Here is a 144,179-nt window from a genome sequence, read left to right as displayed (position 1 = left end):
TTGGGACATGGTTTTACCCCCTATAGGAATGTGCAATCATCATGAAACATTCAGATCAATTACAACTCAATAGATTCTACCTTCTTGTAACGTTTCAGCCTGATTGGACCTTGTTTTCACTCAAATGAAACCAGAATGATGTGAAATTGTGCTTCGTGCAACATAATTCTGGGTGCCATTTAAAAACCATAAGTGCTAATGACTCCATTCCTTTTAGTGGTAATGGGGGCTGTTAATTGGAGTACTCTAAAACAAACCTGACCTCTCTAGGATATTCAGAAGCCAAGTTATAAGCCCACAAAGGTGTAACTGGACTACTTCTTTAAAGTGACACCAGACCCGGTGACCTTTGGGACATGGTTTGACCCCCTATAGGAATGTGCGATCATCATGAAACGTTCAGATCACTTACAACTCAATAGATTCTACCTTCTTGTAACGTTTCAGCCTGATTGGACCTTGTTTTCACACAAATGGACCCAGAATGATGTGAAATTGTGCTTCGTGCAACATAATTCTGGGTGCCATTTACAAACCATAAGTGCTAATGACTCCATTCCTTTTTGTGGTTGTAGGGGCTGTTGGTTGGAGTACATTAAAACAAACCTGATCTCTCTAGGACATTCAGAAGCCAAGTTATAAGCCCACAAATGTGTTACTGGACTACTTCTTTAAATTGACACCATATCCGGTGACCTTTGGGACATGGTTTGACCCCCTTAGGAAAGGGCTATCATCATGTTACGTTCAGATCACTTACAACTCAATAGATTCTACCTTTCTGTAACGTTTCAGCCTGATTGGACCTTGTTTTCACTCTAATGAACCCAGAATGATGTGAAATTGTGCTTCGTGCAACATAATTCTGGGTGCCATTTAAAAACCATAAGTGCTAATGACTCCATTCCTTTTTGTGGTTGTAGGGGCTGTTGATTGGAGTATACTAAAACAAACCTGATCCCTCTAGGACATTCAGAAGCCAAGTTATAAGCCCACAAATGTGTAACTGGACTACTTCTTTAAATTGACACCAGATCCGGTGACCTTTGGGACATGGTTTGACCCCATTAGGAAAGTGCTATCATCATGAAACGTTCAGATCACTTAATACTCAATAGATTCTACCTTCCTGTAACGTTTCAGCCTGATTGGACCTTGTTTTCACACAAATGAACCCAGAATGATGTGAAATTGTGCTTCGTGCAACATAATTCTGGGTGCCATTTAAAAACCATAAGTGCTAATGACTCCATTCCTTTTTGTGGTTGTAGGGGCTGTTGATTGGAGTATGCTAAAACAAACCTGATCTCTCTAGGACATTCAGAAGCCAAGTTATAAGCCCACAAATGTGTAACTGGACTACTTCTTTAAGTTGACACCAGATCCGGTGACCTTTGGGACATGGTTTGACCCCCTTAGGAAAGTGCTATCATCATGAAACGTTCAGATCACTTACAACTCAATAGATTCTACCTTCCTGTAACGTTTCAGCCTGATTGGACCTTGTTTTCACACAAATGGACCCAGAATGATGTGAAATTGTGCTTCGTGCAACATAATTCTGGGTGCCATTTAAAAACCATAAGTGCTAATGACTCCAATCCTTTTTGAGGTTGTAGGGGCTGTTGATTGGAGTACACTAAAACAAACCTGATCTCTCTAGGACATTCAGAAACCAAGTTATAAGCCCTCAAAGGTGTAATTGGACTACTTCTTTAAAGTGACACCAGGCCCGGTGACCTTTGGGACATGGTTTGACCCCCTATAGGAATGTGCGATCATCATGAAACGTTCAGATCACTTACAACTCAATAGATTCTACCTTCTTGTAACGTTTCAGCCTGATTGGACCTTGTTTTCACACAAATGGACCCAGAATGATGTGAAATTGTGCTTCGTGCAACATAATTCTGGGCGCCATTTACAAGCCATAAGTGCTAATACTCCATTCCTTTTTGTGGTTGTAGGGGCTGTTGGTTGGAGTACATTAAAACAAACCTGATCTCTCTAGGACAGTCAGAAGCCAAGTTATAAGCCCACAAATGTGTAACTGGACTACTTCTTTAAATTGACACCAGATCCGGTGACCTTTGGGACATGGTTTGACCCCCTTAGGAAAGTGCTATAATCATGAAACGTTCAGATCACTTACAATTCAATAGATTCTACCTTCCTGTAACGTTTCAGCCTGATTGTACCTTGTTTTCACACAAATGAACCCAGAATGATGTGAAATTAGGCTTCGTGCAACATAATTCTGGGAGCCATTTAAAAACCATAAGTGCTAATGACTCCATTCCTTTTTGTGGTTGTAGGGGCTGTTGATTGGAGTACATTAAAACAAACCTGATCTCTATAGGACATTCAGAAGCCAAGTTATAAGCCCACAAATGTGTAACTGGACTACTTCTTTAAATTGACACCAGATCCGGTGACCTTTGGGACATGGTTTGATCCCCTTAGGAAAGAACTATCATCATGAAACGTTCAGATCACTTACAACTCAATAGATTCTACCTTCCTGTAACGTTTCAGCCTGATTGGACCTTGTTTTCACACAAATGAACCCAGAATGATGTGAAATTGTGCTTCGTGCAACATAATTCTGGGTGCCATTTAAAAACCTTAAGTGCTAATGACTCCATTCCTTTTTGTGGTTGTAGGGGCTGTTGATTGGAGTACATTAAAACAAACCTGATCTCTCTAGGACATTCAGAAGCCAAGTTATAAGCCCACAAATGTGTAACTGGACTACTTCTTTAAATTGACACCAGATCCGGTGACCTTTGGGACATGGTTTGACCCCCTTAGGAAAGTGCTATCATCATGAAACGTTCAGATCACTTACAACTCAATAGATTCTACCTTCCTGTAACGTTTCAGCCTGATTGGACCTTGTTTTCACACAAATGAACCCAGAATGATGTGAAATTGTGCTTCGTGCAACATAATTCTGGGTGCCATTTAAAAACCACAAGTGCTAATGACTCCATTCCTTTTGGGGTTAATGGGGGCTGTTAATTGGAGTACTCTAAAACAAACCTGACCTCTCTAAGATATTCAGAAGCCAAGTTTTAGGCCCACAAATGTGTAACTGGACTACTTCGTTAAATTGACACCAGATCCGGTGACCTTTGGGACATGGTTTGACCCCCTTAGGAAAGTGCTATCATCATGAAACGTTTAGATCACTTACAACTCAATAGATTCTACCTTCCTGTAATGGTTCAGCCTGATTGGACCTTGTTTTCACACAAATGAACCCAGAATGATGTGAAATTGTGCTTTGTGCAACATAATTCTGGGTGCCATTTAAAAACCATAAGTGCTAATGATTCCATTCCTTTTTGAGGTTGTAGGGGCTGTTGATTGGAGTACACTAAAACAAACCTGATCTCTCTAGGACATTCAGAAGCCAAGTAATAAGCCCTCAAAGGTGTAATTGGACTACGTCTTTAAAGTGACACCAGGCCCGGTGACCTTTGGGACATGGTTTGACCCCCTATAGGAATGTGCGATCATCATGAAACGTTCAGATCACTTACAACTCAATAGATTCTACCTTCTTGTTACGTTTCAGCCTGATTGGAACTTGTTTTCACACAAATGAACCCAGAATGATGTGAAATTGTGCTTCGTGCAACATAATTCTGGGTGCCATTTACAAACCATACGTGCTAATGACTCCATTCCTTTTTGTGGTTGTAGGGCCTGTTGATTGGAGTTCACTAAAACAAACCTGATCTCTCTAGGACATTCAGAAGCCAAGTTATAAGCCCACAAATGTGTAAATGGACTACTTCTTTAAAGTGACGCCAGGCCCGGTGACCTTTGGGACATGGTTTTACCCCCTATAGGAATGTGCGATCATCATGAAACGTTCAGATCACTTACAACTCAATAGATTCTACCTTCTTGTAACGTTTCAGCCTGATTGGAACTTGATTTCACACAAATGAACCCAGAATGATGTGAAATTGTGCTTCGTGCAACATAATTCTGGGTGCCATTAAAAACCATAAGTGCTATTGACTCCATTCCTTTTAGTGGTAATGGGGGCTGTTAATTGGAGTACTATAAAACAAACCTGATCTCTCTAGGACATTCAGAAGACAAGTTATAAGCCCACAAATGTGTAACTGGACTACTTCTTTAAAGTGACACCAGGCCCGGTGACCTTTGGGACATGGTTTTACCCCCTATAGGAATGTGCAATCATCATGAAACATTCAGATCAATTACAACTCAATAGATTCTACCTTCTTGTAACGTTTCAGCCTGATTGGACCTTGTTTTCACTCAAATGAAACCAGAATGATGTGAAATTGTGCTTCGTGCAACATAATTCTGGGTGCCATTTAAAAACCATAAGTGCTAATGACTCCATTCCTTTTAGTGGTAATGGGGGCTGTTAATTGGAGTACTCTAAAACAAACCTGACCTCTCTAGGATATTCAGAAGCCAAGTTATAAGCCCACAAAGGTGTAACTGGACTACTTCTTTAAAGTGACACCAGACCCGGTGACCTTTGGGACATGGTTTGACCCCCTATAGGAATGTGCGATCATCATGAAACGTTCAGATCACTTACAACTCAATAGATTCTACCTTCTTGTAACGTTTCAGCCTGATTGGACCTTGTTTTCACACAAATGGACCCAGAATGATGTGAAATTGTGCTTCGTGCAACATAATTCTGGGTGCCATTTACAAACCATAAGTGCTAATGACTCCATTCCTTTTTGTGGTTGTAGGGGCTGTTGGTTGGAGTACATTAAAACAAACCTGATCTCTCTAGGACATTCAGAAGCCAAGTTATAAGCCCACAAATGTGTTACTGGACTACTTCTTTAAATTGACACCATATCCGGTGACCTTTGGGACATGGTTTGACCCCCTTAGGAAAGGGCTATCATCATGTTACGTTCAGATCACTTACAACTCAATAGATTCTACCTTTCTGTAACGTTTCAGCCTGATTGGACCTTGTTTTCACTCTAATGAACCCAGAATGATGTGAAATTGTGCTTCGTGCAACATAATTCTGGGTGCCATTTAAAAACCATAAGTGCTAATGACTCCATTCCTTTTTGTGGTTGTAGGGGCTGTTGATTGGAGTATACTAAAACAAACCTGATCCCTCTAGGACATTCAGAAGCCAAGTTATAAGCCCACAAATGTGTAACTGGACTACTTCTTTAAATTGACACCAGATCCGGTGACCTTTGGGACATGGTTTGACCCCATTAGGAAAGTGCTATCATCATGAAACGTTCAGATCACTTACAACTCAATAGATTCTACCTTCCTGTAACGTTTCAGCCTGATTGGACCTTGTTTTCACACAAATGAACCCAGAATGATGTGAAATTGTGCTTCGTGCAACATAATTCTGGGTGCCATTTAAAAACCATAAGTGCTAATGACTCCATTCCTTTTTGTGGTTGTAGGGGCTGTTGATTGGAGTATGCTAAAACAAACCTGATCTCTCAAGGACATTCAGAAGCCAAGTTATAAGCCCACAAATGTGTAACTGGACTACTTCTTTAAAGTGACACCAGGCCCGGTGACCTTTGGGACATGGTTTGACCCCCTATAGGAATGTGCGATCATCATGAAACGTTCAGATCACTTACAACTCAATAGATTCTACCTTCTTGTAACGTTTCAGCCTGATTGGACCTTGTTTTCACACAAATGGACCCAGAATGATGTGAAATTGTGCTTCGTGCAACATAATTCTGGGCGCCATTTACAAGCCATAAGTGCTAATACTCCATTCCTTTTTGTGGTTGTAGGGGCTGTTGGTTGGAGTACATTAAAACAAACCTGATCTCTCTAGGACAGTCAGAAGCCAAGTTATAAGCCCACAAATGTGTAACTGGACTACTTCTTTAAATTGACACCAGATCCGGTGACCTTTGGGACATGGTTTGACCCCTTAGGAAAGTGCTATAATCATGAAACGTTCAGATCACTTACAATTCAATAGATTCTACCTTCCTGTAACGTTTCAGCCTGATTGTACCTTGTTTTCACACAAATGAACCCAGAATGATGTGAAATTAGGCTTCGTGCAACATAATTCTGGGAGCCATTTAAAAACCATAAGTGCTAATGACTCCATTCCTTTTTGTGGTTGTAGGGGCTGTTGATTGGAGTACATTAAAACAAACCTGATCTCTCTAGGACATTCAGAAGCCAAGTTATAAGCCCACAAATGTGTAACTGGACTACTTCTTTAAATTGACACCAGATCCGGTGACCTTTGGGACATGGTTTGATCCCCTTAGGAAAGTACTATCATCATGAAACGTTCAGATCACTTACAACTCAATAGATTCTACCTTCCTGTAACGTTTCAGCCTGATTGGACCTTGTTTTCACACAAATGAACCCAGAATGATGTGAAATTTTGCTTCGTGCAACATAATTCTGGGTGCCATTTAAAAACCATAAGTGCTAATGACTCCATTCCTTTTTGTGGTTGTAGGGGCTGTTGATTGGAGTATACTAAAACAAACCTGATCTCTCTAGGACATTCAGAAGCCAAGTTATAAGCCCACAAATGTGTAACTGACTACTTCTTTAAAATGACACCAGATCCGGTGACCTTTGGGACATGGTTTGACCCCCTTACGAAAGTGCGATCATCTTGAAACGTTCAGATCACTTACAACTCAATAGATTCTACCTTCTTGTAACGATTCAGCCTGATTGGACCTTGTTTTCACACAAATGGACCCAGAATGAAGTGAAATTGTGCTTCATGCAACATAATTCTGGGTGCCATTTACAAACCATAAGTGCTAATGACTCCATTCCTTTTAGTGGTAATGGGGGTTGTTAATTGGAGTACTCTAAAACAACCCTGACCTCTCTAGGATATTCAGAAGCAAAGTTATAAGCCCACAAAGGTGTAACTGGACTACTTCTTTAAAGTGACACCAGACCCGGTGACCTTTGGGACATGGTTTGACCCCCTATAGGAATGTGCGATCATCATGAAACGTTCAGATCACTTACAACTCAATAGATTCTACCTTCTTGTAACGTTTCAGCCTGATTGGACCTTGTTTTCACACAAATGGACCCAGAATGATGTGAAATTGTGCTTCGTGCAACATAATTCTGGGTGCCATTTACAAACCATAAGTGCTAATGACTCCATTCCTGTTTGTGGTTGTAGGGGCTGTTGACTGGAGTATACTAAAACAAACCTGATTTCTCTAGGATATTCAGAAGCCAAGTTATAAGCCCACAAATGTGTAACTGGACTACTTCGTTAAATTGACACCAGATCCGGTGACCTTTGGGACATGGTTTGACCCCCTTAGGAAAGTGCTATCATCATGAAACGTTTAGATCACTTACAACTCAATAGATTCTACCTTCCTGTAATGTTTCAGCCTGATTGGACCTTGTTTTCACACAAATGAACCCAGAATGATGTGAAATTTTGCTTCGTGCAACATAATTCTGGGTGCCATTTAAAAACCATAAGTGCTAATGATTCCATTCCTTTTTGAGGTTGTAGGGGCTGTTGATTGGAGTACTCTAAAACAAACCTGATCTCTCTAGGACATTCAGAAGCCAAGTTATAAGCCCTCAAAGGTGTAATTGGACTACGTCTTTAAAGTGACACCAGGCCCGGTGACCTTTGGGACATGGTTTGACCCCTTATAGGAATGTGCGATCATCATGAAACGTTCAGATCACTTACAACTCAATAGATTCTACCTTCTTGTAACGTTTCAGCCTGATTGGACCTTGTTTTCACACAAATGAACCCAGAATGATGTGAAATTGTGCTTCGTGCAACATAATTCTGGGTGCCATTTACAAACCATACGTGCTAATGACTCCATTCCTTTTTGTGGTTGTAGGGCCTGTTGATTGGAGTACACTAAAACAAACCTGATCTCTCTAGGACATTCAGAAGCCAAGTTATAAGCCCACAAATGTGTAAATGGACTACTTCTTTAAAGTGACGCCAGGCCCGGTGACCTTTGGGACATTATTTTACCCCCTATAGGAATGTGCGATCATCATGAAACGTTCAGATCACTTACAACTCAATAGATTCTACCTTCTTGTAACGTTTCAGCCTGATTGGAACTTGTTTTCACACAAATGAACCCAGAATGATGTGAAATTGTGCTTCGTGCAACATAATTCTGGGTGCCATTAAAAACCATAAGTGCTATTGACTCCATTCCTTTTAGTGGTAATGGGGGCTGTTAATTGGAGTACTCTAAAACAAACCTGATCTCTCTAGGACATTCAGAAGCCAAGTTATAAGCCCACAAATGTGTAACTGGACTATTTCTTTAAAGTGACACCAGGCCCGGTGACCTTTGGGACATGGTTTTACCCCCTATAGGAATGTGGAATCATCATGAAACGTTCAGATCACTTACAACTCAATAGATTCTACCTTCTTGTAACGTTTCAGCCTGATTGGACCTTGTTTTCACTCAAATGAAACCAGAATGATGTGAAATTGTGCTTCGTGCAACATAATTCTGGGTGCCATTTAAAAACCATAAGTGCTAATGACTCCATTCCTTTTAGTGGTAATGGGGGTTGTTAATTGGAGTACTCTAAAACAACCCTGACCTCTCTAGGATATTCAGAAGCAAAGTTATAAGCCCACAAAGGTGTAACTGGACTACTTCTTTAAAGTGACACCAGACCCGGTGACCTTTGGGACATGGTTTGACCCCCTATAGGAATGTGCGATCATCATGAAACGTTCAGATCACTTACAACTCAATAGATTCTACCTTCTTGTAACGTTTCAGCCTGATTGGACCTTGTTTTCACACAAATGGACCCAGAATGATGTGAAATTGTGCTTCGTGCAACATAATTCTGGGTGCCATTTACAAACCATAAGTGCTAATGAATCCATTCCTTTTTGTGGTTGTAGGGGCTGTTGGTTGGAGTACATTAAAACAAACCTGATCTCTCTAGGACATTCAGAAGCCAAGTTATAAGCCCACAAATGTGTAACTGGACTACTTCTTTAAATTGACACCAGATCCGGTGACCTTTGGGACATGGTTTGACCCCCTTAGGAAAGGGCTATCATCATGAAACGTTCAGATCACTTACAACTCAATAGATTCTACCTTTCTGTAACGTTTCAGCCTGATTTGACCTTGTTTTCACACAAATGGACCCAGAATGATGTGAAATTGTGCTTCGTGCAACATAATTCTGGGTGCCATTTAAAAACCATAAGTGCTAATGACTCCATTCCTTTTTGTGGTTGTAGGGGCTGTTGATTGGAGTATACTAAAACAAACCTGATCTCTCTAGGACATTCGGAAGCCAAGTTATAAGCCCACAAATGTGTAACTGGACTACTTCTTTAAATTGACACCAGATCCGGTGACCTTTGGGACATGGTTTGACCCCCTTAGGAAAGTGCTATCATCATGAAACGTTCAGATAACTTACAACTCAATATATTCTACCTTCGTGTAACGTTTCAGCCTAAATGGACCTTGTTTTCACACAAATGAACCCAGAATGATGTGAAATTGTGCTTCGTACAACATAATTCTGGGTGCCATTTAAAAACCATAAGCGCTAATGACTCCATTCCTTTTAGTGGTAATGGGGGCTGTTAATTGGAGTACTCTAAAACAAACCTGACCTCTCTAGGATATTCAGAAGCCAAGTTATAAGCCCTCAAAGGTGTAATTGGACTACTTCTTTAAAGTGACACAAGGCCCGGTGACCTTTGGGACATGGTTTGGCCCCCAATAGGAATGTGCGATCATCATGAAACGTTCAGATCACTTACAACTCAATAGATTCTACCTTCTTGTAACGTTTCTGCCTGATTGGACCTTGTTTTCACACAAATCGACCCAGAATGATGTGAAATTGTGCTCCGTGCAACATAATTCTGGGTGCCATTTAAAAACCATAAGTGCTAATGACTCCATTCCTTTTTGAGGTTGTAGGGGCTGTTGATTGGAGTACACTAAAACAAACCTGATCTATCTAGGACATTCAGAAACCAAGTTATAAGCCCTCAAAGGTGTAATTGGACTACTTCTTAAAAGTGACACCAGGCCCGGTGACCTTTGGGACATGGTTTGACCCCCTATAGGAATGTGCGATCATCATGAAACGTTCAGATCACTTACAACTCAATAGATTCTACCTTCTTGTAACGTTTCAGCCTGATTGGACCTTGTTTTCACACAAATGGACCCAGAATGATGTGAAATTGTGCTTCGTGCAACATAATTCTGGGTGCCATTTACAAACCATAAGTTCTAATGACTCCATTCCTTTTTGTGGTTGTAGGGGCTGTTGGTTGGAGTACATTAAAACAAACCTGATCTCTCTAGGACATTCAGAAGCCAAGTTATAAGCCCACAAATGTGTAACTGGACTACTTCTTTAAATTGACACCAGATCCGGTGAGCTTTGGGACATGGTTTGACCCCCTTAGGAAAGTGCTATCATCATGAAACGTTCAGATCACTTAAACTCAATAGATTCTACCTTCCTGTAACGTTTCAGCCTGATTGGACCTTGTTTTCACACAAATGGACCCAGAATGATGTGAAATTGTGCTTCGTGCAACATAATTCTGGGTGCCATTTAAAACCCATAAGTGCTAATGACTCCATTCCTTTTTGAGGTTGTAGGGGCTGTTGATTGGAGTATACTAAAACAATTCTGATCTCTCTAGGACATTCAGAAGCCAAGTTATAAGCCCACAAATGTGTAACTGGACTACTTCTTTAAATTGACACCAGATTCGGTGACCTTTGGGACATGGTTTGACCCCCTTAGGAAAGTGCGATCATCTTGAAACGTTCAGATCACTTACAACTCAATAGATTCTACCTTCTTGTAACGTTTCAGCCTGATTGGACCTTGTTTTCACACAAATGGACCCAGAATGATGTGAAATTGTGCTTCATGCAACATAATTCTGGGTGCCATTTACAAACCATAAGTGCTAATGACTCCATTCCTTTTTGTGGTTGTAGGGGCTGTTGATTGGAGTACATTGAAACAAACATGATCTCTCTAGGACATTCAGAAGACAAGTTATAAGCCCACAAAGGTGTAAGTGGACTACTTCTTTAAAGTGACACCAGGCCCGGTGACCTTTGGGACATGGTTTTACCCCCTATAGGAATGTGCAATCATCATGAAACGTTCAGATCACTTACAACTCAATAGATTCTACCTTCTTGTAACGTTTCAGCCTGATTGGACCTTGTTTTCACACAAATAAACCCAGAATGATGTGAAATTGTGCTTCGTGCAACATAATTCTGGGTGCCATTTAAAAACCTTAAGTGCTAATGACTCCATTCCTTTTAGTGGTAACGGGGCTGTTATTTGGAGTACTCTAAAACAAACCTGACCTATCTAGGATATTCAGAAGCCAAGTTATAAGCCCACAAAGGTGTAACTGGACTACTTCTTTAAAGTGACACCAGGCCCGGTGACCTTTGGGACATGGTTTTACCCCCTATAGGAATGTGCGATCATCTTGAAACGTTCAGATCACTTACAACTCAATAGATTCTACCTTCTTGTAACGTTTCAGCCTGATTGGACCTTGTTTTCACACAAATGGACCCAGAATGATGTGAAATTGTGCTTCGTGCAACATAATTCTGGGTGCCATTTACAAACCATAAGTGCTAATGGCTCCATTCCTTTTTGAGGTTGTAGGGGCTGTTTATTGGAGTACACTAAAACAAACCTGATCTCTCTAGGACTTTCAGAAACCAAGTTTTAAGCCCTCAAAGGTGTAATTGGACTACTTCTTTAAAGTGACACCATGCCCGGTGACCTTTGGGACATGGTTTGACCCCCTATAGGAATGTGCGATCATCATGAAACGTTCAGATCACTTACAACTCAATAGATTCTACCTTCTTGTAACGTTTCACCCTGATTGGACCTTGTTTTCACACAAATGGACCCAGAATGATGTGAAATTGTGCTTCGTGCAACATAATTCTGGGTGCCATTTACAAACCATAAGTGCTAATGGCTCCATTCCTTTTTGAGGTTGTAGGGGCTGTTGATTGGAGTATACTAAAACAATTCTGATCTCTCTAGGACATTCAGAAGCCAAGTTATAAGCCCACAAATGTGTAACTGGACTACTTCTTTAAAGTGACACCAGGCCCGGTGACCTTTGGGACATGGTTTTACCCCCTATAGGAATGTGAAATCATCATGAAACATTCAGATCACTTACAACTCAATAGATTCTACCTTCTTGTAACGTTTCAGCCTGATTGGACCTTGTTTTCACTCAAATGAAACAAGAATGATGTGAAATTGTGCTTCGTGCAACATAATTCTGGGTGCCATTTAAAAACCATAAGTGCTAATGACTCCATTCCTTTTAGTGGTAATGGGGGCTGTTAACTGGAGTACTCTAAAACAAACCTGACCTCTCTAGGATATTCAGAAGCCAAGTTATAAGCCCACAAAGGTGTAACTGGACTACTTCTTTAAAGTGACACCAGACCCGGTGACCTTTGGGACATGGTTTGACCCCCTATAGGAATGTGCGATCATCATGAAACGTTCAGATCACTTACAACTCAATAGATTCTACCTTCTTGTAACGTTTCAGCCTGATTGGACCTTGTTTTCACACAAATGGACCCAGAATGATGTGAAATTGTGCTTCGTGCAACATAATTCTGGGTGCCATTTACAAACCATAAGTGCTAATGACTCCATTCCTTTTTGTGGTTGTAGGGGCTGTTGGTTGGAGTACATTAAAACAAACCTGATCTCTCTAGGACATTCAGAAGCCAAGTTATAAGCCCACAACTGTGTTACTGGACTACTTCTTTAAATTGACACCAGATCCGGTGACCTTTGGGACATGGTTTGACCCCCTTAGGAAAGGGCTATCATCATGAAACGTTCAGATCACTTACAACTCAATAGATTCTACCTTTCTGTAACGTTTCAGCCTGATTGGACCTTGTTTTCACACAAATGAACCCAGAATGATGTGAAATTGTGCTTCGTGCAACATAATTCTGTGTGCCATTTAAAAAGCATAAGTGCTAATGACTCCATTCTTTTTTGTGGTTGTAGGGGCTGTTGATTGGAGTATACTTAAACTAACCTGATCTCTCTAGGACATTCAGAAGCCAAGTTATAAGCCCACAAATGTGTAACTGGACTACTTCTTTAAATTGACACCAGATCCGGTGACCTTTGGGACATGGTTTGACCCCCTTAGGAAAGTGCTATCATCATGAAACGTTCAGATCACTTACAACTCAATAGATTCTACCTTCCTGTAACGTTTCAGCCTGATTGGACCTTGTTTTCACACAAATGAACCCAGAATGATGTGAAATTGTGCTTCGTGCAACATAATTCTGTGTGCCATTTAAAAAGCATAAGTGCTAATGACTCCATTCCTTTTTGTGGTTGTAGGGGCTGTTGATTGGAGTATACTTAAACTAACCTGATCTCTCTAGGACATTCAGAAGCCAAGTTATAAGCCCACAAATGTGTAACTGGACTACTTCTTTAAATTGACACCAGATCCGGTGACCTTTGGGACATGGTTTGACCCCCTTAGGAAAGTGCTATCATCATGAAACGTTCAGATCACTTACAACTCAATAGATTCTACCTTCCTGTAACGTTTCAGCCTGATTGGACCTTGTTTTCACACAAATCGACCCAGAATGATGTGAAATTGTGCTTCGTGCAACATAATTCTGGGTGCCATTTAAAAACCATAAGTGCTAATGACTCCATTCCTTTTTGAGGTTGTAGGGGCTGTTGATTGGAGTACACTAAAACAAACCTGATCTCTCTAGGACATTCAGAAACCAAGTTATAAGCCCTCAAAGGTGTAATTGGACTACTTCTTTAAAGTGACACCAGGCCCGGTGACCTTTGGGACATGGTTTGACCCCCTATAGGAATGTGCGATCATCATGAAACGTTCAGATCACTTACAACTCAATAGATTCTACCTTCTTGTAACTTTTCAGCCTGATTGGACCTTGTTTTCACACAAATGGACCCAGAATGATGTGAAATTGTACTTCGTGCAACATAATTCTGGGTGCCATTTACAAACCATAAGTGCTAATGGCTCCATTCCTTTTTGAGGTTGTAGGGGCTGTTGATTGGAGTACACTAAAACAAACCTGATCTCTCTAGGACTTTCAGAAACCAAGTTATAAGCCCTCAAAGGTGTAATTGGACTACTTCTTTAAAGTGACACCAGGCCCGGTGACCTTTAGTACATGGTTTGACCCCCTATAGGAATGTGCGATCATCATGAAACGTTCAGATCACTTACAACTCAATAGATTCTACCTTCTTGTAACGTTTCAGCCTGATTGGACCTTGTTTTCACACAAATGGACCCAGAATGATGTGAAATTGTGCTTCGTGCAACATAATTCTGGGTGCCATTTACAAACCATAAGTGCTAATGACTCCATTCCTTTTTGTGGTTGTAGGGGCTGTTGGTTGGAGTACATTAAAACAAACCTGATCTCTCTAGGACATTCAGAAGCCAAGTTATAAGCCCACAAATGTGTTACTGGACTACTTCTTTAAATTGACACCATATCCGGTGACCTTTGGGACATGGTTTGACCCCCTTAGGAAAGGGCTATCATCATGTTACGTTCAGATCACTTACAACTCAATAGATTCTACCTTTCTGTAACGTTTCAGCCTGATTGGACCTTGTTTTCACTCTAATGAACCCAGAATGATGTGAAATTGTGCTTCGTGCAACATAATTCTGGGTGCCATTTAAAAACCATAAGTGCTAATGACTCCATTCCTTTTTGTGGTTGTAGGGGCTGTTGATTGGAGTATACTAAAACAAACCTGATCCCTCTAGGACATTCAGAAGCCAAGTTATAAGCCCACAAATGTGTAACTGGACTACTTCTTTAAATTGACACCAGATCCGGTGACCTTTGGGACATGGTTTGACCCCATTAGGAAAGTGCTATCATCATGAAACGTTCAGATCACTTACAACTCAATAGATTCTACCTTCCTGTAACGTTTCAGCCTGATTGGACCTTGTTTTCACACAAATGAACCCAGAATGATGTGAAATTGTGCTTCGTGCAACATAATTCTGGGTGCCATTTAAAAACCATAAGTGCTAATGACTCCATTCCTTTTTGTGGTTGTAGGGGCTGTTGATTGGAGTATGCTAAAACAAACCTGATCTCTCAAGGACATTCAGAAGCCAAGTTATAAGCCCACAAATGTGTAACTGGACTACTTCTTTAAAGTGACACCAGGCCCGGTGACCTTTGGGACATGGTTTGACCCCCTATAGGAATGTGCGATCATCATGAAACGTTCAGATCACTTACAACTCAATAGATTCTACCTTCTTGTAACGTTTCAGCCTGATTGGACCTTGTTTTCACACAAATGGACCCAGAATGATGTGAAATTGTGCTTCGTGCAACATAATTCTGGGCGCCATTTACAAGCCATAAGTGCTAATACTCCATTCCTTTTTGTGGTTGTAGGGGCTGTTGGTTGGAGTACATTAAAACAAACCTGATCTCTCTAGGACAGTCAGAAGCCAAGTTATAAGCCCACAAATGTGTAACTGGACTACTTCTTTAAATTGACACCAGATCCGGTGACCTTTGGGACATGGTTTGACCCCTTAGGAAAGTGCTATAATCATGAAACGTTCAGATCACTTACAATTCAATAGATTCTACCTTCCTGTAACGTTTCAGCCTGATTGTACCTTGTTTTCACACAAATGAACCCAGAATGATGTGAAATTAGGCTTCGTACAACATAATTCTGGGAGCCATTTAAAAACCATAAGTGCTAATGACTCCATTCCTTTTTGTGGTTGTAGGGGCTGTTGATTGGAGTACATTAAAACAAACCTGATCTCTCTAGGACATTCAGAAGCCAAGTTATAAGCCCACAAATGTGTAACTGGACTACTTCTTTAAATTGACACCAGATCCGGTGACCTTTGGGACATGGTTTGATCCCCTTAGGAAAGTACTATCATCATGAAACGTTCAGATCACTTACAACTCAATAGATTCTACCTTCCTGTAACGTTTCAGCCTGATTGGACCTTGTTTTCACACAAATGAACCCAGAATGATGTGAAATTTTGCTTCGTGCAACATAATTCTGGGTGCCATTTAAAAACCATAAGTGCTAATGACTCCATTCCTTTTTGTGGTTGTAGGGGCTGTTGATTGGAGTATACTAAAACAAACCTGATCTCTCTAGGACATTCAGAAGCCAAGTTATAAGCCCACAAATGTGTAACTGACTACTTCTTTAAAATGACACCAGATCCGGTGACCTTTGGGACATGGTTTGACCCCCTTACGAAAGTGCGATCATCTTGAAACGTTCAGATCACTTACAACTCAATAGATTCTACCTTCTTGTAACGATTCAGCCTGATTGGACCTTGTTTTCACACAAATGGACCCAGAATGAAGTGAAATTGTGCTTCATGCAACATAATTCTGGGTGCCATTTACAAACCATAAGTGCTAATGACTCCATTCCTTTTTGTGGTTGTAGGGGCTGTTGATTGGAGTACATTAAAACAAACCTGATCTCTCTAGGACATTCAGAAGCCAAGTTATAAGCCCACAAATGTGTAACTGGACTACTTCTTTAAATTGACACCAGATCCGGTGACCTTTGGGACATGGTTTGATCCCCTTAGGAAAGTTCTATCATCATGAAACGTTCAGATCACTTACAACTCAATAGATTCTACCTTCCTGTAACGTTTCAGCCTGATTGGACCTTGTTTTCACACAAATGAACCCAGAATGATGTGAAATTGTGCTTCGTGCCACATAATTCTGTGTACCATTTAAAAACCATAAGTGCTAATGACTCCATTCCTGTTTGTGGTTGTAGGGGCTGTTGACTGGAGTATACTAAAACAAACCTGATTTCTCTAGGATATTCAGAAGCCAAGTTATAAGCCCACAAATGTGTAACTGGACTACTTCGTTAAATTGACACCAGATCCGGTGACCTTTGGGACATGGTTTGACCCCCTTAGGAAAGTGCTATCATCATGAAACGTTTAGATCACTTACAACTCAATAGATTCTACCTTCCTGTAATGTTTCAGCCTGATTGGACCTTGTTTTCACACAAATGAACCCAGAATGATGTGAAATTTTGCTTCGTGCAACATAATTCTGGGTGCCATTTAAAAACCATAAGTGCTAATGATTCCATTCCTTTTTGAGGTTGTAGGGGCTGTTGATTGGAGTACTCTAAAACAAACCTGATCTCTCTAGGACATTCAGAAGCCAAGTTATAAGCCCTCAAAGGTGTAATTGGACTACGTCTTTAAAGTGACACCAGGCCCGGTGACCTTTGGGACATGGTTTGACCCCTTATAGGAATGTGCGATCATCATGAAACGTTCAGATCACTTACAACTCAATAGATTCTACCTTCTTGTAACGTTTCAGCCTGATTGGACCTTGTTTTCACACAAATGAACCCAGAATGATGTGAAATTGTGCTTCGTGCAACATAATTCTGGGTGCCATTTACAAACCATACGTGCTAATGACTCCATTCCTTTTTGTGGTTGTAGGGCCTGTTGATTGGAGTACACTAAAACAAACCTGATCTCTCTAGGACATTCAGAAGCCAAGTTATAAGCCCACAAATGTGTAAATGGACTACTTCTTTAAAGTGACGCCAGGCCCGGTGACCTTTGGGACATTATTTTACCCCCTATAGGAATGTGCGATCATCATGAAACGTTCAGATCACTTACAACTCAATAGATTCTACCTTCTTGTAACGTTTCAGCCTGATTGGAACTTGTTTTCACACAAATGAACCCAGAATGATGTGAAATTGTGCTTCGTGCAACATAATTCTGGGTGCCATTAAAAACCATAAGTGCTATTGACTCCATTCCTTTTAGTGGTAATGGGGGCTGTTAATTGGAGTACTCTAAAACAAACCTGATCTCTCTAGGACATTCAGAAGCCAAGTTATAAGCCCACAAATGTGTAACTGGACTATTTCTTTAAAGTGACACCAGGCCCGGTGACCTTTGGGACATGGTTTTACCCCCTATAGGAATGTGGAATCATCATGAAACGTTCAGATCACTTACAACTCAATAGATTCTACCTTCTTGTAACGTTTCAGCCTGATTGGACCTTGTTTTCACTCAAATGAAACCAGAATGATGTGAAATTGTGCTTCGTGCAACATAATTCTGGGTGCCATTTAAAAACCATAAGTGCTAATGACTCCATTCCTTTTAGTGGTAATGGGGGTTGTTAATTGGAGTACTCTAAAACAACCCTGACCTCTCTAGGATATTCAGAAGCAAAGTTATAAGCCCACAAAGGTGTAACTGGACTACTTCTTTAAAGTGACACCAGACCCGGTGACCTTTGGGACATGGTTTGACCCCCTATAGGAATGTGCGATCATCATGAAACGTTCAGATCACTTACAACTCAATAGATTCTACCTTCTTGTAACGTTTCAGCCTGATTGGACCTTGTTTTCACACAAATGGACCCAGAATGATGTGAAATTGTGCTTCGTGCAACATAATTCTGGGTGCCATTTACAAACCATAAGTGCTAATGACTCCATTCCTTTTTGTGGTTGTAGGGGCTGTTGGTTGGAGTACATTAAAACAAACCTGATCTCTCTGGGACATTCAGAAGCCAAGTTATAAGCCCACAAATGTGTAACTGGACTACTTCTTTAAATTGACACCAGATCCGGTGACCTTTGGGACATGGTTTGACCCCCTTAGGAAAGGGCTATCATCATGAAACGTTCAGATCACTTACAACTCAATAGATTCTACCTTTCTGTAACGTTTCAGCCTGATTTGACCTTGTTTTCACACAAATGGACCCAGAATGATGTGAAATTGTGCTTCGTGCAACATAATTCTGGGTGCCATTTAAAAACCATAAGTGCTAATGACTCCATTCCTTTTTGTGGTTGTAGGGGCTGTTGATTGGAGTATACTAAAACAAACCTGATCTCTCTAGGACATTCGGAAGCCAAGTTATAAGCCCACAAATGTGTAACTGGACTACTTCTTTAAATTGACACCAGATCCGGTGACCTTTGGGACATGGTTTGACCCCCTTAGGAAAGTGCTATCATCATGAAACGTTCAGATAACTTACAACTCAATATATTCTACCTTCGTGTAACGTTTCAGCCTAAATGGACCTTGTTTTCACACAAATGAACCCAGAATGATGTGAAATTGTGCTTCGTACAACATAATTCTGGGTGCCATTTAAAAACCATAAGCGCTAATGACTCCATTCCTTTTAGTGGTAATGGGGGCTGTTAATTGGAGTACTCTAAAACAAACCTGACCTCTCTAGGATATTCAGAAGCCAAGTTATAAGCCCTCAAAGGTGTAATTGGACTACTTCTTTAAAGTGACACAAGGCCCGGTGACCTTTGGGACATGGTTTGGCCCCCAATAGGAATGTGCGATCATCATGAAACGTTCAGATCACTTACAACTCAATAGATTCTACCTTCTTGTAACGTTTCTGCCTGATTGGACCTTGTTTTCACACAAATCGACCCAGAATGATGTGAAATTGTGCTCCGTGCAACATAATTCTGGGTGCCATTTAAAAACCATAAGTGCTAATGACTCCATTCCTTTTTGAGGTTGTAGGGGCTGTTGATTGGAGTACACTAAAACAAACCTGATCTATCTAGGACATTCAGAAACCAAGTTATAAGCCCTCAAAGGTGTAATTGGACTACTTCTTAAAAGTGACACCAGGCCCGGTGACCTTTGGGACATGGTTTGACCCCCTATAGGAATGTGCGATCATCATGAAACGTTCAGATCACTTACAACTCAATAGATTCTACCTTCTTGTAACGTTTCAGCCTGATTGGACCTTGTTTTCACACAAATGGACCCAGAATGATGTGAAATTGTGCTTCGTGCAACATAATTCTGGGTGCCATTTACAAACCATAAGTTCTAATGACTCCATTCCTTTTTGTGGTTGTAGGGGCTGTTGGTTGGAGTACATTAAAACAAACCTGATCTCTCTAGGACATTCAGAAGCCAAGTTATAAGCCCACAAATGTGTAACTGGACTACTTCTTTAAATTGACACCAGATCCGGTGAGCTTTGGGACATGGTTTGACCCCCTTAGGAAAGTGCTATCATCATGAAACGTTCAGATCACTTAAACTCAATAGATTCTACCTTCCTGTAACGTTTCAGCCTGATTGGACCTTGTTTTCACACAAATGGACCCAGAATGATGTGAAATTGTGCTTCGTGCAACATAATTCTGGGTGCCATTTAAAACCCATAAGTGCTAATGACTCCATTCCTTTTTGAGGTTGTAGGGGCTGTTGATTGGAGTATACTAAAACAATTCTGATCTCTCTAGGACATTCAGAAGCCAAGTTATAAGCCCACAAATGTGTAACTGGACTACTTCTTTAAATTGACACCAGATTCGGTGACCTTTGGGACATGGTTTGACCCCCTTAGGAAAGTGCGATCATCTTGAAACGTTCAGATCACTTACAACTCAATAGATTCTACCTTCTTGTAACGTTTCAGCCTGATTGGACCTTGTTTTCACACAAATGGACCCAGAATGATGTGAAATTGTGCTTCATGCAACATAATTCTGGGTGCCATTTACAAACCATAAGTGCTAATGACTCCATTCCTTTTTGTGGTTGTAGGGGCTGTTGATTGGAGTACATTGAAACAAACATGATCTCTCTAGGACATTCAGAAGACAAGTTATAAGCCCACAAAGGTGTAAGTGGACTACTTCTTTAAAGTGACACCAGGCCCGGTGACCTTTGGGACATGGTTTTACCCCCTATAGGAATGTGCAATCATCATGAAACGTTCAGATCACTTACAACTCAATAGATTCTACCTTCTTGTAACGTTTCAGCCTGATTGGACCTTGTTTTCACACAAATAAACCCAGAATGATGTGAAATTGTGCTTCGTGCAACATAATTCTGGGTGCCATTTAAAAACCTTAAGTGCTAATGACTCCATTCCTTTTAGTGGTAACGGGGCTGTTATTTGGAGTACTCTAAAACAAACCTGACCTATCTAGGATATTCAGAAGCCAAGTTATAAGCCCACAAAGGTGTAACTGGACTACTTCTTTAAAGTGACACCAGGCCCGGTGACCTTTGGGACATGGTTTTACCCCCTATAGGAATGTGCGATCATCTTGAAACGTTCAGATCACTTACAACTCAATAGATTCTACCTTCTTGTAATGTTTCAGCCTGATTGGACCTTGTTTTCACACAAATGGACCCAGAATGATGTGAAATTGTGCTTCGTGCAACATAATTCTGGGTGCCATTTACAAACCATAAGTGCTAATGGCTCCATTCCTTTTTGAGGTTGTAGGGGCTGTTGATTGGAGTACACTAAAACAAACCTGATCTCTCTAGGACTTTCAGAAACCAAGTTTTAAGCCCTCAAAGGTGTAATTGGACTACTTCTTTAAAGTGACACCATGCCCGGTGACCTTTGGGACATGGTTTGACCCCCTATAGGAATGTGCGATCATCATGAAACGTTCAGATCACTTACAACTCAATAGATTCTACCTTCTTGTAACGTTTCACCCTGATTGGACCTTGTTTTCACACAAATGGACCCAGAATGATGTGAAATTGTGCTTCGTGCAACATAATTCTGGGTGCCATTTACAAACCATAAGTGCTAATGGCTCCATTCCTTTTTGAGGTTGTAGGGGCTGTTGATTGGAGTATACTAAAACAATTCTGATCTCTCTAGGACATTCAGAAGCCAAGTTATAAGCCCACAAATGTGTAACTGGACTACTTCTTTAAAGTGACACCAGGCCCGGTGACCTTTGGGACATGGTTTTACCCCCTTAGGAAAGGGCTATCATCATGAAACGTTCAGATCACTTACAACTCAATAGATTCTACCTTTCTGTAACGTTTCAGCCTGATTGGACCTTGTTTTCACTCAAATGAAACAAGAATGATGTGAAATTGTGCTTCGTGCAACATAATTCTGGGTGCCATTTAAAAACCATAAGTGCTAATGACTCCATTCCTTTTTGTGGTTGTAGGGGCTGTTGATTGGAGTATACTTAAACTAACCTGATCTCTCTAGGACATTCAGAAGCCAAGTTATAAGCCCACAAATGTGTAACTGGACTACTTCTTTAAATTGACACCAGATCCGGTGACCTTTGGGACATGGTTTGACCCCCTTAGGAAAGTGCTATCATCATGAAACGTTTAGATCACTTACAACTCAATAGATTCTACCTTCCTGTAACGTTTCAGCCTGATTGGACCTTGTTTTCACACAAATCGACCCAGAATGATGTGAAATTGTGCTTCGTGCAACATAATTCTGGGTGCCATTTAAAAACCATAAGTGCTAATGACTCCATTCCTTTTTGAGGTTGTAGGGGCTGTTGATTGGAGTACACTAAAACAAACCTGATCTCTCTAGGACATTCAGAAACCAAGTTATAAGCCCTCAAAGGTGTAATTGGACTACTTCTTTAAAGTGACACCAGGCCCGGTGACCTTTGGGACATGGTTTGACCCCCTATAGGAATGTGCGATCATCATGAAACGTTCAGATCACTTACAACTCAATAGATTCTACCTTCTTGTAACTTTTCAGCCTGATTGGACCTTGTTTTCACACAAATGGACCCAGAATGATGTGAAATTGTGCTTCGTGCAACATAATTCTGGGTGCCATTTACAAACCATAAGTGCTAATGGCTCCATTCCTTTTTGAGGTTGTAGGGGCTGTTGATTGGAGTACACTAAAACAAACCTGATCTCTCTAGGACTTTCAGAAACCAAGTTATAAGCCCTCAAAGGTGTAATTGGACTACTTCTTTAAAGTGACACCAGGCCCGGTGACCTTTAGTACATGGTTTGACCCCCTATAGGAATGTGCGATCATCATGAAACGTTCAGATCACTTACAACTCAATAGATTCTACCTTCCTGTAACGTTTCAGCCTGATTGGACCTTGTTTTCACACAAATGAACCCAGAATGATGTGAAATTGTGCTTTGTGCCACATAATTCTGGGTACCATTTAAAAACCATAAGTGCTAATGACTCCATTCCTGTTTGTGGTTGTAGGGGCTGTTGACTGGAGTATACTAAAACAAACCTGATTTCTCTAGGATATTCAGAAGCCAAGTTATAAGCCCACAAATGTGTAACTGGACTACTTCGTTAAATTGACACCAGATCCGGTGACCTTTGGGACATGGTTTGACCCCCTTAGGAAAGTGCTATCATCATGAAACGTTTAGATCACTTACAACTCAATAGATTCTACCTTCCTGTAATGTTTCAGCCTGATTGGACCTTGTTTTCACACAAATGAACCCAGAATGATGTGAAATTGTGCTTCGTGCAACATAATTCTGGGTGCCATTTAAAAACCATAAGTGCTAATGATTCCATTCCTTTTTGAGGTTGTAGGGGCTGTTGATTGGAGTACTCTAAAACAAACCTGATCTCTCTAGGACATTCAGAAGCCAAGTTATAAGCCCTCAAAGGTGTAATTGGACTACGTCTTTAAAGTGACACCAGGCCCGGTGACCTTTGGGACATGGTTTGACCCCTTATAGGAATGTGCGATCATCATGAAACGTTCAGATCACTTACAACTCAATAGATTCTACCTTCTTGTAACGTTTCAGCCTGATTGGACCTTGTTTTCACACAAATGAACCCAGAATGATGTGAAATTGTGCTTCGTGCAACATAATTCTGGGTGCCATTTTCAAACCATACGTGCTAATGACTCCATTCCTTTTTGTGGTTGTAGGGCCTGTTGATTGGAGTACACTAAAACAAACCTGATCTCTCTAGGACATTCAGAAGCCAAGTTATAAGCCCACAAATGTGTAAATGGACTACTTCTTTAAAGTGACGCCAGGCCCGGTGACCTTTGGGACATTATTTTACCCCCTATAGGAATGTGCGATCATCATGAAACGTTCAGATCACTTACAACTCAATAGATTCTACCTTCTTGTAACGTTTCAGCCTGATTGGAACTTGTTTTCACACAAATGAACCCAGAATGATGTGAAATTGTGCTGTGTGCAACATAATTCTGGGTGCCATTAAAAACCATAAGTGCTATTGACTCCATTCCTTTTAGTGGTAATGGGGGCTGTTAATTGGAGTACTCTAAAACAAACCTGATCTCTCTAGGACATTCAGAAGCCAAGTTATAAGCCCACAAATGTGTAACTGGACTACTTCTTTAAAGTGACACCAGGCCCGGTGACCTTTGGGACATGGTTTTACCCCCTATAGGAATGTGCAATCATCATGAAACGTTCAGATCACTTACAACTCAATAGATTCTACCTTCTTGTAACGTTTCAGCCTGATTGGACCTTGTTTTCACTCAAATGAAACCAGAATGATGTGAAATTGTGCTTCGTGCAACATAATTCTGGGTGCCATTTAAAAACCATAAGTGCTAATGACTCCATTCCTTTTAGTGGTAATGGGGGTTGTTAATTGGAGTACTCTAAAACAACCCTGACCTCTCTAGGATATTCAGAAGCAAAGTTATAAGCCCACAAAGGTGTAACTGGACTACTTCTTTAAAGTGACACCAGACCCGGTGACCTTTGGGACATGGTTTGACCCCCTATAGGAATGTGCGATCATCATGAAACGTTCAGATCACTTACAACTCAATAGATTCTACCTTCTTGTAACGTTTCAGCCTGATTGGACCTTGTTTTCACACAAATGGACCCAGAATGATGTGAAATTGTGCTTCGTGCAACATAATTCTGGGTGCCATTTACAAACCATAAGTGCTAATGACTCCATTCCTTTTTGTGGTTGTAGGGGCTGTTGGTTGGAGTACATTAAAACAAACCTGATCTCTCTAGGACATTCAGAAGCCAAGTTATAAGCCCACAAATGTGTAACTGGACTACTTCTTTAAATTGACACCAGATCCGGTGACCTTTGGGACATGGTTTGACCCCCTTAGGAAAGGGCTATCATCATGAAACGTTCAGATCACTTACAACTCAATAGATTCTACCTTTCTGTAACGTTTCAGCCTGATTTGACCTTGTTTTCACACAAATGGACCCAGAATGATGTGAAATTGTGCTTCGTGCAACATAATTCTGGGTGCCATTTAAAAACCATAAGTGCTAATGACTCCATTCCTTTTTGTGGTTGTAGGGGCTGTTGATTGGAGTATACTAAAACAAACCTGATCTCTCTAGGACATTCGGAAGCCAAGTTATAAGCCCACAAATGTGTAACTGGACTACTTCTTTAAATTGACACCAGATCCGGTGACCTTTGGGACATGGTTTGACCCCCTTAGGAAAGTGCTATCATCATGAAACGTTCAGATCACTTACAACTCAATATATTCTACCTTCCTGTAACGTTTCAGCCTGAATGGACCTTGTTTTCACACAAATGAACCCAGAATGATGTGAAATTGTGCTTCGTACAACATAATTCTGGGTGCCATTTAAAAACCATAAGCGCTAATGACTCCATTCCTTTTAGTGGTAATGGGGGCTGTTAATTGGAGTACTCTAAAACAAACCTGACCTCTCTAGGATATTCAGAAGCCAAGTTATAAGCCCTCAAAGGTGTAATTGGACTACTTCTTTAAAGTGACACAAGGCCCGGTGACCTTTGGGACATGGTTTGGCCCCCAATAGGAATGTGCGATCATCATGAAACGTTCAGATCACTTACAACTCAATAGATTCTACCTTCTTGTAACGTTTCTGCCTGATTGGACCTTGTTTTCACACAAATCGACCCAGAATGATGTGAAATTGTGCTCCGTGCAACATAATTCTGGGTGCCATTTAAAAACCATAAGTGCTAATGACTCCATTCCTTTTTGAGGTTGTAGGGGCTGTTGATTGGAGTACACTAAAACAAACCTGATCTCTCTAGGACATTCAGAAACCAAGTTATAAGCCCTCAAAGGTGTAATTGGACTACTTCTTTAAAGTGACACCAGGCCCGGTGACCTTTGGGACATGGTTTGACCCCCTATAGGAATGTGCGATCATCATGAAACGTTCAGATCACTTACAACTCAATAGATTCTACCTTCTTGTAACGTTTCAGCCTGATTGGACCTTGTTTTCACACAAATGGACCCAGAATGATGTGAAATTGTGCTTCGTGCAACATAATTCTGGGTGCCATTTACAAACCATAAGTTCTAATGACTCCATTCCTTTTTGTGGTTGTAGGGGCTGTTGGTTGGAGTACATTAAAACAAACCTGATCTCTCTAGGACATTCAGAAGCCAAGTTATAAGCCCACAAATGTGTAACTGGACTACTTCTTTAAATTGACACCAGATCCGGTGAGCTTTGGGACATGGTTTGACCCCCTTAGGAAAGTGCTATAATCATGAAACGTTCAGATCACTTAAACTCAATAGATTCTACCTTCCTGTAACGTTTCAGCCTGATTGGACCTTGTTTTCACACAATTGAACCCAGAATGATGTGAAATTGTGCTTCGTGCAACATAATTCTGGGTGCCATTTAAAACCCATAAGTGCTAATGACTCCATTCCTTTTTGAGGTTGTAGGGGCTGTTGATTGGAGTATACTAAAACAATTCTGATCTCTCTAGGACATTCAGAAGCCAAGTTATAAGCCCACAAATGTGTAACTGGACTACTTCTTTAAATTGACACCAGATTCGGTGACCTTTGGGACATGGTTTGACCCCCTTAGGAAAGTGCGATCATCTTGAAACGTTCAGATCACTTACAACTCAATAGATTCTACCTTCTTGTAACGTTTCAGCCTGATTGGACCTTGTTTTCACACAAATGGACCCAGAATGATGTGAAATTGTGCTTCATGCAACATAATTCTGGGTGCCATTTACAAACCATAAGTGCTAATGACTCCATTCCTTTTTGTGGTTGTAGGGGCTGTTGATTGGAGCACATTGAAACAAACATGATCTCTCTAGGACATTCAGAAGACAAGTTATAAGCCCACAAAGGTGTAACTGGACTACTTCTTTAAAGTGACACCAGGCCCGGTGACCTTTGGGACATGGTTTTACCCCCTATAGGAATGTGCAATCATCATGAAACGTTCAGATCACTTACAACTCAATAGATTCTACCTTCTTGTAACGTTTCAGCCTGATTGGACCTTGTTTTCACACAAATAAACCCAGAATGATGTGAAATTGTGCTTCGTGCAACATAATTCTGGGTGCCATTTAAAAACCTTAAGTGCTAATGACTCCATTCCTTTTAGTGGTAACGGGGCTGTTAATTGGAGTACTCTAAAACAAACCTGACCTCTCTAGGATATTCAGAAGCCAAGTTATAAGCCCACAAAGGTGTAACTGGACTACTTCTTTAAAGTGACACCAGGCCCGGTGACCTTTGGGACATGGTTTTACCCCCTATAGGAATGTGCGATCATCTTGAAACGTTCAGATCACTTACAACTCAATAGATTCTACCTTCTTGTAACGTTTCAGCCTGATTGGACCTTGTTTTCACACAAATGGACCCAGAATGATGTGAAATTGTGCTTCGTGCAACATAATTCTGGGTGCCATTTACAAACCATAAGTGCTAATGGCTCCATTCCTTTTTGAGGTTGTAGGGGCTGTTGATTGGAGTATACTAAAACAATTCTGATCTCTCTAGGACATTCAGAAGCCAAGTTATAAGCCCACAAATGTGTAACTGGACTACTTCTTTAAAGTGACACCAGGCCCGGTGACCTTTGGGACATGGTTTTACCCCCTATAGGAATGTGAAATCATCATGAAACATTCAGATCACTTACAACTCAATAGATTCTACCTTCTTGTAACGTTTCAGCCTGATTGGACCTTGTTTTCACACAAATGGACCCAGAATGATGTGAAATTGTGCTTCGTGCAACATAATTCTGGGTGCCATTTACAAACCATAAGTTCTAATGACTCCATTCCTTTTTGTGGTTGTAGGGGCTGTTGGTTGGAGTACATTAAAACAAACCTGATCTCTCTAGGACATTCAGAAGCCAAGTTATAAGCCCACAAATGTGTAACTGGACTACTTCTTTAAATTGACACCAGATCCGGTGAGCTTTGGGACATGGTTTGACCCCCTTAGGAAAGTGCTATAATCATGAAACGTTCAGATCACTTAAACTCAATAGATTCTACCTTCCTGTAACGTTTCAGCCTGATTGGACCTTGTTTTCACACAATTGAACCCAGAATGATGTGAAATTGTGCTTCGTGCAACATAATTCTGGGTGCCATTTAAAACCCATAAGTGCTAATGACTCCATTCCTTTTTGAGGTTGTAGGGGCTGTTGATTGGAGTATACTAAAACAATTCTGATCTCTCTAGGACATTCAGAAGCCAAGTTATAAGCCCACAAATGTGTAACTGGACTACTTCTTTAAAGTGACACCAGGCCCGGTGACCTTTGGGACATGGTTTTACCCCCTATAGGAATGTGCAATCATCATGAAACGTTCAGATCACTTACAACTCAATAGATTCTACCTTCTTGTAACGTTTCAGCCTGATTGGACCTTGTTTTCACACAAATAAACCCAGAATGATGTGAAATTGTGCTTCGTGCAACATAATTCTGGGTGCCATTTAAAAACCTTAAGTGCTAATGACTCCATTCCTTTTTGTGGTTGTAGGGGCTGTTGATTGGAGTACATTGAAACAAACATGATCTCTCTAGGACATTCAGAAGACAAGTTATAAGCCCACAAAGGTGTAACTGGACTACTTCTTTAAAGTGACACCAGGCCCGGTGACCTTTGGGACATGGTTTTACCCCCTATAGGAATGTGCAATCATCATGAAACGTTCAGATCACTTACAACTCAATAGATTCTACCTTCTTGTAACGTTTCAGCCTGATTGGACCTTGTTTTCACACAAATAAACCCAGAATGATGTGAAATTGTGCTTCGTGCAACATAATTCTGGGTGCCATTTAAAAACCTTAAGTGCTAATGACTCCATTCCTTTTAGTGGTAACGGGGCTGTTAATTGGAGTACTCTAAAACAAACCTGACCTCTCTAGGATATTCAGAAGCCAAGTTATAAGCCCACAAAGGTGTAACTGGACTACTTCTTTAAAGTGACACCAGGCCCGGTGACCTTTGGGACATGGTTTGACCCCCTTAGGAAAGTGCGATCATCTTGAAACGTTCAGATCACTTACAACTCAATAGATTCTACCTTCCTGTAACGTTTCAGCCTGATTGGACCTTGTTTTCACACAAATGAACCCAGAATGATGTGAAATTGTGCTTTGTGCCACATAATTCTGGGTACCATTTAAAAACCATAAGTGCTAATGACTCCATTCCTGTTTGTGGTTGTAGGGGCTGTTGACTGGAGTATACTAAAACAAACCTGATTTCTCTAGGATATTCAGAAGCCAAGTTATAAGCCCACAAATGTGTAACTGGACTACTTCGTTAAATTGACACCAGATCCGGTGACCTTTGGGACATGGTTTGACCCCCTTAGGAAAGTGCTATCATCATGAAACGTTTAGATCACTTACAACTCAATAGATTCTACCTTCCTGTAATGTTTCAGCCTGATTGGACCTTGTTTTCACACAAATGAACCCAGAATGATGTGAAATTGTGCTCCGTGCAACATAATTCTGGGTGCCATTTAAAAACCATAAGTGCTAATGACTCCATTCCTTTTTGAGGTTGTAGGGGCTGTTGATTGGAGTACACTAAAACAAACCTGATCTCTCTAGGACATTCAGAAACCAAGTTATAAGCCCTCAAAGGTGTAATTGGACTACTTCTTTAAAGTGACACCAGGCCCGGTGACCTTTGGGACATGGTTTGACCCCCTATAGGAATGTGCGATCATCATGAAACGTTCAGATCACTTACAACTCAATAGATTCTACCTTCTTGTAACGTTTCAGCCTGATTGGACCTTGTTTTCACACAAATGGACCCAGAATGATGTGAAATTGTGCTTCGTGCAACATAATTCTGGGTGCCATTTACAAACCATAAGTTCTAATGACTCCATTCCTTTTTGTGGTTGTAGGGGCTGTTGGTTGGAGTACATTAAAACAAACCTGATCTCTCTAGGACATTCAGAAGCCAAGTTATAAGCCCACAAATGTGTAACTGGACTACTTCTTTAAATTGACACCAGATCCGGTGAGCTTTGGGACATGGTTTGACCCCCTTAGGAAAGTGCTATAATCATGAAACGTTCAGATCACTTAAACTCAATAGATTCTACCTTCCTGTAACGTTTCAGCCTGATTGGACCTTGTTTTCACACAATTGAACCCAGAATGATGTGAAATTGTGCTTCGTGCAACATAATTCTGGGTGCCATTTAAAACCCATAAGTGCTAATGACTCCATTCCTTTTTGAGGTTGTAGGGGCTGTTGATTGGAGTATACTAAAACAATTCTGATCTCTCTAGGACATTCAGAAGCCAAGTTATAAGCCCACAAATGTGTAACTGGACTACTTCTTTAAATTGACACCAGATTCGGTGACCTTTGGGACATGGTTTGACCCCCTTAGGAAAGTGCGATCATCTTGAAACGTTCAGATCACTTACAACTCAATAGATTCTACCTTATTGTAACGTTTCAGCCTGATTGGACCTTGTTTTCACACAAATGGACCCAGAATGATGTGAAATTGTGCTTCATGCAACATAATTCTGGGTGCCATTTACAAACCATAAGTGCTAATGACTCCATTCCTTTTTGTGGTTGTAGGGGCTGTTGATTGGAGCACATTGAAACAAACATGATCTCTCTAGGACATTCAGAAGACAAGTTATAAGCCCACAAAGGTGTAACTGGACTACTTCTTTAAAGTGACACCAGGCCCGGTGACCTTTGGGACATGGTTTTACCCCCTATAGGAATGTGCAATCATCATGAAACGTTCAGATCACTTACAACTCAATAGATTCTACCTTCTTGTAACGTTTCAGCCTGATTGGACCTTGTTTTCACACAAATAAACCCAGAATGATGTGAAATTGTGCTTCGTGCAACATAATTCTGGGTGCCATTTAAAAACCTTAAGTGCTAATGACTCCATTCCTTTTAGTGGTAACGGGGCTGTTAATTGGAGTACTCTAAAACAAACCTGACCTCTCTAGGATATTCAGAAGCCAAGTTATAAGCCCACAAAGGTGTAACTGGACTACTTCTTTAAAGTGACACCAGGCCCGGTGACCTTTGGGACATGGTTTTACCCCCTATAGGAATGTGCGATCATCTTGAAACGTTCAGATCACTTACAACTCAATAGATTCTACCTTCTTGTAACGTTTCAGCCTGATTGGACCTTGTTTTCACACAAATGGACCCAGAATGATGTGAAATTGTGCTTCGTGCAACATAATTCTGGGTGCCATTTACAAACCATAAGTGCTAATGGCTCCATTCCTTTTTGAGGTTGTAGGGGCTGTTTATTGGAGTATACTAAAACAATTCTGATCTCTCTAGGACATTCAGAAGCCAAGTTATAAGCCCACAAATGTGTAACTGGACTACTTCTTTAAAGTGACACCAGGCCCGGTGACCTTTGGGACATGGTTTTACCCCCTATAGGAATGTGAAATCATCATGAAACATTCAGATCACTTACAACTCAATAGATTCTACCTTCTTGTAACGTTTCAGCCTGATTGGACCTTGTTTTCACACAAATGGACCCAGAATGATGTGAAATTGTGCTTCGTGCAACATAATTCTGGGTGCCATTTACAAACCATAAGTTCTAATGACTCCATTCCTTTTTGTGGTTGTAGGGGCTGTTGGTTGGAGTACATTAAAACAAACCTGATCTCTCTAGGACATTCAGAAGCCAAGTTATAAGCCCACAAATGTGTAACTGGACTACTTCTTTAAATTGACACCAGATCTGGTGAGCTTTGGGACATGGTTTGACCCCCTTAGGAAAGTGCTATAATCATGAAACGTTCAGATCACTTAAACTCAATAGATTCTACCTTCCTGTAACGTTTCAGCCTGATTGGACCTTGTTTTCACACAATTGAACCCAGAATGATGTGAAATTGTGCTTCGTGCGACATAATTCTGGGTGCCATTTAAAACCCATAAGTGCTAATGACTCCATTCCTTTTTGAGGTTGTAGGGGCTGTTGATTGGAGTATACTAAAACAATTCTGATCTCTCTAGGACATTCAGAAGCCAAGTTATAAGCCCACAAATGTGTAACTGGACTACTTCTTTAAATTGACACCAGATTCGGTGACCTTTGGGACATGGTTTGACCCCCTTAGGAAAGTGTGATCATCTTGAAACGTTCAGATCACTTACAACTCAATAGATTCTACCTTCTTGTAACGTTTCAGCCTGATTGGACCTTGTTTTCACACAAATGGACCCAGAATGATGTGAAATTGTGCTTCATGCAACATAATTCTGGGTGCCATTTACAAACCATAAGTGCTAATGACTCCATTCCTTTTTGTGGTTGTAGGGGCTGTTGATTGGAGTACATTGAAACAAACATGATCTCTCTAGGACATTCAGAAGACAAGTTATAAGCCCACAAAGGTGTAACTGGACTACTTCTTTAAAGTGACACCAGGCCCGGTGACCTTTGGGACATGGTTTTACCCCCTATAGGAATGTGCAATCATCATGAAACGTTCAGATCACTTACAACTCAATAGATTCTACCTTCTTGTAACGTTTCAGCCTGATTGGACCTTGTTTTCACACAAATAAACCCAGAATGATGTGAAATTGTGCTTCGTGCAACATAATTCTGGGTGCCATTTAAAAACCTTAAGTGCTAATGACTCCATTCCTTTTAGTGGTAACGGGGCTGTTAATTGGAGTACTCTAAAACAAACCTGACCTCTCTAGGATATTCAGAAGCCAAGTTATAAGCCCACAAAGGTGTAACTGGACTACTTCTTTAAAGTGACACCAGGCCCGGTGACCTTTGGGACATGGTTTTACCCCCTATAGGAATGTGCGATCATCTTGAAACGTTCAGATCACTTACAACTCAATAGATTCTACCTTCTTGTAACGTTTCAGCCTGATTGGACCTTGTTTTCACACAAATGGACCCAGAATGATGTGAAATTGTGCTTCGTGCAACATAATTCTGGGTGCCATTTACAAACCATAAGTGCTAATGGCTCCATTCCTTTTTGAGGTTGTAGGGGCTGTTGATTGGAGTACACTAAAACAACCCTGATCTCTCTAGGACTTTCAGAAACCAAGTTTTAAGCCCTCAAAGGTGTAATTGGACTACTTCTTTAAAGTGACACCATGCCCGGTGACCTTTGGGACATGGTTTGACCCCCTATAGGAATGTGCGATCATCATGAAACGTTCAGATCACTTACAACTCAATAGATTCTACCTTCTTGTAACGTTTCACCCTGATTGGACCTTGTTTTCACACAAATGGACCCAGAATGATGTGAAATTGTGCTTCGTGCAACATAATTCTGGGTGCCATTTACAAACCATAAGTGCTAATGGCTCCATTCCTTTTTGAGGTTGTAGGGGCTGTTGATTGGAGTATACTAAAACAATTCTGATCTCTCTAGGACATTCAGAAGCCAAGTTATAAGCCCACAAATGTGTAACTGGACTACTTCTTTAAAGTGACACCAGGCCCGGTGACCTTTGGGACATGGTTTTACCCCCTATAGGAATGTGAAATCATCATGAAACATTCAGATCACTTACAACTCAATAGATTCTACCTTCTTGTAACGTTTCAGCCTGATTGGACCTTGTTTTCACTCAAATGAAACAAGAATGATGTGAAATTGTGCTTCGTGCAACATAATTCTGGGTGCCATTTAAAAACCATAAGTGCTAATGACTCCATTCCTTTTAGTGGTAATGGGGGCTGTTAACTGGAGTACTCTAAAACAACCCTGACCTCTCTAGGATATTCAGAAGCAAAGTTATAAGCCCACAAAGGTGTAACTGGACTACTTCTTTAAAGTGACACCAGACCCGGTGACCTTTGGGACATGGTTTGACCCCCTATAGGAATGTGCGATCATCATGAAACGTTCAGATCACTTACAACTCAATAGATTCTACCTTCTTGTAACGTTTCAGCCTGATTGGACCTTGTTTTCACACAAATGGACCCAGAATGATGTGAAATTGTGCTTCGTGCAACATAATTCTGGGTGCCATTTACAAACCATAAGTGCTAATGACTCCATTCCTTTTTGTGGTTGTAGGGGCTGTTGGTTGGAGTACATTAAAACAAACCTGATCTCTCTAGGACATTCAGAAGCCAAGTTATAAGCCCACAAATGTGTAACTGGACTACTTCTTTAAATTGACACCAGATCCGGTGACCTTTGGGACATGGTTTGACCCCCTTAGGAAAGGGCTATCATCATGAAACGTTCAGATCACTTACAACTCAATAGATTCTACCTTTCTGTAACGTTTCAGCCTGATTTGACCTTGTTTTCACACAAATGGACCCAGAATGATGTGAAATTGTGCTTCGTGCAACATAATTCTGGGTGCCATTTAAAAACCATAAGTGCTAATGACTCCATTCCTTTTTGTGGTTGTAGGGGCTGTTGATTGGAGTATACTAAAACAAACCTGATCTCTCTAGGACATTCGGAAGCCAAGTTATAAGCCCACAAATGTGTAACTGGACTACTTCTTTAAATTGACACCAGATCCGGTGACCTTTGGGACATGGTTTGACCCCCTTAGGAAAGTGCTATCATCATGAAACGTTCAGATCACTTACAACTCAATATATTCTACCTTCCTGTAACGTTTCAGCCTGAATGGACCTTGTTTTCACACAAATGAACCCAGAATGATGTGAAATTGTGCTTCGTACAACATAATTCTGGGTGCCATTTAAAAACCATAAGCGCTAATGACTCCATTCCTTTTAGTGGTAATGGGGGCTGTTAATTGGAGTACTCTAAAACAAACCTGACCTCTCTAGGATATTCAGAAGCCAAGTTATAAGCCCTCAAAGGTGTAATTGGACTACTTCTTTAAAGTGACACAAGGCCCGGTGACCTTTGGGACATGGTTTGGCCCCCAATAGGAATGTGCGATCATCATGAAACGTTCAGATCACTTACAACTCAATAGATTCTACCTTCTTGTAACGTTTCTGCCTGATTGGACCTTGTTTTCACACAAATCGACCCAGAATGATGTGAAATTGTGCTCCGTGCAACATAATTCTGGGTGCCATTTAAAAACCATAAGTGCTAATGACTCCATTCCTTTTTGAGGTTGTAGGGGCTGTTGATTGGAGTACACTAAAACAAACCTGATCTATCTAGGACATACAGAAACCAAGTTATAAGCCCTCAAAGGTGTAATTGGACTACTTCTTTAAAGTGACACCAGGCCCGGTGACCTTTGGGACATGGTTTGACCCCCTATAGGAATGTGCGATCATCATGAAACGTTCAGATCACTTACAACTCAATAGATTCTACCTTCTTGTAACGTTTCAGCCTGATTGGACCTTGTTTTCACACAAATGGACCCAGAATGATGTGAAATTGTGCTTCGTGCAACATAATTCTGGGTGCCATTTACAAACCATAAGTTCTAATGACTCCATTCCTTTTTGTGGTTGTAGGGGCTGTTGGTTGGAGTACATTAAAACAAACCTGATCTCTCTAGGACATTCAGAAGCCAAGTTATAAGCCCACAAATGTGTAACTGGACTACTTCTTTAAATTGACACCAGATCCGGTGAGCTTTGGGACATGGTTTGACCCCCTTAGGAAAGTGCTATAATCATGAAACGTTCAGATCACTTAAACTCAATAGATTCTACCTTCCTGTAACGTTTCAGCCTGATTGGACCTTGTTTTCACACAATTGAACCCAGAATGATGTGAAATTGTGCTTCGTGCAACATAATTCTGGGTGCCATTTAAAACCCATAAGTGCTAATGACTCCATTCCTTTTTGAGGTTGTAGGGGCTGTTGATTGGAGTATACTAAAACAATTCTGATCTCTCTAGGACATTCAGAAGCCAAGTTATAAGCCCACAAATGTGTAACTGGACTACTTCTTTAAATTGACACCAGATTCGGTGACCTTTGGGACATGGTTTGACCCGCTTAGGAAAGTGCGATCATCTTGAAACGTTCAGATCACTTACAACTCAATAGATTCTACCTTCTTGTAACGTTTCAGCCTGATTGGACCTTGTTTTCACACAAATGGACCCAGAATGATGTGAAATTGTGCTTCATGCAACATAATTCTGGGTGCCATTTACAAACCATAAGTGCTAATGACTCCATTCCTTTTTGTGGTTGTAGGGGCTGTTGATTGGAGTACATTGAAACAAACATGATCTCTCTAGGACATTCAGAAGACAAGTTATAAGCCCACAAAGGTGTAACTGGACTACTTCTTTAAAGTGACACCAGGCCCGGTGACCTTTGGGACATGGTTTTACCCCCTATAGGAATGTGCAATCATCATGAAACGTTCAGATCACTTACAACTCAATAGATTCTACCTTCTTGTAACGTTTCAGCCTGATTGGACCTTGTTTTCACACAAATAAACCCAGAATGATGTGAAATTGTGCTTCGTGCAACATAATTCTGGGTGCCATTTAAAAACCTTAAGTGCTAATGACTCCATTCCTTTTAGTGGTAACGGGGCTGTTAATTGGAGTACTCTAAAACAAACCTGACCTCTCTAGGATATTCAGAAGCCAAGTTATAAGCCCACAAAGGTGTAACTGGACTACTTCTTTAAAGTGACACCAGGCCCGGTGACCTTTGGGACATGGTTTTACCCCCTATAGGAATGTGCGATCATCTTGAAACGTTCAGATCACTTACAACTCAATAGATTCTACCTTCTTGTAACGTTTCAGCCTGATTGGACCTTGTTTTCACACAAATGGACCCAGAATGATGTGAAATTGTGCTTCGTGCAACATAATTCTGGGTGCCATTTACAAACCATAAGTGCTAATGGCTCCATTCCTTTTTGAGGTTGTAGGGGCTGTTGATTGGAGTACACTAAAACAAACCTGATCTCTCTAGGACTTTCAGAAACCAAGTTTTAAGCCCTCAAAGGTGTAATTGGACTACTTCTTTAAAGTGACACCATGCCCGGTGACCTTTGGGACATGGTTTGACCCCCTATAGGAATGTGCGATCATCATGAAACGTTCAGATCACTTACAACTCAATAGATTCTACCTTCTTGTAACGTTTCACCCTGATTGGACCTTGTTTTCACACAAATGGACCCAGAATGATGTGAAATTGTGCTTCGTGCAACATAATTCTGGGTGCCATTTACAAACCATAAGTGCTAATGGCTCCATTCCTTTTTGAGGTTGTAGGGGCTGTTGATTGGAGTATACTAAAACAATTCTGATCTCTCTAGGACATTCAGAAGCCAAGTTATAAGCCCACAAATGTGTAACTGGACTACTTCTTTAAAGTGACACCAGGCCCGGTGACCTTTGGGACATGGTTTTACCCCCTATAGGAATATGAAATCATCATGAAACATTCAGATCACTTACAACTCAATAGATTCTACCTTCTTGTAACGTTTCAGCCTGATTGGACCTTGTTTTCACTCAAATGAAACAAGAATGATGTGAAATTGTGCTTCGTGCAACATAATTCTGGGTGCCATTTAAAAACCATAAGTGCTAATGACTCCATTCCTTTTAGTGGTAATGGGGGCTGTTAACTGGAGTACTCTAAAACAAACCTGACCTCTCTAGGATATTCAGAAGCCAAGTTATAAGCCCACAAAGGTGTAACTGGACTACTTCTTTAAAGTGACACCAGACCCGGTGACCTTTGGGACATGGTTTGACCCCCTATAGGAATGTGCGATCATCATGAAACGTTCAGATCACTTACAACTCAATAGATTCTACCTTCTTGTAACGTTTCAGCCTGATTGGACCTTGTTTTCACACAAATGGACCCAGAATGATGTGAAATTGTGCTTCGTGCAACATAATTCTGGGTGCCATTTACAAACCATAAGTGCTAATGACTCCATTCCTTTTTGTGGTTGTAGGGGCTGTTGGTTGGAGTACATTAAAACAAACCTGATCTCTCTAGGACATTCAGAAGCCAAGTTATAAGCCCACAAATGTGTTACTGGACTACTTCTTTAAATTGACGCCAGATCCGGTGACCTTTGGGACATGGTTTGACCCCTTAGGAAAGGGCTATCATCATGAAACGTTCAGATCACTTACAACTCAATAGATTCTACCTTTCTGTAACGTTTCAGCCTGATTGGACCTTGTTTTCACACAAATGAACCCAGAATGATGTGAAATTGTGCTTCGTGCAACATAATTCTGTGTGCCATTTAAAAAGCATAAGTGCTAATGACTCCATTCCTTTTTGTGGTTGTAGGGGCTGTTGATTGGAGTATACTTAAACTAACCTGATCTCTCTAGGACATTCAGAAGCCAAGTTATAAGCCCACAAATGTGTAACTGGACTACTTCTTTAAATTGACACCAGATCCGGTGACCTTTGGGACATGGTTTGACCCCCTTAGGAAAGTGCTATCATCATGAAACGTTCAGATCACTTACAACTCAATAGATTCTACCTTCCTGTAACGTTTCAGCCTGATTGGACCTTGTTTTCACACAAATGAACCCAGAATGATGTGAAATTGTGCTTCGTACAACATAATTCTGGGTGCCATTTAAAAACCATAAGCGCTAATGACTCCATTCCTTGTAGTGGTAATGGGGGCTGTTAATTAAAGTACTCTAAAACAAACCTGACCTCTCTAGGATATTCAGAAGCCAAGTTATAAGCCCACAAATGTGTAACTGGACTACTTCTTTAAATTGACACCAGATCCGGTGACCTTTGGGACATGGTTTGACCCCCTTAGGAAAGTGCTATCATCATGAAACGTTCAGATCACTTACAACTCAATAGATTCTACCTTCCTGTAACGTTTCAGCCTGATTGGACCTTGTTTTCACACAAATCGACCCAGAATGATGTGAAATTGTGCTTCGTGCAACATAATTCTGGGTGCCATTTAAAAACCATAAGTGCTAATGACTCCATTCCTTTTTGAGGTTGTAGGGGCTGTTGATTGGAGTACACTAAAACAAACCTGATCTCTCTAGGACATTCAGAAACCAAGTTATAAGCCCTCAAAGGTGTAATTGGACTACTTCTTTAAAGTGACACCAGGCCCGGTGACCTTTGGGACATGGTTTGACCCCCTATAGGAATGTGCGATCATCATGAAACGTTCAGATCACTTACAACTCAATAGATTCTACCTTCTTGTAACTTTTCAGCCTGATTGGACCTTGTTTTCACACAAATGGACCCAGAATGATGTGAAATTGTGCTTCGTGCAACATAATTCTGGGTGCCATTTACAAACCATAAGTGCTAATGGCTCCATTCCTTTTTGAGGTTGTAGGGGCTGTTGATTGGAGTACACTAAAACAAACCTGATCTCTCTAGGACTTTCAGAAACCAAGTTATAAGCCCTCAAAGGTGTAATTGGACTACTTCTTTAAAGTGACACCAGGCCCGGTGACCTTTGGGACATGGTTTGACCCCCTATAGGAATGTGCGATCATCATGAAACGTTCAGATCACTTACAACTCAATAGATTCTACGTTCTTGTAACGTTTCAGCCTGATTGGACCTTGTTTTCACACAAATGGACCAAGAATGATGTGAAATTGTGCTTCGTGCAACATAATTCTGGGTGCCATTTACAAACCATAAGTGCTAATGGCTCCATTCTTTTTTGAGGTTGTAGGGGCTGTTGATTGGAGTATACTAAAACAATTCTGATCTCTCTAGGACATTCAGAAGCCAAGTTATAAGCCCACAAATGTGTAACTGGACTACTTCTTTAAATTGACACCAGATCCGGTGACCTTTGGGACATGGTTTGACCCCCTTAGGAAAGTGCGATCATCTTGAAACGTTCAGATCACTTACAACTCAATAGATTCTACCTTCTTGTAACGTTTCAGCCTGATTGGACCTTGTTTTCACACAAATGGACCCAGAACGATGTGAAATTGTGCTTCATGCAACATAATTCTGGGTGCCATTTACAAACCATAAGTGCTAATGACTCCATTTCTTTTTGTGGTTGTAGGGGCTGTTGATTGGAGTACATTAAAACAAACCTGATCTCTCTAGAACATTCAGAAGCCAAGTTATAAGCCCACAAATGTGTAACTGGACTACTTCTTTAAAGTGACACCAGGCCCGGTGACCTTTGGGACATGGTTTTACCCCCTATAGGAATGTGTGATCATCATGAAACGTTCAGATCACTTACAACTCAATAGATTCTACCTTCTTGTAACGTTTCAGCCTGATTGGACCTTGTTTTCACAAAAATGAACCCAGAATGATGTGAAATTGTGCTTCGTGCAACATAATTCTGGGTGCCATTAAAAAACCATAAGTGCTAATGACTCCATTCCTTTTAGTGGTAACGGGGGCTGTTAATTGGAGTACTCTAAAACAAACCTGACCTCTGTAGGATATTCAGAAGCCAAGTTATAAGCCCACAAAGGTGTAACTGGACTACTTCTTTAAAGTGACACCAGGCCCGGTGACCTTTGGGACATGGTTTTACCCCCTATAGGAATGTGCGATCATCATGAAACGTTCAGATCACTTACAACTCAATAGTTTCTACCTTCTTGTAACGTTTCAGCCTGATTGGACCTTGTTTTCACACAAATGGACCCAGAATGAAGTGAAATTGTGCTTCGTGCAACATAATTCTGGGTGCCATTTAAAAACCATAAGTGCTAATGACTCCATTCCTTTTTGAGGTTGTAGGGGCTGTTGATTGGAGTACACTAAAACAAACCTGATCTCTCTAGGACATTCAGAAACCAAGTTATAAGCCCTCAAAGGTGTAATTGGACTACTTTAAAGTGACAACAGGCCCGGTGACCTTTGGGACATGGTTTGACCCCCTATAGGAATGTGCGATCATCTTGAAACGTTCAGATCACTTACAACTCAATAGATTCTACATTCTTGTAACGTTTCAGCCTGATTGGACCTTGTTTTCACACAAATGGACCCAGAATGATGTGAAATTGTGCTTCATGCAACATAATTCTGGGTGCCATTTACAAACCATAAGTGCTAATGACTCCATTCCTTTTTGAGGTTGTAGGGGCTGTTGATTGGAGTATACTAAAACAATTCTGATCTCTCTAGGACATTCAGAAGCAAAGTTATAAGCCCACAATTGTGTAACTGGACTACTTCTTTAAATTGACACCAGATCCGGTGACCTTTGGGACATGGTTTGACCCCCTTAGGAAAGTGCGATCATCTTGAAATGTTCAGATCATTTACAACTCAATAGATTCTACCTTCTTGTAACGTTTCAGCCTGATTGGACCTTGTTTTCACACAAATGGACCCAGAATGATTAGAAATTGTGCTTCATGCAACATAATTCTGGGTGCCATTTAAAAACCATAAGTGCTAATGACTCAATTCCTTTTTGTGGTTGTAGGGGCTGTTGGTTGGAGTACATTAAAACAAACCTGATCTCTCTAGGACATTCAGAAGCCAAGTTATAAGCCCACAAATGTGTTACTGGACTACTTCTTTAAATTGACACCAGATCCGGTGACCTTTGGGACATGGTTTGACCCCCTTAGGAAAGGGCTATCATCATGAAACGTTCAGATCACTTACAACTCAATAGATTCTACCTTTCTGTAACGTTTCAGCCTGATTGGACCTTGTTTTCACACAAATGAACCCAGAATGATGTGAAATTGTGCTTCGTGCAACATAATTCTGTGTGCCATTTAAAAAGCATAAGTGCTAATGACTCCATTCCTTTTTGTGGTTGTAGGGGCTGTTGATTGGAGTATACTTAAACTAACCTGATCTCTCTAGGACATTCAGAAGCCAAGTTATAAGCCCACAAATGTGTAACTGGACTACTTCTTTAAATTGACACCAGATCCGGTGACCTTTGGGACATGGTTTGACCCCCTTAGGAAAGTGCTATCATCATGAAACGTTCAGATCACTTACAACTCAATAGATTCTACCTTCCTGTAACGTTTCAGCCTGATTGGACCTTGTTTTCACACAAATGAACCCAGAATGATGTGAAATTGTGCTTCGTACAACATAATTCTGGGTGCCATTTAAAAACCATAAGCGCTAATGACTCCATTCCTTGTAGTGGTAATGGGGGCTGTTAATTGGAGTATTCTAAAACAAACCTGACCTCTCTAGGATATTCAGAAGCCAAGTTATAAGCCCACAAATGTGTAACTGGACTACTTCTTTAAATTGACACCAGATCCGGTGACCTTTGGGACATGGTTGACCCCCTTAGGAAAGTGCTATCATCATGAAACGTTCAGATCACTTACAACTCAATAGATTCTACCTTCCTGTAACGTTTCAGCCTGATTGGACCTTGTTTTCACACAAATCGACCCAGAATGATGTGAAAATGTGCTTCGTGCAACATAATTCTGGGTGCCATTTAAAAACCATAAGTGCTAATGACTCCATTCCTTTTTGAGGTTGTAGGGGCTGTTGATTGGAGTACACTAAAACAAACCTGATCTCTCTAGGACATTCAGAAACCAAGTTATAAGCCCTCAAAGGTGTAATTGGACTACTTCTTTAAAGTGACACCAGGCCCGGTGACCTTTGGGACATGGTTTTACCCCCTATAGGAATGTGCGATCATCATGAAACGTTCAGATCACTTACAACTCAATAGATTCTACCTTCTTGTAACTTTTCAGCCTGATTGGACCTTGTTTTCACACAAATGGACCCAGAATGATGTGAAATTGTGCTTCGTGCAACATAATTCTGGGTGCCATTTACAAACCATAAGTGCTAATGGCTCCATTCCTTTTTGAGGTTGTAGGGGCTGTTGATTGGAGTACACTAAAACAAACCTGATCTCTCTAGGACTTTCAGAAACCAAGTTATAAGCCCTCAAAGGTGTAATTGGACTACTTCTTTAAAGTGACACCAGGCCCGGTGACCTTTGGGACATGGTTTGACCCCCTATAGGAATGTGCGATCATCATGAAACGTTCAGATCACTTACAACTCAATAGATTCTACGTTCTTGTAACGTTTCAGCCTGATTGGACCTTGTTTTCACACAAATGGACCCAGAATGATGTGAAATTGTGCTTCGTGCAACATAATTCTGGGTGCCATTTACAAACCATAAGTGCTAATGGCTCCATTCTTTTTTGAGGTTGTAGGGGCTGTTGATTGGAGTATACTAAAACAATTCTGATCTCTCTAGGACATTCAGAAGCCAAGTTATAAGCCCACAAATGTGTAACTGGACTACTTCTTTAAATTGACACCAGATCCGGTGACCTTTGGGACATGGTTTGACCCCCTTAGGAAAGTGCGATCATCTTGAAACGTTCAGATCACTTACAACTCAATAGATTCTACCTTCTTGTAACGTTTCAGCCTGATTGGACCTTGTTTTCACACAAATGGACCCAGAACGATGTGAAATTGTGCTTCATGCAACATAATTCTGGGTGCCATTTACAAACCATAAGTGCTAATGACTCCATTTCTTTTTGTGGTTGTAGGGGCTGTTGATTGGAGTACATTAAAACAAACCTGATCTCTCTAGAACATTCAGAAGCCAAGTTATAAGCCCACAAATGTGTAACTGGACTACTTCTTTAAAGTGACACCAGGCCCGGTGACCTTTGGGACATGGTTTTACCCCCTATAGGAATGTGTGATCATCATGAAACGTTCAGATCACTTACAACTCAATAGATTCTACCTTCTTGTAACGTTTCAGCCTGATTGGACCTTGTTTTCACAAAAATGAACCCAGAATGATGTGAAATTGTGCTTCGTGCAACATAATTCTGGGTGCCATTTAAAAACCATAAGTGCTAATGACTCCATTCCTTTTAGTGGTAACGGGGGCTGTTAATTGGAGTACTCTAAAACAAACCTGACCTCTGTAGGATATTCAGAAGCCAAGTTATAAGCCCACAAAGGTGTAACTGGACTACTTCTTTAAAGTGACACCAGGCCCGTGACCTTTGGGACATGGTTTTACCCCCTATAGGAATGTGCGATCATCATGAAACGTTCAGATCACTTACAACTCAATAGATTCTACCTTCTTGTAACGTTTCAGCCTGATTGGACCTTGTTTTCACACAAATGGACCCAGAATGAAGTGAAATTGTGCTTCGTGCAACATAATTCTGGGTGCCATTTAAAAACCATAAGTGCTAATGACTCCATTCCTTTTTGAGGTTGTCGGGGCTGTTGATTGGAGTACACTAAAACAAACCTGATCTCTCTAGGACATTCAGAAACCAAGTTATAAGCCCTCAAAGGTGTAATTGGACTACTTTAAAGTGACAACAGGCCCGGTGACCTTTGGGACATGGTTTGACCCCCTATAGGAATGTGCGATCATCTTGAAACGTTCAGATCACTTACAACTCAATAGATTCTACATTCTTGTAACGTTTCAGCCTGATTGGACCTTGTTTTCACACAAATGGACCCAGAATGATGTGAAATTGTGCTTCATGCAACATAATTCTGGGTGCCATTTACAAACCATAAGTGCTAATGACTCCATTCCTTTTTGAGGTTGTAGGGGCTGTTGATTGGAGTATACTAAAACAATTCTGATCTCTCTAGGACATTCAGAAGCAAAGTTATAAGCCCACAATTGTGTAACTGGACTACTTCTTTAAATTGACACCAGATCCGGTGACCTTTGGGACATGGTTTGACCCCCTTAGGAAAGTGCGATCATCTTGAAATGTTCAGATCATTTACAACTCAATAGATTCTACCTTCTTGTAACGTTTCAGCCTGATTGGACCTTGTTTTCACACAAATGGACCAAGAATGATTAGAAATTGTGCTTCATGCAACATAATTCTGGGTGCCATTTACAAACCATAAGTGCTAATGACTCCATTCCTTTTTGTGGTTGTAGGGGCTGTTGATTGGAGTATATTAAAACAAACCTGATCTCTCTAGGACATTCAGAAGCCAAGTTATAAGCCCACAAATGTGTAACTGGTCTACTTCTTTAAAATGACACCAGATCCAGTGACCTTTGGGACATGGTTTGACCCCCTCAGGAAAGTGCTATCATCATGAAACGTTCAGTTCACTTACAACTCAATAGATTCTACCTTCCTGTAACGTTTCAGCCTGATTGGACCTTGTTTTCACACAAATGAACCCAGAATGATGTGAAATTGTGCTTCGTGCAACATAATGCTGGGTGCCATTTACAAACCATAAGTGCTAATGACTCCATTCCTTTTTGGGGTAATTGGGGCTGTTAATTTGAGTACTCTAAAACAAACCTGACCTCTCTAGGATATTCAAAAGCCAAGTTATAAGCCCACAAAGGTGGAACTGGACTACTTCATTAAAGTGACACCAGGCCCGGTGACCTTTGGGACATGGTTTGACCCCCTATAGGCATGTGCGATCATCATGAAACGTTCAGATCACTTACAACTCAATAGATTCTACCTTTTTGTAACGTTTCAGCCTGATTGGATCTTGTTTTCGCACAAATGGACCCAGAATGATGTGAAATTGTGCTTCGTGCATTATAATTCTGGGTGCCATTTACAAACCATAAGTGCTAATGACTCCATTCCTTTTTGTGGTTGTAGGGGCTGTTGATTGGAGTACTCTGAAACAAACCTGATCTCTCTAGGACATTCAGAAGCCAAGTTATAAGCCCACAAATGTGTAACTGGGCTACTTCTTTAAATTGACACCAGATCCGGTGACCTTTGGGACATGGTTTGACCCCCTTAGGAAAGTGCTATCATCATGAAACGTTTAAATCACTTACAACTCAATAGATTCTACCTTCTTGTAACGTTTCAGCCTGATTGGACCTTGTTTTCACACAAATGAACCCAGAATGATGTGAAATTGTGCTTCGTGCAACATAATTCTGGGTGCCATTTAAAAACCATAAGTGCTAATGACTCCATTCCTTTTTGGAGTAATTGGGGCTGTTAATTGGAGTACTCTAAATCAAACCTGACCTCTCTAGGATATTCAAAAGCCAAGTTATAAGCCCACAAAGATGTAACTGGAATACTTCTTTAAAGTGACACCAGGCCCGGTGACCTTTGGGACATGGTTTGATATCCTATAGGAATGTGCGATCATCATGAAACGTTCAGATCACTTACAACTCAATAGATTCTACCTTCTTGTAACGTTTCAGCCTGATTGGACATTGTTTTCGAACAAATGGACCCAGAATGATGTGAAATTGTGCTTCGTGCAACATAATTCTGGGTGCCATTTACAAACCATAAGTGCTAATGACTCCATTCCTTTTTGGGGTAATGGGGGCTGTTAATTGGAGTACTCTAAATTAAACCTGACCTCTCTAGGATATTCAGAAGCCAAGTTATAAGCCCACAAATGTGTAACAGGACTACTTCTTTAAATTGACCCCAGATCCGGTGACCTTTGGGACATGGTTTGACCCCCTTAGGAAAGTGCTATCATCATGAAACGTTTAGATCACTTACAACTCAATAGATTCTACCTTCTTGTAACGTTTCAGCCTGATTGGACCTTGTTTTCACACAAATGGACCCAGAATGATGTGAAATTGTGCTTTGTGCAACATAATTCTGGGTGCCATTTACAAACCATAAGTGCTAATGACTCCATTCTTTTTTGTGGTTGTAGGGGCTGTTGATTGGAGTACACTAAAACAAACCTGACCTCTCTAGGACATTCAGAAGCCAAGTTATTTGCCCACAAAGGTGTAACTGTGTAACGGTTTTTAGGTTTTGCTTTATTGACTAGATGAATATGGACGTTGGGCGCCAGTCAGGTCTCCCTCCTGACACATGGGATAAAATAACAAGAAAAAACAGGCGTACAAGTTGCAATGGTGATTGAACATAAAATCTCCCGTTACACAAGGAAATATGTTACTAGACATACACCCTTACATTAAGTTGTCTGACCAAAAAAATGAAATGAATGGAGGTAATAGTCCAGAGGAAAATCAGGTTTGAGCAATTTCACAGATGCAGTTTATTTAGCTGAATTGTCCATAATGGAGGAGCGGTGCTTGCAGGTGAGTGAAGAATTTTTACCCTTGTATTGGAAAAGTTGACAGGGGTCGTTTAACAAATGAGAGTGATGAGAAGTTTGAAACACACGTTCTCACTACAAAGGAAATAATTTTCTTTTAATAATCGATTCCATTTTCATCCTGCCATTGAGCAAACCCAAATTCTGAGTTTAGTTTTCTTTTTAACTCACGTTTTAGTAGATCGTTTGCTTGACGTAAGGATCTCTTCAATGGGCAATCCGATTAAGCAATCCCCCTTTAAAAGAATTTTCAGATGAGTTTTGGCTTCATTTTCCTTTTCTCACTACGGTCAGTAGGAACTTACATCAGTGGTCAAGTTGCGATGAATATGGTGCGTCCAGGTGATGACATCATCAAATAGCGAATTTAGAAACTTCCAGCGTCTCTTCCAGATCTGTCTCAATCCTTGAGGGATTAACAGCCTCTTTGATTAAAAAACAGTCTGTTTACTCAGTAGAAATCACTGTGCACCTGTGTTCACGTCACTCTGTTCACAGGTGGAGAGAAAGTCTGTGGAGCTTGAAGGCACTTTCTATTTTTTTCCTGTTTAGGGTGCGGCAGCCAGCTGCGCACAGGTGCAGCAGATTTATAATCAAGAAAAAAAAGGTGAGAGGAGCGGTGGAGTGCTTAGCTCTATATTATCATGACAATTCCAGATCGTTACATCCACCCCCCCTTATGAATACCAGCATGGTAGGTGGAAAATTCACAATACCATGTCTGTACATTTTAATTGGGTTTTGATTTTGATTTTTTTATTATATTCTTTTATATTCTGTTTTCCATTAAGATTGTTGATCAATGGGAGGAAATCCAGTGAAATCTTCCTCATCACTGTCTTCTTGGAAAATCTTAATGATTTTTTGTTTCTGTAGCCTGTCCCATTCTCTTGCCGTAGGATAACAAGGTTTCATTTGCGATACATGGATTATTCTATGGTCTTCTCCAGTATCTTCCAGCACGATTTCATAAATTACAGGACCAGTCTGTTTGATGACTCGATATGGTCCTTTCCATCGAGGTGCAAGTTTTGCTGTGAATGGTTTATCACCCTTGGATAAATGATGCGTGCGTATCCAGACACGATCTTGGTCGGAGTACGTGTCATCACGGTGTCTTTTGTCATAGTGTTTTTTCTGGCTCTGTTTTGCTTTTTCCAGGTGATCTGTTGCAAATCTTTGCAGTTCAGCCAAGCTTTTGCTTGTAGAATAGGCAGGAGTATCGGGATTACTTAGATGCGGGTTGAGTTCGGCATCTAGAGGTCCTCGGAGATGGCGTCCAGTATTCAGTTCGGCTGGAGTGATTCCAGTGGATTCATGAACGGCGGTGTTTATGGCAAAACGGAATTCGGGTAAGAATCTGTCCCAAGTTTTGTGTTTTGCATCTACATATGAGGCCAACATAGTTTTAATGTTGCGATTGACTCTTTCCGTCAAATTCGTTTGTGGGTGATATGCAGAAGTTCTTTTAGGTATCACGTTCCATTTTTTACAAAGTTCATCATAAAGAGAAGAAACAAATTGAGGTCCTTGATCAGAGAGTATGTATGTAGGTACACCCCAGCGAGTCAATATTTCCTTTATTAAATGTTGTCCTACAACTTCAGCTGTGGCTTTGCGTAAAGGAAACATTTCGACCCACCGGCTGTAATAGTCAACAAATACTAGCAAGTATATGTTACCATTGTTGCTGCGAGGAAAGGGGCCCATGAGATCTACTCCGAGCATTTCCCATGGTTTACTTATGGTGGGCTGTTGAAGCTTACCAGGAGGCTTTCTGGTTTCGGGTTTGCATACTTGACAAATTTGGCAACAGCGCACATAGTCTCTGACATCTAAACTCATTTTTGGCCAATAGACAAGAGCTTGCAGTCTTTTATAAGTTTTATATCTGCCTAAATGTCCTGATAAGGGATCGTTATGGTAGTGGTATAGAAGCTGTGATCGGAGAGAAGGCGGTATGTAGACTTGATAAGTGGTTTTGTGAGGCAGTTTAACCACTCGGTAAACCTTGTCTTCCAATACTGTATATGTGATTACTTGACTCTCCTTTATTTCACCTTTTTCCATTATTTCAGTGTATAACTATTGGGCAAAGGGGTCTGTTTGTTGTTCTCTCCAGATGTTTTCATCTGTAATTTGCAAAGGATCAGATGTGTCTCTTTTTGATCTCAGTACAACAGCACAAGAGGAAAAAGAATGTTCTGAGTCCATGAGTGGAGCTCGTGAAAGGGCATCCGGCACTGTGTTGTATCTCCCTTTCCTGTATTCCACAGTGAAAGTGAATTCTTGTAGACGTAGGGCCCATCGGATTAATCTGGTGCTTGGTTTTTGTGTTTTGAAAACCCAGATTAATGAAGAATGGTCGGTTACTACAGTAAATGGTTTTCCTTCCAGGTAATATCTCCATTTTTCTAATGCCCATACCACAGCGAGACATTCCTGTTCTGTCGTAGAGTAATTTCTTTCTGCTTTGTTTAGAGTTCGACTGTCAAAGGCGAGAACTTGCTCCGTACCTAACCCAGTTTGTTGGGCTAAGACTGCTCCAAGACCTACATCACTGGCATCTGTGTACACAATGAAAGGTAAGTTGAAGTTTGGATGTCCTAATACAGGAGGAGAGGTAAGCAGTTGTTTAATAGTTTCGAAAGATGTTTGACATTGAGTAGTCCAATTGAATTTTTCTCCTTTTCTTTTCAGTGCATTCAATGGTTCAGTGAGGTGAGAAAATCCAGGTACAAAGCGGTGGTACCATCCCGCCATTCCAAGAAACCATTGCAACTGTTTGAGGTTCGTTGGAACAGGGAAGTCTTGTACAGCTTTGCTCTTTTCTTCATCCACAGTTATCCCTTCTGAAGAAACAGTGTGCCCAAGAAACTTCAGGTGTGTACGGAAAAACTGACTTTTGTCCATGTTCACAGTTAAGTTAGCTTCACGTAGTTTATCCAATACAGCTTGAATATCCTGTTGATGTTGTGTATGGGAGGAAGAGTAAATGATGATATCATCAAGATATACAAAACATTTTTTTCCTTTGAGTTCTCCAAGGACGATTTCCATCAACCTTTGGAAAGTAGCTGGTGCGTTCTTCAATCCAAAGGGCATTACTTTGAATTGGTATAATCCAATGGGGCATACAAAAGCAGTTTTCTCTTTGTCTGTGGGGTTCATTTTGACTTGCCAATATCCACTATTGAGGTCTAAGGTGGTGAATATGGTTGCTCCAGCGCGAGATTCTAGGATTTCTTGTATGTTTGGTAGTGGGTACGAGTCTGTGTGGGTAGCAGCGTTGAGTATGCGGTAGTCTACACAGAAACGTAGTTTAGGGTCATTTTTTTGTACCAGTACAACTGGGGCAGCATATGAGGAAGTAGAAGGCTCAATGAAGCCCACAAATGTGTAACTGGACTACTTCTTTAAATTGACACCAGATGCGGTGACCTTTGGGACATGGTTTGACCCCCTTAGGAAAGTGCTATCATCATGAAACGTTCAGATCACTTACAACTCAATAGATTCTTCCTTCCTGTAACGTTTCTGCCTGATTGGACCTTGTTTTCACACAAATGGACCCAGAATGATGTGAAATTGTGCTTCATGCAACATAATTCTGGGTGCCATTTAAAAACCATAAGTGCTAATGACTCCATTCCTTTTTGTGGAAATAGGGGCTGCTAATTGGAGTACTCTAAAACAAACCTGACCTCTCTAGGATATTCAGAAGCCAAGTTATAAGCCCACAAAGGTGTAACTGGACTACTTCTTTAAAGTGACACCAGGCCCGGTAACCTTTGGGACATGGTTTGACCCCCAATAGGAATGTGCGATCATCATGAAACGTTCAGATCACTTACAACTCAATAGATTCTACCTTCTTGTAACGTTTTAGCCAGATTGGACCTAGTTTTCACACAAATGGACCGAGAATGATGTGAAATTGTGCTTCGTGCAACATAATTCTGGGTGCCATTTAAAAACCATAAGTGCTAATGACTCCATTCCTTTTTGAGGTTGTAGTGGCTGTTGATTGGAGTACATTAAAACAAACCTGATCTCTATAGGACATTCAGAAACCAAGTTATAAGCCCACAAAGGTGTAATTGGACTACTTCTTTAAAGTGACACCAGGCCCGGTGACCTTTGGGACATGGTTTGACCCCCTATAGGAATATGCGATCATCATGAAACGTTCAGATCACTTAGAACTCAATAGATTCTACCTTCTTGCAACGTTTCAGCCTGATTGGACCTTGTTTTCACACAAATGAACCCAGAATGATGTGAAATTGTGCTTCGTGCAACATAATTCTGGGTGCCATTTAAAAACCATAAGTGCTAATGACTCCATTCCTTTTTGTGGTTGTAGGGGCTGTTGATTGGAGTATACTAAAACAAACCTGATCTCTCTAGGACATTCAGAAGCAAAGTTATAAGCCCACAAATGTGTAACTGGACTACTTCTTTAAATTGACACCAGATCCGGTGACCTTTGGGACATGGTTTGACCCCCTTAGGAAAGTGTGATCATCTTGAAACGTTCAGATCACTTACAACTCAATGGATTCTACCTTCTTGTAACGTTTCAGCCTGATTGGACCTTGTTATCACACAAATGGACCCAGAATGATGTGAAATTGTGCTTCGTGCAACATAATTCTGGGTGCCATTTACAAACCATAAGTGCTAATGACTCCATTCCTTTTTGTGGTTGTAGGGGCTGTTGATTGGAGTACATTAAAACAAACCTGATCTCTCTAGGACATTCAGAAGCCAAGTTATAAGCCCACAAATGTGTAACTGGACTACTTCTTTAAATTGACACCAGATCCGGTGACCTTTGGGACATGGTTTGACCCCCTTAGGAAAGTGCTATCATCATGAAATGTTCAGATCACTTACAATTCAATAGATTCTACCTTCCTGTAACGTTTCACCCTGATTGTACCTTGTTTTCACACAAATGAACCCAGAATGATGTGAAATTGTGCTTCGTGCAACATAATTCTGGGTGCCATTTACAAACCATAAGTGCTAATGACTCCATTCCTTTTTGAGTTTGTAGGGGCTGTTGATTGGAGTACACTAAAACAAACCTGATTTCTCTAGGACATTCAGAAACCAAGTTATAAGCCCTCAAAGGTGTAATTGGGCTACTTCTTTAAAGTGACACCAGGCCCGGTGACCTTTGGGACATGGTTTGACCCCCTATAGGAATGTGCGATCATCATGAAACGTTCAGATCACTTACAACTCAAAAGATTCTACCTTCTTGTAACGTTTCAGCCTGATTGGACCTTTTTTTCACACAAATGTACCCAGAATGATGTGAAATTGTGCTTCGTGCAACATAATTCTGGGAGCCATTTACAAACCATAAGTGCTAATGACTCCATTGCTTTTTGTGGTTGTAGGGGCTGTTGATTGGAGTACATTAAAACAAACCTGATCTCTCTAGGACATTCAGAAGCCAAGTTATAAGCCCACAAATGTGTAACTGGACTACTTCTTTAAATTGACACCAGATCCGGTGACCTTTGGGACATCGTTTGACCCCCTTAGGAAAGTGCTATCATCATGAAACGTTCAGATCACTTACAATTCAATAGATTCTACCTTCCTGTAATGTTTCAGCCTGATTGTACCTTGTTTTCACACAAATGAACCCAGAATGATGTGAAATTGTGCTTCGTGCAACATAATTCTGGGTGCAATTTAAAAACCATAAGTGCTAATGACTCCATTCCTTTTTGTGGTTGTAGGGGCTGTTGATTGGAGTATACTAAAACAAACCTGATCTCTCTAGGACATTCAGAAGCCAAGTTATAAGCCCACAAATGTGTAACTAGACTACTTCTTTAAATTGACACCAGATCCGGTGACCTTTGGGACATGGTTTGACCCCCTTAGGAAAGTGCGATCATCTTGAAACGTTCAGATCACTTACAACTCAATAGATTCTACCTTCTTGTAACGTTTCAGCCTGATTGGACCTTGTTTTCACACAAATGGACCCAGAATGATGTGAAATTGTGCTTCATGCAACATAATTCTGGGTGCCATTTACAAACCATAAGTGCTACTGACTCATTCCTTTTTGTGGTTGTAGGGGCTGTTGATTGGAGTACATTAAAACAAACCTGATCTCTCTAGGACATTCAGAAGCCAAGTTATAAGCCCACAAATGTGTAACTGGACTACTTCTTTAAAGTGACACCAGGCCCGGTGACCTTTGGGACATGGTTTCAGCCCCTATAGGAATTTGCGATCATCATGAAACGTTCAGATCACTTACAACTCAATAGATTCTACCTTCTTATAACATTTCAGCCTGATTGGACCCTGTTTTCACACAAATGAACCCAGAATGATGTGAACTTGTGCTTCGTGCAACATAATTCTGGGTGCCATTTAAAAACCATAAGTGCTAATGACTCCATTCCTTTTTGTGGTTGTAGGGGCTGTTGATTGGAGTACATTAAAACAAACCTGATCTCTCTAGGACATTCAGAAGCCGAGTTATAAGCCCACAAATGTGTAACTGGACTACTTCTTTAAATTGACACCAGATCCGGTGACCTTTGGGGCATGGTTTGACCCCCTTAGGAAAGTGCTATCATCATGAAATGTTCAGATCCCTTACAATTCAATAGATTCTACCTTCCTGTAATGTTTCAGCCTGATTGGACCTTGTTTTCACACAAATGAACCCAGAATGATGTGAAATTGTGCTTCGTGCAACATAATTCTGGGTGCCATTTAAAAACCATAAGTGCTAATGACTCCATTCCTTTTTGTGGTTGTAGGGGCTGTTGATTGGAGTATACTAAAACAAACCTGATCTCTCTAGGACATTCAGAAGCCAAGTTATAAGCCCACAAATGTGTAACTGGCCTACTTTAAAATGACACCAGATCCGGTGACCTTAGGGACATGGTTTGACCACCTTAGGAAAGTGCGATCATCTTGAAACGTTCAGATCACTTACAACTCAATAGATTCTACCTTCTTGTAACGTTTCAGCCTGATTGGACCTTGTTTTCACACAAATGGACCCAGAATGATGTGAAATTGTGCTTCATGCAACATAATTCTGGGTGCCATTTACAAACCATAAGTGCTAATGACTCCATTCCTTTTTGTGGTTGTAGGGGCTGTTGATTGGAGTACATTAAAACAAACCTGATCTCTCTAGGACATTCAGAAGCCAAGTTATAAACCCACAAATGTGTAACTGGACTACTTCTTTAAATTGACACCAGATCCGGTGACCTTTGGGACATGGTTTGATCCCCTTAGGAAAGTACTATCATCATGAAACGTTCAGATTACTTACAACTCAATAGATTCTACCTTCCTGTAACGTTTCAGCCTGATTGGACCTTGTTTTCACACAAATGAACCCAGAATGATGTGAAATTGTGCTTCGTGCAACATATTTCTGGGTGCCATTTAAAAACCATAAGTGCTAATGACTCCATTCCTTTTTGTGGTTGTAGAGGCTGTTGTTTGGAGTATACTAAAACAAACCTGATCTCTCTAGGACATTCAGAAGCCAAGTTATAAGCCCACAAATGTGTAACTGGACTACTTCTTTAAATTGACACCAGATCCGGTGACCTTTGGGACATGGTTTGACCCCCTTAGGAAAGTGCTATCATCATGAAACGTTCATGCAACATAATTCTGGGTGCCATTTAAAAACCATAAGTGCTAATGAGTCCATTCCTTTTTTAGGTTGTAGGGGCTGTTGATTGGAGTACACTAAAACAAACCTGATCTCTCTAGGACATTCAGAAACCAAGTTATAAGCCCTCAAAGGTGCAATTAGACTACTTCTTTAAAGTGACACCAGGCCCGGTGACCTTTGGGACATGGTTTTACCCCCTATAGGAATGTGCGATCATCATGAAACGTTCAGATCACTTACAATTCAATAGATTCTACCTTCCTGTAACGTTTCACCCTGATTGTACCTTGTTTTCACACAAATGAACCCAGAATGATGTGAAATTGTGCTTCGTGCAACTTAATTCTGGGTGCCATTTACAAACCATACGTGCTAATGACTCCATTCCTTTTTGAGGTTGTAGGGGCTGTTGATTGGAGTACACTAAAACAAACCTGATTTCTCTAGGACATTCAGAAACCAAGTTATAAGCCCTCAAAGGTGTAATTGGGCTACTTCTTTAAAGTGACACCAGGCCCGGTGACCTTTGGGACATGGTTTGACCCCCTATAGGAATGTGCGATCATCATGAAACGTTCAGATCACTTACAACTCAAAAGATTCTACCTTCTTGTAACGTTTCAGCCTGATTGGACCTTTTTTTCACACAAATGGACCCAGAATGATGTGAAATTGTGCTTCGTGCAACATAATTCTGGGAGCCATTTACAAACCATAAGTGCTAATGACTCCATTGCTTTTTGTGGTTGTAGGGGCTGTTGATTGGAGTACATTAAAACAAACCTGATCTCTCTAGGACATTCAGAAGCCAAGTTATAAGCCCACAAATGTGTAACTGGACTACTTCTTTAAATTGACACCAGATCCGGTGACCTTTGGGACATGGTTTGACCCCCTTAGGAAAGTGCTATCATCATGAAACGTTCAGATCACTTACAATTCAATAGATTCTACCTTCCTGTAATGTTTCAGCCTGATTGTACCTTGTTTTCACACAAATGAACCCAGAATGATGTGAAATTGTGCTTCGTGCAACATAATTCTGGGTGCCATTTAAAAACCATAAGTGCTTATGACTCCATTCCTTTTTGTGGTTGTAGGGGCTGTTGATTGGAGTATACTAAAACAAACCTGATCTCTCTAGGACATTCAGAAGCCAAGTTATAAGCCCACAAATGTGTAACTAGACTACTTCTTTAAATTGACACCAGATCCGGTGACCTTTGGGACATGGTTTGACCCCCTTAGGAAAGTGCGATCATCTTGAAACGTTCAGATCACTTACAACTCAATAGATTCTACCTTCTTGTAACGTTTCAGCCTGATTGGACCTTGTTTTCACACAAATGGACCCAGAATGATGTGAAATTGTGCTTCATGCAACATAATTCTGGGTGCCATTTACAAACCATAAGTGCTAATGACTCATTCCTTTTTGTGGTTGTAGGGACTGTTGATTGGAGTACATTAAAACAAACCTGATCTCTCTAGGACATTCAGAAGCCAAGTTATAAGCCCACAAATGTGTAACTGGACTACTTCTTTAAAGTGACACCAGGCCCGGTGACCTTTGGGACATGGTTTCAGCCCCTATAGGAATGTGCGATCATCATGAAACGTTCAGATCACTTACAACTCAATAGATTCTACCTTCTTGTAACATTTCAGCCTGATTGGACCCTGTTTTCACACAAATGAACCCAGAATGATGTGAAATTGTGCTTCGTGCAACATAATTCTGGGTACCATTTAAAAACCATAAGTGCTAATGACTCCATTCCTTTTTGTGGTTGTAGGGGCTGTTGATTGGAGTACATTAAAACAAACCTGATTTCTCTAGGACATTCAGAAGCCGAGTTATAAGCCCACAAATGTGTAACTGGACTACTTCTTTAAATTGACACCAGATCCGGTGACCTTTGGGACATGGTTTGACCCCCTTAGGAAAGTGCTATCATCATGAAACGTTCAGATCCCTTACAATTCAATAGATTCTACCTTCCTGTAACGTTTCAGCCTGATTGGACCTTGTTTTCACACAAATGAACCCAGAATGATGTGAAATTGTGCTTCGTGCAACATAATTCTGGGTGCCATTTAAAAACCATAAGTGCTAATGACTCCATTCCTTTTGTGGATGTAGGGGCTGTTGATTGGAGTATACTAAAACAAACCTGATCTCTCTAGGACATTCAGAAGCCAAGTTATAAGCCCACAAATGTGTAACTGGCCTACTTTAAAATGACACCAGATCCGGTGACCTTAGGGACATGGTTTGACCACCTTAGGAAAGTGCGATCATCTTGAAACGTTCAGATCACTTACAACTCAATAGATTCTACCTTCTTGTAACGTTTCAGCCTGATTGGACCTTGTTTTCACACAAATGGACCCAGAATGATGTGAAATTGTGCTTCATGCAACATAATTCTGGGTGCCATTTACAAACCATAAGTGCTAATGACTCCATTCCTTATTGTGGTTGTAGGGGCTGTTGATTGGAGTACATTAAAACAAACCTGATCTCTCTAGGACATTCAGAAGCCAAGTTATAAACCCACAAATGTGTAACTGGACTACTTCTTTAAATTGACACCAGATCCGGTGACCTTTGGGACATGGTTTGATCCCCTTAGGAAAGTACTATCATCATGAAACGTTCAGATCACTTACAACTCAATAGATTCTACCTTCCTGTAACGTTTCAGCCTGATTGGACCTTGTTTTCACACAAATGAACCCAGAATGATGTGAAATTGTGCTTCGTGCAACATATTTCTGGGTGCCATTTAAAAACCATAAGTGCTAATGACTCCATTCCTTTTTGTGGTTGTAGAGGCTGTTGTTTGGAGTATACTAAAACAAACCTGATCTCTCTAGGACATTCAGAAACCAAGTTATAAGCCCTCAAAGGTGTAATTGGGCTACTTCTTTAAAGTGACACCAGGCCCGGTGACCTTTGGGACATGGTTTGACCCCCTATAGGAATGTGCGATCATCATGAAACGTTCAGATCACTTACAACTCAAAAGATTCTACCTTCTTGTAACGTTTCAGCCTGATTGGACCTTTTTTTCACACAAATGGACCCAGAATGATGTGAAATTGTGCTTCGTGCAACATAATTCTGGGAGCCATTTACAAACCATAAGTGCTAATGACTCCATTGCTTTTTGTGGTTGTAGGGGCTGTTGATTGGAGTACATTAAAACAAACCTGATCTCTCTAGGACATTCAGAAGCCAAGTTATAAGCCCACAAATGTGTAACTGGACTACTTCTTTAAATTGACACCAGATCCGGTGACCTTTGGGACATGGTTTGACCCCCTTAGGAAAGTGCTATCATCATGAAACGTTCAGATCACTTACAATTCAATAGATTCTACCTTCCTGTAATGTTTCAGCCTGATTGTACCTTGTTTTCACACAAATGAACCCAGAATGATGTGAAATTGTGCTTCGTGCAACATAATTCTGGGTGCCATTTAAAAACCATAAGTGCTTATGACTCCATTCCTTTTTGTGGTTGTAGGGGCTGTTGATTGGAGTATACTAAAACAAACCTGATCTCTCTAGGACATTCAGAAGCCAAGTTATAAGCCCACAAATGTGTAACTAGACTACTTCTTTAAATTGACACCAGATCCGGTGACCTTTGGGACATGGTTTGACCCCCTTAGGAAAGTGCGATCATCTTGAAACGTTCAGATCACTTACAACTCAATAGATTCTACCTTCTTGTAACGTTTCAGCCTGATTGGACCTTGTTTTCACACAAATGGACCCAGAATGATGTGAAATTGTGCTTCATGCAACATAATTCTGGGTGCCATTTACAAACCATAAGTGCTAATGACTCATTCCTTTTTGTGGTTGTAGGGGCTGTTGATTGGAGTACATTAAAACAAACCTGATCTCTCTAGGACATTCAGAAGCCAAGTTATAAGCCCACAAATGTGTAACTGGACTACTTCTTTAAAGTGACACCAGGCCCGGTGACCTTTGGGACATGGTTTCAGCCCCTATAGGAATGTGCGATCATCATGAAACGTTCAGATCACTTACAACTCAATAGATTCTACCTTCTTGTAACATTTCAGCCTGATTGGACCCTGTTTTCACACAAATGAACCCAGAATGATGTGAAATTGTGCTTCGTGCAACATAATTCTGGGTACCATTTAAAAACCATAAGTGCTAATGACTCCATTCCTTTTTGTGGTTGTAGGGGCTGTTGATTGGAGTACATTAAAACAAACCTGATTTCTCTAGGACATTCAGAAGCCGAGTTATAAGCCCACAAATGTGTAACTGGACTACTTCTTTAAATTGACACCAGATCCGGTGACCTTTGGGACATGGTTTGACCCCCTTAGGAAAGTGCTATCATCATGAAACGTTCAGATCCCTTACAATTCAATAGATTCTACCTTCCTGTAACGTTTCAGCCTGATTGGACCTTGTTTTCACACAAATGAACCCAGAATGATGTGAAATTGTGCTTCGTGCAACATAATTCTGGGTGCCATTTAAAAACCATAAGTGCTAATGACTCCATTCCTTTTGTGGTTGTAGGGGCTGTTGATTGGAGTATACTAAAACAAACCTGATCTCTCTAGGACATTCAGAAGCCAAGTTATAAGCCCACAAATGTGTAACTGGACTACTTTAAAATGACACCAGATCCGGTGACCTTAGGGACATGGTTTGACCCCCTTAGGAAAGTGCGATCATCTTGAAACGTTCAGATCACTTACAACTCAATAGATTCTACCTTCTTGTAACGTTTCAGCCTGATTGGACCTTGTTTTCACACAAATGGACCCAGAATGATGTGAAATTGTGCTTCATGCAACATAATTCTGGGTGCCATTTACAAACCATAAGTGCTAATGACTCCATTCCTTTTTGAGGTTGTAGGGGCTGTTGATTGGAGTACATTAAAACAAACCTGATCTCTCTAGGACATTCAGAAGCCAAGTTATAAGCCCACAAATGTGTAACTGGACTACTTCTTTAAATTGACACCAGATCCGGTGACCTTTGGGACATGGTTTGATCCCCTTAGGAAAGTACTATCATCATGAAACGTTCAGATCACTTACAACTCAATAGATTCTACCTTCCTGTAACGTTTCAGCCTGATTGGACCTTGTTTTCACACAAATGAACCCAGAATGATGTGAAATTGTGCTTCGTGCAACATATTTCTGGGTGCCATTTAAAAACCATAAGTGCTAATGACTCCATTCCTTTTTGTGGTTGTAGAGGCTGTTGATTGGAGTATACTAAAACAAACCTGATCTCTCTAGGACATTCAGAAGCCAAGTTATAAGCCCACAAATGTGTAACTGGACAACTTCTTTAAATTGACACCAGATCCGGTGACCTTTGGGACATGGTTTGACCCCCTTAGGAAAGTGCTATCATCATGAAACGTTCATGCAACATATTTCTGGGTGCCATTTAAAAACCATAAGTGCTAATGAGTCCATTCCTTTTTTTAGGTTGTAGGGGCTGTTGATTGGAGTACACTAAAACAAACCTGATCTCTCTAGGACATTCAGGAACCAAGTTATAAGCCCTCAAAGGTGCAATTAGACTACTTCTTTAAAGTGACACCAGGCCCGGTGACCTTTGGGACATGGTTTTACCCCCTATAGGAATGTGCGATCATCATGAAACGTTCAGATCACTTACAACTCAATAGATTCTACGTTCTTGTAACGTTTCAGCCTGATTGGACCTTGTTTTCACACAAATGGACCCAGAATGATGTGAAATTGTGCTTCGTGCAACATAATTCTGGGTGCCATTTACAAACCATAAGTGCTAATGACTCCATTCCTTTTTGTGGTTGTAGGGGCTGTTGGTTGGAGTACATTAAAACAAACCTGATCTCTCTAGGACATTCAGAAGCCAAGTTATAAGCCCACAAATGTGTAACTGGACTACTTCTTTAAATTGACACCAGATCCGGTGACCTTTGGGACATGGTTTGACCCCCTTAAGAAAGTGCTATCATCATGAAATGTTCAGATCACTTACAACTCAATAGATTTTACCTTCCTGTAACGTTTCAGCCTGATTGGACCTTGTTTTCACACAAATGAACCCAGAATGATGTGAAATTGTGCTTCGTGCAACATAATTCTGGGTGCCATTTACAAACCATAAGTGCTAATGACTCCATTCCTTTTTGTGGTTGTAGGGGCTGTTGATTGGAGTACATTAAAACAAACCTGATCTCTCTAGGACATTCAGAAGCCAAGTTATAAGCCCACAAATGTGTAACTGGACTACTTCTTTAAATTGACACCAGATCCGGTGACCTTTGGGACATGGTTTGACCCCCTTAGGAAAGTGCTATCATCATGAAATGTTCAGATCACTTACAATTCAATAGATTCTACCTTCCTGTAACGTTTCAGCCTGATTGTACCTTGTTTTCACACAAATGAAACCAGAATGATGTGAAATTGTGCTTCGTGCAACATAATTCTGGGTGCCATTTACAAACCATAAGTGCTAATGACTCCATTCCTTTTTGAGGTTGTAGGGGCTGTTGATTCGAGTACACTAAAACAAACCTGATCTCTCTAGGGCATTCAGAAACGAAGTTATAAGCCCTCAAAGGTGTAATTGGACTACTTCTTTAAAGTGACACCAGGCCCCGTGACCTTTGGGACATGGTTTGACCGCCTATAGGAATGTGCGATCATCATGAAACGTTCAGATCACTTACAACTCAATAGATTCTACCTTCTTGTAACGTTTCAGCCTGATTGGACCTTGTTTTCACACAAATGGACCCAGAATGATGTGAAATTGTGCTTCGTGCAACATAATTCTGGGTGCCATTTACAAACCATAAGTGCTAATGACTCCATTCCTTTTTGTGGTTGTAGGGGCTGTTGATTGGAGTACATTAAAACAAACCTGATCTCTCTAGGACATTTAAAAGACAAGTTATAAGCCCACAAATGTGTAACTGGACTACTTCTTTACATTGACACCAGATCCGGTGACCTTTGGGACATGGTTTGACCCCCTTAGGAAAGTGCTATCATCATGAAACGTTCAGATCACTTACAATTCAATAGATTCTACCTTCCTGTAATGTTTCAGCCTGATTGTACCTTGTTTTCACACAAATGAACCCAGAATGATGTGAAATTGTGCTTCGTGCAACATAATTCTGGGTGCCATTTAAAAACCATAAGTGCTAATGACTCCATTCCTTTTTGTGGTTGTAGGGGCTGTTGATTGGAGTATACTAAAACAAACCTGATCTCTCTAGGACATTCAGAAGCCAAGTTATAAGCCCACAAATGTGTAACTGGACTACTTCTTTAAATTGACAAAAGATCCGGTGACCTTTGGGACATGGTTTGAGCCCCTTAGGAAAGTGTGATCATCTTGAAACGTTCAGATCACTTACAACTCAATAGATTCTACCTTCTTGTAACATTTCAGCCTGATCGGACCTTGTTTTCACACAAATGGACCCAGAATGATGTGAAATTGTGCTTCATGCAAAATAATTCTGGGTGTCATTAGCACTTATGGTTTTTAAATGGCACCCAGAATTATGTTGCACGAAGCACAATTTCACATCATTCTGGGTTCATTTGTGTGAAAACAAGGTACAATCAGGCAGAAACATTACAGGAAGGTAGAATCTATTGAATTGTAAGTGATCTGAACGTTTCATGATGATAGCACTTTCCTAAGGGGGTCAAACCATGTCCCAAAGGTCACCGGATCTGGTGTCAATTTAAAGAAGTAGTCCAGTTACACATTTGTGGGCTTATAACTTGGCTTCTGAATGTCCTAGAGAGATCAGGTTTGTTTTAATGTACTCCAATCAACAGCCCCTACAACCACAAAAAGGAATGGAGTCATTAGCACTTATGGTTTGTAAATGGCAGCCAGAATTATGTTGCACGAAGCACAATTTCACATCATTCTGGGTCCATTTGTGTGAAAACAAGGTCCAATCAGACTGAAACGTTACAAGAAGGTAGAATCTATTGAGTTGTAAGTGATCTGAACGTTTCATGATGATCGTACATTCCTATAGGCGGTCAAACCATGTCCCAAAGGTCACCGGGCCTGGTGTCACTTTAAAGAAGTAGTCCAATTACACCTTTGAGGGCTTATAACTTGGTTTCTGAATGTCCTAGAGAGATCGGGTTTGTTTTAGTGTACTCCAATCAACAGCCCCTACAACCTCAAAAAGGAATGGAGTCGTTAGCACTTATGGTTTGTAAATTCCACCCAGAATTATGTTGCACGAAGCACAATTTCACATCATTCTGGTTGCATTTGTGTGAAAACAAGGTACAATCAGGCTGAAACGTTACAGGAAGGTAGAATCTATTGAATTGTAAGTGATCTGAACATTTCAAGATGATAGCACTTTCCTAAGGGGGTCAAACCTTGTCCCAAAGGTCACCGGATCTGGTGTCAATTTAAAGAAGTAGTCCAGTTACACATTTGTGGGCTTATAACTTGGCTTCTGAATGTCCTAGAGAGATCAGGTTTGTTTTAATGTACTCCAATCAACAGCCCCTACAACCACAAAAAGGAATGGAGTCATTAGCACTTATGGTTTGTAAATGGCACCCAGAATTATGTTGCACGAAGCACAATTTCACATCATTATGGGTCCATTTGTGTGAAAACAAGGTCCAATCAGGCTGAAACGTTACAAGAAGGTAGAATCTATTGAGTTGTAAGTGATCTGAACGTTTCAAGATGATCGCACTTTCCTAAGGGGGTCAAACCATGTCCCAAAGGTCACCGGATCTGGTGTCAATTTAAAGAAGTAGTCCAGTTACACATTTGTGGGCTTATAACTTGGCTTCTGAATGTCCTAGATAGATCAGGATTGTTTTAGTAAACTTCAATCAACAGCCCCTACAACCACAAAAAGGAATGGAGTCATTAGCACTTATGGTTTTTAAATGGCACCCAGAATTATGTTGCACGAAGCACAATTTCACATCATTCTGGGTTCATTTGTGTGAAAACAAGGTCCAATCAGGCTGAAACGTTACAAGAAGGTAGAATCTATTGAGTTGTAAGTGATCTGAACATTTCATGATGATCGCACATTCCTATAGGGGGTCAAACCATGTCCCAAAGGTCACCGGGCCTGGTGTCACTTTAAAGAAGTAGTCCAATTACACCTTTGAGGGATTATAACTTGGTTTCTGAATGTCCTACAGAGATCAGGTTTGTTTTAATGTACTCCAACCAACAGCCCCTACAACCACAAAAAGGAATGGAGTCATTAGCACTTATGGTTTGTAAATGGCACCCAGAATTATGTTGCACGAAGCACGATTTCACATCATTCTGGGTCCATTTGTGTGAAAACAAGGTCCAATCAGGCTGAAACGTTACAAGAAGGTAGAATCTATTGAGTTGTAAGTGATCTGAACGTTTCATGATGATAGCACTTTCCTAGGGGGGTCAAACCATGTCCCAAAGGTCACCGGATCTGGTGTCAATTTAAAGAAGTAGTCCAGTTACACATTTGTGGGCTTATAACTTGGCTTCTGAATGTCCTAGAGAGATCAGGTTTGTTTTAGTATACTCCAATCAACAGCCCCTACAACCACAAAAAGGAATGGAGTCATTAGCACTTTTGGTTTGTAAATGGCACCCAGAATTATTTTGCATGAAGCACAATTTCACATCATTCTGGGTCCATTTGTGTGAAAACAAGGTCCGATCAGGCTGAAACGTTACAAGAAGGTAGAATCTATTGAGTTGTAAGTGATCTGAACGTTTCAAGATGATTGCACTTTCCTAAGGGGGTCAAACCATGTCCCAAAGGTCACCGGATCTTTTGTCAATTTAAAGAAGTAGTCCAGTTACACATTTGTGGGCTTATAACTTGGCTTCTGAATGTCCTAGAGAGATCAGGTTTGTTTTAGTATACTCCAATCAACAGCCCCTACAACCACAAAAAGGAATGGAGTCATTAGCACTTATGTTTTTTAAATGGCACCCAGAATTATGTTGCATGAAGCACAATTTCACATCATTCTGGGTTCATTTGTGTGAAAACAAGGTCCAATCAGGCTGAAACATTACAGAAAAGTAGAATCTATTGAGTTGTAAGTGATCTGAACGTTTCATGATGATAGCACTTTCCTAAGGGGATCAAACAATGTCCCAAAGGTCACCGGATCTGGTGTCAATTTAAAGAAGTAGTCCAGTTACACATTTGTGGGCTTATAACTTGGCTTCTGAATGTCCTAGAGAGATCAGGTTTTTTTAATGTTCTCCAATCAACAGCCCCTACAACCACAAAAAGGATTGGAGTCATTAGCACTTATGGTTTGTAAATGGCACCCAGAATTATGTTGCATGAAGCACAATTTCACATCATTCTGGGTCCATTTGTGTGAAAACAAGGTCCAATCAGGCTGAAACGTTCCAGGAAGGTAGAATCTGTTGAGTTGTAAGTGATCTGAATGTTTCATGATGATAGCACTTTCCTAAGGGGGTCAAACCATGTCCCAAAGGTCACCGGATCTGGTGTCAATTTAAAGAAGTAGTCCAGTTACACATTTGTGGGCTTATAACTTGGCTTCTGAATGTCCTAGAGAGATTAGGTTTGTTTTAATGTACTCCAATCAACAGCCCCTACAACCACAAAAAGGAATGGAGTCATTAGCACTTATGGTTTGTAAATGGCACCCAGAATTATTTTGCATGAAGCACAATTTCACATCATTCTGGGTCCATTTGTGTGAAAACAAGGTCCGATCAGGCTGAAACGTTACAAGAAGGTAGAATCTATTGAGTTGTAAGTGATCTGAACGTTTCAAGATGATCGCACTTTCCTAAGGGGGTCAAACCATGTCCCAAAGGTCACCGGATCTTTTGTCAATTTAAAGAAGTAGTCCAGTTACACATTTGTGGGCTTATAACTTGGCTTCTGAATGTCCTAGAGAGATCAGGTTTGTTTTAGTATACTCCAATCAACAGCCCCTACAACCACAAAAAGGAATGGAGTCATTAGCACTTATGGTTTTTAAATGGCACCCAGAATTATGTTGCACGAAGCACAATTTCACATCATTCTGGGTTCATTTGTGTGAAAACAACGTACAATCAGGCTGAAACATTACAGGAAGGTAGAATCTATTGAATTGTAAGTGATCTGAACGTTTCATGATGATAGCACTTTCCTAAGGGGGTCAAACCATGTCCCAAAGGTCACCGGATCTGGTGTCAATTTAAAGAAGTAGTCCAGTTACACATTTGTGGGCTTATAACTTGGCTTCTGAATGTCCTACAGAGATCAGGTTTGTTTTAGTATACTCCAATCAACAGCCCCTACAACCACAAAAAGGAATGGAGTCATTAGCACTTATGGTTTTTAAATGGCACCCAGAATTATGTTGCACGAAGCACAATTTCACATCATTCTGGGTTCATTTGTGTGAAAACAAGGTACAATCAGGCTGAAACATTACAGGAAGGTAGAATCTATTGAATTATAAGTGATCTGAACGTTTCATGATGATAGCACTTTCCTAAGGGGGTCAAACCATGTCCCAAAGGTCACCGGATCTGGTGTCAATTTAAAGAAGTAGTCCAGTTACACATTTGTGGGCTTATAACTTGGCTTCTGAATGTCCTAGAGAGATCAGGTTTGTTTTAATGTACTCCAATCAACAGCCCCTACAACCACAAAAAGGAATGGAGTCATTAGCACTTATGGTTGGTAAATGGCACCCAGAATTATGTTGCAGGAAGCACAATTTCACATCATTCTGGGTCCATTTGTGTGAAAACAAGGTCCAATCAGGCTGAAACGTTACAAGAAGGTAGAATCTATTGAGTTGTAAGTGATCTGAACGTTTCATGATGATCGCACATTCCTATAGGCGGTCATACCATGTCCCAAAGGTCACCGGGCCTGGTGTCACTTTAAAGAAGTAGTCCAATTACACCTTTGAGGGCTTATAACTTGGTTTCTGAATGTCCTAGAGAGATCAGGTTTGTTTTAGTGTACTCCAATCAACAGCCCCTACAACCTCAAAAAGGAATGGAGTCATTAGCACTTATGGTTTGTAAATGGCACCCAGAATTATGTTGCACGAAGCACAATTTCACATCATTCTGGTTTCATTTGTTTGAAAACAATGTACAATCAGGCTGAAACGTTACAGGAAGGTAGAATCTATTGAATTGTAAGTGATCTGAACGTTTCAAGATGATAGCACTTTCCTAAGGGGGTCAAACCATGTCCCAAAGGTCACCGGATCTGGTGTCAATTTAAAGAAGTAGTCCAGTTACACATTTGTGGGCTTATAACTTGGCTTCTGAATGTCCTAGAGAGATCAGGTTTGTTTTAATGTACTCCAATCAACAGCCCCTACAACCACAAAAAGGAATGGAGTCATTAGCACTTATGGTTTGTAAATGGCACCCAGAATTATGTTGCACGAAGCACAATTTCACATCATTCTGGGTCCATTTGTGTGAAAACAAGGTCCAGTCAGGCTGAAACGTTACAAGAAGGTAGAATCTATTGAGTTGTAAGTTATCTGAACGTTTCAAGATGATCGCACTTTCCTAAGGGGGTCAAACCATGTCCCAAAGGTCACCGGATCTGGTGTCAATTTAAAGAAGTAGTCCAGTTACACATTTGTGGGCTTATAACTTGGCTTCTGAATGTCCTAGAGAGATCAGGTTTGTTTTAGTATACTCCAATCAACAGCCCCTACAACCACAAAAAGGAATGGAGTCATTAGCACTTATGGTTTTTAAATGGCACCCAGAATTATGTTGCACGAAGCACAATTTCACATCATTCTGGGTTCATTTGTGTGAAAACAAGGTCCAATCAGGCTGAAACGTCACAAGAAGGTAGAATCTATTGACTTGTAAGTGATCTGAACGTTTCATGATGATAGCACTTTCCTAAGGGGGTCAAACCATGTCCCAAAGGTCACCGGATCTGGTGTCAATTTAAAGAAGTAGTCCAGTTACACATTTGTGGGCTTATAACTTGGCTTCTGAATGTCCTAGAGAGATCAGGTTTGTTTTAGTATACTCCAATCAACAGCCCCTACAACCACAAAAAGGAATGGAGTCATTAGCAGTTATGGTTTTTAAATGGCACCCAGAATTATGTTGCACGAAGCACAATTTCACATCATTGTGGGTTCATTTGTGTGAAAACAAGGTCCAATCAGGCTGAAACGTTACAGTAAGGTAGAATCTATTGAGTTGTAAGTGATCTGAACGTTTCATGATGATAGCACTTTCCTAAGGGGATCAAACAATGTCCCAAAGGTCACCGGATCTGGTGTCAATTTAAAGAAGTAGTCCAGTTACACATTTGTGGGCTTATAACTTGGCTTCTGAATGTCCTAGAGAGATCAGGTTTGTTTTAATGTACTCCAATCAACAGCCACTACAACCACAAAAAGGAATGGAGTCATTAGCACTTATGGTTTGTAAATGGCACCCAGAAATATGTTGCATGAAGCACAATTTCACATCATTCTGGGTCCATTTGTGTGAAAACAAGGTCCAATCAGGCTGAAACGTTCCAGGAAGGTAGAATCTATTGAGTTGTAAGTGATCTGAACGTTTCATGATGATAGCACTTTCCTAAGGGGGTCAAACCATGTCCCAAAGGTCACCGGATCTGGTGTCAATTTAAAGAAGTAGTCCAGTTACACATTTGTGGGCTTATAACTTGGCTTCTGAATGTCCTAGAGAGGTTAGGTTTGTTTTAATGTACTCCAATCAACAGCCCCTACAACCACAAAAAGGAATGGAGTCATTAGCACTTATGGTTTGTAAATGGCACCCAGAATTATTTTGCATGAAGCACAATTTCACATCATTCTGGGTCCATTTGTGTGAAAACAAGGTCCGATCAGGCTGAAACGTTACAAGAAGGTAGAATCTATTGAGTTGTAAGTGATCTGAACGTTTCAAGATGATCGCACTTTCCTAAGGGGGTCAAACCATGTCCCAAAGGTCACCGGATCTTTTGTCAATTTAAAGAAGTAGTCCAGTTACACATTTGTGGGCTTATAACTTGGCTTCTGAATGTCCTTGAGAGATCAGGTTTGTTTTAGTATACTCCAATCAACAGCCCCTACAACTACAAAAAGGAATGGAGTCATTAGCACTTATGGTTTTTAAATGGCACCCAGAATTATGTTGCACGAAGCACAATTTCACATCATTCTGGGTTCATTTGTGTGAAAACAAGGTACAATCAGGCTGAAACATTACAGGAAGGTAGAATCTATTGAATTGTAAGTGATCTGAACGTTTCATGATGATAGCACTTTCCTAAGGGGGTCAAACCATGTCCCAAAGGTCACCGGATCTGGTGTCACTTTAAAGAAGTAGTCCAGTTACACATTTGTGGGCTTATAACTTGGCTTCTGAATGTCCTAGAGAGATCAGGTTTGTTTTAATGTACTCCAATCAACAGCCCCTACAACCACAAAAAGGAATGGAGTCATTAGCACTTATGGTTTGTAAATGACACCCAGAATTATGTTGCACGAAGCACAATTTCACATCATTCTGGGTCCATTTGTGTGAAAACAAGGTCCAATCAGGCTGAAACGTTACAAGAAGGTAGAATCTATTGAGTTGTAAGTGATCTGAACGTTTCAAGATGATCGCACTTTCCTAAGGGGGTCAAACCATGTCCCAAAGGTCACCGGATCTGGTGTCAATTTAAAGAAGTAGTCCAGTTACACATTTGTGGGCTTATAACTTGGCTTCTGAATGTCCTAGAGAGATCAGGTTTGTTTTAGTATACTCCAATCAACAGCCCCTACAACCACAAAAAGGAATGGAGTCATTAGCACTTAAGGTTTGTAAATGGCACCCAGAATTATGTTGCACGAAGCACAATTTCACATCATTCTGGGTCCATTTGTGTGAAAACAAGGTCCAATCAGGCTGAAACGTTACAAGAAGGTAGAATCTATTGAGTTGTAAGTGATCTGAACGTTTCATGATGATAGCACTTTCCTAAGGGGGTCAAACCATGTCCCAAAGGTCACCGGATCTGGTGTCAATTTAAAGAAGTAGTCCAGTTACACATTTGTGGGCTTATAACTTGGCTTCTGAATGTCCTAGAGAGATCAGGTTTGTTTTAGTATACTCCAATCAACAGCCCCTACAACCACAAAAAGGAATGGAGTCATTAGCACTTATGGTTTGTAAATGACACCCAGAATTATGTTGCACGAAGCACAATTTCACATCATTCTGGGTCCATTTGTGTGAAAACAAGGTCCAATCAGGCTGAAACGTTACAAGAAGGTAGAATCTATTAAGTTGTAAGTGAGCTGAACGTTTCGTGATGATCGCACATTCCTATAGGGGGTAAAACCATGTCCCAAAGGTCACCGGGCCTGGTGTCACTTTAAAGAAGTAGTCTAATTGCACCTTTGAGGGCTTATAACTTGGTTTCTGAATGTCCTAGAGAGATCAGGTTTGTTTTAGTGTACTCCAATCAATAGCCCCTACAACCTAAAAAAAGGAATGGACTCATTAGCACTTATGGTTTTTAAATGGCACCCAGAATTATGTTGCACGAAGCACAATTTCACATCATTCTGGGTCCATTTGTGTGAAAACAAGGTCCAATCAGGCTGAAACGTTACAAGAAGGTAGAATCTATTGAGTTGTAAGTGATCTGAACGTTTCATGATGATAGCACTTTCCTAAGGGTGTCAAACCATGTCCCAAAGGTCACCGGATCTGGTGTCAATTTAAAGAAGTAGTCCAGTTACACATTTGTGGGCTTATAACATGGCTTCTGAATGTCCTAGAGAGATCAGGTTTGTTTTAGTATACTCCAATCAACAGCCCCTACAACCACAAAAAGGAATGGAGTCATTAGCACTTATGGTTTTTAAATGGCACCCAGAATTATGTTGCACGAAGCACAATTTCACATCATTCTGGGTTCATTTGTGTGAAAACAAGGTCCAATCAGGCTGAAACGTTACAGAAAGGTAGAATCTATTGAGTTGTAAGTGATCTGAACGTTTCAAGATGATCGCACTTTCCTAAGGGGGTCAAGCCATGCCCCAAAGGTCACCGGATCTGGTGTCAATTTAAAGAAGTAGTCCAGTTACACATTTGTGGGCTTATAACTTGGCTTCTGAATGTCCTAGAGAGATCAGGTTTGTTTTAGTATACTCCAGTCAACAGCCCCTACAACCACAAAAAGGAATTGAGTCATTAGCACTTATGGTTTTTAAATGGCACCCAGAATTATGTTGCACGAAGCACAATTTCACATCATTCTGGGTTCATTTGTGTGAAAACAAGGTCCAATCAGGCTGAAACGTCACAAGAAGGTAGAATCTATTGAGTTGTAAGTGATCTGAACGTTTCATGATGATAGCCCTTTCCTAAGGGGGTCAAACCATGTCGCAAAGGTCACCGGATCTGGTGTCAATTTAAAGAAGTAGTCCAGTTACACATTTGTGGGCTTATAACTTGGCTTCTGAATGTCCTAGAGAGATCAGGTTTGTTTTAGTATACTCCAATCAACAGCCCCTACAACCACAAAAAGGAATGGAGTCATTAGCACTTATGGTTTGTAAATGGCACCCAGAATTATGTTGCACGAAGCACAATTTCACATCATTCTGGGTCCATTTGTGTGAAAACAAGGTCCAATCAGGCTGAAACGTTACAAGAAGGTAGAATCTATTGAGTTGTAAGTGATCTGAACGTTTCAAGATGATCGCACTTTCCTAAGGGGGTCAAGCCATGTCCCAAAGGTCACCGGATCTGGTGTCAATTTAAAGAAGTAGTCCAGTTACACATTTGTGGGCTTATAACTTGGCTTCTGAATGTCCTAGAGAGATCAGGTTTGTTTTAGTATACTCCAATCAACAGCCCCTACAACCACAAAAAGGAATTGAGTCATTAGCACTTATGGTTTTTAAATGGCACCCAGAATTATGTTGCACGAAGCACAATTTCACATCATTCTGGGTTCATTTGTGTGAAAACAAGGTCCAATCAGGCTGAAACGTTACAAGAAGGTAGAATCTATTGAGTTGTAAGTGATCTGAACGTTTCAAGATGATCGCACTTTCCTAAGGGGGTCAAACCATGTCCCAAAGGTCACCGGATCTGGTGTCAATTTAAAGAAGTAGTCCAGTTACACATTTGTGGGCTTATAACTTGGCTTCTGAATGTCCTAGAGAGATCAGGTTTGTTTCAGTATACTCCAATCAACAGACCCTACAACCACAAAAAGGAATGGAGTCATTAGCACTTATGGTTTTTAAATGGCACCCAGAATTATGTTGCACGAAGCACAATTTCACATCATTCTGGGTTCATTTGTGTGAAAACAAGGTCCAATCAGGCTGAAACGTTACAAGAAGGTAGAATCCATGGAGTTGTAAGTGATCTGAACGTTTCATGATGATCGCACATTCCTATAGGGGGTCAAACCATGTCCCAAAGGTCACCGGGCCTGGTGTCACTTTAAAGAAGTAGTCCAATTACACCTTTGAGGGATTATAACTTGGTTTCTGAATGTCCTAAAGAGATCAGGTTTGTTTTAATGTACTCCAACCAACAGCCCCTACAACCACAAAAAGGAATGGAGTCATTAGCACTTATGGTTTGTAAATGGCACCCAGAATTATGTTGCACGAAGCACAATTTCACATCATTCTGGGTCCATTTGTGGGAAAACAAGGTCCAATCAGGCTGAACGTTACAAGAAGGTAGAATCTATTGAGTTGTAAGTGATCTGAACGTTTCATGATGATAGCACTTTCCTAAGGGGGTCAAACCATGTCCCAAAGGTCACCGGATCTGGTGTCAATTTAAAGAAATAGTCCAGTTACACATTTGTGGGCTTATAACTTGGCTTCTGAATGTCCTAGAGAGATCAGGTTTGTTTTAGTATACTCCAATCAACAGCCCCTACAACCACAAAAAGGAATGGAGTCATTAGCACTTATGGTTTTTAAATGGCACCCAGAATTATGTTGCACGAAGCACAATTTCACATCATTCTGGGTTCATTTGTGTGAAAACAAGGTCCAATCAGGCTGAAACGTTACAAGAAGGTAGAATCTATTGAGTTGTAAGTGATCTGAACGTTTCTTGATGATAGCACTTTCCTAAGGGGGTCAAACCATGTCCCAAAGGTCACCGGATCTGGTGTCAATTTAAAGAAGTAGTCCAGTTACACATTTGTGGGCTTATAACTTGGCTTCTGAATGTCCTAGAGAGATCAGGTTTGTTTTAGTATACTCCAATCAACAGCCCCTACAACCACAAAAAGGAATGGAGTCATTAGCACTTATGGTTTTTAAATGGCACCCAGAATTATGTTGCACGAAGCACAATTTCACATCATTCTGGGTTCATTTGTGTGAAAACAAGGTCCAACCAGGCTGAAACGTTACAGAAAGGTAGAATCTATTGAGTTGTAAGTGATCTGAACATTTCAAGATGATCGCACTTTCCTAAGGGGGTCAAGCCATGTCCCAAAGGTCACCGGATCTGGTGTCAATTTAAAGAAGTAGTCCAGTTACACATTTGTGGGCTTATAACTTGGCTTCTGAATGTCCTAGAGAGATCAGGTTTGTTTTAGTATACTCCAGTCAACAGCCCCTACAACCACAAAAAGGAAATGAGTCATTAGCACTTATGGTTTTTAAATGGCTCCCAGAATTATGTTGCACGAAGCACAATTTCACATCATTCTGGGTTCATTTGTGTGAAAACAAGGTCCAATCAGGCTGAAACGTTACAAGAAGGTAGAATCTATTGAGTTGTAAGTGATCTGAACGTTTCATGATGATAGCACTTTCCTAAGGGGGTCAAACCATGTCCCAAAGGTCACCGGATCTGGTGTCAATTTAAAGAAGTAGTCCAGTTACACATTTGTGGGCTTATAACTTGGCTTCTGAATGTCCTAGAGAGATCAGGTTTGTTTTAGTATACTCCAATCAACAGCCCCTACAACCACAAAAAGGAATTGAGTCATTAGCACTTATGGTTTTTAAATGGCACCCAGAATTATGTTGCACGAAGCACAATTTCACATCATTCTGGGTTCATTTGTGTGAAAACAAGGTCCAATCAGGCTGAAACGTTACAAGAAGGTAGAATCTATTGAGTTGTAAGTGATCTGAACGTTTCAAGATGATCGCACTTTCCTAAGGGGGTCAAACCATGTCCCAAAGGTCACCGGATCTGGTGTCAATTTAAAGAAGTAGTCCAGTTACACATTTGTGGGCTTATAACTTGGCTTCTGAATGTCCTAGAGAGATCAGGTTTGTTTTAGTATACTCCAATCAACAGACCCTACAACCACAAAAAGGAATGGAGTCATTAGCACTTATGGTTTTTAAATGGCACCCAGAATTATGTTGCACGAAGCACAATTTCACATCATTCTGGGTTCAGTTGTGTGAAAACAAGGTCCAATCAGGCTGAAACGTTACAAGAAGGTAGAATCTATTGAGTTGTAAGTGATCTGAACGTTTCATGATGATCGCACATTCCTATAGGGGGTCAAACCATGTCCCAAAGGTCACCGGGCCTGGTGTCACTTTAAAGAAGTAGTCCAATTACACCTTTGAGGGATTATAACTTGGTTTCTGAATGTCCTAAAGAGATCAGGTTTGTTTTAATGTACTCCAACCAACAGCCCCTACAACCACAAAAAGGAATGGAGTCATTAGCACTTATGGTTTTTAAATGGCACCCAGAATTATGTTGCACGAAGCACAATTTCACATCATTCTGGGTTCATTTGTGTGAAAACAAGGTCCAACCAGGCTGAAACATTACAAGAAGGTAGAATCTATTGAGTTGTAAGTGATCTGAACGTTTCATGATGATCGCACATTCCTATAGGGGGTCAAACCATGTCCCAAAGGTCACCGGGCCTGGTGTCACTTTAAAGAAGTAGTCCAATTACACCTTTGAGGGATTATAACTTGGTTTCTGAATGTCCTAAAGAGATCAGGTTTGTTTTAATGTACTCCAACCAACAGCCCCTACAACCACAAAAAGGAATTGAGTCATTAGCACTTATGGTTTGTAAATGGCACCCAGAATTATGTTGCACGAAGCACAATTTCACATCATTCTGGGTCCATTTGTGTGAAAACAAGGTCCAATCAGGCTGAAACGTTACAAGAAGGTAGAATCTATTGAGTTGTAAGTGATCTGAACGTTTCATGATGATAGCACTTTCCTAAGGGGGTCAAACCATGTCCCAAATGTCACCGGATCTGGTGTCAATTTAAAGAAATAGTCCAGTTACACATTTGTGGGCTTATAACTTGGCTTCTGAATGCCCTAGAGAGATCAGGTTTGTTTTAGTATACTCCAATCAACAGCCCCTACAACCACAAAAAGGAATGGAGTCATTAGCACTTATGGTTTTTAAATGGCACCCAGAATTATGTTGCACAAAGCACAATTTCACATCATTCTGGGTTCATTTGTGTGAAAACAAGGTCCAATCAGGCTGAAACGTTACAAGAAGGTAGAATCTATTGACTTGTATGTGATCTGAACGTTTCATGATGATAGCACTTTCCTAAGGGGGTCAAACCATGTCCCAAAGGTCACCGGATCTGGTGTCAATTTAAAGAAGTAGTCCAGTTACACATTTGTGGGCTTATAACTTGGCTTCTGAATGTCCTAGAGAGATCAGGTTTGTTTTAGTATACTCCAATCAACAGCCCCTACAACCACAAAAAGGAATGGAGTCATTAGCACTTATGGTTTTTAAATGGCACCCAGAATTATGTTGCACGAAGCACAATTTCACATCATTCTGGGTTCATTTGTGTGAAAACAAGGTCCAATCAGGCTGAAACGTTACAGTAAGGTAGAATCTATTGAGTTGTAAGTGATCTGAACGTTTCATGATGATAGCACTTTCCTAAGGGGATCAAACAATGTCCCAAAGGTCACCGGATCTGGTGTCAATTTAAAGAAGTAGTCCAGTTACACATTTGTGGGCTTATAACTTGGCTTCTGAATGTCCTAGAGAGATCAGGTTTGTTTTAATGTACTCCAATCAACAGCCACTACAACCACAAAAAGGATTGGAGTCTTTAGCACTTATGGTTTGTAAATGGCACCCAGAAATATGTTGCATGAAGCACAATTTCACATCATTCTGGGTCCATTTGTGTGAAAACAAGGTCCAATCAGGCTGAAACGTTCCAGGATGGTAGAATCTATTGAGTTGTAAGTGATCTGAACGTTTCATGATGATAGCACTTTCCTAAGGGGGTCAAACCATGTCCCAAAGGTCACCGGATCTGGTGTCAATTTAAAGAAGTAGTCCAGTTACACATTTGTGGGCTTATAACTTGGCTTCTGAATGTCCTAGAGAGGTTAGGTTTGTTTTAATGTACTCCAATCAACAGCCCCTACAACCACAAAAAGGAATGGAGTCATTAGCACTTATGGTTTGTAAATGGCACCCAGAATTATTTTGCATGAAGCACAATTTCACATCATTCTGGGTCCATTTGTGTGAAAACAAGGTCCGATCAGGCTGAAACGTTACAAGAAGGTAGAATCTATTGAGTTGTAAGTGGTCTGAACGTTTCAAGATGATCGCACTTTCCTAAGGGGGTCAAACCATGTCCCAAAGGTCACCGGATCTTTTGTCAATTTAAAGAAGTAGTCCAGTTACACATTTGTGGGCTTATAACTTGGCTTCTGAATGTCCTTGAGAGATCAGGTTTGTTTTAGTATACTCCAATCAACAGCCCCTACAACTACAAAAAGGAATGGAGTCATTAGCACTTATGGTTTTTAAATGGCACCCAGAATTATGTTGCACGAAGCACAATTTCACATCATTCTGGGTTCATTTGTGTGAAAACAAGGTACAATCCGGCTGAAACATTACAGGAAGGTAGAATCTATTGAATTGTAAGTGATCTGAACGTTTCATGATGATAGCACTTTCCTAAGGGGGTCAAACCATGTCCCAAAGGTCACCGGATCTGGTGTCACTTTAAAGAAGTAGTCCAATTACACCCTTGAGGGCTTATAACTTGGTTTCTGAATGTCCTAGAGAGATCAGGTTTGTTTTAGTGTACTCCAGTCAACAGCCCCTACAACCTCAAAAAGGAATGGAGTCATTAGCACTTATGGTTTGTAAATGGCACCCAGAATTATGTTGCACGAAGCACAATTTCACATCATTCTGGTTTCATTTGTGTTAAAACAAGGTACAATCAGGCTGAAACGTTACAGGAAGGTAGAATCTATTGAGTTGTAAGTGATCTGAACGTTTCAAGATGATAGCACCTTCCTAAGGGGGTCAAACCATGTCCCAAAGGTCACCGGATCTGGTGTCAATTTAAAGAAGTAGTCCAGTTACACATTTGTGGGCTTATAACTTGGCTTCTGAATGTCCTAGAGAGATCAGGTTTGTTTTAATGTACTCCAATCAACAGCCCCTACAACCACAAAAAGGAATGGAGTCATTAGCACTTATGGTTTGTAAATGGCACCCAGAATTATGTTGCACGAAGCACAATTTCACATCATTCTGGGTCCATTTGTGTGAAAACAAGGTCCAATCAGGCTGAAACGTTACAAGAAGGTAGAATATATTGAGTTGTAAGTGATCTGAACGTTTCAAGATGATCGCACTTTCCTAAGGGGGTCAAACCATGTCCCAAAGGTCACCGGATCTGGTGTCAATTTAAAGAAGTAGTCCAGTTACACCTTTGTGGGCTTATAACTTGGCTTCTGAATGTCCTAGAGAGATCAGGTTTATTTTAGTATACTCCAATCAACAGCCCCTACAACCACAAAAAAGGAATGGAGTCATTAGCACTTATGGTTTGTAAATGGCACACAGAATTATGTTGCACGAAGCACAATTTCACATCATTCTGGGTCCATTTGTGTGAAAACAAGGTCCAATCAGGCTGAAACGTTACAAGAAGGTAGAATCTATTGAGTTGTAAGTGATCTGAACGTTTCATGATGATAGAACTTTCCTAAGGGGGTCAAACCATCTCCCAAAGGTCACCGGATCTGGTGTCAATTTAAAGAAGTAGTCCAGTTACACATTTGTGGGCTTATAACTTGGCTTCTGAATGTCCTAGAGAGATCAGGTTTGTTTTAATGTACTCCAATCAACAGCCCCTACAACCACAAAAAGGAATGGAGTCATTAGCACTTATGGTTTGTAAATGGCACCCAGAATTATGTTGCACGAAGCACAATTTCACATCATTCTGGGTCCATTTGTGTGAAAACAAGGTCCAATCAGGCTGAAACGTTACAAGAAGGTAGAATATATTGAGTTGTAAGTGATCTGAACGTTTCAAGATGATCGCACTTTCCTAAGGGGGTCAAACCATGTCCCAAAGGTCACCGGATCTGGTGTCAATTTAAAGAAGTAGTCCAGTTACACCTTTGTGGGCTTATAACTTGGCTTCTGAATGTCCTAGAGAGATCAGGTTTATTTTAGTATACTCCAATCAACAGCCCCTACAACCACAAAAAAGGAATGGAGTCATTAGCACTTATGGTTTGTAAATGGCACACAGAATTATGTTGCACGAAGCACAATTTCACATCATTCTGGGTCCATTTGTGTGAAAACAAGGTCCAATCAGGCTGAAACGTTACAAGAAGGTAGAATCTATTGAGTTGTAAGTGATCTGAACGTTTCATGATGATAGAACTTTCCTAAGGGGGTCAAACCATCTCCCAAAGGTCACCGGATCTGGTGTCAATTTAAAGAAGTAGTCCAGTTACACATTTGTGGGCTTATAACTTGGCTTCTGAATGTCCTAGAGAGATCAGGTTTGTTTTAGTATACTCCAATCAACAGCCCCTACAACCACAAAAAGGAATGGAGTCATTAGCACTTATGGTTTGTAAATGGCACCCAGAATTATGTTGCACGAAGCACAATTTCACATCATTCTGGGTCCATTTGTGTGAAAACAAGGTCCAATCAGGCTGAAACGTTACAAGAAGGTAGAATCTATTAAGTTGTAAGTGAGCTGAACGTTTCGTGATGATCGCACATTCCTATAGGGGGTAAAACCATGTCCCAAAGGTCACCGGGCCTGGTGTCACTTTAAAGAAGTAGTCTAATTGCACCTTTGAGGGCTTATAACTTGGTTTCTGAATGTCCTAGAGAGATCAGGTTTGTTTTAGAGTACTCCAATCAACAGCCCCTACAACCTAAAAAAGGAATGGACTCATTAGCACTTATGGTTTTTAAATGGCACCCAGAATTATGTTGCACGAAGCACAATTTCACATCATTCTGGGTCCATTTGTGTGAAAACAAGGTCCAATCAGGCTGAAATGTTACAAGAAGGTAGAATCTATTGAGTTGTAAGTGATCTGAACGTTTCATGATGATAGAACTTTCCTAAGGGGGTCAAGCCATGCCCCAAAGGTCACCGGATCTGGTGTCAATTTAAAGAAGTACTCCAGTTACACATTTGTGGGCTTATAACTTGGCTTCTGAATGTCCTAGAGAGATCAGGTTTGTTTTAGTATACTCCAGTCAACAGCCCCTACAACCACAAAAAGGAATTGAGTCATTAGCACTTATGGTTTTTAAATGGCACCCAGAATTATGTTGCACGAAGCACAATTTCACATCATTCTGGGTTCATTTGTGTGAAAACAAGGTCCAATCAGGCTGAAACGTCACAAGAAGGTAGAATCTATTGAGTTGTAAGTGATCTGAACGTTTCATGATGATAGCACTTTCCTAAGGGGGTCAAACCATGTCCCAAAGGTCACCGGATCTGGTGTCAATTTAAAGAAGTAGTCCAGTTACACATTTGTGGGCTTATAACTTGGCTTCTGAATGTCCTAGAGAGATCAGGTTTGTTTTAGTATACTCCAATCAACAGCCCCTACAACCACAAAAAGGAATGGAGTCATTAGCACTTATGGTTTGTAAATGGCACCCAGAATTATGTTGCACGAAGCACAATTTCACATCATTCTGGGTCCATTTGTGTGAAAACAAGGTCCAATCAGGCTGAAACGTTACAAGAAGGTAGAATCTATTGAGTTGTAAGTGATCTGAACGTTTCAAGATGATCGCACTTTCCTAAGGGGGTCAAGCCATGTCCCAAAGGTCACCGGATCTGGTGTCAATTTAAAGAAGTAGTCCAGTTACACATTTGTGGGCTTATAACTTGGCTTCTGAATGTCCTAGAGAGATCAGGTTTGTTTTAGTATACTCCAATCAACAGCCCCTACAACCACAAAAAGGAATTGAGTCATTAGCACTTATGGTTTTTAAATGGCACCCAGAATTATGTTGCACGAAGCACAATTTCACATCATTCTGGGTTCATTTGTGTGAAAACAAGGTCCAATCAGGCTGAAACGTTACAAGAAGGTAGAATCTATTGAGTTGTAAGTGATCTGAACGTTTCAAGATGATCGCACTTTCCTAAGGGGGTCAAACCATGTCCCAAAGGTCACCGGATCTGGTGTCAATTTAAAGAAGTAGTCCAGTTACACATTTGTGGGCTTATAACTTGGCTTCTGAATGTCCTAGAGAGATCAGGTTTGTTTCAGTATACTCCAATCAACAGACCCTACAACCACAAAAAGGAATGGAGTCATTAGCACTTATGGTTTTTAAATGGCACCCAGAATTATGTTGCACGAAGCACAATTTCACATCATTCTGGGTTCATTTGTGTGAAAACAAGGTCCAATCAGGCTGAAACGTTACAAGAAGGTAGAATCCATTGAGTTGTAAGTGATCTGAACGTTTCATGATGATCGCACATTCCTATAGGGGGTCAAACCATGTCCCAAAGGTCACCGGGCCTGGTGTCACTTTAAAGAAGTAGTCCAATTACACCTTTGAGGGATTATAACTTGGTTTCTGAATGTCCTAAAGAGATCAGGTTTGTTTTAATGTACTCCAACCAACAGCCCCTACAACCACAAAAAGGAATGGAGTCATTAGCACTTATGGTTTTTAAATGGCACCCAGAATTATGTTGCACGAAGCACAATTTCACATCATTCTGGGTTCATTTGTGTGAAAACAAGGTCCAACCAGGCTGAAACATTACAAGAAGGTAGAATCTATTGAGTTGTAAGTGATCTGAACGTTTCATGATGATCGCACATTCCTATAGGGGGTCAAACCATGTCCCAAAGGTCACCGGGCCTGGTGTCACTTTAAAGAAGTAGTCCAATTACACCTTTGAGGGATTATAACTTGGTTTCTGAATGTCCTAAAGAGATCAGGTTTGTTTTAGTGTACTCCAACCAACAGCCCCTACAACCACAAAAAGGAATGGAGTCATTAGCACTTATGGTTTGTAAATGGCACCCAGAATTATGTTGCACGAAGCACAATTTCACATCATTCTGGGTCCATTTGTGGGAAAACAAGGTCCAATCAGGCTGAACGTTACAAGAAGGTAGAATCTATTGAGTTGTAAGTGATCTGAACGTTTCATGATGATAGCACTTTCCTAAGGGGGTCAAACCATGTCCCAAAGGTCACCGGATCTGGTGTCAATTTAAAGAAATAGTCCAGTTACACATTTGTGGGCTTATAACTTGGCTTCTGAATGTCCTAGAGAGATCAGGTTTGTTTTAGTATACTCCAATCAACAGCCCCTACAACCACAAAAAGGAATGGAGTCATTAGCACTTATGGTTTTTAAATGGCACCCAGAATTATGTTGCACGAAGCACAATTTCACATCATTCTGGGTTCATTTGTGTGAAAACAAGGTCCAATCAGGCTGAAACGTTACAAGAAGGTAGAATCTATTGAGTTGTAAGTGATCTGAACGTTTCTTGATGATAGCACTTTCCTAAGGGGGTCAAACCATGTCCCAAAGGTCACCGGATCTGGTGTCAATTTAAAGAAGTAGTCCAGTTACACATTTGTGGGCTTATAACTTGGCTTCTGAATGTCCTAGAGAGATCAGGTTTGTTTTAGTATACTCCAATCAACAGCCCCTACAACCACAAAAAGGAATGGAGTCATTAGCACTTATGGTTTTTAAATGGCACCCAGAATTATGTTGCACGAATCACAATTTCACATCATTCTGGGTTCATTTGTGTGAAAACAAGGTCCAACCAGGCTGAAACGTTACAGAAAGGTAGAATATATTGAGTTGTAAGTGATCTGAACATTTCAAGATGATCGCACTTTCCTAAGGGGGTCAAGCCATGTCCCAAAGGTCACCGGATCTGGTGTCAATTTAAAGAAGTAGTCCAGTTACACATTTGTGGGCTTATAACTTGGCTTCTGAATGTCCTAGAGAGATCAGGTTTGTTTTAGTATACTCCAGTCAACAGCCCCTACAACCACAAAAAGGAAATGAGTCATTAGCACTTATGGTTTTTAAATGGCTCCCAGAATTATGTTGCACGAAGCACAATTTCACATCATTCTGGGTTCATTTGTGTGAAAACAAGGTCCAATCAGGCTGAAACGTTACAAGAAGGTAGAATCTATTGAGTTGTAAGTGATCTGAACGTTTCATGATGATAGCACTTTCCTAAGGGGGTCAAACCATGTCCCAAAGGTCACCGGATCTGGTGTCAATTTAAAGAAGTAGTCCAGTTACACATTTGTGGGCTTATAACTTGGCTTCTGAATGTCCTAGAGAGATCAGGTTTGTTTTAGTATACTCCAATCAACAGCCCCTACAACCACAAAAAGGAATTGAGTCATTAGCACTTATGGTTTTTAAATGGCACCCAGAATTATGTTGCACGAAGCACAATTTCACATCATTCTGGGTTCATTTGTGTGAAAACAAGGTCCAATCAGGCTGAAACGTTACAAGAAGGTAGAATCTATTGAGTTGTAAGTGATCTGAACGTTTCAAGATGATCGCACTTTCCTAAGGGGGTCAAACCATGTCCCAAAGGTCACCGGATCTGGTGTCAATTTAAAGAAGTAGTCCAGTTACACATTTGTGGGCTTATAACTTGGCTTCTGAATGTCCTAGAGAGATCAGGTTTGTTTTAGTATACTCCAATCAACAGACCCTACAACCACAAAAAGGAATGGAGTCATTAGCACTTATGGTTTTTAAATGACACCCAGAATTATGTTGCACGAAGCACAATTTCACATCATTCTGGGTTCAGTTGTGTGAAAACAAGGTCCAATCAGGCTGAAACGTTACAAGAAGGTAGAATCTATTGAGTTGTAAGTGATCTGAACGTTTCATGATGATCGCACATTCCTATAGGGGGTCAAACCATGTCCCAAAGGTCACCGGGCCTGGTGTCACTTTAAAGAAGTAGTCCAATTACACCTTTGAGGGATTATAACTTGGTTTCTGAATGTCCTAAAGAGATCAGGTTTGTTTTAATGTACTCCAACCAACAGCCCCTACAACCACAAAAAGGAATGGAGTCATTAGCACTTATGGTTTTTAAATGGCACCCAGAATTATGTTGCACGAAGCACAATTTCACATCATTCTGGGTTCATTTGTGTGAAAACAAGGTCCAACCAGGCTGAAACATTACAAGAAGGTAGAATCTATTGAGTTGTAAGTGATCTGAACGTTTCATGATGATCGCACATTCCTATAGGGGGTCAAACCATGTCCCAAAGGTCACCGGGCCTGGTGTCACTTTAAAGAAGTAGTCCAATTACACCTTTGAGGGATTATAACTTGGTTTCTGAATGTCCTAAAGAGATCAGGTTTGTTTTAATGTACTCCAACCAACAGCCCCTACAACCACAAAAAGGAATGGAGTCATTAGCACTTATGGTTTGTAAATGGCACCCAGAATTATGTTGCACGAAGCACAATTTCACATCATTCTGGGTCCATTTGTGTGAAAACAAGGTCCAATCAGGCTGAAACGTTACAAGAAGGTAGAATCTATTGAGTTGTAAGTGATCTGAACGTTTCATGATGATAGCACTTTCCTAAGGGGGTCAAACCATGTCCCAAATGTCACCGGATCTGGTGTCAATTTAAAGAAATAGTCCAGTTACACATTTGTGGGCTTATAACTTGGCTTCTGAATGCCCTAGAGAGATCAGGTTTGTTTTAGTATACTCCAATCAACAGCCCCTACAACCACAAAAAGGAATGGAGTCATTAGCACTTATGGTTTTTAAATGGCACCCAGAATTATGTTGCACAAAGCACAATTTCACATCATTCTGGGTTCATTTGTGTGAAAACAAGGTCCAATCAGGCTGAAACGTTACAAGAAGGTAGAATCTATTGACTTGTATGTGATCTGAACGTTTCATGATGATAGCACTTTCCTAAGGGGGTCAAACCATGTCCCAAAGGTCACCGGATCTGGTGTCAATTTAAAGAAGTAGTCCAGTTACACATTTGTGGGCTTATAACTTGGCTTCTGAATGTCCTAGAGAGATCAGGTTTGTTTTAGTATACTCCAATCAACAGCCCCTACAACCACAAAAAGGAATGGAGTCATTAGCACTTATGGTTTTTAAATGGCACCCAGAATTATGTTGCACGAAGCACAATTTCACATCATTCTGGGTTCATTTGTGTGAAAACAAGGTCCAATCAGGCTGAAACGTTACAGTAAGGTAGAATCTATTGAGTTGTAAGTGATCTGAACGTTTCATGATGATAGCACTTTCCTAAGGGGATCAAACAATGTCCCAAAGGTCACCGGATCTGGTGTCAATTTAAAGAAGTAGTCCAGTTACACATTTGTGGGCTTATAACTTGGCTTCTGAATGTCCTAGAGAGATCAGGTTTGTTTTAATGTACTCCAATCAACAGCCACTACAACCACAAAAAGGATTGGAGTCTTTAACACTTATGGTTTGTAAATGGCACCCAGAAATATGTTGCATGAAGCACAATTTCACATCATTCTGGGTCCATTTGTGTGAAAACAAGGTCCAATCAGGCTGAAACGTTCCAGGATGGTAGAATCTATTGAGTTGTAAGTGATCTGAACGTTTCATGATGATAGCACTTTCCTAAGGGGGTCAAACCATGTCCCAAAGGTCACCGGATCTGGTGTCAATTTAAAGAAGTAGTCCAGTTACACATTTGTGGGCTTATAACTTGGCTTCTGAATGTCCTAGAGAGGTTAGGTTTGTTTTAATGTACTCCAATCAACAGCCCCTACAACCACAAAAAGGAATGGAGTCATTAGCACTTATGGTTTGTAAATGGCACCCAGAATTATTTTGCATGAAGCACAATTTCACATCATTCTGGGTCCATTTGTGTGAAAACAAGGTCCGATCAGGCTGAAACGTTACAAGAAGGTAGAATCTATTGAGTTGTAAGTGATCTGAACGTTTCAAGATGATCGCACTTTCCTAAGGGGGTCAAACCATGTCCCAAAGGTCACCGGATCTTTTGTCAATTTAAAGAAGTAGTCCAGTTACACATTTGTGGGCTTATAACTTGGCTTCTGAATGTCCTTGAGAGATCAGGTTTGTTTTAGTATACTCCAATCAACAGCCCCTACAACTACAAAAAGGAATGGAGTCATTAGCACTTATGGTTTTTAAATGGCACCCAGAATTATGTTGCACGAAGCACAATTTCACATCATTCTGGGTTCATTTGTGTGAAAACAAGGTACAATCCGGCTGAAACATTACAGGAAGGTAGATTCTATTGAATTGTAAGTGATCTGAACGTTTCATGATGATAGCACTTTCCTAAGGGGGTCAAACCATGTCCCAAAGGTCACCGGATCTGGTGTCACTTTAAAGAAGTAGTCCAATTACACCCTTGAGGGCTTATAACTTGGTTTCTGAATGTCCTAGAGAGATCAGGTTTGTTTTAGTGTACTCCAGTCAACAGCCCCTACAACCTCAAAAAGGAATGGAGTCATTAGCACTTATGGTTTGTAAATGGCACCCAGAATTATGTTGCACGAAGCACAATTTCACATCATTCTGGTTTCATTTGTGTTAAAACAAGGTACAATCAGGCTGAAACGTTACAGGAAGGTAGAATCTATTGAGTTGTAAGTGATCTGAACGTTTCAAGATGATAGCACCTTCCTAAGGGGGTCAAACCATGTCCCAAAGGTCACCGGATCTGGTGTCAATTTAAAGAAGTAGTCCAGTTACACATTTGTGGGCTTATAACTTGGCTTCTGAATGTCCTAGAGAGATCAGGTTTGTTTTAATGTACTCCAATCAACAGCCCCTACAACCACAAAAAGGAATGGAGTCATTAGCACTTATGGTTTGTAAATGGCACCCAGAATTATGTTGCACGAAGCACAATTTCACATCATTCTGGGTCCATTTGTGTGAAAACAAGGTCCAATCAGGCTGAAACGTTACAAGAAGGTAGAATATATTGAGTTGTAAGTGATCTGAACGTTTCAAGATGATCGCACTTTCCTAAGGGGGTCAAACCATGTCCCAAAGGTCACCGGATCTGGTGTCAATTTAAAGAAGTAGTCCAGTTACACCTTTGTGGGCTTATAACTTGGCTTCTGAATGTCCTAGAGAGATCAGGTTTATTTTAGTATACTCCAATCAACAGCCCCTACAACCACAAAAAAGGAATGGAGTCATTAGCACTTATGGTTTGTAAATGGCACACAGAATTATGTTGCACGAAGCACAATTTCACATCATTCTGGGTCCATTTGTGTGAAAACAAGGTCCAATCAGGCTGAAACGTTACAAGAAGGTAGAATCTATTGAGTTGTAAGTGATCTGAACGTTTCATGATGATAGAACTTTCCTAAGGGGGTCAAACCATCTCCCAAAGGTCACCGGATCTGGTGTCAATTTAAAGAAGTAGTCCAGTTACACATTTGTGGGCTTATAACTTGGCTTCTGAATGTCCTAGAGAGATCAGGTTTGTTTTAGTATACTCCAATCAACAGCCCCTACAACCACAAAAAGGAATGGAGTCATTAGCACTTATGGTTTGTAAATGGCACCCAGAATTATGTTGCACGAAGCACAATTTCACATCATTCTGGGTCCATTTGTGTGAAAACAAGGTCCAATCAGGCTGAAACGTTACAAGAAGGTAGAATCTATTAAGTTGTAAGTGAGCTGAACGTTTCGTGATGATCGCACATTCCTATAGGGGGTAAAACCATGTCCCAAAGGTCACCGGGCCTGGTGTCACTTTAAAGAAGTAGTCTAATTGCACCTTTGAGGGCTTATAACTTGGTTTCTGAATGTCCTAGAGAGATCAGGTTTGTTTTAGAGTACTCCACTCAACAGCCCCTACAACCTAAAAAAGGAATGGACTCATTAGCACTTATGGTTTTTAAATGGCACCCAGAATTATGTTGCACGAAGCACAATTTCACATCATTCTGGGTCCATTTGTGTGAAAACAAGGTCCAATCAGGCTGAAACGTTACAAGAAGGTAGAATCTATTGAGTTGTAAGTGATCTGAACGTTTCATGATGATAGCACTTTCCTAAGGGGGTCAAACCATGTCCCAAAGGTCACCGGATCTGGTGTCAATTTAAAGAAGTAGTCCAGTTACACATTTGTGGGCTTATAACTTGGCTTCTGAATGTCCTAGAGAGATCAGGTTTGTTTTAGTATACTCCAATCAACAGCCCCTACAACCACAAAAAGGAATGGAGTCATTAGCACTTATGGTTTTTAAATGGCACCCAGAATTATGTTGCACGAAGCACAATTTCACATCATTCTGGGTTCATTTGTGTGAAAACAAGGTCCAATCAGGCTGAAACGTTACAGAAAGGTAGAATCTATTGAGTTGTAAGTGATCTGAACGTTTCAAGATGATCGCACTTTCCTAAGGGGGTCAAGCCATGTCCCAAAGGTCACCGGATCTGGTGTCAATTTAAAGAAGTAGTCCAGTTACACATTTGTGGGCTTATAACTTGGCTTCTGAATGTCCTAGAGAGATCAGGTTTGTTTTAGTATACTCCAGTCAACAGCCCCTACAACCACAAAAAGGAATTGAGTCATTAGCACTTATGGTTTTTAAATGGCACCCAGAATTATGTTGCACGAAGCACAATTTCACATCATTCTGGGTCCATTTGTGTGAAAACAAGGTCCAATCAGGCTGAAACGTTACAAGAAGGTAGAATCTATTAAGTTGTAAGTGAGCTGAACGTTTCGTGATGATCGCACATTCCTATAGGGGGTAAAACCATGTCCCAAAGGTCACCGGGCCTGGTGTCACTTTAAAGAAGTAGTCTAATTGCACCTTTGAGGGCTTATAACTTGGTTTCTGAATGTCCTAGAGAGATCAGGTTTGTTTTAGAGTACTCCAATCAACAGCCCCTACAACCTAAAAAAGGAATGGACTCATTAGCACTTATGGTTTTTAAATGGCACCCAGAATTATGTTGCACGAAGCACAATTTCACATCATTCTGGGTCCATTTGTGTGAAAACAAGGTCCAATCAGGCTGAAACGTTACAAGAAGGTAGAATCTATTGAGTTGTAAGTGATCTGAACGTTTCATGATGATAGCACTTTCCTAAGGGGGTCAAACCATGTCCCAAAGGTCACCGGATCTGGTGTCAATTTAAAGAAGTAGTCCAGTTACACATTTGTGGGCTTATAACTTGGCTTCTGAATGTCCTAGAGAGATCAGGTTTGTTTTAGTATACTCCAATCAACAGCCCCTACAACCACAAAAAGGAATGGAGTCATTAGCACTTATGGTTTTTAAATGGCACCCAGAATTATGTTGCACGAAGCACAATTTCACATCATTCTGGGTTCATTTGTGTGAAAACAAGGTCCAATCAGGCTGAAACGTTACAGAAAGGTAGAATCTATTGAGTTGTAAGTGATCTGAACGTTTAAAGATGATCGCACTTTCCTAAGGGGGTCAAGCCATGTCCCAAAGGTCACCGGATCTGGTGTCAATTTAAAGAAGTAGTCCAGTTACACATTTGTGGGCTTATAACTTGGCTTCTGAATGTCCTAGAGAGATCAGGTTTGTTTTAGTATACTCCAGTCAACAGCCCCTACAACCACAAAAAGGAATTGAGTCATTAGCACTTATGGTTTTTAAATGGCACCCAGAATTATGTTGCACGAAGCACAATTTCACATCATTCTGGGTTCATTTGTGTGAAAACAAGGTCCAATCAGGCTGAAACGTTACAAGAAGGTAGAATCTATTGAGTTGTAAGTGATCTGAACGTTTCATGATGATAGCACTTTCCTAAGGGGGTCAAACCATGTCCCAAAGGTCACCGGATCTGGTGTCAATTTAAAGAAGTAGTCCAGTTACACATTTGTGGGCTTATAACTTGGCTTCTGAATGTCCTAGAGAGATCAGGTTTGTTTTAGTATACTCCAATCAACAGCCCCTACAACCACAAAAAGGAATGGAGTCATTAGCACTTATGGTTTGTAAATGGCACCCAGAATTATGTTGCACGAAGCACAATTTCACATCATTCTGGGTCCATTTGTGTGAAAACAAGGTCCAATCAGGCTGAAACGTTACAAGAAGGTAGAATCTATTGAGTTGTAAGTGATCTGAACGTTTCAAGATGATCGCACTTTCCTAAGGGGGTCAAGCCATGTCCCAAAGGTCACCGGATCTGGTGTCAATTTAAAGAAGTAGTCCAGTTACACATTTGTGGGCTTATAACTTGGCTTCTGAATGTCCTAGAGAGATCAGGTTTAATTTAATGTACTCCAACCAACAGCCCCTACAACCACAAAAAGGAATGGAGTCATTAGCACTTATGGTTTGTAAATGGCACCCAAAATTATGTTGCACGAAGCATAATTTCACATCATTCTGGGTCCATTTGTGTGAAAACAAGGTCCAATCAGGCTGAAACGTTACAAGAAGGTAGAATCTATTGAGTTGTAAGTGATCTGAACGTTTCGTGATGATCGCACATTCCTATAGGGGGTAAAACCATGTCCCAAAGGTCACCGGGCCTGGTGTCACTTTAAAGAAGTAGTCTAATTGCACCTTTGAGGGCTTATAACTTGGTTTCTGAATGTCCTAGAGAGATCAGGTTTGTTTTAGTGTACTCCAATCAACAGCCCCTACAACCTAAAAAAGGAATGGACTCATTAGCACTTATGGTTTTGAAATGGCACCCAGACTTATGCTGCACGAAGCACAATTTCACATCATTCTGGGTCCATTTGTGTGAAAACAAGGTCCAATCAGGCTGAAACGTTACAAGAAGGTAGAATCTATTGAGTTGTAAGTGATCTGAACGTTTCATGATGATAGCACTTTCCTAAGGGGGTCAAACCATGTCCCAAAGGTCACCGGATCTGGTGTCAATTTAACGCAGTAGTCCAGTTACACATTTGTGGGCTTATAACTTGGCTTCTGATTGTCCTGGAGAGATCAGGTTTGTTTTAGTATACTCCAATCAACAGCCCCTACAACCACAAAAAGGAATGGAGTCATTAGCACTTATGGTTTTTAAATGGCACCCAGAATTATGTTGCACGAAGCACAATTTCACATCATTCTGGGTTCATTTGTGTTAAAACAAGGACCAATCAGGCTGAAACGTTACAGAAAGGTAGAATCTATTGAGTTGTAAGTGATCTGAACGTTTCAAGATGATCGCACTTTCCTAAGGGGGTCAAGCCATGTCCCAAAGGTCACCGGATCTGGTGTCAATTTAAAGAAGTAGTCCAGTTACACATTTGTGGGCTTATAACTTGGCTTCTGAATGTCCTAGAGAGATCAGGTTTGTTTTAGTATACTCCAGTCAACAGCCCCTACAACCACAAAAAGGAATTGAGTCATTAGCACTTATGGTTTTTAAATGGCACCCAGAATTATGTTGCACGAAGCACAATTTCACATCATTCTGGGTTCATTTGTGTGAAAACAAGGTCCAATCAGGCTGAAACGTTACAAGAAGGTAGAATCTATTGAGTTGTAAGTGATCTGAACGTTTCATGATGATAGCACTTTCCTAAGGGGGTCAAACCATGTCCCAAAGGTCACCGGATCTGGTGTCAATTTAAAGTAGTCCAGTTACACATTTGTGGGCTTATAACTTGGCTTCTGAATGTCCTAGAGAGATCAGGTTTGTTTTAGTATACTCCAATCAACAGCCCCTACAACCACAAAAAGGAATGGAGTCATTAGCACTTATGGTTTGTAAATGGCACCCAGAATTATGTTGCACGAAGCACAATTTCACATCATTCTGGGTCCATTTGTGTGAAAACAAGGTCCAATCAGGCTGAAACGTTACAAGAAGGTAGAATCTATTGAGTTGTAAGTGATCTGAACGTTTCAAGATGATCGCACTTTCCTAAGGGGGTCAAGCCATGTCCCAAAGGTCACCGGATCTGGTGTCAATTTAAAGAAGTAGTCCAGTTACACATTTGTGGGCTTATAACTTGGCTTCTGAATGTCCTAGAGAGATCAGGTTTGTTTTAGTATACTCCAATCAACAGCCCCTACAACCACAAAAAGGAATTGAGTCATTAGCACTTATGCTTTTTAAATGGCACCCAGAATTATGTTGCACGAAGCACAATTTCACATCATTCTGGGTTCATTTGTGTGAAAACAAGGTCCAATCAGGCTGAAACGTTACAAGAAGGTAGAATCTATTGAGTTGTAAGTGATCTGAACGTTTCAAGATGATCGCACTTTCCTAAGGGGGTCAAACCATGTCCCAAAGGTCACCGGATCTGGTGTCAATTTAAAGAAGTAGTCCAGTTACACATTTGTGGGCTTATAACTTGGCTTCTGAATGTCCTAGAGAGATCAGGTTTGTTTTAGTATACTCCAATCAACAGCCCCTACAACCACAAAAAGGAATGGAGTCATTAGCACTTATGGTTTTTAAATGGCACCCAGAATTATGTTGCACGAAGCACAATTTCACATCATTCTGGGTTCATATGTGTGAAAACAAGGTCCAATCAGGCTGAAACGTTACAAGAAGGTAGAATCTATTGAGTTGTAAGTGATCTGAACGTTTCATGATGATCGCACATTCCTATAGGGGGTCAAACCATGTCCCAAAGGTCACCGGGCCTGGTGTCACTTTAAAGAAGTAGTCCAATTACACCTTTGAGGGATTATAACTTGGTTTCTGAATGTCCTAAAGAGATCAGGTTTGTTTTAATGTACTCCAACCAACAGCCCCTACAACCACAAAAAGGAATGGAGTCATTAGCACTTATGGTTTTTAAATGGCACCCAGAATTATGTTGCACGAAGCACAATTTCACATCATTCTGGGTTCATTTGTGTGAAAACAAGGTCCAATCAGGCTGAAACGTTACAAGAAGGTAGAATCTATTGAGTTGTAAGTGATCTGAACGTTTCATGATGATCGCACATTCCTATAGGGGGTCAAACCATGTCCCAAAGGTCACCGGGCCTGGTGTCACTTTAAAGAAGTAGTCCAATTACACCTTTGAGGGAATATAACTTGGTTTCTGAATGTCCTAAAGAGATCAGGTTTGTTTTAATGTACTCCAACCAACAGCCCCTACAACCACAAAAAGGAATGGAGTCATTAGCACTTATGGTTTGTAAATGGCACCCAGAATTATGTTGCACGAAGCACAATTTCACATCATTCTGGGTCCATTTGTGTGAAAACAAGGTCCAATCAGGCTGAAACGTTACAAGAAGGTAGAATCTATTGAGTTGTAAGTGATCTGAACGTTTCATGATGATAGCACTTTCCTAAGGGGGTCAAACCATGTCCCAAAGGTCACCGGATCTGGTGTCAATTTAAAGAAATAGTCCAGTTACACATGTGTGGGCTTATAACTTGGCTTCTGAATGTCCTAGAGAGATCAGGTTTGTTTTAGTATACTCCAATCAACAGCCCCTTCAACCACAAAAAGGAATGGAGTCATTAGCACTTATGGTTTTTAAATGGCACCCAGAATTATGTTGCACGAAGCACAATTTCACATCATTTTGGGTCCATTTGTGTGAAAACAAGGTCCAATCAGGCTGAAACGTTACAGGAAGGTAGAATCTATTGAGTTGTAAGTGATCTGAATGTTTCATGATGATAGCACTTTCTTAAGGGGGTCAAACCATGTCCCAAAGGTCACCGGATCTGGTGTCAATTTAAAGAAGTAGTCCAGTTACACATTTGTGGGCTTATAACTTGGCTTCTGAATGTCCTAGAGAGATCAGGTTTGTTTTAATGTACTCCAACCAACAGCCCCTACAACCACAAAAAGGAATGGAGTCATTAGCACTTATGGTTTGTAAATGGCACCCAGAATTATGTTGCACGAAGCACAATTTCACATCATTCTGGGTCCATTTGTGTGAAAACAAGGTCCAATCAGGCTGAAACGTTACAAGAAGGTAGAATCTATTGAGTTGTAAGTGATCTGAACGTTTCAAGATGATCACACTTTCCTAAGGGGGTCAAGCCATGTCCCAAAGGTCACCGGATCTGGTGTCAATTTAAAGAAGTAGTCCAGTTACACATTTGTGGGCTTATAACTTGGCTTCTGAATGTCCTAGAGAGATCAGGTTTGTTTTAGTATACTCCAATCAACAGCCCCTACAACCACAAAAAGGAATGGAGTCATTAGCACTTATGGTTTTTAAATGGCACCCAGAATTATGTTGCACGAAGCACAATTTCACATAATTCTGGTTTCATTTGTGTGAAAACAAGGTACAATCAGGCTGAAAAGTTACAGGAAGGTAGAATCTATTGAATTGTAAGTGATCTGAACGTTTCAAGATGATAGCACTTTCCTAAGGGGGTCAAACCATGTCCCAAAGGTCACCGGATCTGGTGTCAATTTAAAGAAGTACTCCAGTTACACATTTGTGGGCTTATAACTTGGCTTCTGAATGTCCTAGAGAGATCAGGTTTGTTTTAATGTACTCCAATCAACATCCCCTACACCCACAAAAAGGAATGGAGTCATTAGCACTTATGGTTTGGAAATGGCACCCAGAATTATGTTGCACAAAGCACAATTTCACATCATTCTGGGTCCATTTGTGTGAAAACAAGGTCCAATCAGGCTGAAACGTTACAAGAAGGTAGAATCTATTGAGTTGTAAGTGATCTGAACGTTTCATGATGATCGCACATTCCTATAGGGGGTCAAACCATGTCCCAAAGGTCACCGGATCTGGTGTCAATTTAAAGAAGTAGTCCAGTTACACATTTGTGGGCTTATAACTTGGCTTCTGAATGTCCTAGAGAGATCAGGTTTGTTTTAGTATACTCCAATCAACAGCCCCTACAACCACAAAAAGGAATGGAGTCATTAGCACTTATGGTTTTTAAATGGCACCCAGAATTATGTTGCACGAAGCACAATTTCACATCATTCGGGGTTCATTTGTGTGAAAACAAGGTCCAATCAGGCTGAAACGTTACAGGAAGGTAGAATCTATTGAGTTGTAAGTGATCTGAACGTTTCATGATGATAGCACTTTCTTAAGGGGGTCAAACCATGTCCCAAAGGTCACCGGATCTGGTGTCAATATAAAGAAGTAGTCCAGTTACACATTTGTGGGCTTATAACTTGGCTTCTGAATGTCCTAGAGAGATCAGGTTTGTTTTAATGTACTCCAACCAACAGCCCCTACAACCACAAAAAGGAATGGAGTCATTAGCACTTATGGTTTGTAAATGGCACCCAGAATTATGTTGCACGAAGCACAATTTCACATCATTCTGGGTCCATTTGTGTGAAAACAAGGTCCAATCAGGCTGAAACGTTACAAGAAGGTAGAATCTATTGAGTTGTAAGTGATCTGAACGTTTTGTGATGATCGCACATTCCTATAGGGGGTAAAACCATGTCCCAAAGGTCACCGGGCCTGGTGTCACTTTAAAGAAGTAGTCTAATTGCACCTTTGAAGGCTTATAACTTGGTTTCTGAATGTCCTAGAGAGATCAGGTTTGTTTTAGTGTACTCCAATCAACAGCCCCTACAACCTAAAAAAGGAATGGACTCATTAGCACTGATGGTTTTTAAATGGCACCCAGAATTATGTTGCACGAAGCACAATTTCACATCATTCTGGGTCCATTTGTGTGAAAACAAGGTCCAATCAGGCTGAAACGTTACAAGAAGGTAGAATCTATTGAGTTGTAAGTGATCTGAACGTTTCATGATGATAGCACTTTCCTAAGGGGGTCAAACCATGTCCCAAAGGTAACCGGATCTGGTGTCAATTTAAAGAAGTAGTCCAGTTACACATTTGTGGGCTTATAACTTGGCTTCTGAATGTCCTAGAGAGATCAGGTTTGTTTTAATGTACTCCAATCAACAGCCCCTACAACCACAAAAAGGAATGGAGTCATTAGCACTTATGGTTTGTAAATGGCACCCAGAATTATGTTGCACGAAGCACAATTTCACATCATTCTGGGTCCATTTGTGTGAAAACAAGGTCCAATCAGGCTGAAACGTTACAAGAAGGTAGAATCTATTGAGTTGTAAGTGATCTGAACGTTTCAAGATGATCACACTTTCCTAAGGGGGTCAAGCCATGTCCCAAAGGTCACCGGATCTGGTGTCAATTTAAAGAAGTAGTCCAGTTACACATTTGTGGGCTTATAACTTGGCTTCTGAATGTCCTAGAGAGATCAGGTTTGTTTTAGTATACTCCAATCAACAGCCCCTACAACCACAAAAAGGAATGGAGTCATTAGCACTTATGGTTTTTAAATGGCACCCAGAATTATGTTGCACGAAGCACAATTTCACATCATTCTGGGTTCATTTGTGTGAAAACAAGGTCCAATCAGGCTGAAACGTTACAAGAAGGTAGAATCTATTGAGTTGTAAGTGATCTGAACGTTTCAAGATGATCGCACTTTCCTAAGGGGGTCAAACCATGTCCCAAAGGTCACCGGATCTGGTGTCAATTTAAAGAAGTAGTCCAGTTACACATTTGTGGGCTTATAACTTGGCTTCTGAATGTCCTAGTGAGATCAGGTTTGTTTTAGTATACTCCAATCAACAGCCCCTACAACCACAAAAAGGAATGGAGTCATTAGCACTTATGGTTTTTAAATGGCACCCAGAATTATGTTGCACGAAGCACAATTTCACATCATTTTGGGTTCATTTGTGTGAAAACAAGGTACAATCAGGCTGAAACATTACAAGAAGGTAGAATCTATTGAGTTGTAAGTGATCTGAACGTTTCATGATGATCGCACATTCCTATAGGGGGTCAAACTATGTCCCAAAGGTCACCGGGCCTGGTGTCACTTTAAAGAAGTAGTCCAATTACACCTTTGAGGGATTATAACTTGGCTTCTGAATGTCCTAGTGAGATCAGGTTTGTTTTAGTATACTCCAATCAACAGCCCCTACAACCACAAAAAGGAATGGAGTCATTAGCACTTATGGTTTGTAAATGGCACCCAGAATTATGTTGCACGAAGCACAATTTCACATCATTCTGGGTCCATTTGTGTGAAAACAAGGTCCAATCAGGCTGAAACGTTACAAGAAGGTAGAATCTATTGAGTTGTAAGTGATCTGAACGTTTCGTTATGATCGCACATTCCTATAGGGGGTAAAACCATGTCCCAAAGGTCACCGGGCCTGGTGTCACTTTAAAGAAGTAGTCTAATTGCACCTTTGAGGGCTTATAACTTGGTTTCTGAATGTCCTAGAGAGATCAGGTTTGTTTTAGTGTACTCCAATCAACAGCCCCTACAACCTAAAAAAGGAATGGACTCATTAGCACTTATGGTTTTTAAATGGCACCCAGAATTATGTTGCACAAAGCACAATTTCACATCATTCTGGGTCCATTTGTGTGAAAACAAGGTCCAATCAGGCTGAAACGTTACAAGAAGGTAGAATCTATTGACTTGTAAGTGATCTGAACGTTTCATGATGATAGCGCTTTCCTAAGGGGGTCAAACCATGTCCCAAAGGTCACCGGATCTGGTGTCAATTTAACGCAGTAGTCCAGTTACACATTTGTGGGCTTATAACTTGGCTTCTGAATGTCCTAGAGAGATCAGGTTTGTTTTAGTATACTCCAATCAACAGCCCCTACAACCACAAAAAGGAATGGAGTCATTAGCACTTATGGTTTTTAAATGGCACCCAGAATTATGTTGCACGAAGCACAATTTCACATCATTCTGGGTCCATTTGTGTGAAAACAAGGTCCAATCAGGCTGAAACGTTACAAGAAGGTAGAATCTATTGAGTTGTAAGTGATCTGAACATTTCATGATGATCGCACATTCCTATAGGGGGTCAAACCATGTTCCAAAGGTCACCGGGCCTGGTGTCAATTTAAAGAAGTAGTCCAGTTACACATTTGTGGGCTTATAACTTGGCTTCTGAATGTCCTAGAGAGATCAGGTTTGTTTTAATGTACTCCAATCAACAGCCCCTACACCCACAAAAAGGAATGGAGTCATTAGCACTTATGGTTTGGAAATGGCACCCAGAATTATGTTGCACGAAGCACAATTTCACATCATTCTGGGTCCATTTGTGTGAAAACAAGGTCCAATCAGGCTGACACGTTACAAGAAGGTAGAATCTATTGAGTTGTAAGTGATCTGAACGTTTCATGATGATAGCACTTTCCTAAGGGGGTCAAACCATGTCCCAAAGGTCACCGGATCTGGTGTCAATTTAAAGAAGTAGTCCAGTTACACATTTGTGGGCTTATAACTTGGCTTCTGAATGTCCTAGAGAGATCAGGTTTGTTTTAGTATACTCCAATCAACAGCCCCTACAACCACAAAAAGGAATGGAGTCATTAGCACTTATGGTTTTTAAATGGCACCCAGAATTATGTTGCACGAAGCACAATTTCACATCATTCTGGGTTCATTTGTGTGAAAACAAGGTCCAATCAGGCTGAAACGTTACAGGATGGTAGAATCTATTGAGTTGTAAGTGATCTGAACGTTTCATGATGATAGCACTTTCTTAAGGGGGTCAAACCATGTCCCAAAGGTCACCGGATCTGGTGTCAATTTAAAGAAGTAGTCCAGTTACACATTTGTGGGCTTATAACTTGGCTTCTGAATGTCCTAGAGAGATCAGGTTTGTTTTAATGTACTCCAACCAACAGCCCCTACAACCACAAAAAGGAATGGAGTCATTAGCACTTATGGTTTGTAAATGGCACCCAGAATTATGTTGCACGAAGCACAATTTCACATCATTCTGGGTCCATTTGTGTGAAAACAAGGTCCAATCAGGCTGAAACGTTACAAGAAGGTAGAATCTATTGAGTTGTAAGTGATCTGAACGTTTTGTGATGATCGCACATTCCTATAGGGGGTAAAACCATGTCCCAAAGGTCACCGGGCCTGGTGTCACTTTAAAGAAGTAGTCTAATTGCACCTTTGAAGGCTTATAACTTGGTTTCTGAATGTCCTAGAGAGATCAGGTTTGTTTTAGAGTACTCCAATCAACAGCCCCTACAACCTAAAAAAGGAATGGACTCATTAGCACTTATGGTTTTTAAATGGCACCCAGAATTATGTTGCACGAAGCACAATTTCACATCATTCTGGGTCCATTTGTGTGAAAACAAGGTCCAATCAGGCTGAAACGTTACAAGAAGGTAGAATCTATTGAGTTGTAAGTGATCTGAACGTTTCATGATGATAGCACTTTCCTAAGGGGGTCAAACCATGTCCCAAAGGTCACCGGATCTGGTGTCAATTTAAAGAAGTAGTCCATTTACACATTTGTGGGCTTATAACTTGGCTTCTGAATGTCCTAGAGAGATCAGGTTTGTTTTAGTATATTCCAATCAACAGCCCCTACAACCACAAAAAGGAATGGAGTCATTAGCACTTATGGTTTTTAAATGGCACCCAGAATTATGTTGCACGAAGCACAATTTCACATCATTCTGGGTTCATTTGTGTGAAAACAAGGTCCAATCAGGCTGAAACGTTACAAGAAGGTAGAATCTATTGAGTTGTAAGTGATCTGAACGTTTCAAGATGATCACACTTTCCTAAGGGGGTCAAACCATGTCCCAAAGGTCACCGGATCTGGTGTCAATTTAAAGAAGTAGTCCAGTTACACATTTGTGGGCTTATAACTTGGCTTCTGAATGTCCTAGTGAGATCAGGTTTGTTTTAGTATACTCCAATCAACAGCCCCTACAACCACAAAAAGGAATGGAGTCATTAGCACTTATGGTTTTTAAATGGCACCCAGAATTATGTTGCACGAAGCACAATTTCACATCATTCTGGGTTCATTTGTGTGAAAACAAGGTCCAATCAGGCTGAAACATTACAAGAAGGTAGAATCTATTGAGTTGTAAGTGATCTGAACGTTTCATGATGATCGCACATTCCTATAGGGGGTCAAACCATGTCCCAAAGGTCACCGGGCCTGGTGTCACTTTAAAGAAGTAGTCCAATTACACCTTTGAGGGATTATAACTTGGTTTCTGAATGTCCTAAAGAGATCAGGTTTGTTTTAATGTACTCCAACCAACAGCCCCTACAACCACAAAAAGGAATGGAGTCATTAGCACTTATGGTTTGTAAATGGCACCCAGAATTATGTTGCACGAAGCACAATTTCACATCATTCTGGGTCCATTTGTGTGAAAACAAGGTCCAATCAGGCTGAAACGTTACAAGAAGGTAGAATCTATTGAGTTGTAAGTGATCTGAACGTTTCATGATGATAGCACTTTCCGAAGGGGGTCAAACCATGTCCCAAAGGTCACCGGATCTGGTGTCAATTTAAAGAAGTAGTCCTGTTACACATTTGTGGGCTTATAACTTGGCTTCTGAATGTCCTAGAGAGATCAGGTTTGTTTTATTATACTCCAATCAACAGCCCCTACAACCACAAAAAGGAATGGAGTCATTAGCACTTATGGTTTTTAAATGGCACCCAGAATTATGTTGCACGAAGCACAATTTCACATCATTCTGGGTTCATTTGTGTGAAAACAAGGTCCAATCAGGCTGAAACGTTACAAGAAGGTAGAATCTATTGAGTTGTAAGTGATCTGAACGTTTCAAGATGATCGCACTTTCCTAAGGGGGTCAAACCATGTCCCAAAGGTCACCGGATCTGGTGTCAATTTAAAGAAGTAGTCCAGTTACACATTTGTGGGCTTATAACTTGGCTTCTGAATGTCCTAGTGAGATCAGGTTTGTTTTAGTATACTCCAATCAACAGCCCCTACAACCACAAAAAGGAATGGAGTCATTAGCACTTATGGTTTTTAAATGGCACCCAGAATTATGTTGCACGAAGCACAATTTCACATCATTTTGGGTTCATTTGTGTGAAAACAAGGTCCAATCAGGCTGAAACATTACAAGAAGGTAGAATCTATTGAGTGGTAAGTGATCTGAACGTTTCATGATGATCGCACATTCCTATAGGGGGTCAAACCATGTCCCAAAGGTCACCGGGCCTGGTGTCACTTTAAAGAAGTAGTCCAATTACACCTTTGAGGGATTATAACTTGGTTTCTGAATGTCCTAAAGAGATCAGGTTTGTTTTAATGTACTCCAACCAACAGCCCCTACAACCACAAAAAGGAATGGAGTCATTAGAACTTATGGTTTTTAAATGGCACCCAGAATTATGTTGCACGAAGCACAATTTCACATCATTCTGGGTCCATTTGTGTGAAAACAAGGTCCAACCAGGCTGAAACGTTACAAGAAGGTAGAATCTATTGAGTTGTAAGTGATCTGAACGTTTCATGATGATAGCACTTTCCTAAGGGGGTCAAACCATGTCCCAAAGGTCACCGGATCTGGTGTCAATTTAAAGAAGTAGTCCAGTTACACATTTGTGGGCTTATAACTTGGCTTCTGAATGTCCTAGAGAGATCAGGTTTGTTTTAGTATACTCCAATCAACAGCCCCTACAACCACAAAAAGGAATGGAGACATTAGCACTTATGGTTTTTAAATGGCACCCAGAATTATATTGCACGAAGCACAATTTCACATCATTCTGGGCTCATTTGTGTGAAAACAAGGTCCAATCAGGCTGAAACATTACAGGAAGGTAGAATCTATTGAGTTGTAAGTGATCTGAACGTTTCATGATGATAGCACTTTCTTAAGGGGGTCAAACCATGTCCCAAAGGTCACCGGATCTGGTGTCATTTTAAAGAAGTAGTCCAGTTACACATTTGTGGGCTTATAACTTGGCTTCTGAATGTCCTAGAGAGATCAGGTTTGTTTTAATGTACTCCAACCAACAGCCCCTACAACCACAAAAAGGAATGGAGTCATTAGCACTTATGGTTTGTAAATGGCACCCAGAATTATGTTGCACGAAGCATAATTTCACATCATTCTGGGTCCATTTGTGTGAAAACAAGGTCCAATCAGGCTGAAACGTTACAAGAAGGTAGAATCTATTGAGTTGTAAGTGATCTGAACGTTTCGTGATGATCGGACATTCCTATAGGGGGTAAAACCATGTCCCAAAGGTCACCGGGCCTGGTGTCACTTTCAAGAAGTAGTCTAATTGCACCTTTGAGGGCTTATAACTTGGTTTCTGAATGTCCTAGAGAGATCAGGTTTGTTTTAGTGTACTCCAATCAACAGCCCCTACAACCTAAAAAAGGAATGGACTCATTAGCACTTATGGTTTTTAAATGGCACCCAGAATTATGTTGCACGAAGCACAATTTCACATCATTCTGGGTCCATTTGTGTGAAAACAAGGTCCAATCAGGCTGAAACGTTACAAGAAGGTAGAATCTATTTACTTGTAGGTGATCTGAACGTTTCATGATGATAGCGCTTTCCTAAGGGGGTCAAACCATGTCCCAAAGGTCACCGGATCTGGTGTCAATTTAACGCAGTAGTCCAGTTACACATTTGTGGGCTTATAACTTGGCTTCTGAATGTCCTAGAGAGATCAGGTTTGTTTTAGTATACTCCAATCAACAGCCCCTACAACCACAAAAAGGAATGGAGTCATTAGCACTTATGGTTTTTAAATGGCACCCAGAATTATGTTGCACGAAGCACAATTTCACATCATTCTGGGTCCATTTGTGTGAAAACAAGGTCCAATCAGGCTGAAACGTTACAAGAAGGTAGAATCTATTGAGTTGTAAGTGATCTGAACATTTCATGATGATCGCTCATTCCTATAGGGGGTCAAACCATGTTCCAAAGGTCACCGGGCCTGGTGTCAATTTAAAGAAGTAGTCCAGTTACACATTTGTGGGCTTATAACTTGGCTTCTGAATGTCCTAGAGAGATCAGGTTTGTTTTAATGTACTCCAATCAACAGCCCCTACACCCACAAAAAGGAATGGAGTCATTAGCACTTGTGGTTTGGAAATGGCACCCAGAATTATGTTGCACGAAGCACAATTTCACATCATTCTGGGTCCATTTGTGTGAAAACAAGGTCCAATCAGGCTGAAACGTTACAAGAAGGTAGAATCTATTGAGTTGTAAGTGATCTGAACGTTGCATGATGATAGCACTTTCCTAAGGGGGTCAAACCATGTCCCAAAGGTCACCGGATCTGGTGTCAATTTAAAGAAGTAGTCCAATTACACATTTGTGGGCTTATAACTTGGCTTCTGAATGTCCTAGAGAGATCAGGTTTGTTTTAGTATACTCCAATCAACAGCCCCTACAACTACAAAAAGGAATGGAGTCATTAGCACTTATGGTTTTTAAATGGCACCCAGAATTATGTTGCACGAAGCACAATTTCGCATCATTCTGGGTTCATTTGTTTGAAAACAAGGTCCAATCAGGCTGAAACGTTACAGGAAGGTAGAATCTATTGAGTTGTAAGTGATCTGAACGTTTCATGATGATAGCACTTTCTTAAGGGGGTCAAACCATGTCCCAAAGGTCACCGGATCTGGTGTCAATTTAAAGAAGTAGTCCAGTTACACATTTCTGGGCTTATAACTTGGCTTCTGAATGTCCTAGAGAGATCAGGTTTGTTTTAATGTACTCCAATCAACAGTCCCTACAACCACAAAAAGGAATGGAGTCATTAGCACTTATGGTTTGTAAATGGCACCCAGAATTATGTTGCACGAAGCACAATTTCACATCATTCTGGGTCCATTTGTGTGAAAACAAGGTCCAATCAGGCTGAAACGTTACAAGAAGGTAGAATCTATTGAGTTGTAAGTGATCTGAACGTTTTGTGATGATCGCACATTCCTATAGGCCGTAAAACCATGTCCCAAAGGTCACCGGGCCTGGTGTCACTTTAAAGAAGTAGTCTAATTGCACCTTTGAAGGCTTATAACTTGGTTTCTGAATGTCCTAGAGAGATCAGGTTTGTTTTAGAGTACTCCAATCAACAGCCCCTACAACCTAAAATAGGAATGGACTCATTATCACTTATGGTTTTTAAATGGCACCCAGAATTATGTTGCACGAAGCACAATTTCACATCATTCTGGGTCCATTTGTGTGAAAACAAGGTCCAATCAGGCTGAAACGTTACAAGAAGGTAGAATCTATTGAGTTGTAAGTGATCTGAACGTTTCATGATGATAGCACTTTCCTAAGGGGGTCAAACCATGTCCCAAAAGTCACCGGATCTGGTGTCAATTTAAAGAAGTAGTCCAGTTACACATTTGTGGGCTTATAACTTGGCTTCTGAATGTCCTAGAGAGATCAGGTTTGTTTTAGTATATTCCAATCAACAGCCCATACAACCATAAAAAGGAATGGAGTCATTAGCACTTATGGTTTTTAAATGGCACCCAGAATTATGTTGCACGAAGCACAATTTCACATCATTCTGGGTTCATTTGCGTGAAAACAAGGTCCAATCAGGCTGAACCGTTACAGAAAGGTAGAATCTATTGAGTTGTAAGTGATCTGAACGTTTCATGATGATAGTACTTTCCTAAGGGGATCAAACAATGACCCAAAGGTCACCGGATCTGGTGTCAATTTAAAGAAGTAGTCCAGTTACACATTTGTGGGCTTATAACTTGGCTTCTGAATGTCCTAGAGAGATCAGGTTTGTTTTAATGTACTCCAATCAACAGCCCCTACAACCACAAAAAGGATTCGAGTCATTAGCACTTATGGTTTGTAAATGGCACCCAGAATTATGTTGCACGAAGCACAATTTCACATCATTCTGGGTCCATTTGTGTGAAAACAAGGTCCAATCAGGCTGAAACGTTACAAGAAGGTAGAATCTATTGAGTTGTAAGTGATCTGAACGTTTCAAGATGATCGCACTTTCCTAAGGGGGTCAAGCCATGTCCCAAAGGTCACCGGATCTGGTGTCAATTTAAAGAAGTAGTCCAGTTACACATTTGTGGGCTTATAACTTGGCTTCTGAATGTCCTAGAGAGATCAGGTTTGTTTTAGTATACTCCAATCAACAGCCCCTACAACCACAAAAAGGAATGGAGTCATTAGCACTTATGGTTTTTAAATGGCACCCAGAATTATGTTGCACGAAGCAAAATTTCACATCATTCTGGGTTCATTTGTGTGAAAACAAGGTCCAATCAGGCTGAAACGTTACAAGAAGGTAGAATCTATTGAGTTGTAAGTGATCTGAACGTTTCAAGATGATCGCACTTTCCTAAGGGGGTCAAACCATGTCCCAAAGGACACCGGATCTGGTGTCAATTTAAAGAAGTAGTCCAGTTACACATTTGTGGGCTTATAACTTGGCTTCTGATTGTCCTAGTGAGATCAGGTTTGTTTTAGTATACTCCAATCAACAGCCCCTACAACCACAAAAAGGAATGGAGTCATTAGCACTTATGGTTTTTAAATGGCACCCAGAATTATGTTGCACGAAGCACAATTTCATATCATTCTGGGTTCATTTGTGTGAAAACAAGGTCCAATCAGGCTGAAACATTACAAGAAGGTAGAATCTATTGAGTTGTAAGTGATCTGAACGTTTCATGATGATCGCACATTCCTATAGGGGGTCAAACCATGTCCCAAAGGTCACCGGGCCTGGTGTCACTTTAAAGAAGTAGTCCAATTACACCTTTGAGGGATTATAACTTGGTTTCTGAATGTCCTAAAGAGATCAGGTTTGTTTTAATGTACTCCAACCAACAGCCCCTACAACCACAAAAAGGAATGGAGTCATTAGCACTTATGGTTTTTAAATGGCACCCAGAATTATGTTGCACGAAGCACAATTTCACATCATTCTGGGTTCATTTGTGTGAAAACAAGGTCCAATCAGGCTGAAACGTTACAAGAAGGTAGAATCTATTGAGTTGTAAGTTATCTGAACGTTTCATGATGATCGCACATTCCTATAGGGGGTCAAACCATGTCCCAAAGGTCACCGGGCCTGGTGTCACTTTAAAGAAGTAGTCCAATTACACCTTTGAGGGATTATAACTTGGTTTCTGAATGTCCTAAAGAGATCAGGTTTGTTTTAATGTACTCCAACCAACAGCCCCTACAACCTAAAATAGGAATGGACTCATTATCACTTATGGTTTTTAAATGGCACCCAGAATTATGTTGCACGAAGCACAATTTCACATCATTCTGGGTCCATTTGTGTGAAAACAAGGTCCAATCAGGCTGAAACGTTACAAGAAGGTAGAATCTATTGAGTTGTAAGTGATCTGAACGTTTCATGATGATAGCACTTTCCTAAGGGGGTCAAACCATGTCCCAAAAGTCACCGGATCTGGTGTCAATTTAAAGAAGTAGTCCAGTTACACATTTGTGGGCTTATAACTTGGCTTCTGAATGTCCTAGAGAGATCAGGTTTGTTTTAGTATATTCCAATCAACAGCCCATACAACCATAAAAAGGAATGGAGTCATTAGCACTTATGGTTTTTAAATGGCACCCAGAATTATGTTGCACGAAGCACAATTTCACATCATTCTGGGTTCATTTGCGTGAAAACAAGGTCCAATCAGGCTGAACCGTTACAGAAAGGTAGAATCTATTGAGTTGTAAGTGATCTGAACGTTTCATGATGATAGTACTTTCCTAAGGGGATCAAACAATGACCCAAAGGTCACCGGATCTGGTGTCAATTTAAAGAAGTAGTCCAGTTACACATTTGTGGGCTTATAACTTGGCTTCTGAATGTCCTAGAGAGATCAGGTTTGTTTTAATGTACTCCAATCAACAGCCCCTACAACCACAAAAAGGAATGGAGTCATTAGCACTTATGGTTTGTAAATGGCACCCAGAATTATGTTGCACGAAGCACAATTTCACATCATTCTGAGTCCATTTGTGTGAAAACAAGGTCCAATCAGGCTGAAACGTTACAAGAAGGTAGAATCTATTGAGTTGTAAGTGATCTGAACGTTTCAAGATGATCACACTTTCCTAAGGGGGTCAAGCCATGTCCCAAAGGTCACCGGATCTGGTGTCAATTTAAAGAAGTAGTCCAGTTACACATTTGTGGGCTTATAACTTGGCTTCTGAATGTCCTAGAGAGATCAGGTTTGTTTTAGTATACTCCAATCAACAGCCCCTACAACCACAAAAAGGAATGGAGTCATTAGCACTTATGGTTTTTAAATGGCACCCAGAATTATGTTGCACGAAGCAAAATTTCACATCATTCTGGGTTCATTTGTGTGAAAACAAGGTCCAATCAGGCTGAAACGTTACAAGAAGGTAGAATCTATTGAGTTGTAAGTGATCTGAACGTTTCAAGATGATCGCACTTTCCTAAGGGGGTCAAACCATGTCCCAAAGGACACCGGATCTGGTGTCAATTTAAAGAAGTAGTCCAGTTACACATTTGTGGGCTTATAACTTGGCTTCTGATTGTCCTAGTGAGATCAGGTTTGTTTTAGTATACTCCAATCAACAGCCCCTACAACCACAAAAAGGAATGGAGTCATTAGCACTTATGGTTTTTAAATGGCACCCAGAATTATGTTGCACGAAGCACAATTTCATATCATTCTGGGTTCATTTGTGTGAAAACAAGGTCCAATCAGGCTGAAACATTACAAGAAGGTAGAATCTATTGAGTTGTAAGTGATCTGAACGTTTCATGATGATCGCACATTCCTATAGGGGGTCAAACCATGTCCCAAAGGTCACCGGGCCTGGTGTCACTTTAAAGAAGTAGTCCAATTACACCTTTGAGGGATTATAACTTGGTTTCTGAATGTCCTAAAGAGATCAGGTTTGTTTTGATGTACTCCAACCAACAGCCCCTACAACCACAAAAAGGAATGGAGTCATTAGCACTTATGGTTTTTAAATGGCACCCAGAATTATGTTGCACGAAGCACAATTTCACATCATTCTGGGTTCATTTGTGTGAAAACAAGGTCCAATCAGGCTGAAACGTTACAAGAAGGTAGAATCTATTGAGTTGTAAGTTATCTGAACGTTTCATGATGATCGCACATTCCTATAGGGGGTCAAACCATGTCCCAAAGGTCACCGGGCCTGGTGTCACTTTAAAGAAGTAGTCCAATTACACCTTTGAGGGATTATAACTTGGTTTCTGAATGTCCTAAAGAGATCAGGTTTGTTTTAATGTACTCCAACCAACAGCCCCTACAACCTAAAATAGGAATGGACTCATTATCACTTATGGTTTTTAAATGGCACCCAGAATTATGTTGCACGAAGCACAATTTCACATCATTCTGGGTCCATTTGTGTGAAAACAAGGTCCAATCAGGCTGAAACGTTACAAGAAGGTAGAATCTATTGAGTTGTAAGTGATCTGAACGTTTCATGATGATAGCACTTTCCTAAGGGGGTCAAACCATGTCCCAAAAGTCACCGGATCTGGTGTCAATTTAAAGAAGTAGTCCAGTTACACATTTGTGGGCTTATAACTTGGCTTCTGAATGTCCTAGAGAGATCAGGTTTGTTTTAGTATATTCCAATCAACAGCCCATACAACCATAAAAAGGAATGGAGTCATTAGCACTTATGGTTTTTAAATGGCACCCAGAATTATGTTGCACGAAGCACAATTTCACATCATTCTGGGTTCATTTGCGTGAAAACAAGGTCCAATCAGGCTGAACCGTTACAGAAAGGTAGAATCTATTGAGTTGTAAGTGATCTGAACGTTTCATGATGATAGTACTTTCCTAAGGGGATCAAACAATGACCCAAAGGTCACCGGATCTGGTGTCAATTTAAAGAAGTAGTCCAGTTACACATTTGTGGGCTTATAACTTGGCTTCTGAATGTCCTAGAGAGATCAGGTTTGTTTTAATGTACTCCAATCAACAGCCCCTACAACCACAAAAAGGAATGGAGTCATTAGCACTTATGGTTTGTAAATGGCACCCAGAATTATGTTGCACGAAGCACAATTTCACATCATTCTGGGTCCATTTGTGTGAAAACAAGGTCCAATCAGGCTGAAACGTTACAAGAAGGTAGAATCTATTGAGTTGTAAGTGATCTGAACGTTTCAAGATGATCGCACTTTCCTAAGGGGGTCAAGCCATGTCCCAAAGGTCACCGGATCTGGTGTCAATTTAAAGAAGTAGTCCAGTTACACATTTGTGGGCTTATAACTTGGCTTCTGAATGTCCTAGAGAGATCAGGTTTGTTTTAGTATACTCCAATCAACAGCCCCTACAACCACAAAAAGGAATGGAGTCATTAGCACTTATGGTTTTTAAATGGCACCCAGAATTATGTTGCACGAAGCAAAATTTCACATCATTCTGGGTTCATTTGTGTGAAAACAAGGTCCAATCAGGCTGAAACGTTACAAGAAGGTAGAATCTATTGAGTTGTAAGTGATCTGAACGTTTCAAGATGATCGCACTTTCCTAAGGGGGTCAAACCATGTCCCAAAGGACACCGGATCTGGTGTCAATTTAAAGAAGTAGTCCAGTTACACATTTGTGGGCTTATAACTTGGCTTCTGATTGTCCTAGTGAGATCAGGTTTGTTTTAGTATACTCCAATCAACAGCCCCTACAACCACAAAAAGGAATGGAGTCATTAGCACTTATGGTTTTTAAATGGCACCCAGAATTATGTTGCACGAAGCACAATTTCATATCATTCTGGGTTCATTTGTGTGAAAACAAGGTCCAATCAGGCTGAAACATTACAAGAAGGTAGAATCTATTGAGTTGTAAGTGATCTGAACGTTTCATGATGATCGCACATTCCTATAGGGGGTCAAACCATGTCCCAAAGGTCACCGGGCCTGGTGTCACTTTAAAGAAGTAGTCCAATTACACCTTTGAGGGATTATAACTTGGTTTCTGAATGTCCTAAAGAGATCAGGTTTGTTTTAATGTACTCCAACCAACAGCCCCTACAACCACAAAAAGGAATGGAGTCATTAGCACTTATGGTTTTTAAATGGCACCCAGAATTATGTTGCACGAAGCACAATTTCACATCATTCTGGGTTCATTTGTGTGAAAACAAGGTCCAATCAGGCTGAAACGTTACAAGAAGGTAGAATCTATTGAGTTGTAAGTTATCTGAACGTTTCATGATGATCGCACATTCCTATAGGGGGTCAAACCATGTCCCAAAGGTCACCGGGCCTGGTGTCACTTTAAAGAAGTAGTCCAATTACACCTTTGAGGGATTATAACTTGGTTTCTGAATGTCCTAAAGAGATCAGGTTTGTTTTAATGTACTCCAACCAACAGCCCCTACAACCACAAAAAGGAATGGAGTCATTAGCACTTATGGTTTGTAAATGGCACCCAGAATTATGTTGCACGAAGCACAATTTCACATCATTCTGGGTCCATTTGTGTGAAAACAAGGTCCAATCAGGCTGAAACGTTACAAGAAGGTAGAATCTATTGAGTTGTAAGTGATCTGAACGTTTCATGATGATAGCACTTTCCTAAGGGGGTCAAACCATGTCCCAAAAGTCACCGGATCTGGTGTCAATTTAAAGAAGTAGTCCTGTTACACATTTGTGGGCTTATAACTTGGCTTCTGAATGTCCTAGAGAGATCAGGTTTGTTTTAGTATACTCCAATCAACAGCCCCTACAACCACAAAAAGGAATGGAGACATTAGCACTTATGGTTTTTAAATGGCACCCAGAATTATATTGCACGAAGCACAATTTCACTTCATTCTGGGTTCATTTGTGTGAAAACAAGGTCCAATCAGGATGAAACATTACAGGAAGGTAGAATCTATTGAGTTGTAAGTGATCTGAACGTTTCATGATGATAGCACTTTCTTAAGGGGGTCAAACCATGTCCCAAAGGTCACCGGATCTGGTGTCAATTTAAAGAAGTAGTCCAGTTACACATTTGTGGGCTTATAACTTGGCTTCTGAATGTCCTAGAGAGATCAGGTGTGTTTTAATGTACTCCAACCAACAGCCCCTACAACCACAAAAAGGAATGGACTCATTAGCACTTATGGTTTTTAAATGGCACCCAGAAATATGTTGCACGAAGCACAATTTCACATCATTCTGGGTCCATTTGTGTGAAAACAAGGTCCAATCAGGCTGAAACGTTACAAGAAGGTAGAATCTATTGAGTTGTAAGTGATCTGAACGTTTCATGATGATAGCACTTTCCTAAGGGGGTCAAACCATGTCCCAAAGGTCACCGGATCTGGTGTCAATTTAACGCAGTAGTCCAGTTACACATTTGTGGGCTTATAGCTTGGCTTCTGAATGTCCTAGAGAGATCAGGTTTGTTTTAGTATACTCCAATCAACAGCCCCTACAACCACAAAAAGGAATGGAGTCATTAGCACTTATGGTTTTTAAATGGCACCCAGAATTATGTTGCACGAAGCACAATTTCACATCATTCTGGGTTCATTTGTGTGAAAACAAGGTCAAATCAGGCTGAAACGTTACAGAAAGGTAGAATCTATTGAGTTGTAAGTGATCTGAACGTTTCATGATCATAGTACTTTCCTAAGGGGGTCAAACCATGTCCCAAAGGTCACCGGATCTGGTGTCAATTTAAAGAAGTAGTCTAATTGCACCTTGAGGGCTTATAACTTGGTTTCTGAATGTCCTAGAGAGATCAGGTTTGTTTTAGTGTACTCCAATCAACAGCCCCTACAACCTAAAAAAGGAATGGACTCATTAGCACTTATGGTTTTTAAATGGCACCCAGAATTATGTTGCACAAAGCACAATTTCACATCATTCTGGGTCCATTTGTGTGAAAACAAGGTCCAATCAGGCTGAAACGTTACAAGAAGGTAGAATCTATTGAGTTGTAAGTGATCTGAAAGTTTCATGATGATAGCACTTTCCGAAGGGGGTCAAACCATGTCCCAAAGGTCACCGGATCTGGTGTCAATTTAAAGAAGTAGTCCACTTACACATTTGTGGGCTTATAACTTGGCTTCTGAATGTCCTAGAGAGATCGGGTTTGTTTTAGTATACTCCAATCAACAGCCCCTACAACCACAAAAAGGAATGGAGTCATTAGCACTTATGGTTTTTAAATGGCACCCAGAATTATGTTGCACGAAGCACAATTTCACATCATTCTGGGTCCATTTGTGTGAAAACAAGGTCCAATCAGGCTGAAACGCTACAAGAAGGTAGAATCTCTTTAGTTGTAAGTGATCTGAACGTTTCATGATGATCGCACATTCCTATAGGGGGTAAAACCATGTCCCAAAGGTCACCGGGCCTGGTGTCACTTTAAAGTAGTAGTCCAGTTACACATTTGTGGGCTTATAACTTGGCTTCTGAATGTCCTAGAGAGATCAGGTTTGTTTTAGTGTACTCCAATCAACAGGCACTACAACCACAAAAAGGAATGAAGTCATTAGCACTTATGGTTTGTAAATGGCACCCAGAATTATGTTGCACGAAGCACAATTTCACATCATTCTGGGTCCATTTGTGTGAAAACAAGATCCAATCAGGCTGAAACGTTACAAGAAGGTAGAATCTATTGAGTTGAAAGTGATCTGAAAGTTTCATGATGATCGCACATTCCTATAGGGGGTCAAACCATGTCCGAAAGGTCACCGGATCTGGTGTCAATTTAAAGAAGTAGTCCAGTTACATCTTTGTGGGCTTATAACTTGGCTTCTGAATGTCCTAGAGAGATCAGGTTTGTTTTAGTATACTCCAATCAACAGCCCCTACAACCACAAAAGGAATGGAGTCATTAGCACTTATGGTTTTTAAATGGCACCCAGAATTATGTTGCACGAAGCACAATTTCACATCATTCTGGGTTCATTTGTGTGAAAACAAGGTCCAATCAGGCTGAAACGTTACAGGAAGGTAGAATCTATTGAGTTGTAAGTGATCTGAACGTTTCATGATGATAGTACTTTCCTAAGGGGATCAAACCATGTCCCAAAGGTCACCGGATCTGGTGTCAATTTAAAGAAGTAGTCCAGTTACACATTTGTGGGCTTATAACTTGGCGTCTGAATGTCCTAGAGAGATCAGGTTTGTTTTAATGTACTCCAATCAACAGCCCCTACAACCACAAAAAGGAATGGAGTCATTAGCACTTATGGTTTGTAAATGTCTCCCAGAATTATGTTGCACGAAGCACAATTTCACATCATTCTGGGTCCATTTGTTTGAAAACAAGGTCCAATCAGGCTGAAACGTTACAAGAAGGTAGAATCTTTTGAGTTGTAAGTGATCTGAACGTTTCGTGATGATCACACTTTCCTAAGGGGGTCAAACCATGTCCCAAAGGTCACCGGATCTGGTGTCAATTTAAAGAAGTAGTCCAGTTACACATTTGTGGGCTTAAAACTTGGCTTCTGAATGTCCTAGAGAGATCAGGTTTGTTTTAGTATACTCCAATCAACAGCCCCTACAACCACAAAAAGGAATGGAGTCATTAGCACTTATGGTTTTTAAATGGCACCCAGAAATATGTTGCACGAAGCACAATTTCACATCATTCTGGGTTCATTTGTGTGAAAACAAGGTCCAATCAGGCTGAAACGTTACAGGAAGGTAGAATCTATTGAGTTGTAAGTGATCTGAACGTTTCATGATGATAGTACTTTCCTAAGGGGGTCAAACCATGTCCCTAAGGTCAGCGGATCTGGTGTCATTTTAAAGTAGTCCAGTTACACATTTGTGGGCTTATAACTTGGCTTCTGAATGTCCTAGAGAGATCAGGTTTGTTTTAGTATACTCCAATCAACAGCCCCTACAACCACAAAAAGGAATGGAGTCATTAGCACTTATGGTTTTTAAATGGCATCCAGAATTATGTTGCACGAAGCACAATTTCACATCATTCTGGGTACATTTGTGTGAAAACAAGGTCCAATCAGGCTGAGACGTTACAGGAAGGTAGAATCTATTGAATTGTAAGGGATCTGAACGTTTCATGATGATAGCACTTTCCTAAGGGGGTCAAACCATGTCCCAAAGGTCACCGGATCTGGTGTCAATTTAAAGAAGTAGTCCAGTTACACATTTGTGGGCTTATAACTTGGCTTCTGAATGTCCTAGAGAGATCAGGTTTGTTTTAATGTTCTCCAATCAACAGCCCCTACAACCACAAAAAGGAATGGAGTCATTAGCACTTATGGTTTTTAAATGGCACCCAGAATTATGTTGCACGAAGCACAATTTCACATCATTCTGGGTCCATTTGTGTGAAAACAGGGTCCAATCAGGCTGAAATGTTACAAGAAGGTAGAATCTCTTGAGTTGTAAGTGATCTGAACGTTTCATGATGATCGCACATTCCTATAGGGGGTAAAACCATGTCCCAAAGGTCACCGGGCCTGGTGTCACTTTAAAGAAGTAGTCCAGTTACACATTTGTGGGCTTATAACTTGGCTTCTGAATGTCCTAGAGAGATCAGGTTTGTTTTAGTGTACTCCAATCAACAGCCCCTACAACCACAAAAAGGAATGGAGTCATTAGCACTTATGGTTTTTAAATGGCACCCAGAATTATGTTGCACGAAGCACAATTTCACATCATTCTGGGTTCATTTGTGTGAAAACAAGGTCCAATCAGACTGAAACGTTACAAGAAGGTAGAATCTATTGAGTTGTAAGTGATCTGAACGTTTCATGATGATCGCATATTCCTATAGGGGGTCAAACCATGTCCCAAAGGTCACCGGGCCTGGTGTCCCTTTAAAGAAGTAGTCCAATTACACCTTTGTGGGCTTATAACTTGGTTTCTGAATGTCCTAGCGAGATCAGGTTTGTTTTAATGTACTCGCACCAACAGCCCCTACAACCACAAAAAGGAATGGAGTCATTAGCACTTATGGTTTTTAAATGGCACCCAGAATTATGTTGCACGAAGCACAATTTCACATCATTCTGGGTCCATTTGTGTGAAAACAAGGTCCAATCAGGCTGAAACGTTACAAGAAGGTAGAATCTATTGAGTTGTAAGTGATCTGAACGTTTCATGATGATCGCATATTCCTATAGGCGGTCAAACCATGTCCCAAAGGTCACCGGGCCTGGTGTCACTTTAAAGAAGTAGTCCAATTACACCTTTGAGGGCTTATAACTTGGTTTCTGAATGTCCTAGAGAGATCAGGTTTGTTTTAGTGTACTCCAATCAACAGCCCCTACAACCTCAAAAAGGAATGGAGACATTAGCACTTATGGTTTTTAAATGGCACCCAGAATTATGTTGCACGAAGCACAATTTCACATCATTCTGGGTCCATTTGTGTGAAAACAAGGTCCAATCAGGCAAAAACGTTACAGGAAGGTAGAATCTATTGAGTTGTAAGTGATCTGAACGTTTCATGATGATAGCACTTTCCTAAGGGGGTCAAACCATGTCCCAAAGGTCACCGGATCTGGTGTCAATTTAAAGAAGTAGTCCAGTTACACATTTGTGGGCTTATAACTTGGCTTCTGAATGTCCTAGAGAGATCAGGTTTGTTTTCATGTACTCCAATCAACAGCCCCTACAGAGACAAAAAGGAATGGAGTCATTAGCACTTATGGTTTTTAAATGGCACCCAGAATTATGTTGCATGAAGCACAATTTCACATCATTCTGGGTCCATTTGTGTGAAAACAAGGTCCAATCAGGCAGAAACGTTACAGGAAGGTAGAATCTATTGAATCGTAAGTGATCTGAACGTTTCATGATGATAGCACTTTCCTAAGGGGGTCAAACCATGTCCCAAAGGTCACCGGATCTGGTGTCAATTTAAAGAAGTAGTCCAGTTACACATTTGTGGGCTTATAACTTGGCTTCTGAATGTCCTAGAGAGATCAGGTTTGTTTTAATGTACTCCAATCAACAGCCCCTACAACCACAAAAAGGAATGGAGTCATTAGCACTTATGGTTTGTAAATGGCACCCAGAATTATGTTGCACGAAGCACAATTTCACATCATTCTGGGTCCATTTGTGTGAAAACAAGGTCCAATCAGGCTGAAACGTTACAAGAAGGTAGAATCTATTGAGTTGTAAGTGATCTGAACGTTTCAAGATGATCGCACTTTCCTAAGGGGGTCAAACCATGTCCCAAAGGTCACCGGACCTGGTGTCAATTTAAAGAAGTAGTCCAGTTACACATTTGTGGGCTTATAACTTGGCTTCTGAATGTCCTAGAGAGATCAGGTTTGTTTTAGTATACTCCAATCAACAGCCCCTACAACCACAAAAAGCAATGGAGTCATTAGCACTTATGGTTTTTAAATGGCACCCAGAATTATGTTGCACGAAGCACAATTTCACATCATTCTGGGTTCATTTGTGTGAAAACAAGGTCCAGTCAGGCTGAAACGTTACAGGAAGGTAGAATCTATTGAGTTGTAAGTGATCTGAACGTTTCATGATGATCGCATATTTCTATAGGGGGTCAAACCATGTCCCAAAGGTCACCGGGCCTGGTGTCACTTTAAAGAAGTAGTCCAATTACACCTTTGAGGGCTTATAACTTGGTTTCTGAATGTCCTAGAGAGATCAGGTTTGTTTTAATGTACTCCAAACAACAGCCCCTACAACCACAAAAAGGAATGGAGTCATTAGCACTTATGGTTTGTAAATGGCACCCAGAATTATGTTGCACGAAGCAAAATTTCACATCATTCTGGGTTCATTTGTGTGAAAACAAGGTCCAATCAGGCTGAAACGTTACAGGAAGGTAGAATCTATTGAGTTGTAAGTGATCTGAACGTTTCATGATGATAGCATTTTCCTAAGGGGGTCAAACCATGTCCCAAAGGTCACCGGATCTGGTGTCAATTTAAAGAAGTAGTCCAGTTACACATTTGTGGGCTTATAACTTGGCTTCTGAATGTCTTAGAGAGATCAGGGTTGTTTTAATGTTCTCCAATCAACAGCCCCTACAACCACAAAAAGGAATGGAGTCATTAGCACTTATGAATTGTAAATGGCACCCAGAATTATGTTGCACGAAGCACAATTTCACATCATTCTGGGTCCATTGGTGTGAAAACAAGGTCCAATCAGGCTGAAACGTTACAAGAAGGTAGAATCTATTGAGTTGTAAGTGATCTGAACGTTTCATGATGATCGCACATTCCTATAGGGGGTCAAACCATGTCCCAAAGGTCACCGGGCCTGGTGTCACTTTAAAGAAGTAGTCCAGTTACACATTTGTGGGCTTATAACTTGGCTTCTGAATGTCCTAGAGAGATCAGGTTTGTTTTAATGTACTCCAATCAACAGCCCCTACACCCACAAAAAGGAATGGAGTCATTAGCACTTGTGGTTTGGAAATGGCACCCAGAATTATGTTGCACGAAGCACAATTTCACATCATTCTGGGTCCATTTGTGTGAAAACAAGGTCCAATCAGGCTGAAACGTTACAAGAAGGTAGAATCTATTGAGTTGTATGTGATCTGAACGTTTCATGATGATCGCACATTCCTATAGGGAGTCAAACCATGTCCCAAAGGTCACCAGGCCTGGTGTCACTTTAAAGAAGTAGTCCAGTTACACCTTTGAGGGCTTATAACTTGGCTTTGGAATATCCTAGAGAGGTCAGGTTTGTTTTAGAGTACTCCAATTAACAGCCCCCATTACCCCAAGAAGGAATGGAGTCATTAGCAGTTATGGTTTTTAAATGGCACCCAGAATTATGTTGCATGAAGCACAATTTCACATCATTCTGGGTTCATTTGTGTGAAAACAAGGTCCAATCAGGCTGAAACGTTACAGGAAGGTAGAATCTATTGAGTTGTAAGTGATCTGAACGTTTCATGATGATAGCACTTTCCTATAGGGGGTCAAACCATGTCCCAAAGGTCACCGGATCTGGTGTCACTTTAAAGAAGTAGTTCAGTTACACATTTGAGGGCTTATGACTTGGCTTCTGAATGTCCTAGAGAGATCAGGTTTGTTTTAGTGTACTCCAATCAACAGCCCCTACAACCACAAAAAGGAATGGAGTCATTAGTACTTATGGTTTGGAAATGGCACCCAGAATTATGTTGCACGAAGCACAATTTCACATCATTCTGGGTCCATTTGTGTGAAAACAAGGTCCAATCAGGCTGAAACGTTACAAGAAGGTAGAATCTATTGAGTTGTAAGTGATCTGAACATTTCATGATGATAGCACTTTCCTAAGGGGGTCAAACCATGTCCCAAAGGTCACCGGATCTGGTGTCAATTTAAAGAAGTAGTCCAGTTACACATTTGTGGGCTTATAACTTGGCTTCTGAATGTCCTAGAGAGATCAGGTTTGTTTTAGTATACTCCAATCAACAGCCCCTACAACCACAAAAAGGAATGGAGTCATTAGCACTTATGGTTTTTAAATGGCACCCAGAATTATGTTGCACGAAGCACAATTTCACATCATTCTGGGTTCATTTGTGTGAAAACAAGGTCCAATCAGGCTGAAACGTTACAGGAGGTAGAATCTATTTAGTTGTAAGTGATCTGAACGTTTCATGATGATAGCACTTTCTTAAGGGGGTCAAACCATGTCCCAAAGGTCACCGGATCTGGTGTCAATTTAAAGAAGTAGTCCAGTTACACATTTGTGGGCTTATAACTTGGCTTCTGAATGTCCTAGAGAGATCAGGTTTGTTTTAATGTACTCCAACCAACAGCCCCTACAACCACAAAAAGGAATGGAGTCATTAGCACTTATGGTTTGTAAATGGCACCCAGAATTATGTTGCACGAAGCACAATTTCACATCATTCTGGGTCCATTTGTGTGAAAACAAGGTCCAATCAGGCTGAAACGTTACAAGAAGGTAGAATCTATTGAGTTGTAAGTGATCTGAGCGTTTTGTGATGATCGCACATTCCTATAGGGGGTAAAACCATGTCCCAAAGGTCACCGGGCCTGGTGTCACTTTAAAGAAGTAGTCTAATTGCACCTTTGAAGGCTTATAACTTGGTTTCTGAATGTCCTAGAGAGATCAGGTTTGTTTTAGAGTACTCCAATCAACAGCCCCTACAACCTAAAAAAGGAATGGACTCATTAGCACTTATGGTTTTTAAATGGCACCCAGAATTATGTTGCACGAAGCACAATTTCACATCATTCTGGGTCCATTTGTGTGAAAACAAGGTCCAATCAGGCTGAAACGTTACAAGAAGGTAGAATCTATTGAGTTGTAAGTGATCTGAACGTTTCATGATGATAGCACTTTCCTAAGGGGGTCAAACCATGTCCCAAAGGTCACCGGATCTGATGTCAATTTAAAGAAGTAGTCCAGTTACACATTTGTGGGCTTATAACTTGGCTTCTGAATGTCCTAGAGAGATCAGGTTTGTTTTAGTATATTCCAATCAACAGCCCCTACAACCATAAAAAGGAATGGAGTCATTAGCACTTATGGTTTTTAAATGGCACCCAGAATTATGTTGCACGAAGCACAATTTCACATCATTCTGGGTTCATTTGTGTGAAAACAAGGTCCAATCAGGCTGAACCGTTACATAAAGGTAGAATCTATTGAGTTGTAAGTGATCTGAACGTTTCATGATGATAGTACTTTCCTAAGGGGATCAAACAATGTCCCAAAGGTCACCGGATCTGGTGTCAATTTAAAGAAGTAGTCCAGTTACACATTTGTGGGCTTATAACTTGGCTTCTGAATGTCCTACAGAGATCAGGTTTGTTTTAATGTACTCCAATCAACAGCCCCTACAAAAAAGGAATGGAGTCATTAGCACTTATGGTTTGTAAATGGCACCCAGAATTATGTTGCACGAAGCACAATTTCACATCATTCTGGGTCCATTTGTGTGAAAACAAGGTCCAATCAGGCTGAAACGTTACAAGAAGGTAGAATCTATTGAGTTGTAAGTGATCTGAACGTTTCAAGATGATCGCACTTTCCTAAGGGGGTCAAGCCATGTCCCAAAGGTCACCGGATCTGGTGTCAATTTAAAGAAGTAGTCCAGTTACACATTTGTGGGCTTATAACTTGGCTTCTGAATGTCCTAGAGAGATCAGGTTTGTTTTAGTATATTCCAATCAACAGCCCCTACAACCATAAAAAGGAATGGAGTCATTAGCACTTATGGTTTTTAAATGGCACCCAGAATTATGTTGCACGAAGCACAATTTCACATCATTCTGGGTTCATTTGTGTGAAAACAAGGTCCAATCAGGCTGAACCGTTACATAAAGGTAGAATCTATTGAGTTGTAAGTGATCTGAACGTTTCATGATGATAGTACTTTCCTAAGGGGATCAAACAATGTCCCAAAGGTCACCGGATCTGGTGTCAATTTAAAGAAGTAGTCCAGTTACACATTTGTGGGCTTATAACTTGGCTTCTGAATGTCCTACAGAGATCAGGTTTGTTTTAATGTACTCCAATCAACAGCCCCTACAAAAAAGGAATGGAGTCATTAGCACTTATGGTTTGTAAATGGCACCCAGAATTATGTTGCACGAAGCACTATTTCACATCATTCTGGGTCCATTTGTGTGAAAACAAGGTCCAATCAGGCTGAAACGTTACAAGAAGGTAGAATCTATTGAGTTGTAAGTGATCTGAACGTTTCAAGATGATCGCACTTTCCTAAGGGGGTCAAGCCATGTCCCAAAGGTCACCGGATCTGGTGTCAATTTAAAGAAGTAGTCCAGTTACACATTTGTGGGCTTATAACTTGGCTTCTGAATGTCCTAGTGAGATCAGGTTTGTTTTAGTATACTCCAATCAACAGCCCCTACAACCACAAAAAGGAATGGAGTCATTAGCACTTATGGTTTTTAAATGGCACCCAGAATTATGTTGCACGAAGCACAATTTCACATCATTCTGGGTTCATTTGTGTGAAAACAAGGTCCAATCAGGCTGAAACAATACAAGAAGGTAGAATCTATTGAGTTGTAAGTGATCTGAACGTTTCATGATGATCGCACATTCCTATAGGGGGTCAAACCATGTCCCAAAGGTCACCGGGCCTGGTGTCACTTTAAAGAAGTAGTCCAATTACACCTTTGAGGGATTATAACTTGGTTTCTGAATGTCCTAAAGAGATCAGGTTTGTTTTAATGTACTCCAACCAACAGCCCCTACAACCACAAAAAGGAATGGAGTCATTAGCACTTATGGTTTTTAAATGGCACCCAGAATTATGTTGCACGAAGCACAATTTCACATCATTCTGGGTTCATTTGTGTGAAAACAAGGTCCAATCAGGCTGAAACGTTACAAGAAGGTAGAATCTATTGAGTTGTAAGTTATCTGAACGTTTCATGATGATCGCACATTCCTATAGGGGGTCAAACCATGTCCCAAAGGTCACCGGGCCTGGTGTCACTTTAAAGAAGTAGTCCAATTACACCTTTGAGGGATTATAACTTGGTTTCTGAATGTCCTAAAGAGATCAGGTTTGTTTTAATGTACTCCAACCAACAGCCCCTACAACCACAAAAAGGAATGGAGTCATTAGCACTTATGGTTTGTAAATGGCACCCAGAATTATGTTGCACGAAGCACAATTTCACATCATTCTGGGTCCATTTGTGTGAAAACAAGGTCCAATCAGGCTGAAACGTTACAAGAAGGTAGAATCTATTGAGTTGTAAGTGATCTGAACGTTTCATGATGATAGCACTTTCCTAAGGGGGTCAAACCATGTCCCAAAGGTCACCGGATCTGGTGTCAATTTAAAGAAGTAGTCCTGTTACACATTTGTGGGCTTATAACTTGGCTTCTGAATGTCCTAGAGAGATCAGGTTTGTTTTAGTATACTCCAATCAACAGCCCCTACAACCACAAAAAGGAATGGAGACATTAGCACTTATGGTTTTTAAATGGCACCCAGAATTATATTGCACGAAGCACAATTTCACATCATTCTGGGTTCATTTGTGTGAAAACAAGGTCCAATCAGGCTGAAACATTACAGGAAGGTAGAATCTATTGAGTTGTAAGTGATCTGAACGTTTCATGATGATAGCACTTTCTTAAGGGGGTCAAACCATGTCCCAAAGGTCACCGGATCTGGTGTCAATTTAAAGAAGTAGTCCAGTTACACATTTGTGGGCTTATAACTTGGCTTCTGAATGTCCTAGAGAGATCAGGTTTGTTTTAATGTACTCCAACCAACAGCCCCTACAACCACAAAAAGCAATGGAGTCATTAGCACTTATGGTTATTAAATGGCACCCAGAATTATGTTGCACGAAGCACAATTTCACATCATTCTGGGTCCATTTGTGTGAAAACAAGGTCCAATCAGGCTGAAACGTTACAAGAAGGTAGAATCTATTGAGTTGTAAGTGATCTGAACGTTTCGTGATGATCGCACATTCCTATAGGGGGTAAAACCATGTCCCAAAGGTCACCGGGCCTGGTGTCACTTTAAAGAAGTAGTCTAATTGCACCTTTGAGGGCTTATAACTTGGTTTCTGAATGTCCTAGAGAGATCAGGTTTGTTTTAGTGTACTCCAATCAACAGCCCCTACAACCTAAAAAAGGAATGGACTCATTAGCACTTATGGTTTTTAAATGGCACCCAGAACTATGTTGCACGAAGCACAATTTCACATCATTCTGGGTCCATTTGTGTGAAAACAAGGTCCAATCAGGATGAAACGTTAAAAGAAGGTAGAATCTATTGACTTGTAAGTGATCTGAACGTTTCATGATGATAGCGCTTTCCTAAGGGGGTCAAACCATGTCCCAAAGGTCACCGGATCTGGTGTCAATTTAACGCAGTAGTCCAGTTACACATTTGTGGGCTTATAACTTGGCTTCTGAATGTCCTAGAGAGATCAGGTTTGTTTTAGTATACTCCAATCAACAGCCCCTACAACCACAAAAAGGAATGGAGTCATTAGCACTTATGGTTTTTAAATGGCACCCAGAATTATGTTGCACGAAGCACAATTTCACATCATTCTGGGTTCATTTGTGTGAAAACAAGGTCAAATCAGGCTGAAACGTTACAGAAAGGTAGAATCTATTGAGTTGTAAGTGATCTGAACGTTTCATGATCATAGTACGTTCCTAAGGGGGTCAAACCATGTCCCAAAGGTCACCGGAACTGGTGTCAATTTAAAGAAGTAGTCCAGTTACACATTTGTGGGCTTATAACTTGGCTTCTGAATGTCCTAGAGAGATCAGGTTTGTTTTAGTATACTCCAATCAACAGCCCCTACAACCACAAAAAGGAATGGAGTCATTAGCACTTATGGTTTTTAAATGGCACCCAGAATTATGTTGCACGAAGCACAATTTCACATCATTCTGGGTTCATTTGTGTGAAAACAAGGTCCAATCAGGCTGAAACGTTACAAGAAGGTAGAATCTATTGAGTTGTAAGTGATCTGAACGTTTCATGATGATCGCACATTCCTATAGGGGGTCAAACCATGTCCCAAAGGTCACCGGGCCTGGTGTCACTTTAAAGAAGTAGTCCAATTACACCTTTGAGGGATTATAACTTGGTTTCTGAATGTCCTAAAGAGATCAGGTTTGTTTTAATGTACTCCAACCACCAGCCCCTACACCCACAAAAAGGAATGGAGTCATTAGCACTTATGGTTTTTAAATGGCACCCAGAATTATGTTGCACGAAGCACAATTTCACATCATTCTGGGTTCATTTGTGTGAAAACAAGGTCCAGTCAGGCTGAAACGTTACAGGAAGGTAGAATCTATGGAGTTGTAAGTGATCTGAACGTTTCATGATGATAGCACTTTCTTAAGGGGGTCAAACCATGTCCCAAAGGTCACCGGATCTGGTGTCAATTTAAAGAAGTAGTCTAATTGCACCTTGAGGGCTTATAACTTGGTTTCTGAATGTCCTAGAGAGATCAGGTTTGTTTTAGTGTACTCCAATCAACAGCCCCTACAACCTAAAAAAGGAATGGACTCATTAGCACTTATGGTTTTTAAATGGCACCCAGAATTATGTTGCACGAAGCACAATTTCACATCATTCTTGGTCCATTTGTGTGAAAACAAGGTCCAATCAGGCTGAAACGTTACAAGAAGGTAGAATCTATTGAGTTGTAAGTGATCTGAAAGTTTCATGATGATAGCACTTTCCTAAGGGGGTGAAACCATGTCCCAAAGGTCACCGGATCTGGTGTCAATTTAAAGAAGTAGTCCAGTTACACATTTGTGGGCTTATAACTTGGCTTCTGAATGTCCTAGAGAGATCGGGTTTGTTTTAGTATACTCCAATCAACAGCCCCTACAACCACAAAAAGGAATGGAGTCATTAGAACTTATGGTTTTTAAATGGCACCCAGAATTATGTTGCACGAAGCACAATTTCACATCATTCTGGGTTCATTTGTGTGAAAACAAGGTCCAATCAGGCTGAAACGTTACAGAAAGGTAGAATCTATTGAGTTGTAAGTGATCTGAACGTTTCATGATGATAGTACTTTCCTAAGGGGATCAAACCATGTCCCAAAGGTCACCGGATCTGGTGTCAATTTAAAGAAGTAGTCCAGTTACACATTTGTGGGCTTATAACTTGGCTTCTGAATGTCCTAGAGAAATCAGGTTTGTTTTAATGTACTCCAATCAGCAGCCCCTACAACCACAAAAAGAAATGGAGTCATTAGCACTTATGGTTTGTAAATGGCACCCAGAATTATGTTGCACGAAGCACAATTTCACATCATTCTGGGTTCATTTGTGTGAAAACAAGGTCCAATCAGGCTGAAACGTTACAAGAAGGTAGAATCTATTGAGTTGTAAGTGATCTGAACGTTTCATGATGATCGCACATTCCTATAGAGGGTCAAACCATGTCCCAAAGGTCACCGGGCCTGGTGTCACTTTAAAGAAGTAGTCCAATTACACCTTTGAGGGATTATAACTTGGTTTCTGAATGTCCTAGAGAGATCAGGTTTGTTTTAATGTACTCCAACCAACAGCCCCTACAACCACAAAAAGGAATGGAGTCATTAGCACTTATGTTTTGTAAATGGCACCCAGAATTATGTTGCACGAAGCACAATTTCACATCATTCTGGGTCCATTTGTGTGAAAACAAGGTCCAATCAGGCTGAAATGTTACAAGAGGGTAGAATCTATTGAGTTGTAAGTGATCTGAACGTTTCAAGATGATCGCACTTTCCTAAGGGGGTCAAACCATGTCCCAAAGGTCACCGGATCTGGTGTCAATTTAAAGAAGTAGTCCACTTACACATTTGTGGGCTTATAACTTGGCTTCTGAATGTCCTAGAGAGATCAGGTTTGTTTTAGTATACTCCAATCAACAGCCCCTACAACCACAAAAAGGAATGGAGTCATTAGCACTTATGGTTTTTAAATGGCACCCAGAATTATGTTGCACGAAGCACAATTTCACATCATTCTGGGTTCATTTGTGTGAAAACAAGGTCCAATCAGGCTGACACGTTACAAGAAGGTAGAATCTATTGAGTTGTAAGTGATCTGAACGTTTCATGATGATCGCACATTCCTATAGGGGGTAAAACCATGTCCCAAAGGTCACCGGGCCTGGTGTCACTTTAAAGAAGTAGTCTAATTGCACCTTTGAGGGCTTATAACTTGGTTTCTGAATGTCCTAGAGAGATCAGGTTTGTTTTAGTGTACTCCAATCAACAGCCCCTACAACCTAAAAAAGGAATGGCCTCATTAGCACTTATGGTTTTTCAATGGCACCCAGAATTATGTTGCACGAAGCACAATTTCACAACATTCTGGGTCCATTTGTGTGAAAACAAGGTCCAATCAGGCTGAAACGTTACAAGAAGGTAGAATCTATTGAGTTGTAAGTGATCTGAACGTTTCATGATGATAGCACTTTCCTAAGGGGGTCAAACCATGTCCCAAAGGTCACCGGATCTGGTGTCAATTTAAAGTAGTCCAGTTACACATTTGTGGGCTTATAACTTGGCTTCTGAATGTCCTAGAGAGATCAGGTTTGTTTTAGTATACTCCAATCAACAGCCCCTACAACCACAAAAAGGAATGGAGTCATTAGCACTTATGGTTTTTAATTGGCACCCAGAATTATGTTGCACGAAGCACAATTTCACATCATTCTGGGTTCATTTGTGTGAAAACAAGGTCCAATCAGGCTAAAACGTTACAGAAAGGTAGAATCTATTGAGTTGTAAGTGATCTGAACGTTTCATGATGATAGTACTTTCCTAAGGGGATCAAACAATGTCCCAAAGGTCACCGTATCTGGTGTCAATTTAAAGAAGTAGTCCAGTTACACATTTGTGGGCTTATAACTTGGCTTCTGAATGTCCTAGAGAGATCAGGTTTGTTTTAATGTACCCCAATCAACAGCCCCTACAACCACAAAAAGGATTGGAGTCATTAGCACTTATGGTTTGTAAATGGCACCCAGAATTATGTTGCATGAAGCACAATTTCACATCATTCTGGGTCCATTTGTGTGAAAACAAGGTCCAATCAGGCTGAAATGTTAAAAGAAGGTAGAATCTATTGAGTTGTAAGTGATCTGAACGTTTCATGATGATCGCACATTCCTATAGGGGGTCACACCATGTCCCAAAGGTCACCGGATCTGGTGCCAATTTAAAGAAGTAGTCCAGTTACATCTTTGTGGGCTTATAACTTGGCTTCTGAATGTCCTAGAGAGATCAGGTTTGTTTTAGTATACTCCAATCAACAGCCCCTACAACCACAAAAAGGAATGGAGTCATTAGCACTTATGGTTTTTAAATGGCACCCAGAAATATGTTGCACGAAGCACAATTTCACATCTTTCTGGGTTCATTTGTGTGAAAACAAGGTCCAATCAGGCTGAAACGTTACAGGAAGGTAGAATCTATTGAGTTGTAAGTGATATGAACGTTTCATGATGATAGTACTTTCCTAAGGGGGTCAAACCATGTCCCTAAGGTCACTGGATCTGGTGTCATTTTAAAGTAGTCCAGTTACACATTTGTGGGCTTATAACTTGGCTTCTGAATGTCCTAGAGAGATCAGGTTTGTTTTAGTATACTCCAATCAACAGCCCCTACAACCACAAAAAGGAATGGAGTCATTAGCACTTATGGTTTTTAAATGGCACCCAGAATTATGTTGCACGAAGCACAATTTCACATCATTCTGGGTTCATTTGTGTGAAAACAAGGTCCAATCAGGCTGAGACGTTACAGGAAGGTAGAATCTATTGAATTGTAAGGGATCTGAACATTTCATGATGATAGCACTTTCCTAAGGGGTCAAACCATGTCCCAAAGGTCACCGGATCTGGTGTCAATTTAAAGAAGTAGTCCAGTTACACATTTGTGGGCTTATAACTTGGCTTCTGAATGTCCTAGAGAGATCAGGTTTGTTTTAATGTACTCCAATCAACAGCCCCTACAACCACAAAAAGGAATGGAGTCATTAGCACTTATGGTTTTTAAATGGCACCCAGAATTATGTTGCACGAAGCACAATTTCACATCATTCTGGGTCCATTTGTGTGAAAAAAGGGTCCAATCAGGCTGAAATGTTACAAGAAGGTAGAATCTCTTGAGTTGTAAGTGATCTGAACGTTTCATGATGATCGCACATTCCTATAGGGGGTAAAACCATGTCCCAAAGGTCACCGGGCCTGGTGTCACTTTAAAGTAGTAGTCCAGTTACACATTTGTGGGCTTATAACTTGGCTTCTGAATGTCCTAGAGAGATCAGGTTTGTTTTAGTGTACTCCAATCAACAGCCCCTACAACCTAAAAAAGGAATGGACTCATTAGCACTTATGGTTTTTAAATGGCACCCAGAATTATGTTGCACGAAGCACAATTTCACATCATTCTGGGTCCATTTGTGTGAAAACAAGGTCCAATCAGGCTGAAACGTTACAAGAAGGTAGAATCTATTGAGTTGTAAGTGATCTGAAAGTTTCATGATGATAGCACTTTCCTAAGGGGGTGAAACCATGTCCCAAAGGTCACCGGATCTGGTGTCAATTTAAAGAAGTAGTCCAGTTACACATTTGTGGGCTTATAACTTGGCTTCTGAATGTCCTAGAGAGATCGGGTTTGTTTTAGTATACTCCAATCAACAGCCCCTACAACCACAAAAAGGAATGGAGTCATTAGAACTTATGGTTTTTAAATGGCACCCAGAATTATGTTGCACGAAGCACAATTTCACATCATTCTGGGTTCATTTGTGTGAAAACAAGGTCCAATCAGGCTGAAACGTTACAGAAAGGTAGAATCTATTGAGTTGTAAGTGATCTGAACGTTTCATGATGATAGTACTTTCCTAAGGGGATCAAACAATGTCCCAAAGGTCACCGGATCTGGTGTCAATTTAAAGAAGTAGTCCAGTTACACATTTGTGGGCTTATAACTTGGCTTCTGAATGTCCTAGAGAGATCAGGTTTGTTTTAATGTACTCCAATCAACAGCCCCTACAACCACAAAAAGGATTGGAGTCATTAGCACTTATGGTTTGTAAATGGCACCCAGAATTATGTTGCATGAAGCACAATTTCACATCATTCTGGGTCCATTTGTGTGAAAACAAGGTCCAATCAGGCTGAAACGTTACAGGAAGGTAGAATCTATTGAGTTGTAAGTGATCTGAACGTTTCATGATGATAGCACTTTCCTAAGGGGGTCAAACCATGTCCCAAAGGTCACCGGATCTGGTGTCAATTTAAAGAAGTAGTCCAGTTACACATTTGTGGGCTTATAACTTGGCTTCTGAATGTCCTAGAGAAATCAGGTTTGTTTTAATGTACTCCAATCAGCAGCCCCTACAACCACAAAAAGAATTGGAGTCATTAGCACTTATGGTTTGTAAATGGCACCCAGAATTATGTTGCACGAAGCACAATTTCACATCATTCTGGGTTCATTTGTGTGAAAACAAGGTCCAATCAGGCTGAAACGTTACAAGAAGGTAGAATCTATTGAGTTGTAAGTGATCTGAACGTTTCATGATGATCGCACATTCCTATAGAGGGTCAAACCATGTCCCAAAGGTCACCGGGCCTGGTGTCACTTTAAAGAAGTAGTCCAATTACACCTTTGAGGGATTATAACTTGGTTTCTGAATGTCCTAGAGAGATCAGGTTTGTTTTAATGTACTCCAACCAACAGCCCCTACAACCACAAAAAGGAATGGAGTCATTAGCACTTATGTTTTGTAAATGGCACCCAGAATTATGTTGCACGAAGCACAATTTCACATCATTCTGGGTCCATTTGTGTGAAAACAAGGTCCAATCAGGCTGAAATGTTACAAGAGGGTAGAATCTATTGAGTTGTAAGTGATCTGAACGTTTCAAGATGATCGCACTTTCCTAAGGGGGTCAAACCATGTCCCAAAGGTCACCGGATCTGGTGTCAATTTAAAGAAGTAGTCCACTTACACATTTGTGTGCTTATAACTTGGCTTCTGAATGTCCTAGAGAGATCAGGTTTGTTTTAGTATACTCCAATCAACAGCCCCTACAACCACAAAAAGGAATGGAGTCATTAGCACTCATGGTTTTTAAATGGCACCCAGAATTATGTTGCACGAAGCACAATTTCACATCATTCTGGGTTCATTTGTGTGAAAACAAGGTCCAATCAGGCTGACACGTTACAAGAAGGTAGAATCTATTGAGTTGTAAGTGATCTGAACGTTTCATGATGATCGCACATTCCTATAGGGGGTAAAACCATGTCCCAAAGGTCACCGGGCCTGGTGTCACTTTAAAGAAGTAGTCTAATTGCACCTATGAGGGCTTATAACTTGGTTTCTGAATGTCCTAGAGAGATCAGGTTTGTTTTAGTGTACTCCAATCAACAGCCCCTACAACCTAAAAAAGGAATGGCCTCATTAGCACTTATGGTTTTTCAATGGCACCCAGAATTATGTTGCACGAAGCACAATTTCACAACATTCTGGGTCCATTTGTGTGAAAACAAGGTCCAATCAGGCTGAAACGTTACAAGAAGGTAGAATCTATTGAGTTGTAAGTGATCTGAACGTTTCATGATGATAGCACTTTCCTAAGGGGGTCAAACCATGTCCCAAAGGTCACCGGATCTGGTGTCAATTTAAAGTAGTCCAGTTACACATTTGTGGGCTTATAACTTGGCTTCTGAATGTCCTAGAGAGATCAGGTTTGTTTTAGTATACTCCAATCAACAGCCCCTACAACCACAAAAAGGAATGGAGTCATTAGCACTTATGGTTTTTAATTGGCACCCAGAATTATGTTGCACGAAGCACAATTTCACATCATTCTGGGTTCATTTGTGTGAAAACAAGGTCCAATCAGGCTAAAACGTTACAGAAAGGTAGAATCTATTGAGTTGTAAGTGATCTGAACGTTTCATGATGATAGTACTTTCCTAAGGGGATCAAACAATGTCCCAAAGGTCACCGTATCTGGTGTCAATTTAAAGAAGTAGTCCAGTTACACATTTGTGGGCTTATAACTTGGCTTCTGAATGTCCTAGAGAGATCAGGTTTGTTTTAATGTACCCCAATCAACAGCCCCTACAACCACAAAAAGGATTGGAGTCATTAGCACTTATGGTTTGTAAATGGCACCCAGAATTATGTTGCATGAAGCACAATTTCACATCATTCTGGGTCCATTTGTGTGAAAACAAGGTCCAATCAGGCTGAAATGTTAAAAGAAGGTAGAATCTATTGAGTTGTAAGTGATCTGAACGTTTCATGATGATCGCACATTCCTATAGGGGGTCACACCATGTCCCAAAGGTCACCGGATCTGGTGCCAATTTAAAGAAGTAGTCCAGTTACATCTTTGTGGGCTTATAACTTGGCTTCTGAATGTCCTAGAGAGATCAGGTTTGTTTTAGTATACTCCAATCAACAGCCCCTACAACCACAAAAAGGAATGGAGTCATTAGCACTTATGGTTTTTAAATGGCACCCAGAAATATGTTGCACGAAGCACAATTTCACATCTTTCTGGGTTCATTTGTGTGAAAACAAGGTCCAATCAGGCTGAAACGTTACAGGAAGGTAGAATCTTATGAGTTGTAAGTGATATGAACGTTTCATGATGATAGTACTTTCCTAAGGGGGTCAAACCATGTCCCTAAGGTCACTGGATCTGGTGTCATTTTAAAGTAGTCCAGTTACACATTTGTGGGCTTATAACTTGGCTTCTGAATGTCCTAGAGAGATCAGGTTTGTTTTAGTATACTCCAATCAACAGCCCCTACAACCACAAAAAGGAATGGAGTCATTAGCACTTATGGTTTTTAAATGGCATCCAGAATTATGTTGCACGAAGCACAATTTCACATCATTCTGGGTTCATTTGTGTGAAAACAAGGTCCAATCAGGCTGAGACGTTACAGGAAGGTAGAATCTATTGAATTGTAAGGGATCTGAACATTTCATGATGATAGCACTTTCCTAAGGGGTCAAACCATGTCCCAAAGGTCACCGGATCTGGTGTCAATTTAAAGAAGTAGTCCAGTTACACATTTGTGGGCTTATAACTTGGCTTCTGAATGTCCTAGAGAGATCAGGTTTGTTTTAATGTACTCCAATCAACAGCCCCTACAACCACAAAAAGGAATGGAGTCATTAGCACTTATGGTTTTTAAATGGCACCCAGAATTATGTTGCACGAAGCACAATTTCACATCATTCTGGGTCCATTTGTGTGAAAAAAGGGTCCAATCAGGCTGAAATGTTACAAGAAGGTAGAATCTCTTGAGTTGTAAGTGATCTGAACGTTTCATGATGATCGCACATTCCTATAGGGGGTAAAACCATGTCCCAAAGGTCACCGGGCCTGGTGTCACTTTAAAGTAGTAGTCCAGTTACACATTTGTGGGCTTATAACTTGGCTTCTGAATGTCCTAGAGAGATCAGGTTTGTTTTAGTGTACTCCAATCAACAGGCACTACAACCACAAAAAGGAATGGAGTCATTAGCACTTATGGTTTGTAAATGGCACCCAGAATTATGTTGCACGAAGCACAATTTCACATCATTCTGGGTCCATTTGTGTGAAAACAAGATCCAATCAGGCTGAAACGTTACAAGAAGGTAGAATCTATTGAGTTGAAAGTGATCTGAAAGTTTCATGATGATCGCACATTCCTATAGGGGGTCAAACCATGTCCCAAAGGTCACCGGATCTGGTGTCAATTTAAAGAAGTAGTCCAGTTACATTTTTGTGGGCTTATAACTTGGCTTCTGAATGTCCTAGAGAGATCAGGTTTGTTTTAGTATACTCCAATCAACAGCCCCTACAACCACAAAAAGGAATGGAGTCATTAGCACTTATGGTTTTTAAATGGCACCCAGAATTATGTTGCACGAAGCACAATTTCACATCATTCTGGGTTCATTTGTGTGAAAACAAGGTCCAATCAGGCTGAAACGTTACAGGAAGGTAGAATCTATTGAGTTGTAAGTGATCTGAACGTTTCATGATGATAGTACTTTCCTAAGGGGATCAAACCATGTCCCAAAGGTCACCGGATCTGGTGTCAATTTAAAGAAGTAGTCCAGTTACACATTTGTGGGCTTATAACTTGGCTTCTGAATGTCCTAGAGAGATCAGAATTGTTTTAATGTACTCCAATCAACAGCCCCTACAACCACAAAAAGGAATGGAGTCATTAGCACTTATGGTTTGTAAATGGCACCCAGAATTATGTTGCATGAAGCACAATTTCACATCATTCTGGGTCCATTTGTGTGAAAACAAGGTCCAATCAGGCTGAAACGTTACAAGAAGGTAGAATCTATTGAGTTGTAAGTGATCTGAACGTTTCAAGATGATCGCACTTTCCTAAGGGGGTCAAACCATGTCCCAAAGGTCACCGGATCTGGTGTCAATTTAAAGAAGTATTCCAGTTACACATTTGTGGGCTTATAACTTGGCTTCTGAATGTCCTAGAGAGATCAGGTTTGTTTTAATGTACTCCAATCAACAGCCCCTACAACCACAAAAAGGAATGGAGTCATTAGCACTTATGGTTTGTAAATGGCTCCCAGAATTATGTTGCACGAAGCACAATTTCACATCATTCTGGGTCCATTTGTGTGAAAACAAGGTCCAATCAGGCTGAAACGTTACAAGAAGGTAGAATCTTTTGAGTTGTAAGTGATCTGAACGTTTCGTGATGATCACACTTTCCTAAGGGGGTCAAACCATGTCCCAAAGGTCACCGGATCTGGTGTCAATTTAAAGAAGTAGTCCAGTTACACATTTGTGGGCTTATAACTTGGCTTCTGAATGTCCTAGAGAGATCAGGTTTGTTTTAGTATACTCCAATCAACAGCCCCTACAACCACAAAAAGAAATGGAGTCATTAGCACTTATGGTTTTTAAATGGCACCCAGAAATATGTTGCACGAAGCACAATTTCACATCATTCTGGGTTCATTTGTGTGAAAACAAGGTCCAATCAGGCTGAAACGTTACAGGAAGGTAGAATCTATTGAGTTGTAAGTGATCTGAACGTTTCATGATGATAGTACTTTCCTAAGGGGGTCAAACCATGTCCCTAAGGTCACCGGATCTGGTGTCATTTTAAAGTAGTCCAGTTACACATTTGTGGGCTTATAACTTGGCTTCTGAATGTCCTAGAGAGATCAGGTTTGTTTTAGTATACTCCAATCAACAGCCCCTACAACCACAAAAAGGAATGGAGTCATTAGCACTTATGGTTTTTAAATGGCATCCAGAATGATGTTGCACGAAGCACAATTTCACATCATTCTGGGTACATTTGTGTGAAAACAAGGTCCAATCAGGCTGAGACGTTACAGGAAGGTAGAATCTATTGAATTGTAAGGGATCTGAACGTTTCATGATGATAGCACTTTCCTAAGGGGGTCAAACCATGTCCCAAAGGTCACCGGATCTGGTGTCAATTTAAAGAAGTAGTCCAGTTACACATTTGTGGGCTTATAACTTGGCTTCTGAATGTCCTAGAGAGATCAGGTTTGTTTTAGTGTACTCCAATCAACAGCCCCTACAACCACAAAAAGGAATGGAGTCATTAGCACTTATGGTTTTTAAATGGCACCCAGAATTATGTTGCACGAAGCACAATTTCACATCATTCTGGGTTCATTTGTGTGAAAACAAGGTCCAATCAGACTGAAACGTTACAAGAAGGTAGAATCTATTGAGTTGTAAGTGATCTGAACGTTTCATGATGATCGCATATTCCTATAGGGGGTCAAACCATGTCCCAAAGGTCACCGGGCCTGGTATCCCTTTAAAGAAGTAGTCCAATTACACCTTTGTGGGCTTATAACTTGGTTTCTGAATGTCCTAGCGAGATCAGGTTTGTTTTAATGTACTCGCACCAACAGCCCCTACAACCACAAAAAGGAATGGAGTCATTAGCACTTATGGTTTGTAAATGGCACCCAGAATTATGTTGCACGAAGCACAATTTCACATCATTCTGGGTCCATTTGTGTGAAAACAAGGTCCAATAGGGCTGAAACGTTACAAGAAGGTAGAATCTATTGAGTTGTAAGTGATCTGAATGTTTCATGATGATCGCACATTCCTATAGGGGGTCAAACCATGTCCCAAAGGTCACCGGGCCTGGTGTCACTTTAAAGAAGTAGTCCAATTACACCTTTGAGGGCTTATAACTTGGTTTCTGAATGTCCTAGAGAGATCAGGTTTGTTTTAGTGTACTCCAATCAACAGCCCCTACAACCACAAAAAGGAATGGAGTCATTAGCACTTATGGTTTTTAAATGGCACCCAGAATTATGTTGCACGAAGCACAATTTCACATCATTCTGGGTCCATTTGTGTGAAAACAAGGTCCAATCAGGCTGAAACGTTACAAGAAGGTAGAATCTATTGAGTTGTAAGTGATCTGAACGTTTCATGATGATCGCACATTCCTATAGGCGGTCAAACCATGTCCCAAAGGTCACCGGGCCTGGTGTCACTTTAAAGAAGTAGTCCAATTACACCTTTGAGGGCTAATAACTTGGTTTCTGAATGTCCTAGAGAGATCAGGTTTGTTTTAGTGTACTCCAATCAACAGCCCCTACAACCACAAAAAGGAATGGAGTCATTAGCACTTATGGTTTTTAAATGGCTCCCAGAATTATGTTGCACGAAGCACAATTTCACATCATTCTAGGTCCATTTGTGTGAAAACTAGGTCCAATCAGGCTGAAACGTTACAAGAAGGTAGAATCTATTGAGTTGTAAGTGATCTGAACGTTTCATGATGATCGCACATTCCTATTGGGAGTCAAACCATGTCCCAAAGGTCACCGGGCCTGGTGTCACTTTAAAGAAGTAGTCCAGTTACACATTTGTGGGCTTATAACTTGGCTTCTGAATGTCCTAGAGAGGTCAGGTTTGTTTTAGAGTACTCCAATTAGCAGCCCCCATTTCCACTAAAAGGAATGGAGTCATTAGCACTTAAGGTTTTTAAATGGCACCCAGAATTATGTTGCATGAAGCACAATTTCACATCATTCTGGGTCCATTTGTGTGAAAACAAGGTCCAATCAGGCAGAAACGTTACAGGAAGGTAGAATCTATTGAATTGTAAGTGATCTGAACGTTTCATGATGATAGCACTTTACTAAGGGGGTCAGACCATGTCCCAAAGGTCACAGGATCTGGTGTCAATTTAAAGAAGTAGTCCAGTTTCACATTTGTGGGCTTATAACTTGGCTTCTGAATGTCCTAGAGAGATCAGGTTTGTTTTAATGTACTCCAATCAACAGCCCCTACAACCACAAAAAGGAATGGAGTCATTAGCACTTATGGTTTGTAAATGGCACCCAGAATTATGTTGCACGAAGCACAATTTCACATCATTCTGGGTCCATTTGTGTGAAAACAAGGTCCAATCAGGCTGAAACGTTACAAGAAGGTAGAATCTATTGAGTTGTAAGTGATCTGAACGTTTCAAGATGATCGCACTTTCCTAAGGGGGTCAAACCATGTCCCAAAGGTCACCGGACCTGGTGTCAATTTAAAGAAGTAGTCCAGTTACACATTTGTGGGCTTATAACTTGGCTTCTGAATGTCCTAGAGAGATCAGGTTTGTTTTAGTATACTCCAATCAACAGCCCCTACAACCACAAAAAGCAATGGAGTCATTAGCACTTATGGTTTTTAAATGGCACCCAGAATTATGTTGCACGAAGCACAAGTTCACATCATTCTGGATCCATTTGTGTGAAAACAAGGTCCAGTCAGGCTGAAACGTTACAAGAAGGTAGAATCTATTGAGTTGTGAGTGATCTGAACGTTTCATGATGATCGCATATTTCTATAGGGGGTCAAACCATGTCCCAAAGGTCACCGGGCCTGGTGTCACTTTAAAGAAGTAGTCCAATTACACCTTTGAGGGCTTATAATTTGGTTTCTGAATGTCCTAGAGAGATCAGGTTTGTTTTAATGTACTCCAACCAACAGCCCCTACAACCACAAAAAGGAATGGAGTCATTAGCACTTATGGTTTGTAAATGGCACCCAGAATTATGTTGCACGAAGCAAAATTTCACATCATTCTGGGTTCATTTGTGTGAAAACAAGGTCCAATCAGGCTGAAACGTTACAGGACGGTAGAATCTATTGAGTTGTAAGTGATCTGAACGTTTCATGATGATAGCATTTTCCTAAGGGGGTCAAACCATGTCCCAAAGGTCACCGGATCTGGTGTCAATTTAAAGAAGTAGTCCAGTTACACATTTGTGGGCTTATAACTTGGCTTCTGAATGTCCTAGAGAGGTCAGGTTTGTTTTTGTGTACTCCAATCAACAGCCCCTACAACCAAAAAAAGGAATGGAGTCATTAGCACTTATGGTTTGTAAATGGCACCCAGAATTATGTTGCACGAAGCACAATTTCACATCATTCTGGGTCCATTTGTGTGAAAACAAGGTCCAATCAGGCTGAAACGTTACAAGAAGGTAGAATCTATTGAGTTGTGTGTGATCTGAACGTTTCATGATGATTGCACATTCCTATAGGGAGTCAAACCATGTCCCAAAGGTCACCGGGCCTGGTGTCACTTTAAAGAAGTAGTCCAGTTACACCTTTGAGGGCTTATAACTTGGCTTTGGAATATCCTAGAGAGGTCAGGTTTGTTTTAGAGTACTCCAATTAACAGCCCCCATTACCCCAAGAAGGAATGGAGTCATTAGCAGTTATGGTTTTTAAATGGCACCCAGAATTATGTTGCATGAAGCACAATTTCACATCATTCTGGGTTCATTTGTGTGAAAACAAGGTCCAATCAGGCTGAAACGTTACAGGAAGGTAGAATCTATTGAGTTGTAAGTGATCTGAACGTTTCATGATGATAGCACTTTCCTATAGGGGGTCAAACCATGTCCCAAAGGTCACCGGATCTGGTGTCACTTTAAAGAAGTAGTTCAGTTACACATTTGAGGGCTTATGACTTGGCTTCTGAATGTCCTAGAGAGATCAGGTTTGTTTTAGTGTACTCCAATCAACAGCCCCTACAACCACAAAAAGGAATGGAGTCATTAGCACTTATGGTTTGGAAATGGCACCCAGAATTATGTTGCACGAAGCACAATTTCACATCATTCTGGGTCCATTTGTGTGAAAACAAGGTCCAATCAGGCTGAAACGTTACAAGAAGGTAGAATCTATTGAGTTGTAAGTGATCTGAATGTTTCATGATGATAGCACTTTCCTAAGGGGGTCAAACCATGTCCCAAAGGTCACCGGATCTGGTGTCAATTTAAAGATGTAGTCCAGTTACACATTTGTGGGCTTATAACTTGGCTTCTGAATGTCCTACAGAGATCAGGTTTGTTTTAGTGTACTCCAATCAACAGCCCCTACAACCACAAAAAGGAATGGAGTCATTAGCACTTATGGTTTTTAAATGGCACCCTGAATGATGTTGCACAAAGCACAATTTCACATCATTCTGGGTTCATTTGTGTGAAAACAATGTCCAATCACGCTGAAACGTTACAGGAAGGTAGAATCTATTGAGTTGTAAGTGATCTGAACGTTTCATGATGAAAGCACTTTCCTAAGGGGTCAAACCATGTCCCAAAGTTCACCGGATCTGGTGTCACTTTAAAGAAGTAGTCCAGTTACACATTTGTGGGCTTATAACTTGGCTTCTGAATGTTCTAGAGAGATCAGGTTTGTTTTAGTGTACTCCAATCAACAGCCCCTACAAGCACAAAAAGGAATGGAGTCATTAGCACTTATGGTTTGTAAATGGCACCCAGAATTATGTTGCACGAAGCACTATTTCACATCATTCTGGGTCCATTTGTGTGAAAACAAGGTCCAATCAGGCTGAAACGTTACAAGAAGGTAGAATCTATTGAGTTGTAAGTGATCTGAACGTTTCATGATGATCGCTCATTCCTATAGGGGGTCAAACCATGTCCCAAAGGTCACCGGGCCTGGTGTCACTTTAAAGAAGTAGTCCAGTTACACATTTGTGGGCTTATAACTTGGCTTCTGAATGACCTAGAGAGATCAGGTTTGTTTTAGAGTACACAAATTAACAGCCCCCATTACCCCAAGAAGGAATGGAGTCATTAGCAGTTATGGTTTTTAAATGGCACCCAGAATTATGTTGCACGAAGCACAATTTCACATCATTCTGGGTTCATTTGTGTGAAAACAAGGTCCAATCAGGCTGAAACGTTACAGGAAGGTAGAATCTATTGAGTTGTAAGTGATCTGAACATTTCATGATGATCGCACATTCCTATAGGGGGTCAAACCATGTCCCAAAGGTCACCGGGCCTGGTGTCACTTTAAAGAAGTAGTCCAGTTACACCTTTGAGGGCTTATAACTTGGCTTTGGAATATCCTAGAGAGGTCAGGTTTGTTTTAGAGTACTCCAATTAACAGCCCCCATTACTCCAAGAAGGAATGGAGTCATTAGCAGTTATGGTTTTTAAATGGCACCCAGAATTATGTTGCACGAAGCACAATTTCACATCATTCTGGGTTCATTTGTGTGAAAACAAGGTCCAATCAGGCTGAAACGTTACAGGAAGGTAGAATCTATTGAGTTGTAAGTGATCTGAACGTTTCATGATGATAGCACTTTCCTATAGGGGGTCAAACCATGTCCCAAAGGTCACCGGATCTGGTGTCACTTTAAAGAAGTAGTCCAGTTACACATTAGAGGGCTTATAACTTGGCTTCTGAATGTCCAAGAGAGATCAGGTTTGTTTTAGTGTACTCCAGTCAACAGCCCCTACAACCACAAAAAGCAATGTAGTCATTAGCACTTATGATTTGGAATTGGCACCCAGAATTATGTTGCACGAAGCACAATTTCACATCATTCTGGGTTCATTTGTGTGAAAACAAGGTCCAATCACGCTGAAACGTTACAGGAAGGTAGAATCTATTGAGTTGCAAGTGATCTGAACGTTTCATGATGAAAGCACTTTCCTAAGGGGTCAAACCATGTCCCAAAGTTCACCGGATCTGGTGTCAATTTAAAGAAGTAGTCCAGTTACACATTTGTGGGCTTATAACTTGGCTTCCGAATGTCCTAGAGAGATCAGGTTTGTTTTAATGTACTCCTATCAACAGCCCCTACAACCACAAAAAGGAATGGAGTCATTAGCCCTTATGGTTTGTAAATGGCACCCAGAATTATGTTGCACGAAGCACAAGTTCACATCATTCTGGATCCATTTGTGTGAAAACAAGGTCCAATCAGGCTGAAACGTTACAAGAAGGTAGAATCTATTGAGTTGTAAGTGATCTGAACGTTTCATGATGATCGCTCATTCCTATAGGGGGTCAAACCATGTCCCAAAGGTCACCGGGCCAAGTGTCACTTTAAAGAAGTAGTCGAGTTACACCTTTGTGGGCTTATAACTTGGCTTCTGAATGACCTAGAGAGATCAGGTTTGTTTTAGAGTACTCCAATTAACAGCCCCCATTACCCCAAGAAGGAATGGAGTCATTAGCAGTTATGGTTTTTAAATGGCACCCAGAATTATGTTGCACGAAGCACAATTTCATATCATTCTGGGTTCATTTGTGTGAAAACAAGGTCCAATCAGGCTGAAACGTTACAGGAAGGTAGAATCTATTCAGTTGTAAGTGATCTGAACGTTTCATGATGATAGCACTTTCCTATAGGGGGTCAAACCATGTCCCAAAGGTCACCAGATCTGGTGTCACTTTAAAGAAGTAGTCCAGTTACACATTTGTGGGCTTATAACTTGGCTTCTGAATGTCCTAGAGAGATCAGGTTTGTTTTAGTGTACTCCAATCAACAGCCCCTACAACCACAAAAAGGAATGGAGTCATTAGCACTAATGTTTTTTAAATGGCACCCAGAATTATGTTGCACGAAGCACAATTTCACATCATTCTGGGTTCATTTGTGTGAAAACAAGGTCCAATCAGGCTGAAACGTTACAGGAAGGTAGAATCTATTGAGTTGTAAGTGATCTGAACTTTTCATGATGATCGCACATTCCTATAGGGGGTCAAACCATGTCCCAAAGGTCACCGGGCCTGGTGTCACTTTAAAGAAGTAGTCCAGTTACACCTTTGAGGGCTCATAACTTGGCTTTGGAATATCCTAGAGAGGTCAGGTTTGTTTTAGAGTACTCCAATTAACAGCCCCCATTACTCCAAGAAGGAATGGAGTCATTAGCAGTTATGGTTTTTAAATGGCACCCAGAATTATGTTGCACGAAGCACAATTTCACATCATTCTGGGTTCATTTGTGTGAAAACAAGGTCCAATCAGGCTGAAGCGTTACAGGAAGGTAGAATCTATTGAGTGGTAAGTGATCTGAACGTTTCATGATGATAGCACTTTCCTACAGGGGGTCAAACCATGTCCCAAAGGTCACCGGATCTGGTGTCACTTTAAAGAAGTAGTCCAGTTACACATTTGAGGACTTATAACTTGGCTTCTGAATGTCCAAGAGAGATCAGGTTTGTTTTAGTGTACTCCAATCAACAGCCCCTACAACCATAAAAAGGAATGGAGTCATTAGCACTTATGGTTTGGAAATGGCACCCAGAATTATGTTGCACGAAGCACAATTTCACATCATTCTGGGTCCATTTGTGTGAAAACAAGGTCCAATCAGGCTGAAACGTTACAAGAAGGTAGAATCTATTGAGTTGTAAGTGATCTGAACGTTTCATGATGATCGCTCATTCCTATAGGGGGTCAAACCATGTCCCAAAGGTCACCGGGCCAAGTGTCACTTTAAAGAAGTAGTCCAGTTACACCTTTGTGGGCTTATAACTTGGCTTCTGAATGACCTAGAGAGATCAGGTTTGTTTTAGAGTACTCCAATTAACAGCCCCCATTACCCCAAGAAGGAATGGAGTCATTAGCAGTTATGGTTTTTAAATGGCACCCAGAATTATGTTGCACGAAGCACAATTTCATATCATTCTGGGTTCATTTGTGTGAAAACAAGGTCCAATCAGGCTGAAACGTTACAGGAAGGTAGAATCTATTCAGTTGTAAGTGATCTGAACGTTTCATGATGATAGCACTTTCCTATAGGGGGTCAAACCATGTCCCAAAGGTCACCAGATCTGGTGTCACTTTAAAGAAGTAGTCCAGTTACACATTTGTGGGCTTATAACTTGGCTTCTGAATGTCCTAGAGAGATCAGGTTTGTTTTAGTGTACTCCAATCAACAGCCCCTACAACCAGAAAAAGGAATGGAGTCATTAGCACTAATGTTTTTTAAATGGCACCCAGAATTATGTTGCACGAAGCACAATTTCACATCATTCTGGGTTCATTTGTGTGAAAACAAGGTCCAATCAGGCTGAAACGTTACAGGAAGGTAGAATCTATTGAGTTGTAAGTGATCTGAACTTTTCATGATGATCGCACATTCCTATAGGGGGTCAAACCATGTCCCAAAGGTCACTGGGCCTGGTGTCACTTTAAAGAAGTAGTCCAGTTACACCTTTGAGGGCTCATAACTTGGCTTTGGAATATCCTAGAGAGGTCAGGTTTGTTTTAGAGTACTCCAATTAACAGCCCCCATTACTCCAAGAAGGAATGGAGTCATTAGCAGTTATGGTTTTTAAATGGCACCCAGAATTATGTTGCACGAAGCACAATTTCACATCATTCTGGGTTCATTTGTGTGAAAACAAGGTCCAATCAGGCTGAAGCGTTACAGGAAGGTAGAATCTATTGAGTGGTAAGTGATCTGAACGTTTCATGATGATAGCACTTTCCTACAGGGGGTCAAACCATGTCCCAAAGGTCACCGGATCTGGTGTCACTTTAAAGAAGTAGTCCAGTTACACATTTGAGGACTTATAACTTGGCTTCTGAATGTCCAAGAGAGATCAGGTTTGTTTTAGTGTACTCCAATCAACAGCCCCTACAACCATAAAAAGGAATGGAGTCATTAGCACTTATGGTTTGGAAATGGCACCCAGAATTATGTTGCACGAAGCACAATTTCACATCATTCTGGGTCCATTTGTGTGAAAACAAGGTCCAATCAGGCTGAAACGTTACAAGAAGGTAGAATCTATTGAGTTGTAAGTGATCTGAACATTTCATGATGATAGCACTTTCCTAAGGGGGTCAAACCATGTCCCAAAGGTCACCGGATCTGGTGTCAATTTACAGAAGTAGTCCAGTTACACATTTGTGGGCTTATAACTTGGCTTCTGAATGACCTAGAGAGATCAGGTTTGTTTTAGAGTACTCCAATTAACAGCCCCCATTACCCCAAGAAGGAATGGAGTCATTAGCAGTTATGGTTTTTAAATGGCACCCAGAATTATGTTGCACGAAGCACAATTTCATATCATTCTGGGTTCATTTGTGTGAAAACAAGGTCCAATCAGGCTGAAACGTTACAGGAAGGTGGAATCTATTCAGTTGTAAGTGATCTGAACGTTTCATGATGATAGCACTTTCCTATAGGGGGTCAAACCATGTCCCAAAGGTCACCAGATCTGGTGTCACTTTAAAGAAGTAGTCCAGTTACACATTTGTGGGCTTATAACTTGGCTTCTGAATGTCCTAGAGAGATCAGGTTTGTTTTAGTGTACTCCAATAAACAGCCCCTACAACCACAAAAAGGAATGGAGTCATTAGCACTAATGTTTTTTAAATGGCACCCAGAATTATGTTGCACGAAGCACAATTTCACATCATTCTGGGTTCATTTGTGTGAAAACAAGGTCCAATCAGGCTGAAACGTTACAGGAAGGTAGAATCTATTGAGTTGTAAGTGATCTGAACTTTTCATGATTATCGCACATTCCTATAGGGGGTCAAACCATGTCCCAAAGGTCACCGGGCCTGGTGTCACTTTAAAGAAGTAGTCCAGTTACACCTTTGAGGGCTCATAACTTGGCTTTGGAATATCCTAGAGAGGTCAGGTTTGTTTTAGAGTACTCCAATTAACAGCCCCCATTACTCCAAGAAGGAATGGAGTCATTAGCAGTTATGGTTTTTAAATGGCACCCAGAATTATGTTGCACGAAGCACAATTTCACATCATTCTGGGTTCATTTGTGTGAAAACAAGGTCCAATCAGGCTGAAACGTTACAGGAAGGTAGAATCTATTGAGTGGTAAGTGATCTGAACGTTTCATGATGATAGCACTTTCCTACAGGGGGTCAAACCTCGTCCCAAAGGTCACCGGATCTGGTGTCACTTTAAAGAAGTAGTCCAGTTACACATTTGAGGACTTATAACTTGGCTTCTGAATGTCCAAGAGAGATCAGGTTTGTTTTAGTGTACTCCAATCAACAGCCCCTACAACCACAAAAAGGAATGGAGTCATTAGCACTTATGGTTTGGAAATGGCACCCAGAATTATGTTGCACGAAGCACAATTTCACATCATTCTGGGTCCATTTGTGTGAAAACAAGGTCCAATCAGGCTGAAACGTTACAAGAAGGTAGAATCTATTGAGTTGTAAGTGATACGAACATTTCATGATGATAGCACTTTCCTAAGGGGGTCAAACCATGTCCCAAAGGTCACCGGATCTGGTGTCAATTTAAAGAAGTAGTCCAGTTACACATTTGTGGGCTTATAACTTAGCTTCTGAATGTCCTAGATAGATCAGGTTTGTTTTAGTGTACTCCAATCAACAGCCCCTACAACCACAAAAAGGAATGGAGTCATTAGCACTTATGGTTTTTAAATGGCACCCAGAATTATGTTGCACGAAGCACAATTTCACATCATTCTGGGTTCATTTGTGTGAAAACAAGGTCCAATCACGCTGAAATGTTACAGGAAGGTAGAATCTATTGAGTTGCAAGTGATCTGAACGTTTCATGATGATAGCACTTTCCTATAGGTGGTCAAACCATGTCCCAAAGGTCACCGGATCTGGTGTCACTTTAAAGAAGTAGTCCAGTTACACATTTGTGGGCTTATAACTTGGCTTCTGAATGTCCTAGAGAGATCAGGTTTGTTTTAGTGTACTCCAATCAACAGCCCCTACAACCACAAAAAGGAATGGAGTCATTAGCACTTATGGTTTTTAAATGGCACCCAGAATTATGTTGCACGAAGCACAATTTCACATCATTCTGGGTCCATTTGTGTGAAAACAAGGTCCAATCAGGCTGAAACGTTACAAGAAGGTAGAATCTATTGAGTTGTAAGTGATCTGAACGTTTCATGATGATAGCACTTTCCTATAGCGGTGCAAACAATGTCCCAAAGGTCACCGGATCTGGTGTCAATTTAAAGAAGTAGTCCAATTACACATTTGTGGGCTTATAACTTGGCTTCTGAATGTCCTAGAGAGATCAGGTTTGTTTTAGTGTACTCCAATCAACAGCCCTTACAACCACAAAAAGGAATGGAGTCATTAGCACTTATGGTTTGGAAATGGCACCCAGAATTATGTTGCACGAAGCACAATTTCACATCATTCTGGGTCCATTTGTGTGAAAACAAGGTCCAATCAGGCTGAAACGTTACAAGAAGGTAGAATCTATTGAGTTGTAAGTGATCTGAAC

Source organism: Nothobranchius furzeri, chromosome 3 (genome assembly GCF_043380555.1).
Source record: "Nothobranchius furzeri strain GRZ-AD chromosome 3, NfurGRZ-RIMD1, whole genome shotgun sequence".
NCBI lineage: Eukaryota > Metazoa > Chordata > Actinopteri > Cyprinodontiformes > Nothobranchiidae > Nothobranchius > Nothobranchius furzeri.
Note: the sequence above shows the minus strand (reverse complement) of the source record.